The 115,703-nt window shown below is 41.3% G+C and overlaps 1 protein-coding gene across 1 annotated transcript; it reads right to left on the bottom strand.

Moving 5' to 3' along the window:
* Nucleotides 1-42,982: 42,982 nt before the first annotated feature.
* EXOC3L4 (exocyst complex component 3 like 4) lies at nucleotides 42,983-115,168 on the bottom strand. Its single transcript, XM_075191816.1, has 13 exons — nucleotides 115,022-115,168; nucleotides 110,438-110,986; nucleotides 107,409-107,939; nucleotides 98,803-99,454; nucleotides 90,462-90,579; nucleotides 88,213-88,341; nucleotides 85,935-86,035; nucleotides 85,177-85,272; nucleotides 63,578-63,692; nucleotides 62,469-62,591; nucleotides 49,720-49,872; nucleotides 46,891-47,012; nucleotides 42,983-43,699 (listed from the first exon to the last, which is right to left on the bottom strand). Exons 2-13 carry the CDS (start codon nucleotides 110,952-110,954, stop codon nucleotides 43,522-43,524), a joined length of 2,835 nt encoding a protein of 944 aa, XP_075047917.1. The 5' UTR covers nucleotides 110,955-110,986; nucleotides 115,022-115,168; the 3' UTR covers nucleotides 42,983-43,521.
* Between the last annotated feature and the right edge of the window lie 535 nt (nucleotides 115,169-115,703).

Below are 115,703 nucleotides of genomic sequence, written 5' to 3'. Positions count from 1 at the left end.
GACCAACTTTGCTGTGTGACTGCATCATATAGCCCACTAAGCACTTTTTACCTTTGTAATCTGGATGGACTGAAATATGCACACCTGGACTACTGTGAGCAGCCAATTGGACCACCGGTGACTGTGGGAGAAAAACCCACACAAACATGGGGAGAACACACAAGCTTCATACAGTGGGGGCATTGGTCAGTGTAGAACCCACAACCCCAGTACTGAGAGACGGCAATGCTAACCACTGGGCCACCATGATGCTCTATTATTGCATGTATAAAATAAAGTTTAATTATTATAGTCATTGGAAAATAATCTTAATGGTAAATACCCTTCGTAAAATTTTCAATGGGCACTGCAAAGCCTGGTGCCCATTGAAAATTGGTACTAGACGGAGAGACCGTTTTCTGATTGGCAGGAATTATAGCTTCCTCTCATTACTGATCCCCAACAATGAATCACCGTTCACTCTCTATCAATCACGGCCATGATCGTTCAGGATATTTCTCGAATGTGATACATTTCAAGATTTGTTTTAATTCACACATTAAAAATATTCTGATTATACTTCCTTTTAAATGTGTCGCATACAGCAATAGAAACACAATATCAAAGCTGCTGCACCTTTGGACTTGTTCAGGCACAGGGCCAATTAATATCCCTCTTGTGCTTAAGTGGATTATGCAAGATAAACAGAATTTTGCATCCCTGGCCATTGAGTAATTTTTAGTTTACTTCCTTATATTGAGGGATTCCTAGTGCAGGCTTTTCGGTGACTTTTAATATGTCCACACACATAACACAAGCAGAAAAAGAAGAAGGTTATTTCAACATATTTCCATAGTCTTAACACACTTGAGTAACTATAGTGGTAAAAATAGCCTCCAGTTTTATGTATTGATGAGCTCAAGACGTCTCCCACACAAAATACAAGTCATAGACACCTGCATGAATTACACGAGGAATCTCAACATTATATAGTATCAGGTTTATGTATTAATATGATAATTAAACGTTCAGGAAAAAAAATATCTGCCTTGCGGAAATTTTAATGGAAGTTTCCATTCATTAAAAATAGATCACAAATGCAACTATGAGCAACGCGTTCCTCCATCTCCAAGGTTTACATTTAGAGGCAAGGTTCCAACTTCCAATGTATATAGTTTAGGGCGTGCTAATTTAGTCATTGCACAAGGCACCATCAGACTAAAAGACATAATTAAGCCTTTATCTTTACAAGATTTATTGGTCAGAGAGTATAATTTTGTGCATTATTTGTCACTATGATTGCAGGGAAGGCAATGTGTCAAGATCAAGGTGCTTGAAAGGTAAGGTGGAGTCTATCATTTATTATTTACAAATATTCTCTGCTATTTCTATTTCTAATTGCTAGTGGCATGCATCCATTTCACATGTGCTGTAGTATGTCATTAGTTGCACTATTAACCTTTTATCCAATGGTCTCCACCCTTTAGGATGTACCCATACCCCAAACAGACATGTGTCTGGGGATCTGTCCTGCGCTGTCTCCCAAAAATCCGACTCCTGCAGCACTGGGGGATTCAATGTCTTGGTCAAGATGGATCAGGTATGACCACAGTGGATGGATCATGGCTTGGTGGCTTAGGGCCCTCATCAGGTCTGAGATAGAGACAGAAAGATCACGCTGCCATGAGACACAAATTGTAGATCAGAAATTTGGAAATTTATGGTAACCCACTAATCACTTTATTATTTTTCTACAACACAGGAAGAAATAAGTGTGACAATCAGGGCCGGATTAAGGGAATGGAGGCCCCTGGGCTAAGGGGGCCTCCATTCCCCTGTGAGACCCCCCCCACCCCCGGTGATCCGAGCCGCCCCTCCCCCGGCACTTACCTCCTTCTCCTCCTTCCCCGGCTAGCTGTACACTCTTTACTGAGGAGATCTTGTGAGAGTGAGACTCACGAGATCTCCTCAGTAAGGAGACTACAGCGCGCCGGGGAAGGACTGCAGTGAAAGTGCTCAGCAGCACTGATCGGGCCGGGGGCGCCCCCGCCCCCGACCCATCAATACTGCTGCTGAGCACTTTCAAGGGCCCCCTGGATACCATAGGCCCCTGGGCTGTAGCCCAGTTAGCCCTATGGTTAATCCGGCCCTGGTAACAATCCAGGAGATAAAGAATGTGTGATGTTCCACGTGAGAGAAGTACAAGAGTTCCACATTGGTGTGAGTGGGGTAGAGGTCTGACCCTGTTTTAAGTATGTCCTGTTTTTCCCTACTGTACGGCGCTGCGGAGCACAGTGGCGCCTTACAAATCTACGATAATAATCATAATAATAGGAACATTTTAAAGGAAAAAAAAAAAAGGTAGCCCAGTGACCCAGCCCAAGATAGCCCTCTATGTGACCAGCCTGTGGGGGGGATGCCCTCCTGCCCCCCAGCACAGGGAGCCCCTGCTAGATGCAAGTCTGTATTTATATTCTATCAAGGCAAATATTCAAGACTCACAATCGTTCAAACATTTGGAAATTCCAAGATGGGGGAAGGGGGCTGCCTCTCTTTAATGTTCCCTATAGATCTATGGACTTATCTAACCATTCAGGAATTTCCTACATTTCAGCTTGTCATTACTTTACTGCTTGCAGATAGCCTGGCTTTGTATTTACTTCTATGAGTCACAAAACACAGATTCTTCTCTTTTCCAATTTGCAATGACAGAATTTGGCAACAAGTATATTATTTCCACAGAATCCACTTAAGAACAGGAGAAAATAGCAGAAGAGAACCAAAGTCTTTTGTATTGTTAAGTCACTCAATAACAGATTAAAGGATATATATATATCGACAACATCTTATGTGACCTCATATATTTTTAAGCGAACGGTTTATTTGTGTGCGTCTCAACTGCGTGATACTTATTGCTTTAAGCCTTAAAAATTTGACTATGCTTAATGTTGAGATATTTGCAATGTTTATCTAGGGAAGGCATAGGATTTGTATGTGACATTACAGAGAATCTTGTGTCAGGAACCCCTGCAGGAATGTATCTTTCTGGGAGTGGTGTTTATATATGTTTATTACATCTAATCTCAGATAACCCCTTGGTGAATCCAGATAATCACCAGAGAGATCAATGGCAGAAAAAATAATATAATAGTTCTGTGGGAAAGCAATACCTCTCCCAGGACGCTTTTTCCCAGGATGCCTGTTTGCGTATGTGTGTGTTAGGAAATTTAGACTGTAAGCTCCAATGGGGCAGGGACTGATGTGAATGAGTTCTCTGTGCAGCGCTGCGGAATTAGTGGCGCTATATAAATAAATGATGATGATGATGCCACCGAAATTAATATCCATTCACTGATCATTTCTCGTCTCGCCTACTGCAACCTTGTCCTTACTGACCTCCCTCGCTCCTCTTCGATCTTTACTTAATGCCGCAGCTAGATTTAGCTTCCTCCCTCACTGCTCCACATCTACCTCCCCTCTCTGCCAAGCCTTACCCTGGCTCCCCTTCGCCTGCAGAATCCTCTTCAAACTCCTCACTCTGGCATAGAGAGCCCTCTTCAATTCCACTGCTCCCTACATCTCCAACCTCATCTCCGTATCAATGACCGTTGCCTTTCCTCCCTCCTGGTAACCACATCACACTTCTGTATCTAAGACTTCTCTCGTGCTGCCCCAACCACTGGAACAATCTCCCTTGTTCGCTCAGTCTATCCCCTAGCCGGTGGATCCCAAACTTTCTTAGTTCAAGGCACCCTTAGGGTCTCCATAATTTTTTCAAGGCACCCCTAATCCAAAATAATTACTAAGTAGTCCCTCGCCTTGCTTACCACCCTCCCTGGCCGTGGCACCCCTGTGAGATCACCGCTGCACCCCAAGGAGCCACGTCACACAGTTTGGGAACCACTGCCCTAGCCTGTAAAGCTTCAAACAGTCATTGAAAACCCACTGGCTTATAAAAGTCTCTCAGTCCTCCACTTAATCATTTCATAGAAACATAGAATTTGACGGCAGATAAGAACCGCTTGGCCCATCTAGTCTGTCCAATTTTTAAACCTATGGTAACCACAAACCTTATTTGATTCTTAGTTCTTTGTAAGGATATCCTTAGGTCTATCCCAAGCATGTTTAAATTGCTTTACTATATTATCCTCTACCACCTCTGATGGGAGGTTATTTCACGTATTCACTACCCTTTCTGTAAAGTAGTTTTTCCTCTGAACCTACTTTCCCCCAGTGTCAGTACATGTCCTCATGTTATAATACTTCTCTTCCCCCTAGTGTCAGTACATGTCCTCGTGTTCTAATACTTCTCTTCCCCCCAGTGTCAGTACATGTCCTCGTGTTCTAATACTTCTCTTCCCCCCAGTGTTAGTACATGTCCTCCTGTTCTAATACTTCTCTTCCCCCCAGTGTCAGTACATGTCCTCATGTTCTAATACTTCTCTTCCCCCCAGTGTCAGTACATGTCCCCGTGTTCTAATACTTCTCTTCCCTCCAGTGTCAGTGCATGTCCTCGTGTTCTAATACTTCTCTTCCCCCCCCCCAGTGTCAGTGCATGTCCTCGTGTTCTAATACTTCTCTTCCCCCCAGTGTCAGTACATGTCCTTGTGTTCTAATACTTCTCTTCCCCCCAGTGTCAGTGCATGTCCTCGTGTTCTAATACTTCTCTTCCCCCCAGTGTCAGTACATGTCCTCGTGTTCTAATACTTCTCTTCCCCCAGTGTCAGTACATGTCCTTGTGTTCTAATACTTCTCTTCCCCCAGTGTCAGTGCATGTCCTCGTGTTCTAATACTTCTATTCCCCCCAGTGTCAGTGCATGTCCTCGTGTTCTAATACTTCTCTTCCCTCCAGTGTCAGTACATGTCCTCGTGTTCTAATACTTCTCTTCCCCCCAGTGTCAGTACATGTCCTCGTGTTATAATACTTCTCTTCCCTCCAGTGTCAGTACATGTCCTCGTGTTCTAACACTTCTCTTCCCCCCAGTGTCAGCGCATGTCCTCGTGTTCTAATACTTCTCTTCCCCCAGTGTCAGTACATGTCCTCGTGTTCTAATACTTCTCTTCCCTCCAGTGTCAGTACATGTCCTCGTGTTCTAATACTTCTCTTCCCTCCAGTGTCAGTACATGTCCTCGTGTTCTAATACTTCTCTTCCCCCCAGTGTCAGTACATGTCCTCGTGTTCTAATACTTCTCTTCCCCCCAGTGTCAGTACATGTCCTCGTGTTCTAATACTTCTCTTCCCATCAGTGTCAGTACTTGTCCTCGTGTTCTAATACTTCTCTTCCCCCCAGTGTCAGTACATGTCCTCGTGTTCTAATACTTCTCTTCCCCCCAGTGTCAGTACATGTCCTCGTGTTCTAATACTTCTCTTCCCTCCAGTGTCAGTACATGTCCTCGTGTTCTAATACTTCTCTTCCCCCAGTGTCAGTACATGTCCTCCTGTTCTAATACTTCTCTTCCCCCCAGTGTCAGTACATGTCCTCGTGTTCTAATACTTCTCTTCCCCCCAGTGTCAGTACATGTCCTCGTGTTCTAATACTTCTCTTCCCCCCCCAGTGTCAGTACATGTCCTCGTGTTCTAATACTTCTCTTCCCCCCAGTGTCAGTACATGTCCTCGTGTTCTAATACTTCTCTTCCTTTGTAGAATGTTTCCCTCCTGCACCTTGTTATAACTCTTGATATATTTGAACGTTTCTATCATGTCCCCCGTTCCCTTCTCTGCTCCAAACTATACATATTAAGATCTTTTAGTCTTTCCGGGTAAGTTTTGTGCTGTAGGCCATGAACCATTTTAGTTGCCCTTCTTTGTACAGTAATAATAATAATAATAATAATAATATAATAATAATAATAATAATAATAATATAATAATAATATAATAATAATAATAATAATATAATAATAATAATAATAATATAATAATAATATAATAATAATAATAATTATAATAATAATAATAATAATAAGAGCCCAGACCTTAATGCAACCAAAAATTTGTGGAACACTTTGTAAGTTGCTAATCACCAACGGCCCCATCCAACCTATTGGCACTAAAGCAATATTGCAAATAATATATATCTACATATTTAAATTTATCTTACCTATTTCAGAAGGTCCTTCATTTCCAGACTGCTGTGATGCTCAGTATGTTACATTTAAACCTGACCGTTAACAAGCTCACCCAGAGCCCGGTCTGTTTCCTAATAGCACAACTAGGTGTTATATATAGTCTATAACATTAAGACGTTTTGTTGTCAGTTCACATGTCCTCACTGCCAGTGCTATTTAGGGTGACACACTGACGTGTCCCGGGGGCTCTAATTACACGTCTGGCCTAAGGTAAGGGTGAGTCCCCAGCCTGTTTACTGTATGACCTGAGTCCATTCACATGGAAAAGTTGTTTCTTTGAAAGAGAAACACAATAGTATTTAATTTTACACATTTTCTTAGTATTTTTCAATGCCATTGATGTGAGCACCTCAGGGTCATCAGCTCAGTTGTTTAAAGAACTTTATTTAAAAACTTTAGCTCAAGTATTGAGTAGAGTTCTCGGTGTTTAACGTAAATCCTTTGTTTTACTTTGATGTGATCCGCTGTTTAGTTGATCCGCAAGGTGCCCGCAAAGCAGCCAATACTCTTACGCTATTGTAGTCGCGCTCACCTGCCACGTAGCGCTGGGAGCTGAAAGTGTTAACCTGTGGATATAGCAATGTGCCGAAAACTGTTACTTTTCTTCAAGGCCTGATTAAGGGTTCAGGCCGCTCCAGGCTAATATGCTCATAGGGTGCCCTCATCATCTACACCTGGTTAATGGGTCTTCCTTCACCACCACCATTGTTTATGTTCCTATTAGAGATGCTCAGGCTCGGTTCCCCGAGAACCGAACATACCCGAACTTAGCATATCCGAGTAACGAACCGAGCCGGCTCGGTACTTTTGCGCACCCTTAGAATTGCAAACAAGGCAAAACGTCATCGTTATGGCGTCGGATCTCGGATCTCGCGAGTTTTGGATTCTATAAGTACCGCCCTCCATGGCAATCCAGCGCCATTTCACAGAGGGACACAGAAGGGGTATCACAGTTCTTGGCAGTCTCTAGTGCAGTTGGGCAGCATCATAGGTAGAATAGAAAGAGGAGGGGTAGCAGTGTTCTTCAAAGTCTACAGTGACACTCGGGAGAGCTCCATTGCTAATTGTCATTGCTGAAATAGAAATAATAGGTCTGGCAGGCTGGGTCTAAATCTGCAGTTACATTGTACTGTAACATTATATATAGGTAACACACAAAGAGGAGAGCTCCATTGCTAATTGTCATTGCTGAAATACAAATAATAGGTCTGGCAGGCTTGGTCTTCTAAATCTGCAGTCTTTGTTTGAAAGTGTATGAAAATAATATTGTGACTTGTGAGGTGGTGAAAATTGACTGCAAATGACTTGAAATTAGTGTTATTGATGTTAATAATAATGTAGAGGGGGGGAAAAAGCAAAAATATGTGATTTTAGAAAAAAAAATGGATCCAAAACCAAAACACACAATGGCGGTTTTGCGGAAACCAAAAACCGAAACACGAAGTTAATCCAGATCCAAATCCAAAGCCAGAACACGAGGTCAGTGGACATCTCTAGTTTCTATGTTTTAATTAAAATCAGAACAACGTAGAGAAACGGAGGCATAAACAAGCGATACTAAGGGTCAAGATATGGAGGTGGCGCCGGGCTGTCATTCCTGTTGCCATCCCTGCCTCACCTACTCACTGATCCTCAAGCGCCCGCCCAAGGATGACTCATTCTCTTCAGCCTTTACCATGGGAATACGCCAAGATTAAAACCTTACTACATTTTTCTTCCATATTTTCTTCTTACTTTGGAGAACAGCTATTCTCTTACAGTTTAACAATGAATTTTGGTTTAGGCTTTTATAACAATTTTGCATACCCAAAAATGATGTGTCCCTGGAAAAACCTTGCACCCTAGGCTGCAGCCTAGTGAGCCTAGTGGATAATCAGACCCTGCTTTTCTTTGCGAAAGAAAAACAGGGTCACTAAGAGTAGGCCAGCTGCATTAGAATTAGGTTGTATAGGGGAGGACTTGTTACTTATCTCTAAAAACTCTCCCGGAATGTCCGGGAGATTCCCGTATTCCGGGTAGGTCTCCCGCACTCCCAGGAGAGTATGGCAGCCTCCCGCATCTGCCCACTTCCTAGTGAATTAGATCCAAAATTCCGCAATTCTCAGAGAATCGCTGCATTTGCCCCCCCCCCCCTCGCTGTAAAAATGGCGCATTTGCATTATGTCACAGGGGTGGGGCCAAAATGATGTGATTTGCATAGTCCCGCCTTTGAAACGCCCACCTCCCTAGGCAGCTCCTGGATGCTGACTTAAGAAAGTCGGCAACCATGAAATAGATCCCATCCACGGTAGAGGCCGGGGTTGTGTAATGCGCCTTGTATTTAGTCTGTCTGGCAAAATCCCATAATGAGGACATGTTTTGATTTATATCACTGTTATTCCCTGGGAACAAATATTTTTTACTTTATTATTTATGAACCTTTTCCAGCACCTGACTCATCCACCAGAACAGCAGCCAAAAAAGTAAAGGAAATTTGCATGTGAGTTAAGGTGACTAAGAAGTGTGTAACTGTACAAATACAATTGGCCTGATTCATTCATAAGGAAAGTAAGGCAAAAAATGGACAATACTATGTTACAATGCAAGGGGTACAAATTAGTTTACAATTTTGCACATACGTTAAATAGTGCCTGTTTTTTCATGTAGCACACAAATACTTGATAGCTTTATTTTTACACTAAAATTTAAACTAGATCTAGGACATGCCCTACCCCAACGATAAATCTGTCTCCACATTTTAAATTTATCTTCCCCTACAATGCAACATGGTTTTGCCCAGGTGAAAGTATTTTTGCTTTACTTTCCTTAATGAATCATGCCCAGTGTGTAATTGTTTTTGGAAAGCAGAAGGGAAAGGAGGAGAACATTTTTTATAAACGTCATGTGTTACCAAACAAAAAGAGAAAATTAATGTGTATACTTTAATTGTTTAAATTAAAGCAATAATTCCATGAAAAACATGAGGTGTGTGTTGCTTTTTTTTTTTTTTAACATAAATCAGTGTGGCAAGCTATAAGAAAAAAATAGTATTTACCATTTCTCCTTGGTTTGTTCTTTTCAGGCTGTTATTAATGGTATACAGTTCTGCAGAGTTTCCACAGTGTCACGTGACTACCATGGAAACCACAGTCACACGGCACGTGATGTAGTGAGCAGAGAGACTTTGGATCGCCCCTCTGAGCTGCCATTGGAATTGTGCACTGCAAAATCCTCCCCATCCTTCTCCCCCCGTCTGCCATGACATGACTTGTTGAGAGCTGTGAGTCTGTGTGTGGGTGACTGGCAGCCATACTAGTCTCGGCTTCAGAGAAATTTTGAAAAATAGATTTGTTGGAGTACAGCAAGGAAAAATGAATGCTTTAAAGGTAATTAACTCACTTCACTATTTAAAAAACCTTCTATGTTGGATTGCTGCTTTAAGAAACATCTTAACAAAAGACCAGTTTATATCCAGTATAGAATCTACAGCAGGTTAACCAATTCCACATTGATATAGATGGTGACACATAAGAGCTCCATCACCACTACCTTATAATTGGTGGGGGGGGGGGAGGCTGTAGACCACCACTCATTGTCCAGGGGCCACTTTGATTGCCCTTATACATGGTCTGTGATACTGGATCCTGACAATAATGGGACTTATTCTTACTTAGTATAATACTGGGATACACCTGACATTTGCCAATTTCAAATGAACTCCCTTGTTACCATAAACCTAGACGCTGACCAAAAGTGGATAGCGACTAAGATACATACAGTACTCGGATGGTACATTGTAATGATACTGATGCAAAGTGAACATTTTTGCAATCCCAGATTATGTCTATACTGCTGTTATCCTAGATAGATGTCTTGCTGGCTGCATTACAGTCATGCCCAAAAGTTTTGAGAATGACACAAATATTATTTTTCACAAAGTCTGCTGGAAAAACGCTTGTCCGGAGAAGGAAAGGTGAGCGCTACCATCAGTCCTGTGTCATGCCAACAGTAAACATCCTGAGACCATTCATGTGTGGGGTTGCTTCTCAGCCAAGGGAGTTGGCTCACTCACAATTTTGCCTAAGAACACAGCCATGAATAAAGAATGGTACCAAAACATCCTCCAAGAGCAACTTCTCCCAACCATCCAAGAACAGTTTGGTGATGAACAATGCCTTCTCCAGCATGATAGAGCACCTTGCCATAAGGCAAAAGTGGTAACTAAATGGCTCAGGGATTAAAACATCCAAATTTTGGGTCCATGGTCAGGAAACTCCCCAGACCTTAATCCCATTGAGAACTTGTGGCCAATCCTCAAGAGGCGGTTGGACAAACAAAAACCCACAAATTCTGACAAACTCCAAGCATTGATTAGGCAAGAATGGGCGGCCATCAGTCTGTATGTGGCCCAGAAGTTGATTGACAGTATGCCAGGGCGAATTGCAGAGGTCTTCAAAAAGAAAGGTCAGCACTGCAAATATTGACTCTTTGCATAAACTTAATGTAGTTGTCAATAAAAGCCTTTGACACTTATGAAATGCTTGTAATTTTACTTCAGTATACCATAGCAACATCTGACAAAAAGGTCTAAAACCACTGAAGCAGCAAACGTTGTGGAAACCAATACTTGTGTCATTCTCAAAACTTTTGGCCATGACTGTACTCTGTAAGTCCTGGGAGTAAATTTATCAAGCTGCGAGTTTTCAAACGTGGAGATGTTGCCTGTAGCAACCAATCAGATTCTAGCTGTCATTTTGTAGAATGTCCAAAATAAATTATAACTAGAATCTGATTGGTTGCTATAGGCAACATTTCCACTTTTCCAAACCCACAGCTTGATAAATTTACCCCCTGGACTGAGCTTGTTCCGTTAGCTACGTCCACTGGCCATGTTATACGGGCAGAAAAGGACGAGCTCATCCCTGTGTCAGCTCTACAAGCCCCCACCCCAGCAGTCAGAACACTGGGAAATGTTTGACCACAACAGACATTTCTGTGTTAAGCTCAGGCACTGACTAATGTGTAACGGCAGAGATAAAAAAAACTTCTCTGCTAAAAAAGAATTAGGGGCTCTCCGGAGTGAACAAAATAACATCGCCCTGCTTCTTATAATGTCTCTTGCCTATAAAATAATGCGGAACCAGTGTGCACCCTCCAGATCAGGAGAAAAAACCACCAAAGATAGGAGAGGCGTTGCAGTTTATCAAAACTTTATTAACTACACCCAAAATAAATGTTATGGGTTGGGTCCTTCTTACCGCTAATAAAAAAGAGACTGAATTTAAAAAAATCTCCTGTTTTATCTGAAACTCAATTGAAATTGCCCCTAACAGTGAGAGTAACCACGGTGGTGTGTAGATTGGCCATCGGGTGCCCAGAGCCACACCCACCAGTTATGTGAATAAACGCCTCCTATAATTTCGTCTCTTTATTTTGCAAGCGTGGTTGCCATGGTAATCATTGTCAGGAACATGATAATTGGTAGAGATTGTAATAGAATCACGTGCGGTTAAAGTCTTCACTGCAGAGACAATGTAGGGTATCTTTATAAAGCCAGACTTGGGCAAAAAGTGCAGCCACAATCCCACATAAACCACGTTTAGAACTTTCATTTCCCCTCTATGACTATGTCACATTTCTGTCTGTGATTCCTCCCACATGTGCATGAAAAACGTGGATTTAGCATAAATCTGTGTTTTATTGATACACGTGAAGTATGTATGAATGGGTTGACTCATCTATAGCTATAGGCACATATTTTAAATGCGGAATGGTGAGTACAGAAATCCTACAGTTACAGGCATTCCTCTTATACAAAACAACTTTTACATTACATTGACGAACGTGGGAACGTTTACCCAACATGAGAAATGCACTTTTACAATATACACGTTTTTATGCAGATGTGAAAGGGCTAAGATGTCACTGGCTGTTAGTTGTAGCATATTTTGTTCTTTAACCATCTTAAAAATGTCAATTTGTACCCCTTTTAGAACTTGGAGGTAAAACGCGTTTGGAGGTATGTTTATAAACTGGAGCAACATATTAAAAAATATGGCATCGTGAAGACAGTTGTGAGGTTTGATAAATGTTGCTCTTTCTAATGAGGGAAGAGCAAATTAGACGTTCCTAGCTAAATATGGGCTACGCACGCTCATGCGCTTCATGATGCAAAACATGATATTTTGCGTTGTTGGTTGAGATATTTGATTGATATTTAGGGAGTGGAGAAGATGTATTTTGGAAGCCAATCCTGGTCTAGCGATGGCCGCAAAGCTTCTTACCCCTCACAAAATTACTTTCTTTTCAATGTTTTCGGAAGTGGCGGAGTTCAGATATCCCACTACACATTTAGTGGAAGCCCTTTTGAACCATGCAAGCACATTTTATGCAGAAAAACACATTTTTAGAGGCAAGACACTATGAATGTATCAAAAATAATCAAGAAATAAGTGCAACTATAACATTTAAAATGAAGATGGTCCCAATGTCCTCTTCTATTTAAGACATGAACAATGATGGATATTGATTGACGGTTAATGTGGCAGCATATTTAGAAATGGAATATGTCTTTATTTTAATATCAAATGTGCGTTTAAGGTGTAACACATGGCATTTTCAGATCTACTTTTTTTTAGCAATATACTGGGTGTAGCTACTTCAGCAGAGTAATCTTGACCAAGCTGATTGGGCAGAAATTCCAGTGAATGGCTGACCGCATTTGTAGGTAGGGCAGATGGTTTAATGAGATGTACATAAGTCTCCTTATCAGACCCTCTATAATAACTGTTGAAAACTTATGTGAATGAGAAAATGGTTCGTGTTGTTTTAGAAATATGCTGATTCTCTGTATATGATGAATTTATATTTTTTATTGAGGAGCAATATCTCATGTATTTTGCATATTACACATTGAAGGTGTCTGATTTGGGATATTATATAAGGTGCAATAAAACTGGAACTGCACACGTATAGGAGGAATTGTTATTTTCAGATAAGATAGAGAGATACAGGGGCAAATGCAGGATTTGTACAGGGGGGTTTCCACACCATGCCACCAGTGGGTGTGACAATTATGCATGGGGGGGCGTGGATATAATTTTAGACAGTGCTTGGCTGCTCTCCAACTCTTCCTATCCCCATAATATACATGGGCAATGCTGCGTGCACTACTGATAGGTGCACGCAGCACTCCCTTTTCAAGCAGAGCCGGGTGAAGCGGGAGCAGCGTCCAGTCACCTCAATTATGCAGTGTCCCAGGCCTGGCGGGAGGTTTCCAGGCACTAGGAACCCCCCCCCCCCCTCGGTTTGCCTATGAGATAAAAAAAGATGGAGAGAGCAGACCAGCTTTAGATTTCACTATAAGCCAGTGCTGCTCTCAAAGGGTCTCATGCAAAACGGTTGTAAATTAATCTTAAAAAGTACATGCAAAAAGTAGCGTATTTTTGCCCTTATGCAGAGTCGAACTGACCTTAAAATGTGTCTGGCTCCACACCGAAAGCATTTGCGCCAAGCTGTCATCATCTGCACGTATTTGCTCAATGTCTGCTACATAACTGCCATACATTCAGCCCCTTATCCCTGGCTGTCACCGTTTTGGGGTAAAGTCCACAAGGAAGGCATGCCTTTGTGTTGTATAGTCACAACTTTGGAGGGGATTTATGATGACCAGACTTCCAACATTTTTAGCGAGCTTCAGCCAGGAGGTGCAAAGATGAGGTTCAGGAACTACGAGGCTCTTTGTGGGAGCAGGAAAACTGCCCTAAAACCAAACTTCCGAAGTATGATCGCATGTTTAGCCGTTAGTAATTTATCTTTGCCGCACCTGTATTGTTTGGTTCTTTCACATGCCTGGTGAGGTATATAATTATGTTACAAGCATTCAGTTCATGTTGCAAATTAGCCAACTCCTAGTTAATCCTGGATCACACGTCTGACAGTGACAGCATAAAGACTATAGCATAATGGTAATGTGAAAAAGCACAACTAGTGGCTTCTGTTTACTAAGCTGAAAAAAATAGTAGATAATTTGAACAAAAGAAAGTTATACATTGTAAGTTTGCACCATAGGAGTAAACACAATATTAACATATTAAACACATGCATCCACTCACAGCAAAAACGGTTTAATTAGATATTACATATGGTAAAAAAAAAAACATTAAGGGCCTGATTCATTAAGGAAAGTAAGGCAACAAAAGGAGTAAGTTTTCTCCTGGACAAAACATGGGGTGCAAATTAGTTTATTATTTTGCACATAAGTTAAATACTGGCTGTTTTTTCATGTGGCACACAAATACTTGATAGCTTTATTTGTACACTGTAATTTAATGCTGATCTAGGACATACCCTACCCCAACTATATATCTGCCATCACATTTTAAATTTACCTCCCCCCTCCAATGCATCATGGTTTTGCCAAGGTGCAAAGTTACTCATTTTTTTGCTTTACTTTCGTTAATGAATCAGGCCCTAAATGTAGTGTAATTGACTCAAAGGAACACTTATAGGACTATACAGAGCTAAAGGGTCGGCTTGGAAAAACAAGAACATGCAAGATAGAGTTTATCCTTGATTAGCAGAGTGTATCTAAAGGTTTCCGTATTTTAAGACTTTAAAGGGCTTATACAATTCACACCAGTGATTTGAAGCTCAAAGACTTGGTGGTGGGGGCTGCATGTAAATTCCCTCTTCCAAAGAACAGCAGAGGTTTTGGCAGTTGTTACAGTAACCTTAGAGACAGTAAAAAAGAAAAAGGAATTTTAACTAAAAGAATAAAACATTTGGATCTAAGGCTATTTAACCCTTTCACACCTTTCTGACCAAGCTAAATTTCATATTGAAGTAGCACATACTTCCCAATATTTAGAATTCCGAAAGCGGGACAAAATAAGACCACCAGTTGGGTGGTATGGAAGTGCACTAGTTTCACCAGGAATAACTTTTTTAATTTCACAGTCTGTCCCTTTGGACTTTATATTGTTTTTTTGAGAACTAATAAGGCTTTGGCAGCATAGTAAATATATATTTTTACTTTTATGCGCGCTGTGTAGGGTTAAAGCAGACAAAATGGGAAAAAAAAACCTCCATGATTCATAGTGACTATCACACAGGGCAACTTCAGACATTTACTCCAAAATGTTATCGGTTTGTTTTCACGGGCATAAGGAGAATAAATGTGGCAAAGGTTTGGCAAAGATAGAGAGCCAGGAATAAAGGTACGTAGTTTCATATTGAACATAAAATATGTTGCGACTGCACATGGGTGAAAATGTTTTTATGGTTGGGTGGTTTAGGGAAGTTTGGTGGTGGACGACCAAAATTTGGGGAGGTGGTTCCTCTTTAATGGGCTTCAGAAATGTGGCGCCGGCTGTCAATGGTCTGGGTGCAGGGTGGGCCGCGGGCGGCCCCCTTGACTCACGGACCCATCCTGCTCCCATTAGAGATATTCCACTTCCCTGTACATCAGCATTGCCAGATAATGTAGATAACTTGCTAGCATTAGATCACTATTACAGGGGATCTTATTGCTGAGGTTCTGAAGTGACCTACATCTGGTCCCCCCTCTTATCGATCGTTTGCTGGGGAGCTGAACGAAACCACAAGTCTGGCAGGGGAGGCAGCAAGCACCCACCTTCGATCACAGGGAACACTATAGACTAGAGCAACATGACCTAGATCTACTATTGGTAGAGATGCTCAGGTTTGGTTTCTCGAGAACCGAACACACCCGAGTTCCGAGATCCGAGTACCGAGCCGGCTCTGTACTGTCGCTCGCCCTTGGAATCGAAAAAGAGGCAAAACCATGGTTTCGTGGTCGGATCTTGGGAGTTTTGGATTCCTTTTTAAGATCCAACATAACGGTGGGTGGGAGGGCCCAGGGGCCCAAGGACAATTTCATCTTGCACCATTTTTCTTTTCTGCCACTGCTGTGTGCCAATGTGCCCTAGATGTGCTAGGAACCGCCATGTGTTTGTGTCATTGCTCTGTCGCTTACCATCCAGCCAGGTCGCTGCAGTATTTGTCCGAAAGTGTATGAAAATAATATTGGGAGGTGGTCAAAATTGACTGCAAATGACTTGAAATTAGTGTTATTGAAGTTAATGATAATGTAGGAACAAAAAAAAAGCAAAAATATGTGATTTTAGGATTTTTCCTGCAAAATCCAAAACCAAAACACGCAGCTAATCCAGATCCAAAACCAAAACCAGTTGACGTGGGTCAGTGAGCATTTCTAACTATTGGGCACTTTGGAATGGGATTAAGGATTATTAAACTAAAAATACAAGTTGGATTATGTAACAGAGCTTGAAAATAAATTCACATGCAGATATCTAAAAGTGTCATTATTTACAAAACTAGGAAACTTTAAACCAAGGCCAAAGCTGTCATTACTGTGGTGAGCTCAGACATTGGCTAATGTGTGACAAGAATGATAAAAGTCTTGGCAGCTAAAAATAAGTCTAAAGAGGATAAAGTCTAATTTCCTGCTTCTTACAATGTGTGCCTGGCCTATAAAATAATAATTAAGGGTTAATTCTTGATGTGCTCAGCTTTCTGCTATCATTAAGTGAGTGCTTGAATTGTCCTAATTTTTCTGTAAAAGAAGTTGCACCTGCTGAGGCTCTTTAAAGTTTTATACATTAAAAATTAAGTTTTTATTCATTTCCCTGGCATTTCTTTGAAACCTTGTTAAAATGAACATTCTCCTCCATCGCAAACAACAAAAAAACACATTTCAAAGCTCTTATCGGGCAAGAGGATTCTGACCTCGGACAAAAAGCTCAAATATAAATCACAGCTTGCCAGTTGACCCTGGTATTCTCATTGCACCTAGTCTCCTGCATCACCTGTGATTGCAAACTTGGAGGAGGCAAGCTTTGCAATTCTCTTCAGTAGTACAAGACAGATGCACACAGGGTTTTGGCATCAGGATTTTGTTTCCCAGGACAATATTTTCTACACATTCTCAGCTCCAAGAGAGAGGTCTCTTCACATTATTTAGGATTCAACTTGAAATTTAAGCCATTCATTTTGGCAATATATTTTTCTCTGTGCTACTTAGTCCTCCCACTCTCCATGTATTCTCTCCAATCATACGAAGACATTTATGCTTGTGTTAATTATCAAGTACTCCTCGCTGTAATTATACCCAGAATAAAGCATGACAAGAGTGATACTGTCTTATGTAACTTTATAAAGACTATCGGGAAGAAAATTATACAGATGGTATGCTGGACTATATATATTTTACATACTTAATTTCAGGTATTCAATTAAGTAGTGGAACTGCCATGGGTACCCTCACATCACCCTCCTGAGGATCCTGCTCTACTCTGAAAACAGTCCACTTCTGAATGGTGCAAGCACAAATGACTGCTCTTTTCAGGGTCCGGGTGGTTAAAGGAACATTGCTGGCCCCTACCTAAACTTTGCTATGGGGCTCTGCAATGTATATTAGTAAATATACAGGCTTTTAGATGTACAGGTATGGAATTCATTATTCACATTTTTTTGGGGTACAGATTTTTTATGTCAGTTGGAGCACTATGCTTAAAATATACTAAATTAATTTTTAAAATAACCCGTGTCATTCCAGACACTGCCCCTGCCACCCCTCCTCCCCCATTAAATTGTTTAGCAGTGCTCCTTACAGTGAAACTAGGAGGAAACACTATTATACATTTTCTTTATTTCTTTCTGGGTTTTTGGAAGTTTCGGAATAACCTTCTGTAAATGAATATCTAGAGCTGAACGATTTCCAGGTGCCAGGTCGTCAAGAACATGTGCAAAATTATGTTCAATGGTGTCAATAATGTCAAGATCATAGAGTCATTCACAAATGACAATGGTGGCTGACAGGGGCAGATATAACTTGGGTAAAAGCAGCTGAAGAAGGACTTGGTCCTGTGTTACACGTTCAAATAGGTCATAGGCAAACCGAGGGGAGTTTCCTAGTGTCTGGAAACCCCCCTCCAAGCCTGGGGCACTGTATAATTGAGGTGGCTGGACCCCTTCCCTGCTTCACATGGCTCTGCTTGAAAAGGGAGAGCTGCGTGCACCTAACAGTAGTGCACGCAGCATTGCTCATGTATATTATGGGGATAGGAAGAGTTGGAGAGCAGCCAAGCACTGTCTAAAATTATAGCCAGGCCCCCATGCATGCTGGACATGTCCACTGGTGGCGCGGTGTGGAACCCTCCCTCTACAAATCCTGCGTTTGCCCCTGTAGGTGTCTTATGAATGACATATATACAGCTCAGACACAACATGACTGGTTTCTTTGTCATGTGTTTTCTGTGCCCAGGGCATAGCTATGATGTGGGCGAGACAGGAAAAGTAACACAATCGAGTCTGCCCAAATTTATTTTCACCAAGTAAACAGTCCGAACACCAGGGATTTCCTCTATTCTGTGAGTGTTTACATATACACTAAATAAGCGGATTTCAAAGAAAATTAATCTGCTTTTCACTTCTCTGTCAAGTACACTCTCATGATTTACAGGGTTTTCCACCTTTATACGATATAATGAAAGTGTCACTAAGTATACTGCTTTATCCTCCGGGTTTTCTACTGTGTTCTTCATCAAGTACATTACATCATCCAGAGTTGTTGTTTTATTGTGTGTGAAATCCCCTTTAAGGATTAACTATACACAGGTCTAGTAAATTAAGTAAATGGAAAAGTGTATACTCAAGTCCGCCCTCATTCTGCCTGATGTGAGGCTATAGGGTGATAGCCTGGTTATTTGCTGGCGTGAGAGAGGCTATATGGAGGTATATTGGCTAGTGTTTAGTCTGTATATAGTATTTCTATTGCCTTAAATATTCCGCTCCAAGAGAGAGGTCTCTTGGAATTTAAGGTAAGTTTGGCAGTTTTCTTCCTCTGTGTCCTCCCATCAACCACATTTTTCTTTTCATTATTTGTGGTTCCCAGGAGTCTGTGCTAGATGGTATATAATGTGTTAATTCTCAGGTACTCCTCACTGTAGTAAATATATCCAGAATAATACAAGACCTGAGAGATAACAGATTTATAAAAACACGCAGTAATAGCATGGGACGAAAACATGGACTGATTATATAAACATTTCAGTTATTTCATGTATGGCATTTATATTGGTTATATACTACGCTTTTAGATATACCGGTATGTGATCTATTGTCCAGAGAGCTTTGGGTTTTCTGGGAATTTTTTTTATATCATTTGGAGCCTCATGCCTAAAAATATACTAAACCATACTTGCCAACTTTTCCTCGTTGGCTTCAGGGAGGTCCCGGGTGAGGTGGGCGTGCGGGGGTGGAGCTTGGCGAATCGCATCATTTTGGCCCCACTCCCTAAATGATTGTCACAATTTTAGCCAATTACTACAGGGGGTGCTGCTAAGATGACGTGATATTTGCATCATTAAGCCCCCCCCCCTCTTCCCCCCGCCACTTATCTGTTGCAAGTGTGAGAACCGGGAGGTTGCCCTGTGCTCTACTGGGAGGTCTCCCAGAAATGCGGGAGTCTCCCGGACATTCCGGGAGAGAAGGCAACTATGCGTTAAAGGAAAGCAGCTAATGAATCTCTAGAGACTGAAGTGTCTTTTACATTTCTGTCTCCATTACTGAAGTCATGTTGTCTTACCTGTCGGTCTTTGATTAAATCTTGGTCTCCATGAAAATGGCCACCTCCATAGGCATCAATACATGGACATAGGACACAATTTCTGAACTGTGTCATCATGCCACAGATGGCGAAGCCAACCACATCTTGTACTGGCTCAGCATCAGGGAGAATGCCAGACTCTTCGGGGAGTGAGGGAGATCACCCCTATTTCAGGGAGTCTCCCTGACATTCAGGGAGAGTTGGCAAGTATGTACTAAACTACATTTTAAAATAACCCCTCTCTTTCCATACAGGGTACATGGCCCATCTCCCCTAATTGCATTGTTTAGCAGTGCTCCTTACAGTGAAAATAGGAGGAGACACTGATCAATAGTCTTTGGGTAAGACTTTAATAACTGGGTAGCAGTAAAAATGTCAATTTAATTATTTATTTAAGTATAGTACATACAATGTTATGCAACACTGTGAATCGAATTTTTGCAGACAGAATTTTACTGCCTAATCAAACTTACAACCAATTTTGGTCCCTTGGACATACGGGGAAAAATGTGTTTTCCAGGGTAACAACTGGTCCACAACACAATTTGAACCAAGGTTTCCAGGAACTATGTAGCTTCCTCACTGTATGAACTCTGTAATTTATTTATAGCGCCCGAAATGTCATTTGTTTGTTGTTTCTATAAAGAGCCATAAAGACCTTGGCAAAATTGTCATCTGTGTAGACATCAGTAACCTGGAGGAAATAACCTAACACAAGACGTTGGGTGTTTTCTAAAGCGCGAGTGTTTTGTTTTATCACGTGTTTGTCGTCCCCACGGGACTGACTGTTATGTGGGTGACACAGGGAAGTGACAGGAATGAGCCAGCTCAGCTTATTTCCAGCAAGTAACAGTCCTTACAGCAGGGAATGTCCTTAAACAGGGTTATAGTTCATTCTGTGAGTGTTATACAAATATAGTGCACTGAATACTCAGCACGTAAGGGAGAATAATCAGCTTTATAACTCCTCTATTTAGCATACTATAAATCGGTGATGGCAATAACCTGCCCACCGAGACTTCACCTGTGGCTCCCATCAATTTCCTGATTGTCAGGTTTGTTTGTTATACCCTGTAACACTTGTTTAAAATACCTGCTGATATGTTATTACAGCTAGGTGATAGGAGAGTTTGTTTTATCTTCCTGCTTTTCTTCTGTGTTTTTCACTAAGGACTTTATATCATCCAAATGTTGGTGTGCGGGGGGGGGAGGGGTTGTTTTGGATAAGACACATAACTGCTCTATCCAATAAACAGATTAGAGGTGACCTATATAAAAAGGGCAGTGCAAATAGGCAACTCTGCCTGAATGATATAAAGGCTTTGTTGAAAATAAAAACGAGAGCAAAGAGGTGAAGTAATACATTTACTGCATGTCGCAGGAGGGTACGTGCAAACCAACAAATCAAAGTTGCCTGTAGGTGAAGTCCCCTTTAAGAATGATTCCTATTTAAGAGTTTATATTCAGTATTTAGTTAGCTCCCTCCTTCTCTCTCCCGCAGCGTCTTTTCATCAGTGAGTCTGCTTTGGCTGCCTAGCACCTTGGTTACTATTCAGGAGCCCCTACAGGGTAACCAATCAGTAGTCTCACTCACCTGTGACACAATGCTGGGACAGATTAATCTGATTGACGTCAGGTTAGCATGTAAACGAGCCTGCATGATAGTCACGCTGCCATTCAGCCAAGAGAGGCTCACCCCTACAGAGAGGCGCCTAGATGCCGGGAGAGATTGGATGTTAACATACATACTTTTTATTTTTACAAACTGTAGCAGTCCCACTCACACAGTGAAAACAAACTAATCAAAATAATCCCACACAGGAAAAATATGTTTTATTATTCCTTGTTCTCTTGATAAATCTAAGAAATCCTTATTTTTTAGGTTTGCTTAAACTGTATGTATGAAAGGGCACTTGGATACAATAAAGATGGACGCCCTAATGCAAGAGGACAAGCAGAATATCAAGTGTTAGCAATAATATGTCAAATGTTGTGTGTTTTATATCCGAAAGAGCTGGGGGGGGGGGGGGCAGTTTTAAATACATTTCCAAAGCCAAAGTGTAAAATAAAATAAATGCCTTAAATGTTTAAGGGGTTCTCCACTTAAAATTAATTGTTGATCCCCTCCCTCACAATTATGGTCTCCCAAAATGATAGTTAAATTTCTATTTCTATTTATCTACTGTAGCTGGTAACTAGACTGCACTATGAACATTGTTAAAATGTACGGCCCTTGGTGTGCCTTATGTTACAATTACACTGTTCTTAAATGTTGCCCAGTGGGATAAATTTATTCCTTTCATGTGTGCTTGATGTATTTTCTTGTACACGCAAGGAGGGTATTGATTTCTAAGGTAGTATACAAACAGCAGTGTTGCGTAGAACTGAAATAGGAAACAAATGTTCAATTGCATCTGGTCTGTGATCCGGGAGGAAGTATCACATTGACAACTGCATTCCTTCTCTCCATTTGTGGTACCTGGGTTTCTGTATCCGGTTAGATATTTCCTGCATTAGAAATTTCCTGTAGAAGTTTCCCAATGTTAAGCTACTGGGATGAAGCAGTTGTTTGGAAAATCATAGATTATTCTACATTGTGTTTGAATCCTTATCTTAGCTAAGACACTGCTCCATGTGGCTATAACTATCCCTTGCTGCTGGACAATTTATATGTAATATCTCTGTATTGTAAGCTCTCCTGTTGGCATGAGCAGTGTTCTGCCTTCTTTGAAAGCCAATGAAAAAATGAGATGGGTGTATTCATGCTTTGTCCGTTGGCACAGCTAAATCTAGTCCTGATCGGTGGGCTCAGTGTAGTTTACCTGTCTACTAGATTGACCACCGTACTTAAACATCCACTAGGAGTGGTGCATTATTTCAAGGCTTATTTGAATTTATGGCAAGGATGGAGATGTTGCTGTATTGGGTGCACCATCATGCACCATGAGACAGTTCTGAAGAGAAGTTAAAGATCATGTTGAACTGGTCTGTGATCTTGCTGAAAACTGGGATCTTCGTCTCTGTGGACCTTGTTACTTTGTGCACGCACCAAAAGTAGGATCGGAAGTTCCTCTCCTGCAATACTCTTCCCAGTTGGTAGAACGGCTAATGTCATCTACAGATGGCGTTAGCCACCGAGGGCAAGCTCTGCAAAGCTAGCCTTTTTGGAGCTTGTCAAATTGGCTCAGACCGCAGTCCCCATTGGAAATTATAGGGACTGCGGTTTAATGCGAAACTTAGCCTAATGCAGGCCATAGGCAAACCGAGGGGGGGTTTCTTAGTGTCTGGAAACCCCCTTCCCAGCCTGGGGTACTGAATGCTTGAGGTGGCTGGACCCTGCCCCGGGACCAGCCACTTTGCAGCTTGTGTGCCGATCGTTTCTGCCTGTACTGTTCACACCCATCTCTCCCCAACAAGTATTGAAAGCAGCAAGAACAGGTAGAAGAGAGCAGGACAGTCTGTCAACTGTTCTGACACGCTCAGTCAGGACTTTGTCCTGATTGTAGGGACAGTAAGGAGGTATGTCCTGCTTCACACAGCTCTGCTCAAAAACGGAGAGCTGTGTGCCCCTAACAGTAGTGTACGTAGCATTGCCCGTGTATATGATGGGGATAGGAAGAGTTGGAGAGCAGCCAAGCACTGTCTAAAATTATAGCCACGCCCCAATGCATACTGCTCTATCTCCTGAGATAAGCTGGGTACACACTACGGAAAATTTCTCCCGATGCGATATCTTTAACGATTTTACCAACGACTGAAAGGCCCGTTCAGCAGCCGTCCGATATAACTGAACACACTTAGAGGGTTTTACAAGATTTACCTTCAGATCTGTGCTCTTCATCTGTCATAACCATCGGCCGAAAAGATGGTGACTCTGCACACTTTACGGAGATCTGCCTACGCTGCTGGACATTATCATCTGCTTTTATCCGAGCAATAAAAAAATCAGTCAGCGTCACAATTCAACAAAAAATATAGCAGGGACAGCTGAGGGCTTACATACTGCATCACCGTGCCTGTCCCTACATGTGTGCCTGAGCAATAATAAAAAGTTTAAAAATAGATTAAAACAGTAAAAAATGTCAAAATCTTTACACATTAGAAAACCGCTTTGTTAAATGATTAAAGCATTATTAAATGAGTTCAATTTGTCATCGCCATCCTTGCGTTTTCGCCCCCCATTTTCGCCATCAATAAGGGCCATATTATTTTGTTGAATTGTTACGACATGTTTCCAGCATCTCCGTGATTTTGTTGATATCTGTTGCTGACATTCCAACATTTTACATCCTATGTTATATGTAAACAGGGCCCTTTCTGGTACGTTACTGTCTTGTGGTTAATGTGCTCGTACATTGTTTATACAGCCGTGGGAAAACAAGAGAATTTAATTTAAAAAAAAACCATAAAAACAGTGCATAGCAGCCATGGTTTGCTATCAGTCTCATGTGATTCTAGTGTAGAATACACAAACAGGGGTAATGATGAGACTTCAGTGGGGGGAGGTAACTAAGTTACATTGTTATTTTGGCACAGTCCCAGACATACTTTATATAGAGACCTCCTCAGCTTAATAACTTTTTCCCCTGTTTTTCAAACTCTCTTTTATCTTGCTGTATGATAAGAATTTTAAATGTCGGTGAACTTGTGTGTTTTAATGATTTATCTGTTTCTAATTTTCAATTCCACTTTTCTAGGATCATTGCATATGTATTGTAAAAGACAATAAAATACAGTATATGGTTTGAAACCTAGTGAAAACATTGTAGAACAGGGCATTTTCAACCCTTTTCTTATCCAGGACCAGTTTTGCCGGTTCACATGCGCAGGTAAAAATATGAAGCGACGATATGTTGCTTGGCAACCACAGACTAGTAACTCTGGTTTCTAGGCTACTCTCAAAAGAGTATAACGTGGTGGCCGCATGCGCTAGTCCGAGTGTGCTCAGAAGAGGTCCCTGCTGTGCTCTGCTGAGAGCACCCGTGACAGACGTGGAGGCTACAGCAGCAAAGCCAGGTCCCTACCTAAATTTTACCATGAGCCTGGAAATTCACTGTTTTGCCCCAGCTAGTAACCTAGTACTCTCACATGTCTTGAAATGTTAACTAAATACATACTTACCTACTTTCTTCAGCTCCCTTCCGGGAGCCAGCCAGTGGAGGGGGGCGTGAGGGGGCGGGGCGGCCAAAATCGCGTCATTTTGGCCAAATGCCGCGATTCCCGCGTTTGGGATCTAATTCTGCCCACTTCACTAGGAAGTTCGGGAGATTGCCACACTCACCCGGGAGTCCGGGAGACTCTCACAAAATGCGGGAGTCTCCCGGACATTCCGGGAGAGTTGGCAAGTATGACTAAATGCCCCCAATGTCTGTACATTTATGTGTGCCAAGACCCCCCTATTGTCTATAGATGTCTACATAGTACCACCTGATGTCTATACATGTCGCCTCACTCATCCATATGCCTTATACCAGTGTTGGCTAACCTTTGACACTCCAGGTGTTCTGAAACTCCAAGTCCCAGCATGCTTTGCCAATACATAGCAGCTTGTTGCTGGAAGGGTATGCTGGGACTTGCAGTTTCACATTCACCTGAAATGTCACAGGTTAGCCAACACTGCCTTATACAGTTCATTGCATGGGTTTGTGGACCAATATGTGGGGGAGGGGTGGCTGCAAGTTTTGCTTCTTCTGGTAGGAGGAGCTGGAAGAATTGGGGTAGTTCCTGGCTTTAAGCAATCTTTATTGCACCCCCATGCAAAAATTAGTTTTTGTTTTTTAGGAGGGAATATTTAAATGAGATCTATTTATAGTAATTAGAGATGAGAGGTTCAGATTATGTGTAATCCGACAAAATCCGGATTTGGGGATTTGAGTAACTCCGAGATGTGGCTTGGTTTCTCCTGCCAAATAACGATCTCAAAACGAGGCAAAACATAATTTCCGGGAAAATGGTCATTCAGTGAAATCTATAGTTAAAAAATGGTGTTCACGTGTGAGGGAGAGGCATTTTCGACATTGAGCGACCGCATGTAGAACATTACAGCGGCTGCAAAATAAATGTCATCTGTCATGCCACCGACTGAAGCAAGCCCATTGGATAAATTAAACAACAACAAAAATTTAGTGTAAGGTGCAAGAGATAAAAATGTTGAAACGCTACGCACACACTAAATGTGAAACATTAGACAGCATGCATTATGGAGAGTGAAGAGACGGTAACAATCAGGTCATTAGATGGACAGAGGCATCAGTAGATATTTAGACAGGTAGATACCCAATTGTAAAGAGCTACCTAATTTGCTGTTGTTATATAAATAAATGAGGATGCTAAGAGACGAAGATGGCCTGCAGCCATACTAAAAGCCTTCAAAGACTATGCACATAATGCAATACATTGCCAGAGTATTCATTGGTTGCCAAGAGCATGGTTTCCCTTACCTTACCACTATATATATTTAAATTAGGATGCTGAGAGACGAAGGTGGCCTGCAGCCATACTAAAAGCTTTCATAAACTATGCACGCAGTACAATACTTTGCCAGATCATTCATCGGTATCCAAGAGTAGGGCTTTCCTTAGCTTGTTTTACTTATATGCTCTGAGCTGTAATGCTGCCCTTCTTAATCAAACCATGGGACTCATATATTATATCTATGGGGATGGAGGTCTGAAACATCATTCCCCCAGGGGAAACTTCATCCAAGCCGAGGATAAAGGGGACTTCCCAAGACTTGCAGAAGAGCTGGTCCCCAAAAAGGGTTGTACTCACTCTGACGCCAAAACAGCTGGGACGCCTCACACTGTCACTGCGTCCCGGCTAGTAATAGACTGCCGGGTCGCGCAGCTGTATTTAAAGGCAGAGGTCATTGGATGGACAGTGGTATGAATGAATAGAGTTAGACATTTTGGAAAGTAAATAGACAAACATTTTTGTGCAGAGCGATTGAACAACAACGGCAGGCAAATTTACTAAACTGCAATTTTACCAAACCAGGGGTTTTCATGCTGTTTATCTGCAGTTGGTAAACAGTATGAATTCCTAAAAGCAAAGCTGCTCATGAAACAAAACCGTAAGGTCTCAAATCGCGTTTGTATTCCAGCAAGGTCCCCAAACTGCAAAGCCCCTCATTTATCAATGGTAGGGCAAACCGCAGAAAAGTTTTTGCTTTTTAAAAAAGACATTTTGGCTATGTTACCTGTCAGAAAGAAAGAAAAATAAATAAATATGCAATTATGTAACCCGTGAACCCAACACTTGTAAGAAGCGGAAGGGCGGGTCACAATTGTTGATTGACGTGGTGGGCAGATCTTGGCTCAATGTAACTCAGCCTTGGGTGCTAAAAGCTAAAGCTCCCAGCATCTCCTAGATATTAGTGGCGAGGAAGTGACATCAGAGTCCGTTATGATGAACCACCACATTACCTACTACAGACGACAGGTGACAATGAACCGTCAACACTGACAATTCCAACATGTGAGGATCCACCGCAATACCAGATACGGACAACAGGTGGCAGTGCATCTTCAACACTACCAACTGCAACATGTGTGTTTAAACTTGCCTAAAGGTTCAGTGGACTATCCTACTATTGCTCTACTGGCAGCCATTGTAGATGCCCTGTTTCCAATCTCCTGCCAGGCTTCCTTTTACTACTGTGGGCATTGCACTAGACAGGATGACAGTGAGAATAGGTTCCTCACTTGCATGAAACTGAAGCTGGGTTAGTGGACAAGTCAACACAAGCTTTTCATGCTTACTTAAAGCACCAGTGGATGAATAGCCCAGTTCTCTACCTGAGACGAGGGGGATGACCTGGTTTAAATCTGCTGATAGACATGCTTTAGTACCTGGGATGTTGCACCTGGATACATGATGACATTTAGAACAGTCTCCCACTTACTTAAGGCATAAACTGGCTCAGTGGACTAACAGCCCGGTGCTCTGCTAGAGGTGGTGCAGGGCTCCCTGGTATTATTCCATGCAATGCTTGGAAGTTGCACCATGCTAAAGATGTTTCTTATGCCTCATGTATCTCAGGGGGCTAATGCCTGAGTTCATATCTACCTGTCAGGCTGTAAATTTTGGTTGTAATCCTCAGATAGGTAGCCTTGCAGTACCTTGGTTGTTAACAGCAAGAACAGTGTCAGCTCTTATCCAAAGCTTAAATTGGTTCAATAGACTAAAAGCTGGGTGTTCCATTCACAACCATGGCTGATTCCCTGCTTCAAATCCTGTGTTTAGTACTTTTGTTGTTTCACCTAGATGATTAAGGAAAACAGTTACCCCTCTTATCTACATTGGATTTGGCACAACGGGTTAGTACTTAGTATTTCTCCCAACAATGGTGGTGGAATCTGTGGTTTGAATCCTAAGGCATATGTTTTTCTAGTTAATTGGATATTGCTAAAAGTTGATTGAGGACATTGGGAAAAATCGTCACACTGACCTAAACCTAAGTTAGCTTGTCAGCTACTCTACTGGCTATGGTGGTTGAGTTTCTGGTTCAAATACTCATGGGAGCTTCTTTAAATATCTTAATGTTACACAAAATTCATTGTTGATAAGAAACATATTTACTTTGAAACATATACTTGCTCACCTATGCCTGATATAGCTCAGGGGGCTAATGCCTGAGTTCTTACCTGGCTGTGGTGCTGTAAGTTTTGGTTCTAATCCTCAGACAGGTGTCTTGATTGTTAACAGTAAAAAAAAAGTGTTTACTCTTAACTAAAGCTTGAGATGGTTTGGGAGACTAATAGCTGGTATTTCTGTTTACAGCTATGGTGGGTTTCCTGGTTCAAATCCCCAAATATGCTTGTTTTTAGTACTTTTGATGTTACACTTAGATGATTAATGAAAACAATCACCTGTCATGTTGAACTTGGAGTTGGCACAATGGACTAGTACTTAGTGTTACTATGATCAATGGTGGTAGGGTTTGTGGTTTGAATCCCAAGAGAAATTGTTTTTAGTAAATTGGATATTGCTCCAGCTTGATTGAGGACATTGGAAAAAATTGTCTCAATAATCTAAAGCCAGGATAGCTTATCACCTACTCTGCTGACTATGGTGCTGGGGTTCCTGGTTCAAGCACTTAGAGAGGTTTTTTTAAGTATCTTAATTATTAATGTTGCACAATGTTGTGTGGGATGTGGGCTGCCTTGGTGGGCCCCTGGTGGGTTTTCTTTTCCATGCCATGGATGATGTTGCTGCTGGGGTTGTCCTCTTGCCTCCTTGGGCCTGGCTGGGTGGGGTTGTCTTCTGGGGGCTGTGGGGGAGACTGCTGTTGTGTGTTCTGCTTGGCTGGGATGGAGGCCCTTGCTTGGTGTCTGTGGGTGCGGGATGCTAAAATGAGACATGTTTGGGGATTTGAACCAGGGATTGCTTGTGGTGGTTGCTGCTGTGGGGTCTGGCTGCTGGTGTGTTGGGCCAACTTGGGCTTTCAAGAAGCCTGAAAACTTTTCTCAATCTTATCAAACATAATGGTGTGAAATCCAAGGTATTAAAAGTAAGCCTACCTGGGGATTAGAAGCTGTACTGACACAGTCAGTAGATTAACTGGTTATGGAGAGTTTGATTAACATCATTACCCAGCCTTATGCAACATACTATGAAAAGAAGCTTAATTGGGGATTTGAACCCAATTTATCAAACCATTACTGGATAGTTGCAAAGCTGTGTATTAGTCCACTGAACCAGTACAAGGGTAGAACACTGATGCTGACTTTTCTCAAAGGTTGAGGCTCTGGTTCAGATCCCCAGGCATGCATGCTTTTAGGACTTTTGTTGCTGCACCTACATGATTAATGAAATCAAAAGTCACGCATCCTCTCTATCTTTGAGCTGGCATGATGGATTAGAACATAGTGTTTTTCCAAACAATGATGGTGGAATCTGTGGTTTGAATCCCAATGTAAGTCTTTTAGTAAATTGGTTATTGGTCCAGGTTGCTTGAGGACATTGGGGAAAATTAACTCACTGGCCTAAAGCTGAGATAGCTCCTTGGCTACTCTACTGGCTATGGTGGTTGAGTTTCTGGTTCAAATACTCATGGGAGCTTCTTTAATTATCTCAATGTTACACAAAATTCATTGTTGATAAGAAACATATTTACTTTGAAACATATGCTTGCTCACCTATGCCTGATATAGCTCAGGGGGCTAATGCATGAGTTCTTACCTGGCTGTGGTGCTGTAAGTTTTGGTTCTAATCCTCAGACAGGTAGCTTTCCAGTATCTTGATTGTTAACAGTAAAAAAAAGTGTTTATTCTTAACTAAAGCTTGAGATGGTTTGGGAGACTAATAGCTGGTATTTCTGTTTACAGCTATGGTGGGTTTCCTGGTTCAAATCCCCAAATATGCTTGTTTTTAGTACTTTTGATGTCACACTTAGATGATTAATGAAAACAATCACCTGTCATGTTGAACTTGGAGTTGGCACAATGGACTAGTACTTAGTGTTACTATGATCAATGGTGGTAGGGTTTGTGGTTTGAATCCCAAGAGAAATTGTTTTTAGTAAATTGGATATTGCTCCAGCTTGATTGAGGACATTGGAAAAAATTGTCTCAATAATCTAAAGCCAGGATAGCTTATCACCTACTCTGCTGACTATGGTGCTGGGGTTCCTGGTTCAAGCACTTAGAGAGGTTTTTTTAAGTATCTTAATTATTAATGTTGCACAAAATTGACTGTTGGTAAGATATAGTTACTTGTGATTGAGGCACTATGCTGGGTTAACTTGACTGATATCTAGGTTCTTGGTTTTGCTGGTCAGGCTCCTAGTTTCATTCCTCAGGTGGGCTTCCTTTTGGTATCTTGGATGTTGCTCTTGGCTGTTTGATGGCAGTGAGGAACATTTCTATGCTTGTGTGGGATGTGGGCTGCCTTGGTGAGCCCCTGGTGGGTTTTCTTTTCAATGCCATGGATGATGTTGCTGCTGGGGTTGTCCTCTTGCCTCCTTGGGCCTGGCTGGGTGGGGTTGTCTTCTGGGGGCTGTGGGGGAGACTGCTGTTGTGTGTTCTGCTTGGCTGGGATGGAGGCCCTTGCTTGGTGTCTGTGGGATGCTAAAATGAGACATGTTTGGGGATTTGAACCAGGGATTGCTTGTGGTGGTTGCTGCTGTGGGGTCTGGCTGCTGGTGTGTTGGGCCAACTTGGGCTTTCAAGAAGCCTGAAAACTTTTCTCAATCTTATCAAACATAATGGTGTGAAATCCAAGGTATTAAAAGTAAGCCTACCTGGGGATTAGAAGCTGTACTGACACAGTCAGTAGATTAACTGGTTATGGAGAGTTTGATTAACATCATTACCCAGCCTTATGCAACATACTATGAAAAGAAGCTTAATTGGGGATTTGAACCCAATTTATCAAACCATTACTGGATAGTTGCAAAGCTGTGTATTAGTCCACTGAACCAGTACAAGGGTAGAACACTGATGCTGACTTTTCTCAAAGGTTGAGGCTCTGGTTCAGATCCCCAGGCATGCATGCTTTTAGGACTTTTGTTGCTGCACCTACATGATTAATGAAATCAAAAGTCACGCATCCTCTCTATCTTTGAGCTGGCATGATGGATTAGAACATAGTGTTTTTCCAAACAATGATGGTGGAATCTGTGGTTTGAATCCCAATGTAAGTCTTTTAGTAAATTGGTTATTGGTCCAGGTTGCTTGAGGACATTGGGGAAAATTAACTCACTGGCCTAAAGCTGAGATAGCTCCTTGGCTACTCTACTGGCTATGGTGGTTGAGTTTCTGGTTCAAATACTCATGGGAGCTTCTTTAATTATCTCAATGTTAAACAAAATTCATTGTTGATAAGAAACATATTTACTTTGAAACATATGCTTGCTCACCTATGCCTGATATAGCTCAGGGGGCTAATGCATGAGTTCTTACCTGGCTGTGGTGCTGTAAGTTTTGGTTCTAATCCTCAGACAGGTAGCTTTCCAGTATCTTGATTGTTAACAGTAAAAAAAAGTGTTTATTCTTAACTAAAGCTTGAGATGGTTTGGGAGACTAATAGCTGGTATTTCTGTTTACAGCTATGGTGGGTTTCCTGGTTCAAATCCCCAAATATGCTTGTTTTTAGTACTTTTGATGTCACACTTAGATGATTAATGAAAACAATCACCTGTCATGTTGAACTTGGAGTTGGCACAATGGACTAGTACTTAGTGTTACTATGATCAATGGTGGTAGGGTTTGTGGTTTGAATCCCAAGAGAAATTGTTTTTAGTAAATTGGATATTGCTCCAGATTGATTGAGGACATTGGAAAAAATTGTCTCAATAATCTAAAGCCAGGATAGCTTATCACCTACTCTGCTGACTATGGTGTTGGGGTTCCTGGTTCAAACACTCAGAGAGGCTTTTTTTAAGTATCTTAATTATTAATGTTGCACAAAATTGACTGTTGGTAAGATATAGTTACTTGTGATTGAGGCACTATGCTGGGTTAACTTGACTGATATCTAGGTTCTTGGTTTTGCTGGTCAGGCTCCTAGTTTCATTCCTCAGGTGGGCTTCCTTTTGGTATCTTGGATGTTGCTCTTGGCTGTTTGATGGCAGTGAGGAACATTTCTATGCTTGTGTGGGATGTGGGCTGCCTTGGTGAGCCCCTGGTGGGTTTTCTTTTCAATGCCATGGATGATGTTGCTGCTGGGGTTGTCCTCTTGCCTCCTTGGGCCTGGCTGGGTGGGGTTGTCTTCTGGGGGCTGTGGGGGAGACTGCTGTTGTGTGTTCTGCTTGGCTGGGATGGAGGCCCTTGCTTGGTGTCTGTGGGATGCTAAAATGAGACATGTTTGGGGATTTGAACCAGGGATTGCTTGTGGTGGTTGCTGCTGTGGGGTCTGGCTGCTGGTGTGTTGGGCCAACTTGGGCTTTCAAGAAGCCTGAAAACTTTTCTCAATCTTATCAAACATAATGGTGTGAAATCCAAGGTATTAAAAGTAAGCCTACCTGGGGATTAGAAGCTGTACTGACACAGTCAGTAGATTAACTGGTTATGGAGAGTTTGATTAACATCATTACCCAGCCTTATGCAACATACTATGAAAAGAAGCTTAATTGGGGATTTGAACCCAATTTATCAAACCATTACTGGATAGTTGCAAAGCTGTGTATTAGTCCACTGAACCAGTACAAGGGTAGAACACTGATGCTGACTTTTCTCAAAGGTTGAGGCTCTGGTTCAGATCCCCAGGCATGCATGCTTTTAGGACTTTTGTTGCTGCACCTACATGATTAATGAAATCAAAAGTCACGCATCCTCTCTATCTTTGAGCTGGCATGATGGATTAGAACATAGTGTTTTTCCAAACAATGATGGTGGAATCTGTGGTTTGAATCCCAATGTAAGTCTTTTAGTAAATTGGTTATTGGTCCAGGTTGCTTGAGGACATTGGGGAAAATTAACTCACTGGCCTAAAGCTGAGATAGCTCCTTGGCTACTCTACTGGCTATGGTGGTTGAGTTTCTGGTTCAAATACTCATGGGAGCTTCTTTAATTATCTCAATGTTAAACAAAATTCATTGTTGATAAGAAACATATTTACTTTGAAACATATGCTTGCTCACCTATGCCTGATATAGCTCAGGGGGCTAATGCATGAGTTCTTACCTGGCTGTGGTGCTGTAAGTTTTGGTTCTAATCCTCAGACAGGTAGCTTTCCAGTATCTTGATTGTTAACAGTAAAAAAAAGTGTTTATTCTTAACTAAAGCTTGAGATGGTTTGGGAGACTAATAGCTGGTATTTCTGTTTACAGCTATGGTGGGTTTCCTGGTTCAAATCCCCAAATATGCTTGTTTTTAGTACTTTTGATGTCACACTTAGATGATTAATGAAAACAATCACCTGTCATGTTGAACTTGGAGTTGGCACAATGGACTAGTACTTAGTGTTACTATGATCAATGGTGGTAGGGTTTGTGGTTTGAATCCCAAGAGAAATTGTTTTTAGTAAATTGGATATTGCTCCAGATTGATTGAGGACATTGGAAAAAATTGTCTCAATAATCTAAAGCCAGGATAGCTTATCACCTACTCTGCTGACTATGGTGTTGGGGTTCCTGGTTCAAACACTCAGAGAGGCTTTTTTTAAGTATCTTAATTATTAATGTTGCACAAAATTGACTGTTGGTAAGATATAGTTACTTGTGATTGAGGCACTATGCTGGGTTAACTTGACTGATATCTAGGTTCTTGGTTTTGCTGGTCAGGCTCCTAGTTTCATTCCTCAGGTGGGCTTCCTTTTGGTATCTTGGATGTTGCTCTTGGCTGTTTGATGGCAGTGAGGAACATTTCTATGCTTGTGTGGGATGTGGGCTGCCTTGGTGAGCCCCTGGTGGGTTTTCTTTTCAATGCCATGGATGATGTTGCTGCTGGGGTTGTCCTCTTGCCTCCTTGGGCCTGGCTGGGTGGGGTTGTCTTCTGGGGGCTGTGGGGGAGACTGCTGTTGTGTGTTCTGCTTGGCTGGGATGGAGGCCCTTGCTTGGTGTCTGTGGGATGCTAAAATGAGACATGTTTGGGGATTTGAACCAGGGATTGCTTGTGGTGGTTGCTGCTGTGGGGTCTGGCTGCTGGTGTGTTGGGCCAACTTGGGCTTTCAAGAAGCCTGAAAACTTTTCTCAATCTTATCAAACATAATGGTGTGAAATCCAAGGTATTAAAAGTAAGCCTACCTGGGGATTAGAAGCTGTACTGACACAGTCAGTAGATTAACTGGTTATGGAGAGTTTGATTAACATCATTACCCAGCCTTATGCAACATACTATGAAAAGAAGCTTAATTGGGGATTTGAACCCAATTTCTCAAACCATTACTGGATAGTTGCAAAGCTGTGTATTAGTCCACTGAACCAGTACAAGGGTAGAACACTGATGCTGACTTTTCTCAAAGGTTGAGGCTCTGGTTCAGATCCCCAGGCATGCATGCTTTTAGGACTTTTGTTGCTGCACCTACATGATTAAGGAAATCAAAAGTCACGCATCCTCTCTATCTTTGAGCTGGCATGATGGATTAGAACATAGTGTTTTTCCAAACAATGATGGTGAAATCTGTAGTTTGAATCCCAATGTAAGTTTTTTAGTAAATTGGTTATTGGTCATCACTTAGATGATTAATGAAAACAATCACTCATTATATTGAACTTGGAGTTGGCACAATGGACTAGTACTTAGTGTTACTATGATCAATGGTGGTAGGGTCTGTGTTTTGAATCCCAAGAGAAATTGTTTTTAGTAAATTGGATATTGCTCCAGCTTGATTAGGACATTGGAAAAAATTGTCTCACTAATCTAAGGCCAAGATAGTTTATCATCTACTCTGCTGACTATGGTGGTGGGGTTCCTGGTTCAAACACTTTTTTAAGTATCTTAACTATTAATGGGGAGACTGCTGTTGTGTGTTGTTCTGCTTGTCTGGGATGGGGGTCCTTGGGTGCAAGGATGCTAAAATGAGACATGTTTGGGGATTTGAACCTGGGATTGCTGGTGGTGGTTGCTGTGGAGTCTGGCTGCTGGTGTGTTGGGCCAACTTGGGCTTTTGAGAAGCCTGAAAACTTTTCTCAGTCTTATCAAACATAATGGTGTGAAATCCAAGGTAGGTATTAAAAGTAAGCCTACCTGGGGATTAGAAGCTGTACTGACACAGTCATTAAAGTAACTGGTTATGGAGAGTTTTATTAACATCATTACCCAGCCTTATGCAACTTACTATGAAAAGAAGCTTAATTGGGGATTTGAGCCAAAGCTCTCAAACCATTACTTGATAGTTGCAAAGCTGTGTATTAGTCCACTGAACCAGTACAAGGGTAGAACACTGAAGCTGACATTTCTCAAAGGTTGAGGCTCTAGTTCAGATCCCCAGGCATGCATGCTTTTAGTACTTTTGTTGCTGCACCTACATGATTAATGAAATCAAAAGTCACACATCCTCTCTATCTTTGAGCTGGCATGATGGATTAGAACATAGTGTTTCTCTAAACAATGATGGTGGAATCTGTAGTTTGAATCCCAATGTAAGTGTTTTAGTAAATTGGTTATTGGCCCAGGTTGATTGAGGACAATGGGAAAAATCATCTCATGGGCTTAAAGCTGAAATAGCTTGTCAGCTACTCTACTGGCTATGGTGGGGGAGTTACTGGTTCAAATACCTCAATGGGCTTCTTTGGGTACCTTAATGTTGCACAAAGTTGTTTGCTGTCATTGAGAAACCATATTCTGGTCATTTGATGGGTGTCTGTCTTTACTGGTGAAGATCCTGGTTTGAATCTTCAGGCAGGTTTCTTTTTAGTACCTTGGATGTTGCTCCTGGATGGTTGGTGACAGTGAGGAAGGTCTCTACACTTGTGTAGGATATGCGCTGGCTCAGTCAACTGACAGTATATGGTGGAATCCCTTTATTGATCCCCCATTGAAGTTTTCTTTGCAATATCTTGGATGATGTACCCTGTTTGTTGTTTTTGGGGGGTTCTGCTTGCCTCATTGGGCCTGGGGTGGTGGAGTCATCTTGTAGCTGGTTGCTCTCCTGGAGATGGTGGTGGATGTCCTGGTTTTGCTCTCTGGTGGGGTGGTGGCTGCTGGGGGCATGCCTGCTTGGCTGGGCAGGAGGACTTGCTCAGTGTCCTCAAGCAGCTAAAATGAAGCATGTTTGAGGATTTGAACCAGAGATTCTGGTGTTGGTTGGTGGAGAGCTTGGCTGTCAATGCAGTAGGTCAACTTAGGCTTTCAGGAAGCCTGAAAACTTTTTTCATTGTTATCAAACATTATGGTGTGACATTCAAGGTACTAGAAAAAAAGTCTACCTGGGGATTAGAAGCTGTACCAACACTGCCAGTAGAGTAACTGGTTGTTAGCTGTGGAAGTTTAAACGATGAAGAAGTGGAGAGTTTTATTATCAACAACAAGCCTTATGCAATATCCATCTTACTATAAGGAGAAGCCTAACTGGGGATTTGCACCCAAACCCTGAAACCATTACTGGGTAGCAGAGAAGCTGTATATTAGTTCACTGAACTAGCTTAAGGCTATAACATTGATGGAAACTTTTCTTTGTGTCAACAAACAAAAAACTCCCCAAACCCTTGTTTTCCACTGTATTGAATAAAAAATAAAATCTTCTTAATTGCACGCAACTGAAAAAAGTTTAACCCTATCACAAAGCATGAAATGTATTAATCGCATCTGGTTTATCTCCAAACTAGAGTATATCACTAGTCATCAAAGCAATAAAGTTAAAAACTGCCATACGATCTGGGAAGCCCATTAAATAAATTAAACGACAGCAAAAAATTAGTGTAAGGTACAAAAGATAAAAATGGTGAAACGCTACGCACACACTAAATTTGGAACATTACACAGCCTTCATCACGGTAAGTGAAGAGGCAGTAACAATCACATGTCACTAGATGGACAGAGGCATCAGTAGATATTTAGACAAGCAAATACCCAATTGTTAAGGGCTACCTAATTTCCTTTCGCTATATAAATAAATGAAGATGCTCAGAGACGAAGGTGACCTGCACCCATACTAAAAAAAAATCAAAGACTATGCACACAATACATTTTTTGATGGACAGAGCATTCATCAGTAGCCAAGAGCAGGACTTTCCTAACTTTTTTTACTTATATGCTCTGTGCCATAATCAAACCAGGGGACTCATACATATTTATGGGGAGGGCTACAAAATCATTTCATCCAACTCCCGGTTAAATGGGACTGCCCAAGACTTGCAGCAGACTTGGCCCCCAAGACCAAAGTATATACGTATGGAAGGTATATAAATAATATTTATATGTTCTATTAGTGACATGCAAGAAATATGTAATACAGACTGTTCAGGTCAATAGTTGCCCGTCTTACACATGTAAGTATGTATAATACTCACATTGATGCAGATTTGGTTGCTTAAAAATGACTTGACAATGCAATTGAAAGTCCACATCCTGAGAAATTAAGAGGACAAATTTTGGCACTGGCAAAGAATACATGAATAGATGGAGATATGATGGCTAATGATTTACGCTATGTGATGGAGTTAGAGAGCCATAGAGAGACTCAGTCCCCTGGGGGAAGCTTCGTCCAACCCCAAGGTAAAGGAGACACCATGGTAACCGGGATGTCTCACCATGCCACTGCATCCTGGCTAGTAACAGGCAGTCGGAGCGCAGGGCTGTAATTAAACTAAGAGGCAGAGCTCATTGGATGGACAGTGGTAAAAATGAATGGAGTTTGAATTTTTGTAGTATGGGTGCAGACCACCTTCATCTATTTACTTTAAAAAATGTCTGAGCTTACGCACACAATACATTGCCAGAGTATTCATCAGTAGCCAAGAGCAGGGATTTCCTATCTTGTTTTACTTATATGCTCTGTGCTGTAATGCTGCCTTTCTGAATCAAACCAGGGGACTCGCAAATAATTATGGGGAGCGAGGGCTGAAATATCAGTCGCCCATGGTAAGCTTCATCCCCAGGGTAAAAGGGACTGCCCGAGACTTGCAGCAGAGGCAGTTCCCAAGAAGATTTGTACTCACTCTGACGCTAGCGCAACCCGGGACGCCTCACACTGCCGCTGCTGGTTAGTAAAAGGCAGCCAAGGTGTGCGGCTGTAATCAAATTATTGCTGCCTCCTGAGCGGACATGGAGGGCGTGCTCTTGGCCCCATTTCTCCTTATCTCCCTGCTAACAGTTCCTGCTTTTACTACATTGAGTTAAGTCCTGGATGCACCCGAGTACCTGCGAGTGCATTCAACCCTACGGGAAAGGCGCCTGCTAGTTCGAAAAGCCTATGACAGCTATTAGGAAACCGTAAGATAGTAAAGGTTCATATCATGGGACCAGTGGTGTAACAGCAGTCTGACCTTCCACTGTTTGGTTTTGCTATTAGTTATTAGCTGACTCGCATTGCTGTCTCTCCGCCACCATTTATGGTTCAATGAAAACTGTGACCTTTTGCCAAATTTACATTGGTATCCGTGTAGTTATTTATTTAAATCTGAACATGCGAAGAAGTTTTTGGTGCAATGAAAGGGAGATATCAACACTCTGCCGTCATTGCATTTGCTTTCTCCGATTCAATTGTAGAAATAATAAACTGCAAAGTTACAAAATCCTTCATTAAGACAGCTCGCTGCAGACTTTGGCCAAAATTGGTGAAAATTGGCACAGTTGTGAAGGGATCATTAGAAAATAGAATGGAAACGAATGGAAATTAATGTTAATACTATAAACAGTAATATAGGAGCAAAACAAGCACGTAGAAAAAGAAGAGATCAATTGTGTAGCAGGTCAATATCGAAAAATAGGATCAATTTCAAGGCCAATTTTTTTGAGAGCCAAATCTTTAAATTCTGGGGCTGTCCCTGGAAGTTAGTGCCGGGTGTCCATGATGTATTTACGGTTGCTTCCTCCGTTTCTCATACTGCAGCACATGATGTGGGGAAGGTTTCCTGACACGCTCTGGGCCTCCCTCTTTTCCTTCCCCCCGCAGGAGCTGCATGACCGGGTTACACAACAACAATCATGGGAGACATAACGTCAGATAAATATATCCAACACGCTACTGAGATTGTCACACATGCAAGTCAACGCGTCTAACTCACGTGGCTTTTTTATTTAGGACCATGCATTTTACATATAGGTCAATGGGCCCTGTGCTACCCGGATACACACTTGGATTCAGACTTAGGAGTAAATCCAAGTATTGGGTGCAAAATGTGCAACTGGAAAAACCATTTTGTGCTGCAGGGAGGGGGAAATGTAAGATGCACAAACTGATTTACATTATTGGGGTGGGAGCCTCTAACCCAACTGTTAAATCCAGTGTTATAATAGAACTAGTAAGCAGTGTGTGCTGCCTTCAAATGCATGTAGTATTTGTCCTGCATGCAAAAAAAAAAGGATTGTTCTTCCACCCCTTGAGGGTCCACAGGTGCAGAGTCCCAGATTACTAACTGGTCATGTGACCACCCTAACCCCAACAGTACAATTGTTCGCTGGAAAGTCCAGACACATACTTACCAACTGTGCTCATTTAGGCGTGTCAGTGGGACAGGTTTGTCGCATAGATCAGGACGTTGGAAAGTACCATAGCAGAGGAGCGATGAATGGCTGCTTGGAGGGAAGGGGTGAAAGGGGCAGCCTAATGCTTCAAAAGCGCTAACCATGTTCCCTGGGTGTGTGACCACACCCAAACCATGACATAACCATCCCCTCATTCTGACATGACCACGCCCACATCCTGATTCCCAGCTTGCCAAAGTTGGCAGGTATGTCCAAAGAAAGGCATAATCTTGTGGTTTGCGGGTCTGGCCGCATAATATAGTGCATAGTTGCCTACTCTCCCGGACATTCCGGGAGACTCCCGAATTTCTGGGAGTTTGGCTTAGTGACACATTGACAGATTGACACAGTGACACATGACAGATTGGCTTAGTGACACACGGGGTGGGGCCAGTGATGTCACAGCAACTTGGTCTCAGCTATTTTACCTCTATTAGACACCATCAGAACTGTGCTACAGACAGCGCCGGTGCTAGGGTTCACGGCGCCCTAGATTTTACTTACCTTTTCTCTAGCTGATCCGCGCCTTCTTCACACAGGAGGCGGAGTGATGCATTCTGGAAGGGGAGTGGGGCGCCGGGAAAGAACTTTATTCACACTGTCTCAGTGTGATACTTCACCGATGCGCCGCGGACACTGAAAAACAGCCGCTGCAACCCTCTCCTGAGCCGCTGACTAGATTAGAAAATCTAGTCAGCGGCGCCCTGCAGGTCCCGGCTCCCTAGGCAACTGCCTAAGGTTGCCTAATGGGAGCGCCGGGTAGGAGACTCAGCTGTCTGTAATGAAGTGGGGAGGAACTCTATTAGTTATCAGAGTTACAGGGGAAGTCAGATGAATACTGTCTTGCCCTGTTTATTATATCTTATGTTTCATATCTGAACATTTCAATTTGTTCCTTGTTTTCAGAAAATACCAGGTACAGGCATGAAAAAAAAATTGTCACATTATTTACACTATTGGGAAGAGAAAAAAAACACCTATTGTATTTTAAAAAAGAATACGTAAAAAAAAATCCATCTGGATGTATCCAGCAGTAGCGCAAAATAGTTGGTGGGGCTATGCTGAAAAGCAAGCCTGGGTTTATTAAGGATGAGGACAGTATAATAATGAATGTGGTCACTTTGTTGCAGGAGATAAGGATTCACAATTTGATTAAAATGTGCACCTCATTTATTTATTGTATACATTATATCATATAACAATATTACAGAGTCTAATACACAAATATTGCTTATTGTGATTAACATGTCTGTGGAATGACAACGAACCTATAAAGATATTTAACATTTAAACAACAATAGCGTTGTCAAATATCCCAGCATGCAGCACAAGAGAAGTGGCGCTGTGCATTTATCAATACAAAAAGAATAAGAACCGGGATTAGCTCATCGAAATATGGGTTTCTCTTTGTCTTACTTTAGAGATTCCCCTGGCACCCGAAAAATGACCAGGGCTTTACCCTAGTCAGCGGTGTAATCACATTGTTTGGGCTTTGAATGATTATTGATGGATCGCCACAGACATCATTACACAGGAGGAACATGGAGATTTAAAATTAGGTTAGTCAATATATTGAACATTACTGAGAAATCGCTCTAACAATCAACTGTATTCTGACAGTGACTCAATAATGAGGATATACTCACTCCTAGACTAGCTAACGTTGCAGCCACAAAGTTCTTAATTTTGTCATGGGAGAAAAAAAAATAAAATTAAACTTACCCTATTCTCACACTCAGTAAATTAACATCTTCAGACAATGAACATTTGTTCAACATTCATTAAAAAGTGAAAGGGTGTCATAATAAGACTTTTTGGGGCTAATGTAGAAAATCAGGCATTGTGTTGATATTTGTGGGGAAAGGTTAATGTTTGGATAAAGTAGGGATTTGAATAAAATCCTGTCTGTTGGAAAGTTTGACAGCTTCATCATTATTTATTTATATAGCGCCACTAATTCCGTAGCGCTGTACAGAGAACTCATTCACATCAGTCCCTGCCCCATTGGAAATTACAGTCTAAATTCCCTAACACACACACACACACACACACAGACAAAGAGAGACGTGGGTCAATTTTGATAGCAGCCAATTAATCTACCAGTATGTTTTTGGAGTGTGGGAGGAAACCGGAGCACCAGGAGGAAACCCACGCAAACACGGGGAGAACATACAAACTCCACACAGATAAGGCCATGGTTGGGAATTGACCTCCTGACCCCAGCGCTGTGAGGCAGAAGTGCTAACCACTGATCCACCGTGCTGCCCAACACGGGCAAGACACATTGTTCAAATCACATAACTGTACATGATATTGGGCCGATTGTTTCCATTATTGACTTGCACATTTTTTTCCTGTTTCAAAAAGCATTGTTGATAAATTACATTTTAAATGGCCAAAATTCACTATATCCTGAACTGTGTCAAATTGTGTTTCTCATTACAGACACAATGGTGTGACACATTACAACTGTTTCCATTGAATGACAAACTATCCTTGCACGGTTAACAGAGCCTAATTCTTTCATTGTAGGATATTTTTATACTCTCAAACGTTCTGCATGTTTACTGCTTATTGGCTAAACATATTGCATGTTTAGATTAATATTAGGTTAACAAGACAAACGTGCAGCTGAACTGACGTCACATTAATACATGGCTACAGTAACACAATATGCCGGAAATATAAATGCACACACACTTTCCTGTAGCATGAATGTTTATATAAACAATAGAGTTTTGCTTCTCACCTCAGCAGCTAAACAGAACTCTAGTGATATCCTGTGCTGTGATAACTGATAACCTGAACTCATCATTGACTTATGCACAGGAAAGAGGATTGTGGGATTCTAAAAACTCAGCTACATCTGGGCTTAAACGGTCATTTCCTAAAACAGATTCACTAGATAATACGCAGAAGAATCTCAAAAACAGACTCAGTTCTATAGAATTAGAGTTATAGAGCTACTGAGAGGTTTATCATCCAGTATAATGTCACAAGTAAAGATTTGTTCAATTGCTCTAATGAGAAACAATTACATAAAAACAAAACATATCTCCTGAGAGACGCAATAAAATCACTCAAATTTACAATAGCATTTTTGACAAAGGTTTCATTAATACACATGTTGCAAATGGCATAAATATGTAATAATGTATAGTAACAAATTATCCATTTGTTATACATTAGATTTATTAATAGTGTTCCATCAATAGAGGTCATTAAAAGTCGCTTTAGGAAGTCCAATTAATGGCAGTAGTATATCGTGAGACATAATAATTCTTTTAAATCACGTCTTTTAAACATTGAACATGCATATCGTTGTTATTTTGTCAGGTTTGCCCTACCAGACAATATCAGTGTCACAGTCTTATCACCTGCTCGTCTCATGGCAGTTATATATCTGTACCCGTGTTCCTATATACATTGCTATCTAACACTTGTCCGTCTCACGCCAGCCATATCTGTACACGTGTTCCTATATGCATTGCTATCTATACCTAACACTTGCTTGTCTCGCAGGGGCTATCTCTGGACATGTACCCTTAAGTCCATTGCATTCCTATACGTGCAGCCGTAATGCTGATTTTGTTGAAGTGTTTTCAATCACTTGACCGTCCCAAGTTGTTTGCAAAAATTTCCAGGTCAACATTCTAGAGGAAAATATCTGGAGCATGTTGGAGAAAACACAACTTGTGTAAATGCTAAAGTTCCTAGCGGAGGCACACAGCAAAACAAGCGACTTGTGTAGAGCACTTAATCTCGGCAAACAGCTTTTCCACCGGTCCATCCTGTGTCTGGGGATTGTCCTGCAATTTCTGGAAATGCTCTAGAAGATTATTGCTCCTCCTGATACCGTGAAGGTATAATATACACAAAATATGTTCCTCACTATAAGAGAGAGAGCAAAACATGAATCAATCACTGACTGTCTGAATTATGTTCACATGCATTTATAGTGTATCCTTCAACAGACCCTAGTTTAAACTAAACGCCCCATTCTCTGTCTACATTCAATGTCCCCTCCTTTAAGTGTAATTATATATGAATGTGTAGTCCTTCACTGTCTTTGAATATAATCTGGTCTAACTGTAATATAACAGTACTCTCGTGTGTATGATCATTCCTTGTAGTAATTGCATTTTAGATTATTATTATTATTATTATTATTACTGTTAAATGTAAGCTAATTATAGTCATATAAAACTGCAAATATGTGTTTGTAAATTAATTCATAGCATTAGCTTTGTGTGGCTCAGATAACTCTGTGTCCAGCCGTGGGTTTAAACCTGAAAGGGAAAAGACTAAATTAATTTTATCTCAGGACATCTCAAATGGGTGACTGAGCAGCTGGGATAAGTGTGAATGAAGGGAAATAAGAACCAATGAAAATGTTATGTTTTCTCAAATATCATACTTACTTGTTATGTGGAGGTAATATCATCTTTGCATGACATTCTGGCAAGAAGTTATGCCAGTGTAAATAAACCCTGACTTGAAAGGTGTTTGAAAAGAGGACATAAAAAAATAATTTGCATTTACACAGACTTTCTATGTCTGACATCACAGTGGAAGGGGAGCAGTGTTGTGGGTACCTGCAGCATATTTAAAATGTCCTGTAAGTCTAACAGATTTATTCACTTTTAGGAGTGAGTTTCATATTGAGAAGTTTCCCGTTATTCATATCCTCCCAGCAGACAGAAACCGATCAATCGCAAATTTACCATTTCTGTTGTTTATTCCTTTTTTACTTTACAAGACACTTTTGAATTATATCTTTGTATGCCATTTTGTAAATTGTTTTTCATCTTAATTTTCCATATTACATTAGATTTAATAAGTTCATGTCTTTGTGTTCTCACAAATTCACGTGCCAGACTTAGCTTGGTTTTAGAATGCTACATAGTTGAAAAAGAGGATTTCATTTGGGTTATGATAACTCTTGGTCAGGGGAGATCATTTGGTCTATGATAACTCTGTTGAAAGTAAATTGTGATAGATTAATTTATAGGGAAAATCAAAGGCTTCCTGAGTAAGAGTGTCAGCTCTTCATAAAAAAAACCCTGGTGGTGGCATAATTGGTAAGGCAAAATTACTGTGTTTGATAGACAGGGAGAGCTTCAATAATTTTTAAACAGACCAGGTGGCTGTTTTTGATTAACCCTTTGTCACACACACACATCATGCAGGCTCAGGTGAGAACTGGATAGTGACAACTACATATCAATAAAGTATGAAATCTGTATAAGTGATAAACTCGTTACCTTGTTTGCTATACCGTATTTTCCTGGTCCATGCTCACTTATCTAGGACTTTACCGGGATGGGAGCTGATTGCTATATCTTCCCCTTTATCCTGCTCACAATAACAGTCTGATCACAGATTTATAACATGTGAGTATATATTATATTGCTCTGCAGGAAGTCTAGCTTATAACAATACTTTGCTATTGGAAACATGTGAGAATGCGAATGGCATTTTATTTGCCTTCTGCAGATATTTGGAGCTTAAATGATTTTAAACCTGAGGGGAAGTAGATTAAAATACAAATAAAAACATTCTAGAAATAAACTTCCTCTTCCACCAACAGGTACGACTGTAGGTGTAATATCCCTGGGACCTCTATGACTCTGGAGCTACATACGCCAGCCTTAATATTGTTTGGTCCTAAAACCATAAATGTCTGGATAATGTTTGAAAGTACGAATGCTGCATTGAATATTGTTATGACACTATCGTAGGTTACTCGGATGGGTTGACATTAGTTCAGTGCAGCATGTAAACTTTCAATCTTCTCCAAACTTATGTCTTATGAAGCAACCACCACCAATGTAGGCCAGTATGAGTAGCTCCCAAACCACAGTGGTCCTGGGCATCTTACTTCTGCCGTTCTACTGTAATTTAATATTATTGTTTACCTATATATTGCCACCATAATAAGTAGTGCTTTGCAAAGAATATTTAATAATTCACATGAGTCCCTGAACCAATTACCACTTACAAAATAATTTGCCTTACACACACACACACACACACACAAAACCCAGTGTCCAAGTTCTCCCACTGCTTCAAACCATCTCTTGAGTAGAGTGGAGGATAATGGCTGTTGGTTGAACTTTTTATTTTTGCACTATGAAGTACGCTCTTTTTCTGCATGTGATTACCTGCTGAGGTCTGTGTATGCTGTATGTCACTGAAAGCAAGATAAAGAGTGTGGGTGTAAGGAATTACTTTGATATTTGCACCTCCGACCACTAGAGGTCTCTGTATTTGCAGACTTGCCCTTAGATTTGCCCTTATCCAAGATTGCCAGTTTGGCATCAAAGAGAAACCATCTTGGATCCTGTTTCCTGTTTTGGCCTATAAATGGCACTTCCTGGTTCAGGAAGTCTGACTACCCTCTTGTGTACCGACCCGGCAAATGTCTGACTACCCTCTTGTCTACCAACCCGGCAAATGTCTGACTACTCGCTGGATATCTACTCGGCTATTGGGCTTCAGATAATACCACCAGTATCGTTACAGTGGGTTTACACAAATCCTACATGTCCCCATATTTCACTACCCATGTCCAATTGTACGTTTTAACAGTTTCGGCAGGGAGACAAAGCAGTAGTTATTGCATGGAGAAGTCTTCACGTGAATGGATGGAATGTGATCACGTGACAATCCCATCCAATCATTTCCTCTCATACAGGGGGTGAATTTAGTAAGCAGTGGAGTTGCCCATAGCTATCATTTATCTACTATATTCTAGAATAGTAGGGAGGTCATGTTATGTGGAGGTGGACTCCTCCCATTCTGATCAGGGGAGCTGCCGTATGGGTAGGGGGGTGCAGGCCCACTGCTGTTCTAGAAATGATAGTAAGATTCTGATTGGTTTGATAAACCTACCCCAGATTGATTGGTTTGATAAACCTACCCCGGAAAGTGTTATTAAGGCCACAATGAGTTAAGTACTCACTGTAAAAATCCATCTTCACTCAAGAACACTAATAACACAGAAGTATTTTTAAGAAAATTAGGATTGTTTTCTGGAATATCAGCAACCACTTCTCCAATATATCCCAATATTATTTTACCTGACATCTGGATAAAGTTGAAACATCAGGTCCAGTTGGGGTTTAATTTCATCCTTTTTCTTAGAACCGATGATTTCAGCAATGCAGTGAATTGCATGATATAAGCTTTCTTTACCAGATCCCTTAAATAAAAGAAACGTTCTATTACAAGAATGGGACTGGATAACAATGGGGATGAATTATACGCTTATGGCATTACTACTAAACTTCCCAGGTATTGGCACACAACAAGCTTGGCGGTCTTGCAAGGATGTAGATTAACGAATGCAGTGCCAAAGTATTTCCTTGTTTGAACATGCCGGGATTTTCTCTCTGAGTAAGGAGAATGTACAGAGATACGCAATTTGTAATCAAAAACAAATCCCACCGTGGGAAATTTCAACAGCTGCCCTGCTGTAATATACCGCTAATAACACCGACAACTAAAACTATTTTTGACCCTATTTCTGAGCGTTTGTTGATGTTAAACAGTGAAAAGACACACTTCAGCTAAACGGTTTTCCGAAATAAGTCCAGTACCTGTACTAAGGGCTGTTTTTTATGTAGGATCAACAAAGTAAGTTTGTAATCTTGATTCTGTTCGCTATTTATTGACTTTGTGGCAATAATCTGGAGATAACAGCGATAATCGTTTTTTTTTTATTTTCTTTTGACACTCCAAAACTTTTTTAATTACGTGAGTAAGTGTAAAATACTTTTTGTTGTTGTGAAAAGTACATAGAAACACCACTTACATCGTTCATAAATAGGCCTATAAATCTGTACAGCATAACGTACCTGTCCCATTACTTAGCTGAAAGTTGACAGGCTTTAAAATGCCGTTTACTAGGGGGACAAGGCTTCTCTATATAGCATTGTTCTGAAAATGTAAAGAAGCCGTCTGCACCATGTGATTTCCCACCTCACTAATACAAGGTAAGGAATTTTAAGCAGGCCTTTTTGTGGTTATACTTACACAGATATACAAACGTTACCATGGACACAACAGGATGACGGATGTGAGCCTATCTGCAGAATTACATTGTGTCTGCTCCAGCCTTACACCTAACTGGTGGAAACTCTGGCGCTATATAAATAAATGTGAATAATCCTGGAGAAGTTTATGTGTATAGTGTAAGAAAACAGTGACAGCGAGACATTGCCTGACTAATATTCATGAGACCTGTCTTGTATTCATGAGTTATTGGTTCCTAATGAATTCACAGTTTATGTGCCTTGCAGCCCTCTAACCCTCTATATTTTAATCCAAGGAATAGATGTCTATCTGTAATAACATATTAGCAGGCATTTAGAACGTACTTGCGAACTTTTCCTTGTTGGCTTCAGGAAGATCCCGGGGGAGGTGGCCATGGGGGGCGGGGCTTTACAAATTGCATCATTTTGGCCCCACCCCCTAAATGGTTGTCACAATTTTGGCCAATTACAGCAGGGGGTGGAGCTAAGATGACGCACCACTTATCTATTGCGGGGGCGAGAACTGGGAGGTTGCCCTGCTCTCCCGGGAGCCTGGGAGGTCTCCCAGAAATGCGGGAGTCTCCTGGACATTCCAGGAGAGTAGGCAACTATGCAGTACAGAAAAGCAGCTAATGAATCTCTAGAGACTGAAGTGTCTTTTACGTTTCTGTCTCCATTACTGAAGTCATGTTGTCTTACCTGTCAGTCTTTGATTAAATCTTGGTCTCCATGAAAATGGCCACCTCCATAGGCATCAATACATGGACATAGGACACAATTTCTGAACAGTGTCATCATGCCACAGAGGGCGAAGCCAACCACGTCTTGTACTGGTTCAGCATCAGGGAGAATGCCAGACTCTTCAGGGAGTGATGGAGATCACCCCTATTTCAGGGAGTCTCCCTGACATTCAGGGAGAGTTGGCAAGTATGATTTATAACAAGTGTTACAGGGTATAACAAACACATCTGACAGTAAGGCAGGAAGGAGCTGGGGGCCGCAGGTGAAGGGTGAGAGGGCCGTATGTGGCCCTAGGGCCACCACTAGTGTACAGTGAGTGGCACAACCAGTCAGATACTTCCTGCTATGACACTGAATATACCACCATTGTTTACACTTCTACCAGCTGATCATTATTATAGGATGTGATTGTCCTTTACCACAAGGTTAGTGTACAATCCATGGGTGAATTTCTTACATTTAACCAAGTCTTGTCATAACAGTTACCTATTATAATACCTGACACTCCGTGGGCTTTTGGACATTATTGTGAACTGGTGTCCAGTTTCCAAGAGCCCTGAAAACTGCCCCTGTCACAGTCTCTTGCATGATAGAACTCAGTGATTCCTATGCAGTATGATTTTATATTTCTTACACAATAATGTTCAGATATTGTAATAACTTAAACCACAATTACAAATAAATTTACCTACGTCTGAAAAACCAAAAGGGAATTACAGCTAATTTGTATCACTTACAAATAAAGCAGTAGTTTATTTATGATCTCGTATCAACGTAGATGAAGAATTTGCTCCCTAGTGACCCTGAATTCTTGTAAAACATTCAGCCTGGAATTGTGACCTCTACATGTCTTCTGACACACTGGCTGGGAATAACTGGTATAATTAGAAAAAGCACTTATGGAAGTTGCAGGTAGAGATACGGTTCGCCAAACGTTTGTAGCATAAACAAAATCTCACTTGGGAATATTTTGCACTTCCCCTTTGGAGCAGATTCAATTGTCCGCGATGTTCCTAAGAAGATTGCGGACGTGAATTTTTACAGACATCACGGTAAAAAGTAACTTTGCTTGCACCTCTAGTATTGATTTCTTTCCAACACCCCCTCCACCCCAATTATTATAGTGATACACACCATCTCTTCTGCAGCCTTGTTCAGCAAATCGCCCTCTTCTCTCATTTTTTGGGCAGCTTTTTTTCGACTCAGATGTGTCAGGCTCATTTTCCTCTTCATGATCTGCCAGATGTATTCTTTCACTAAATACTTGTGAATATCACCCGCAAAGTCCTGTTGATTGAAACAAAGAAGAAAACATCTGAGTAGACGAAGAATTTTTTTTTTTTCTAAGATATTTCCCACAGCAAAATAATAAGTTTGACTTAGAACACAGCATACTTGTCTTTAAAATTCTGACTAGGCAGTTGCTGGAGCTGATACATAAAGTGACACCAGCAACTGCCCAGTCAAAATTATAAAGACAGGTGTGTTGTGTTTGCGGGTGAACGTACACTAGAGTATATTTTATATAGTGCTTACAATTGTATTCATGCACTGTTCAGCAAATTGTACAGCACTATACTCATTTTTCAGACACAACTTTCCTGTCCAGCTGAGCTTACAATTCATTTTTTTGTCCCTGGGACAATGTTGAGGAGCAGACACTGGGATTTGAACCAGGGTCTCAAGCGAAAATCGTTCTCGATGCCATTGCTATATGGTCAAAAAACTTAAGCAACAGTTTCCTTTGATGCAATCAATTCTCACAACAAAGAGGGCTAACATTTGTAAAAACAAAATCACTGCGTGTAAGCAAACAAGGGGTTCACTTTGAGGAAGGAATCAGTCAAACGTTAGGGGCCTGCTTTCTGTCACCTTGCCCTGATACTCAGAGATGCCCTGTTATCACAGAAAATGAATCAACTCTTCTTTATTGCTCAGTTAAGAGCTCCACCAATCCTAAAAGCCTGGGTAAAATGTATTTGGCCAAGAAAAACTATACGTCAATCACTCCAAGTTCAGTGTATATTATTTATGGGGAACATAATAAATCAGAGCAATACTTTTCATAATCCCTGTTTGAGAAGACCTCTGTTTATATTTGCAATCACAGAAATTAACAATATAATGTGTGAATGATATAAACATGCCCCCTGAGGAACCTATGAAATTGTTGTATAAACTTCTAGGAATCTACATAGCATAATCATATTTCATATGTATATGTGCGAAAATTATACCATGTTTAGTGAAGTTTTAGTCCAGAAGAGAGTTATAATATATTTCAGAATCCATTACTATAAATGTTCTTGGACAAAATGATAATAAATCGCAAAACAGAGAAACTTAGTAAAACATAGAATCGTAGTCTACACTTATGTACTTTCGCACAAAATTCACCGCTCAGGGAAAGGGACCAGGCTGATGATTCTCTGCACCAGAATGAACTCCAAAAATTGCCAGACTCTCTAAAATTGTAAAATTTTTTCTTAACCAAATCCCCCCCATTCCCCCTTCTCGGTGATATCACTGTAAGAGGTGCACTTTAGATAGGAAATCAGAATGCAAACTACTCAGAAACAGACACAAAAACATTTAGAAAACAGTCAAAACAGAGACCACAAACAATTTGCCATGAGAAATACTGTAGCGTAAAACCATGTAATAGCGAGTAGTCATATGCTAATTATATAACATTATATTTCTACTTTATTTCCCGACATATTTTGAATAAAATGTACTGAGAAAAATATTTTGGACATAGAACAGTATTTTAGTATAATGTCCAGTTAAAGTTCACCTAGTACTTAATACATACTGTAGTTGCCGACTTTTTGGACTTCCCTTCCGAGAGATGTGGGTGGTCAGATCATCCGAGGTCAACCTAGGCATTAGTATTCTCCCTTGTGGTTGGCCCCTCCCCCAGGACCAGCTACCTTACTGTATGTGGCCCGCTAATCAGCCTTCATGTGTGGACCTTCCCTCCAAGGTCGACGCATGAGTGCAAGCAGAAGGGGGGGCAGACAGAAATGTCTGCTTTCTGCAGCTCCGGGGTCCTGAGACGATAAGCCTGGTGGGGGCTCAATGTAATGCGAGTGGGGGGTGTGGGCTATTAATGTAATAGTGGGGTGAGTGTTGGGGCTAATAATGTAATGATGGTGGCTATTTAATAGTGGGTCATGTTAGTCCTATTAATCTAAGGTAGAATGATGTACAGAGGCGGAACTAGCGTGCTATGGCCCCCGGAGCAGGGAGTCTGTAATCGGGGCCCCCGACTCTCTGCATCTGCCATGTAGCGGGCCCCATTATCTCCATGGGCCCCGGTCCATGGCACCTGCAGTACTAATGGTAGTTCCGCCACTGGTGATGGGACCATTACTTTATTGCTGGGATGGTTTGTAGGCTCTTAACTGAATGTGGGGCTGACATAAGGGAGGAAGCCTATTTATTTAATATCAGTGCTATTAATTTAATGTAATGCCCTGCTGAGGGGAAAGTAGGTTCTCCTGGTAAATTTGAGAAGTAATTTATTACTGCATTTTACAGTAATAGACTGGGGAAGTGGAGTTAGGTGAGGAAGCAAATATTGGGATAATTTAATAATGGGGGCACAATTAGAGCATTCAGCAGTGCACAGTTACAGTAATTAACTACTCTCAGATCCTTTATTATGAACATAGCAAAGTGCAGGTGGTAAATAGGAATGAAACCAGACAAATACACATAGTGAAAGGTAAAATCAGCATGAGACATTTATTAAGGGTTATATTCATTGTGATACCTGCACTGAAACAACACAGGAAACACCTGTACGACAGGAAACTGAGAGGCATCCGGAACTTTAACATGCGAAAAAGCTGAAAACCTCGCTGGGTGGCCTGTAATCATCATCATCATCACCATTTATTTATATAGCACCAGTAATTCCACAGCGCTGTACAGAGAACTCACTCACATCAGTCCCTGCTCCATTGGAGCTCACAGTCTAAATTTCCTAACATACACACTGTAATGTATCTTCTGGTGTATTGTGTGACGTATTATACACCAATGGACAATAGACCACAGACCACAGTGATGCAAACCTCTGCTGTATGCAACATTGTGATCAATTAGTCATTCAGGGAATCGTGTAGAGTTGAACAAAAGCCTAATTTTTTACTTGATCAGCTATTTATATAGCGCCACCAATTCTGCAGCGCTGTACAGAGAACTCACATCAGTCCCTGCCCCATTAGAGCTTACAGTCTAAATTCCCCAACACACACACACCCAGACCAAGAGAGACTTGGGTCAATTTAATAGCAGCCAATTAACCTACTAGTATGTTTTTGGAGTGTGGGAGAAAACCCACGCAAATACGGGAAGAACATACAAACTCCACACAGATAAGGCCATGGTTGGGAATCAAAATCATGACCCCAGCGCTGTGAAGCAGAAGTGCTAACCACCGAGCCACCGTGTTGCCCAACAGTTTGCTTAAATTTTGTCCAACTCTACATCAGACCCCCAGTGTTTATACTTGTGTGAACATTCCTGTGCATTTTAGCATAGAAAGTAATGACTGTTATACTTGCAGGGAAAAATGTTATGTCCATCTGGAAATGCAGTGGACTTCCTATGGGCATATAACGCCTGGTCTTATCAGATATTAATAGGGAGGAACTTGTGCTCTGGTTCACTTTATGCCAAGCGCTACCTACTGGGAATGTTTGTTATTATTATTATATTTATCCTCTCCAAGCTTACTTTTGGCAAAGGTATTGTTTTTGCTCCATGTACACTATATATTATGCTGAGTGTTGTTATTGATTGGGATAGACAGGAATCAGTGACGTGTGATACTGTAGATAATAGGATGGAGTAATCAGCACAGGAAATGAGAAGTTAATGAGAGACAGATGAAGCTTATTCAGCATCGAGCACCAGCTGCATCTGAAAGAGACATGTAATGTCCGATACAATATGCTTCATATGATACAAGCAACATTCTCAGATAGCTCCCAATCGCTCCTCTACACTATGCATTCGTCATCATCATTTATTTATATAGCGCCACTAATTCCGCAGCGCTGTACAGAGAACTAACTCACATCAGTCCCTGCCCCATAGGGGCTTACAATCTAAATTCCTAAACACACACACACATACACACACACACAGAGACACAGACTAGGGTCAATTTGTTAGCAGCCAATTAACCTACTAGTATGTTTTTGGAGTGTGGGAGGAAACCGGAGCACCCAGAGGAAACCCACGCAAACACGGGGAGAACATACAAACTCCTCACAGATAAGGCCATAGACAGGAATTGAACTCATGACCCCAGTGCTGTAAGGCAGAAGTACTAGCCACTGAGCCACCATGTTTGTACGAAAATGTGTATTTTGCAAAAAAAAAAAAATGCTTTCATCGACCCTATATGAGACCTTATGTGTTTTATCAGATAGGGATATGGATAATGTTACTGGTCAAGTAGTGTTATAAACTGAACTTGCTTAGAAACAAATAATCCATTGTGCAGGGTTGCCCTGAACGTCAGATTCACAGCACAGAAATTAGACCCTTTAATAAATCAGTTTAGCAGCAAAGATACTGGCGTGAGTAATTATGGTGTCAGCATTGCTTTCACCTGGCTCATTGTGCTGCGTATGATTCACCAAGTTTGCCAAATTATGTGGCTGGTGGCCAAAGTCTGGATGGAGAATCAGAGATTATTATTTCCCAGGACTGCATGTTGCTTTAATTGCACAACATTAATTACCTTTAGTTAACCTTTAAATAAACAACAGTCATGAATAATGACCTTATAGGAATTCGGGAAAAGAAAATGCTATTAAACATTAATCAGAAACTGAAAGGAGCCGAAATGATAATAATAATTTATACCGATTAAGAAACAAGGAAGCTCTTACTGTATGAACACGCTTCAGTTACCCTTTCACAACAGCTGTATCCTCCCCACCCAAAACCTAAACCAAACTGTAACCCAACAAAGTGTCTTCACTGACAGCTTTATAAAGCTGCTAAATAACATTTACAGGAAATATATAAGAAGTAACGGTAGATGGGGATGAGGAAATAAATATCAGAATAAATATCAGTGTAGGGAATCACATTAGAGCTTTATCATGTTTCTACAGATTACTGAGTATTTATAATGACAGGTGAAGAATCGAACTTTCTTTTACTGACGGGAAACTTGAAGAACATTGATAAATGCTGCTTCAGTGCTTAAAGCCTCATGTGGACTGACCAATTTTTTAAATGCCCTTTAAATGGTACCTGGAGCTTGGTCTGACTTGGAGTAGGACAAGCCTTAGGTATTTTGTTATTTCCAAGCATACCTCACAACATGTACATGTCCCCAGAGCGGGACAAGAAGGGGGCATGGTAGTGCCACACAGGGGCATGGTAGTGCCACACAGGCGTGTGGCTTTGACCTATTGGGGCACGTCACATCAACACAGGCTCTGCACCCAGCCTCTTCCCATCCCATAGGCAAACCAAGGGGGGGGGGGGATTCTAGTGCCTGGAAACCCCCCTCCAAGCCTGGAGCACTGTATAATTGAGGTGACTGGACCCTGCCCCCGCTTCACACAGCTCTGCTTGAAAAGGGAGAGCTGCGTGCACCTAACACTAGTCCACGCAGCATTGTTCATGTATATTATGGTGATAGGAAGGGTTGGAGAGCAGCCAAGCGCTGTCTAAAATTATAGCCACGCCCCCATGCATGCTGGTCACGCCCACTGGCGGCATGGTGTGGAGACCCCCCTCTACAAATCCCCCTCCAAAACATTCTTTCGAGTCCGCATATACCCATCCCTCAGATCTGTCCTGATTTTGGCGGGACATCTCGATTTACGACCCGCAAAAGGGGCTGGGCTTAACGGAAAAGAGGATGGAGGTTTGCACGAATATGCCCATTTGCAGGAGGAGTTTGGGATGGTCAGTGGTGGGGCTTGTTTTGTCCCACTTTCAGGATTCTAAATGTTGCTGGTAAGCGCGGCCTTGAAGGGGCGAACAAGTATCCTGGAATCTGTCCTGAACACTGATAGTCCCCTTAAATCTGGGCCTGTCCCACCTGAACCTGGGCAGTTGGGAGGTATGATACTTCTCTTTGGCAGAGTTCTCCCTGCAGAGGCGTCGGTTCTGCCTACATTTCGGCAAAGCGCCCACTGCTGTGAAGCGTAGTGGGCAGGGCTTATGGGGATGACCACAAATTTACATTTCACACACACACCCTGCTTTATACTTGCAAATGATTTTACTCGAAAACGACCTCTATGAATGCCGCATAAGCACGATCACTGATTTGAGTTGAGGACAATCTGACGGACGTGGGGCAGCTTATGTAGAGGTGTATGGTTTACACATAGGTTTACCAATATTTACTCTTGGGGGGGTTTTTTAACGCACAATCCTAGATTGGTTCAAACTTCAAGTATATCAGAAACATTATTCAGAAAGTAAATATAATAGAGAGAAAAAAATGGGCTATACAAATGATGATAAATAGCCTATTTATAAAGAGAGTCTGATGCCATTAATTAATTAACTGGATCACAATATAATCCTAATGCAAAAAAACAAAAAAGTCCTCTCTCCCCCATGCACCAAAATGTCAGTTTTGTTTACCAGTGATCAGTGCTTTGCGCACTGGCGGGTAGGAAATGGGGGGGGGGGGGGGCGGGTGCAAGTGGAAAGACAGCAGAAAATTAATTTTTCCATTAGGCTCATATTATAAATATTAATAATTCCTCACATAATTAAATAACTGCTGCCCAATTTTGAGATGGTGCCAAATGACATATGAAAAAATATAAAAACTGACTTTAGCTACCTTTTAAGCGAGCACCAATCTGGAGTAATATGTTTGTACGAAAGCGGAGAAATGAAAATTCTATTTAAAGTGAATCAGAAACTCTACAGAACATCAAATATGCAAATGAAACAAACATAGGATATCCTGCTGTTACTGAAGTGTTGGCAACTTTTAGTTACTCCTTTATTGTTATGTTCGTATCTTTCGTTTGCAATAAAGATTCTCCGATACGATCGCTGTGCTTCCAAAGCACAAAGGTTTTATCCGCAGAGTATTACAGGGCGCAGTTTGGTATGCATACGCCTACGCGGTTGGCACAAACAACATGCTTCTACCAGAACGCTCTGGTTTCCAAAGCCAGAGGTGAACTATTAAGGGCTTCATTCATAGGGGTCTTGACCTCCAAAGAACTCAACCTGCCATCGGTTGATTCCTCTGGTCCTTGTTCCTTGAAGTGGCCAGGTGTCTTTCCCAAGGCTCCCACCTCTAGACCTGTACAAACTAGTTCTTTAATGACATCTCTGGACTTGGTATTTGGTGTATGAAAAGTGATATTATTTATAACTAGCATTCACAATGTGAGAACGCTACATAAATACTACCGGAAACGTTCTCATGCAATTGCAAACAGAATGATACAAAACTCGATGTAATTTAAATGTTGGAAACATTAATTAGACTCTTCACCACTTCATATTTTATATTAAAAGATAGAAAGTATGTTAAGCATATTTAAATGTTGCTAATATAATAATTATGTTGCGTATTAATCAAATGGCAACTGATTGTAGTGTACAGAAGTTATTGGCGACTTTGGGAAATGGTTATAACTCGATTTGTGCAAAATTTTGCCCTGATATCCTTCATACTTACGTTGCAGTGAAAGCTCTGCTATGCAGACTATGCTAATGTATTTTCTCTAAAGTTTCCAACAATAACATAAACTGGGGAGTTTGGTGTAGCTATCATTGTTCAATAATTAGTCAATTAATACCACAGGAAAACGAATACAAGTGTTAGTACAGTGCTGAATATAATGATATGGGCTATAGAAAGTATAAAAATTATAATAATAATGAAAATAATCATAGTGTAGGTTGTACTATAGATTGCCAGCAGTCACAGGATCATTGTTTGTTTGGCTGATTTAATCAAGATAGCGTGTTACTTTGAGGCTGTGTATTACTCTCCATTCTATTTCCAAAATCCAGCACTCTATTCCAATATTATTTTATTTCTAATATATTAACACCAGCCAGAGCAGCTGATTAGAAAATAAAAACAAAGACAAAAATATATATAAAACAGCGCCATTGTATGCAAACTATATACAATTAATCATAAATCGTTCTAGGGAAAATTGTGCAGGATACACTGAGGGTTATTTTCAAGAAAATTCTCCAGCTTTTTCGTATTAGAAAGAAACGTGGATTCCCCAGAAACCAGCAGGGTGTTTCTGTTGTAATATTACAATCTGTCTGACATGTAAATATCTTTTAAACAGATCTACGGAAGTAATTGTCCTCTTATATGTATGTGTGGATGTTTTTCTGTATTTTCTTAGCAGACAGCGCTTGTTAGAGTACAATTAGTCGTTTAGGGCAAAGGACTATCCTGAGGACTAATGTAATCTGGTTTCCCCTTGGCTGTGTCTGATCAGACCCTCATTAGGGAACAGGGCAGTGGATACCAAACTTTCTCAGTTCGAGGCACCCTTAGGGTCTCCAGAATTTTTTCAAGACACCCCTAAGCTAAAATGATTACCAAGTAGTCCCTCACCTTGCTTACCAATGGGCTTGGCTGCGGCATCCCTGTGAGATCGTCTTGGTACCTTAGGGAGCCGCGGCACACTGTTTGGGAACCATTGGACTAGGGAACAGAGGGATTAGGTACCAACACGTGGTAGGAATCTTAGCTCACACTATGGTTTTTAGCGATAGCCGACTTTATGCATTGCTGCAAATACCATTGAAATGTATCCTGCTGGGGCTGCTCTAAGAGACCCAGCAAAGCTACTACTCCACGAAGATATTTTACTATTCACCTGCAGCCTAACACTGCTGGTGAATTTAAGAAGTACAATGTTATGTCAATGCTATATCAATCATTTCCTTATTTTTTTTTTACATTTAAGAAACTTATGCAAATGAGTTCTGCACTCAAACACAACAGAGACCCTCAAAAGCTTTACTTAATTGCATTTTACTAGTAACGGTCAGGTCTCTAGATGTGTTTCAGAGGTTCTAACTTATGATATACTGTAGAGTTATTTAGTAACATTCATTAGATTTAGGTTCAAAGTGCAACTAAACCATAAGAACCAATCAGCAATGAGCTCTTGTCTGTCTAATGCACATTAGACAACGAAAGCACATTCCATTTTCTTATGATTTAATGCAAATTTGACCTAATAATAATAACTATATTGATAAATAATTCTATTTATCCTGACTAGCCAAAAGAAGACTGTGATCGCTATGAAATGTGGGTCTGAAATCAGCACAAAAGAGATTACAAGACTGAACAAAAGAGGAACAAAAAGTTGTTTCTGTTAACATAAATGGAACTAGAAAATGGAGCAAGAACTTCCCTCGATATAAGACAATGTTCCCTTTTAATGGTAATTATGCGTTACATATTTCTAGGAATGTACAAATAGAATGTGTTTGTGTAACACTGTGTAAAGGTGAAAATAACACTGGCTTGTAGCTGCAGACTGTACTCGTTTAGAAACACAGTGGTTTATTTATCATTGGTGCTAAAAGACGACAGTAAGTGTCATTTTATAATCGCAGCGATTCAAAATGGGATGCCGCTTGTATTCACCATGTCAGGGTTCATTGAGATATCTCTGATTTATCCTCCTATAACCATCATCATCATCATTTATTTATATAGCGCCACTAATTCCGCAGCGCTGTACAGAGAACTCATTCACATCAGTCCCTGCCCCATTGGAGCTTACACACTCACACACAGACAGTCAGAGAGACAGACAGACAGAGAGGGAGAGACTAGAGTCAATTTTGATAACAGCCAATTAACCTACCAGTATGTTTTTGGAGTGTGGGAGGAAACCGGAGCACCCGGAGGAAACCCACACAAACACAGGGAGAATATACAAACTCCACACAGATAAGGGCATGGTTGGGAATCGAACTCAAGACCCCAGTGCTGTGAGGCAGAAGTGCTAGCCACTAGGCCACTGAATAAATTGAAAGAATAGCCACGATGGCCATATTTGGTTCATCGCGGCTTAATTGAATCTGACAGTAGGCTATAGTCTACATCTAATCTGCCCTATTTGTGTTTTGTTTGCTTTTTAGGAGTGAGGGGTTGTTTTTTATTCTCTAAGGGCCCGATTCATTAAGGATCTTAACTTAAGAAACTTCTTATTTAAATCTCCTGGACAAATCCATGTTACAATGCAAGGGGTGCAAATTAGTATTCTGTTTTGCACATAAGTTAAATACTGACTGTTTTTTCATGTAGCACACACATATCAACTTTAAATGTCAGTGTACAAATAAGCTAGCAACTATTTGTGTGCTACATGAAAAAACAGTCAGTATTTAACTTACCGTATATACTCGAGTATAAGCCGAGTTTTTCAGCACATTTTTTGTGCCGAAAAAGCCGCCTCCTCGGCTTATACTCGAGTGATAGTTAAAGACCACAATGCACGGCCGTAAGGAGGGTGGTGCCTGCCTCCATAGCTTCAGCCCGCTTAAGGGCTGAAGAGAAAGAGAAGTAAAACATTAACGGAAGAGTTTGGTGGACAAAAAAAATCAACTCACAAGAGTTTGGTGCTTGCCGTTAGTTCCGCAGTGGAACGCATGTGCGTTCCACAGACAGGAAGCTCGGCACTTGCAATGCAAGTGCCGAACTTCCTGTCTGTGGAACGCACATGCGTTCCACTGCGGAGCTTTCGGCAAGCACCAAACTCTTGTGAGTTGGGAGGAGACATCAATATCTCTGAGGATAAGGCAATGGGACCTTGGGTATATATCTTTGCATGTGTATTTATATTATGGTGAGGTAGCTGAGCATAAAACATTACCTCTGTGTGTGCAATAATGTATTTTTCAGGAAGCGTGGTATTGGCTGGAGCCAGGCTGCCCCCCTCTCTCCCTGAATGTCTGTGTAGTTCCGCAGTGGAACGCATGTGCTTTCTGGCACTGAATGTCTTACAGACATTCAGGGAGAGAGGGGGCAGCCTGGCTCCAGCCAATACCACGCTTCCTGAAAAATACATTATTGCACACACAGAGGTAATGTTTTATGCTCAGCTACCTCACCATAATATAAATACACATGCAAAGATATATACCCACGGTCCCATTGCCTTATCCCCAGAGATATTAATGTCTATAGCAGTGCAGTCCTAGTCAAAAGTTTATATAAATCACTTATAAGAAGATGAACAGGGAGAGATAAATGTGTATTTCTGTGTCATATAGTCTTTCAAAAGATTTGTTGTATTCTTTTTGGGGGGGGGGGGGGGTATTTTTGTAAACTGACAGATATCATCATCATCATCACCATTTACGGTATTTATATAGCGCCATTTCCCACCCTAGGCTTATACTCGAGTCAATAAGTTTTCCCAGTTTTTTGTGGTAAAATCAGGTGCCTCGGCTTATATTCGGGTCGACTTATACTCGAGTATATACGGTATGTGCAAAACAGAATACTAATTTGCACCCCTTGCATTGTAACATGGTTTTGTCCAGGAGACTAAAATAAGAAACTTCTTAATTTAAGTTCCTTAATGAATCAGGCCCTAAGTCTTAACATCAGCCATGTTTGTCCCATCCATTCTCGAATTCCTTTTCCTGGTTTTACCTTTCAGTCTTCCTCCCTCTAATATAAAAGTGTGCCCCCTTCTTCTGGAAATCTTTTTAAAATACCGCCTCCCCAAACTTTGTAATATTCTTAATATATTTGAATATTCTTTCAGATCACTCCTGTTCCTTCTCTCCTCTGAGCTTTACATGATCTTGCATGATTTATTTTGTCATGCAGCCCATGTCCCATATTAGTAGTCTATGAACATTTCCTGTTTTATTGGTTATTTTGTCTTTATGCAGATAAGGCCTCCAGAACTGTACACAGTACTCAAGCTGATGTCTTACCAGTGACCTATAAACTGCCAATAAAATGTCCCGCTTCTTCATAGGCAAACCGAGGGGGGGGGGGTGTTCCTAGTGTCTGGAAACCCCCTGTAAGCGTGGGGCACTGTATAATTGAGGTGACTGGACCCTGCCCCCGCTTCACACGGCTCTGCTTGAAAAGGGAGAGCTGTGTGCACCTAACAGTAGTGCACGCAGCATTGCCCATATATATTATGGGGATAGGAAGAGTTGGAGAGCAGCCAAGCACTCTCTAATATTATAGCCACGCCCCCATGCATGCTGGCCACTCCCACTGGCGGCGTGGTGTGGAAACCCCCCCACCTTTCTACAAATCCTGCATTTGCCCCTGTTCTTGCTACTAATACATCTTTCTATACAGCCAGATATTCCACTGGCTCCTCCCACTGTCCAAACTGATACCTCTAAGATTCCTTTTCTCTGTTGCTGTTGTCATTAGAACACCATTATGTGTCCCCCGTGCATTATTTTACATGTTTCCAATTTAAGACGGTACCGTTTAGACCATTCCTCTATTTTTACACATTCCTTTTACCCTTTCTGGAGTATCAACCCCTTTACAAATCTTTGTATCACCCGCAAAAAGACATACCTACCCCTTGTATAGAGTTGTATCACTAATGGATACATTACACAAAACAGGACCAAGGATCCTGGTTACCAAACCCTCACATGAGCTTTCACCATTGACCACTAACTCTCCAAGGGTCTTCAGTTTCTGAATTAATTTAATGTGGCAAAAATCCACTAGATTTGTTTGATGTGATCTCCCAGCATCAAAATCCATCCTGCATTGGATCTTGTAATTTGTTTGACTCTAATGAGTCATCAAATCTTTTTTTTAAAATTGATTTGATTAATTTCCTTACTGTTGATGAGAGATGGACCCAAGGATAGAATAGACCTACCTTGTCATGTAGACTGCTTAAATATTTCAGGTGCTGACACAGCACTCCAGTCGATTTCATGATTGCATTGAAAGCAGTGTTTTTGCTCAGCCATTTTTTGGTTATTAGGTCCTGAAAATGTGGCTGTAAGAAATAGAGACTAACATTAAATAATAATACTACTACTACTACTACTACTACTACTACTACTACTACTACTACTACTAATAATAATAATAATAATAATAGGATAATCTTCTGAATGATGGATTGTCTTTTTTAACCCGACCAGGAAGAGATTTTAGGTTTTTTTCCTTCGTTATGTATCGTGCTCAATTAAAAAATGTGCCCCATGTACATATATGAGCTCCCTCTATATTATAATGTCACTTTTCCATACATCACCTGGAACACTGCAATGTTTTTTTTCAAAAATATTTTAGATACAACTATCCCTCGACGCAAATAGTTACGGAATGTCATAAACAACGGTTTATCCTCCTATATATGGAGAAGTAATCTCTATAGGTTCAAAATACAAGCCTGTGAGCAATTTAAATTCCAATGTAGGCTTTGTGCTTTCATTAGCTTTATTTTATTCTTTTTTTGATTTTGTAATATGTAGCAAATTCCATAGCTTGAAAGAACTTTGAAATGATATGTATAACTGGGAATATGACTGAGGATGCACAGTTCCAGTGAACGCCTTGTTTCATTAGTCATTTCTCTATTTAGGAAGTATGAAGAGCAAAGAAAATTACTTCCCAAGATGATAGAAGTTAGAGAGAAAACAAATCTAACTCAGGGCCTCATACAGGCCACCGTGTCCTGGCCAACAGAGAATATTTGTTATAAACCCTGTTAATTTTAAATTGTTTCACAGCTGCTGTCTGGCCAAAACATGGACTGAGCTAGTGAGCAGCTGGCCCTCCCATCTCAGCTACTCACTCCAGGGCACCCTTATCCAGCTTTGGGGGGAAAAAAAATAGTCAGAGAAAACTTACTCTCTATAGATTAGTTTTCTATTTTAATTACAACAACATCACCAAGTAAATTATATCAATTCAAACTTCAACCTATTGAGACATCAGCCTAGAATTCATGGATATTTTGTGAACTATCCTTCTCACCTTTGTGTTTATCATAAAAACATGACGCAAATGGTTTTTTAACTTTTCAATTGCATCGTTTAGACTGGTTTCCGCCTTTTTGCATTGTTCCGCGTCTGACTGCGTTGCGTTGTGCCTAGAAAAGAAAGATAATTAGTACAGTGCCATGACTTTCACCAAACTATTTTTTTGGAGAAGCAGTGGGACAGGCACGGTAAGACCCTCATAACAATTGAGACCAACAATTAAAATTATTGCAACTAAGTCCACTGATGAAATGAAAATCATTATTTCAATGCTCTGTGCACAGATGGAGCAGAGCTTATTTTAGTGAACACTTTATTGTTGCACAAAAAAACTTTACAAATAACTCAAACATCCTAAACGGTCACAGCCAAGCTAATCGAAGTTCTTTCACACAATGGCACTGATTCTCAATATAATTCTCCTTTAGCTATGGTACACTATTCACTACAATAATATTTTTTCTACCTATAACACCTGTGGAAGTAATATAAGCGTAATACACAATCAATATCCCACTTTACATCTTCATTATTTTCCATTTTCCAGGACTACACTTTTTTCACGGTCTCTTTATTCCTCAATGTCTTTCAGTAGACACATTTTAAGCCTTTAGATTATATATTGTTCCCCAATGCGGTATTTTGTACTCATCATCATCATCATCATTTATTTATATAGCGCCAACATATTCCGTAGCGCTTTATTGGGGACAAACATAGTAAACTAATAAACAAACTGGGTAAAACAGACAAAGAGGTTAGAGGGCCCTGCTCGCAAGCTTACAATCTATGGGACAATGGGAGTTTGACACATGAGGTTAAGTCTACATTTTGCATTTCGGTCCAGCCAGACTGCAAAGGTAAAAGTGACTCATAAGCTAAATGATCCTGTTACACAACAATGTTGGTCAGGGGGTAGTTGTCTTGTGTGAAATTGTGTAACGGGTGGTAATAGGGTAAGGTAGTGAGGTTAAGAGGGTGGTTGAGGAATATTATAAGCTTGTCTGGAGAGGTGGGTTTTCAGAGAACGGTTGAAAGTTTTGTAGACCATAGCATACTTGCCTACATTAGACTGCAGGTGCGTAAGGGGGTGGGGTGCCACAAATTGTGTCATTTCGGTCCCACCCCCTGTGGCCAAATGCCACCATTGCGTAATTTTGTCTGGCATTTCGGGAGAGTGGCCAAGTTATCTGTATAGCGGTGTTCTTTCGTGTATTGGTGCACATGTTTAGTATAGTGCAATAGTTCAATATAAAATAGTATTAAAAAGAACGAAGTTTACTAACAGCACGATTAAGGTTATAGCAAATCTATAAACACTTAGGGCTAGATTTACTAAGCTGCGGGTTTGAAAAAGTGGGGAAGTTGCCTATAGCAACCAATCAGATTCTAGCTGTCATTTTGTAGAAAGCACTAAATAAATGAAAGCTAGAATCTGATTGGTTGCTATAGGCAACATCCCCACTTTTTCAAACCCGCATCTTAGTAAATCTAGCCCTTAGAGCTTACCCTACTCCCGCCTATACTACACACACTAATGCACCCTCACAACTGTCCCAATCTCCACTCTGAGCCACACTCTAGTTTTCGCCGTGCCCTTTTCCAATTAGAATGTAAGGTAAAAAGTACTTATGGGTACCGTATATACTCGAGTATAAGTCGACCCGAATATAAGCAGAGGCACCTAATTTTACCACCAAAAACTGGGAAAACTTATTGACTCGAGTATAAGCCTAGGGTGGGAAAATCAGCAGCTACTGGTAATTTTTTTTTCTTCAAAAGCTCATTTCTGTTTAATTACTGTAATTTCAGTCAGAGTTTTAAACACTCAGGATAATCACAGTCTTAAAAAATGATGTCATAACTCAAACATTTCTATAGGGATTCTCACCAGATCTTTTGTAGGTCTATTAAAGTCCATATTAGAGGACTTTAAATGTTTATGTGCCATTCATTCTCGTTTTACTCACACTCCCAAAAACCAGGCATTCCAAGGATAATTGTGAATGGTCTTGTATGCATTAGTCTATTTATCTTAAATGAACATGCACTACATGTCTTCCATATATTTTAATGGAGATGTGATGGCTTGCAAATAGTCCACACTTTAACCTTTTACTTTACCAGCGCTGTATATTTGGCACAATATTTTCATGGACCTATTAGCTGCCCTATTTTACAATGTGCACCAACTTAATATAAAGCCACACTGATTCCTGACCAGCGCAACAAATATACTTTACAAGGAGACAGCGAGACAGCGAGACAGCGAGACAGCGAGAGAGACAGCGAGACAGCGAGACAGTGAGACAGCGAGACAGCGAGCGAGACAGCGAGAGAGACAGCAAAACAGCGAGACAGCGAGAGAGACAGCGAGAGAGACAGCGAGACAGCGAGACAGCCTTTCACTTACCCCGCAGTGCGTTCCACTGACAGGAAGTTCAGCATTTGCGTTCCAAATGCCGAACTTCCTGTCAGTGGAACGCACATGCGTTCCACTGCGGAAGATAGGAGCTCAGGGACCGGACACCAGGTTAGTTCACCCGTGTATAAGCCGAGAAGGCTTTTTCAGCATACAAAAATGTGCTGAAAAACTCGGCTTATACACGAGTATATACGGTAAGTTTAACTAGAACAGACCTGAAGTGATTAGGTTACCGCTAATAGGAAATAATATAAGATATTCAGGCAGCTATTTGATATTGTTGAAGTTGCGATCATCAATACATCCTAATAATGGCTACAGAAACAATAAACACAGGAAAGGGCATATAGTGCTGGAAAAAGCTATACGACGGGAAGAGGAAGTCTGATTAATCATGACTACGTAAAAGTCAAACACTTATTTTATTAACCTGAAATTCGGGAGAAATAGACGCCACTATATAATGCTGGAGTGGAATAGACACAGCAATTTTATTATTAGAACTGAATATAAATAAAACACAAACAGGAAAACATGATGTCAATGCGCAATACAATAACACCTATATAATAACAGAACCAAGAAAAGCAACCAGGTTTCCCCGAAACTGTAAAGGTCTCACACACAGACATAAACCAGGTTATATACCTGTAAGCAGAACGGACGACAAATCTACATTATTTTTTAGTATAGTTCCCCACATACTGGGCCTAATATTAATAAACACAACAACAATTTGTGTTAGTGCCATACATTCATACACATCAAACCCAACAACTATAATACATAATGCAGTGAAACCCCAACACTACTCCGATACAGTAACACAGAATGTTCACAATTGCCCAGCCCACACCATCAATCCACATTAACACCATCTATACACATTAACACCATTCCACCGTACCGTATAAACACAGTAACACCATACAATTGGACCCAATATTTCAGCAGTAACTTGATATCGCCTCAGTCAATATCACCATAAATACAGTTCTGCAGACACAACACCATATCTCTAACACCATGCTACCACATTACATAATCACAAGTATAACAATCTTACATCACCCAATGCACTGGCCAACACCATTAGACAAAGGCCAATAGAGTTACACATCACTGATATGTAGCGGAAAATTTCAGGACCAGTACGTACCACTAAGGTACACTACCCTCAACCCACTATAATACTCCTTTAAAAAAAGAAAAAGTTTTCTGGTATAAACAATTCACACCTAGTAATAAAAATGTTGTGTCCTTTTATGAGGCTATAGTAAGTCAACAGCCCACTAAGTCTGGATCTTTGAGAGGTCCCCATGAATATAAATCATTGTGAGTAACTTTTATCTTGTGAGCAAGCCCCTTGTTAGTTCTCCAAACCATGCTGGAGATAGTAGTCTCCTGGACACTGATCACTTAAGCTACTGCCAGCAGGCCACTGGGTCTCTTTTCAGAATTACCAGTGTCTCATGTAACCACATCGGCCGAGCCTGACAGAGCCTCTGCAAACTCAACGTTCAAGATAAGGCTTAAAAATACATTCCACCTGTGTTCTATCATTGAGTCCACTGGGATTTTTGCAAGTTCAGAAAGACGCGCTAAAAAAAAATTGGTGGCTTCCTTGGTGGTTGGAGGCCAGAAGGTGTAGCTACCATAGGGGCAGGGGCTGCAGCTGCTATGGGGTCCGCAGGTGAGGACCCCATTGCTCGCATCCCCTTTCATAGAACCAAGTATATATGTGAGAAGATTTTCACCATTGGGCGGTAATTGGTTCTAGAGGTGGGATCCCCACTTTTTTTTCAGAGGATATTTCAGAAAGTGGAAACGTTCTTTAAGATCATTTTATCATTTTAAGTGTTTAGCATCTCTTTTATAGCTATGTAGGATTACTATTATGATTCTGATGGTTTTCTTTAAGAGCCAAATACAGGTAATATTTAAGTTAAGTAGGTTATTATCTGTGTCAACACTGGAAACCACAGAGCCTGGAAACCAACAGATGGCAAATATTGCAATCGAGGCAAGTTATGTGTGCAATTCTTTTCACAATGTATTATTTCCTGGAAGGTTTATGCAAGCTTTTGTTTTATTTTATTTCAAATTTAGCATTCACAGGTCCGATAAAGACTCCCACAGACAGACAGCTAAACTGCATGGATCTATTCCAGCAAACTAGAAAGCTGATTTACAGAAAGATAATTCTGACTCAGCACGGGCACCTTCTATGTATTAGAAGTCATGCTTCAACATGATTAAGCTGGAATGTGTTAGAAAGAAGTGGTTTAATGTACAGTCCTTCCTCCCTAGTGGGCTCTGATGTTAGACGTAGGCCTTTGTGTCTATACGATTAATAGCTGCCCAACAAACACTACCAGTAAGTCAATGAATTCAAGGAAGGGGAAGAAGCTAAATGCATTTATCACTTGGGAAAAACAATTCTGAACTTTTTGCTGTTATATCTACATATGCTTTAATTGGTGGGGACATGAATACACCAGTTCTTGGGAAGGAAATTTATTTAATTAATTTCTAAAGAAGATAGAGTTCCTAGTATGGAATAAGCCTTAAATCTGACTGCCTCTCCGCCATATCCTCCTGGATGTCCGAGCGTTTTCTCAAAATCAATATCTCTAAGATGGAACTCATTGTCTTTCCTCCGTCCAGACCCCCATCCCACCATGACCTCTCTATTGTCATCAACAACACCACCATCTCCTCTGTCACCCAACTCCACTGCCTGGGTGTCACCCTTGACTCCTCTCTCTCTTTTGCCCCCCATATTCATGCCCTTGCCTAAGCCTGTCGCTTCCAACTACGCAACATCGCCCGCATCCGTCCCTTTCTCTCTCAGGGTGCCACTAAGACTATCATCCACGCACTCATCATCTCCCACCTGGATTACTGCAACCTCCTCCTCACCGGCCTCCCCCACCCCCATCTCTCCCCCCTCCGCTCTATACTCAATGCAACCGCGAGACTCATCTTCCTCTCACCCCGCTCCTCCTCTGCCTCCCCTCTCTGCCTTGCCATACACTGGCTCCCCTTCCCCTACAGAATCCTTTTCAAACTCCTCACCACCACTTACAAGGCTCTCTCCAACTCTTCTGCCCCTTATATCTCTAGCCTCCTCTCCATTCACACTCCTGCCCGCTCCCTGCGCTCAGCCAATGACCGACGCCTCTCCTCCACTCTTATCACCTCTTCCCACTCCAGAATCCAAGACTTTTCCCGCGCTGCCCCCCTTCACTGGAATGAACTCCCTCGTTACATCCGCCTCTCTCCTACTCTGTGCTCCTTCAAACGTGTGCTGAAAACCCACCTCTTCCTCAAAGCCTACCAACCATCCACATAACCCCGCCACTCGCTCTCAATTCGCCCTCCCCCTTGCCTCATCCGGCTCCCCCTGTGCCTGTTCTGTTTTCCCTCCCTTAGGATGTAAGCTCACTTGAGCAGGGCCCTCTTCCCTCATGTCTCCCTACCTGTTCTTCTGCTCCGTTTTTTGCATCAGCCAGCCCGGAGTTTCTGAAGTATTGGTATTCTTGTTAATTGTTTTGTACTGTTTCACCCTGTATAGTCGACTGTTTTGTACTGTGTACAGCGCCGCTGAAACCTTGTGGCGCCTAACAAATAAAGGATAATAATAATAATAAATATGGCATAGATGCTCCTTAATTCACATAGAATTAGGAAATTATAGACCTGTGATCCTGACTTCTCTGGAAGGAATTATAGCTGGTCCATTGTGCAATATGATGTAGCACGTGCCCTTGTGTTTCAAACTCCCATTGTCCTATAGATTGTAAGCTTGCGATCAGGGTTCTCTTACCTCTCTGTATGCATTACCCAGTATTGTCTTATTAATGTTTGTTCCCAATTGTAAAGCACTACGGAATTTGCTGGCGCTATATAAATAAATGTTGATGATGATGATGGGATATGTTGTAAAAAATAATTTGACAGCACAGTAGAGTTTATTTTTGAAGAGCACCTTGTGTATACTGCAAACACCTTTGTTTTGTAGCATTTCCCAGCGCACATTAAGGTGTACATCTCTCTGCACTTGGGAGTAGCCTCCAGAAACTGCGAGACAGAAGATTTTTTTTTAGGAGATGCTCTGCAAACGTCACATTAAATCCAACCTCCTACCCTTTTAATACCTGCCTTTTAAATTAATAAATTATTCAGTTTCTCCTTAAAATTCAGCTTAGTTTAGCCTTAATTGTGGCTTCAATTAATCCTGATAGTGATTGGGGGTATTCAATTGTTAGCAAGGTTTTTTTTTTCCCTTGTTACGCAAAAAATAAATAAATCTCTGGTTGTTGACAACAATAGCGACCGTTTTGAGTTAGCGCAGCGGGAAACCTCGTGCAATTCATTTGAAAAAGAGGAAACGCTGCCCCCGCGCGTTAAACATTGTGTTTACAAGATTTTAGGGGAGTTTTAACGCAGTCATGTATAACACAAAAAAAAGTTTTTGCATACATTTCCATACATTAGATTGTATTACACATTGATAATATCTACATTACAGTATTTTCTTTGGCATATTTTTTAATTGAACCATTTTTTTACCATACAATCATCTATACCATGTCAAAACACATTACTACATTTATATTTGTACCAAAAACATACATAAATATAATTAATTAGTGATTTTTTTCTATGTTTATTTTATTTCATTATTTTTTCACAAGAAAATCAACTTACACAAGTTAGGCATTAGTGATAAACATAAGTTTAACTTTTTTTTCCACATTATTACATGATTTCAAATACTTTTCAGAGTTTTTTTATTTTTAACACACCCCAAGGAGGTGCGAGATAAAACAGCATATTGGCCTGTTCAACGCGCTGCATTAAAAAATAATTGAATAGCTTTTACGCAGCTGCCTCTCGCACACCCGATACTTTCAATAGACCGTCTACTGGAGCGCGAGAGGACCGTATCATGAAAAAAAAAAACTAGCGTTGAAAATGGAATTGAATTGCGGGTACAGTTAACCCGCTCAAAAATGTGCATTAAAATGACTTAACGCGGTCAAAAATAAAAAAAACTCACTGACAATTGAATACCGCCCTTTGAAACAGGTTTTTTTTTCACATTTTGCCTGTGTGAAAGGTTTCATTGCATTTGGTGTGAGTGCGCTACCATTAGGGGACCCTAGGCAGTCACAGGGTGCAAGAGCCGCCTAAAACACTGAATGAGTGACGTAATGTCACTGTCTTTTTTGTCACTGTGACTCCCCCATATTGAGTGACACTGATCCCGTTGACATGAAAGGGCAACCGCTGCCAGTTTCTTACCGGTGACGTCGCCGACTGTGATCCGTCATGTTGGTAATTGGCTGGGAGTGTGGTGCTGGGCGATGATGTCACAGCCTAGCGCACCACTCCCAAGAATAGAAGATGCTACCTTGCTCTCACTCCACACTTGGGAGCAGGCCGCCAATTAGCAACACCTTCACTCCCACCCAACTCCTCCCTTTAAGTGGGGAGGTGGATTATACCCACCAGAATCGCATTTTTCTTTAAAATGCTTTGCAGAGTCATTAAATCACATTTGCGACACTTTTAAGAGAAAAAAACCTGCACCTCCACATTCGCACGGCAAACCCCTTTCTAGCTCTCGAGAGGAACCTGTGTACCTGAAAACTCCATATTGACGACAGTGAATAGAAGAGGGAAAATGAACATGGGATAAAAAAAACACTTCTGTGATTATTGACTTCGGAAAAACACGGGCCAAGAATAGAAAAAGCAAATTCAGGCGGCATCCACTAAACTTCTTCCATTGACAGATGACAGTACTGGTTTTAAGAAAGTATCCACAAAATACATCAAGATAGATTATGGCTACATTACAAAAGACCCTCTTCATCATCATCATCATTTATTTATATAGCGCCAGCAGATTCCGTAGCGCTTTACAATTGGGAACAAACATTAATAAGACAATACTGGGTAATACATACATACAGAGAGGTAAGAGAACCCTGCTCACAAGCTTACAATCTAAAGGACAATGGGAGTTAGAAACACAAGGGCATGTGCTACATCATATTGCACAATGGACCAGCTAGAATGCAAAGGTAAAAGTACTGAGTGGGCTGTGTGTGGTAATGTTGGTCAGAGGGTAGTTGTTTAAATTTGGAGATATGTTCTATATGAAACAAGGACAGGGTAGGACACCATATGACTACATGGCCCAGAAGTTGAGAGTAATGAATTATTTGTTTTTGCTGTCAATGAGTTAGACCACAGAACTGAGTATTTAAAAGATTCTATTCATCCAGACACATTTACTTTGATAGTTTAGGCTGCAAAAAAACTGTTGTTTTGATGCAAGTAATAAGAAATTCAGAACGTCATCTATGACTATACAAATTGGCATTTCCCTAAAGAAAGTTGCAGAATTCGTGGTTAGAGAAAGTCTCATGGAAGAGAACAGTGAAACAACAGATCAGGCTGAATATTTTCTCACACTCCTTAAAGCACGGTGGAACACCTAAGTGTCTAGCTGTGCCCTTAGTACATTACATCAAGAAAGGGGATGTGATCCCTTTGACAGAAGACATTGTGGCATTGACAAAGTTCCTCAAATTTCTGGGGAAAAAAGACAAAAGAAAAGCCCAAATCATACTGTTCCACAGACGACCAGAAGGAGAAACAGCAAAACTACCCTTGGAGACATTCACAGATAGATGTGTGTGAGAGCCCATCAAAGCTTGAGAAGGAGCCGTGACTAAGTTAGAAATCAAAGGTGAAATGGCTAGGAAGCTGCCTGCACTGTTTACTAAAGAGATGTGCGCTACTTTGGAGATGCTTATCGAAACGCATGAAAAAGTTGGGTGTACCAAAAGACAACCTCTATGTTGGGAGCAACAACTGCAATGAGATGGTATGACTGTGTCAAAAAGTTTGCAGTTGCATGTCAGGGGCAAACGCAGGATTTGTAGAGAGGCCGCACAGCAATAGAGGGTGTGGCCAGCATGCTTTGGGGCGTGGCTATAATATTAGACAGTGCTTGGCTGCTCTCCATCTCTTCCTAGCCCCTATACATGGGCAATGCTGCGTGCACTACTATTAGGGGCACACAGCTCTCACTTTTCGAGAAGAGCCATGTGAAGCGGGACATACCTCCCAACTGTCCCTACAATCAGGACAAAGTCCTGATGAGTGTGTCAGAACAGTTGACAGACAGTCCTGCTCTCTCCTACCTGTTTTTGCTGCTTTCAATACTTGTTGGGGAGAGATGGCTGTGAACAGTGCAGACAGAAACGATCTGCACACAAGCTGCAAAGTAGCTGGTCCCGGAGCAGGGCCCAGCCATCTCAAACATACAGTACCCTAGGCTGGGAGGGGGTTTCCAGGCACTAACCCCCCCCCCCCATCCCCCCCTCGGTTTGCCTATGCATGTGGAGGTAATCAACTTGACCACTTCACCTCAACTAAATTAATAAAACTATGTAGCCACACTGTGCCAAATAATAAACATAAAAACAACACATTAGATGAAGTTTCCAAGGTTATTAAACATAAAAGGAAAACTACATATAAAGGAAAATAAGCTGGATGTCCCTACAGCAGGTCAATGTTTTTGCTTGCCTTAGACTTGGTCTATATTAAGATCACGCCACACATGCGGCTGATGTTAAATGATCATATTTTTAGTAGAAACAACAATTTGTTTCCCGTGTAGTCTGTGACGATCTCTCGAGAAATCATACTTATTGTTCTATCTAAGATGTGCTCAAAGCATTGAAAAAGAGCCTTAAGGACGGAAGAACGAGCGGCTTTTAAAAGTTATTTAGAAGAGTTGGTGTCAGTGGTTCGGGTCCCCGGATAGGGAAACTCTGATGAAAGCAAACAGGCTGAACTCAACGCTTTATGTCAATGTATCAAGGTGCAGGTTTGAAAAAGTAGATGTTGTCTATAGCAACCAATCAGATTCTAGCTGTCATTTATTTAGTACATTCTACAAAATGACAGCTAGAATCTGATTGGTTGCTATAGGCAACATCTCCACTTTTTCAAACCCGAAGCTTGATAAAAATTTACCCCACAGAGTGACATGGAGAGAGCAGTGGGGGCAAGAGTAGAGGTTACAGCCATTAACTGTATCAAGAACTGTTTTATTATCCTATTAGCTTTGTTTTTTTTGCAGAGGACATTTCTTAAAGTAAAAATGTCTTCTAAGGTCGTTTTATAATCTTACATGTTTTGTATCCCATTCCTACCTGTGTAGGATTTTTATTGTTCAAAATTCTTTAATAGCCAAATCCAGGAAATAGCTAGGTTACAGAGGTTCAGTGTCAACACTGGAAACCACAGGGCCTGGAAACCAACAGGTGGTCTACAGAGCAGTCCAGCTCAATATGTGCAATTCTCCTCACAATGGATTATTTCCTGGACTAATTGTTTTTAGAGTTTTTTTTAAATAATTTTTCGTTTTCACGGGTCCGGTAAAGACTCCCACAGGCAGACTGCTTGAATCTGTTCCAGCAATTACAAGCTACGAAGCAGATTTACAGAAAAGGAATTCCGACTCAGCAAGGGCACCTTCAATGTATTAGAATTTATGCTTCAGCATAACCTGGAATGTGGCACAAACAAAAGTGTTTGAATGTTCCGTCCTTCCTCCAGGGTGAGTTATGATGTAAGACGTTGTGTCTGTCAGACTAAGCAATTAGTAGGTGCACAACAAACACTACCAGTAAGTCAATGAATTCTAGGAAGAGGAAGAAAGTAAAATGTATACATCACTTGGGAAACCCAATAATGAACTGTAAGAATATTACACATAGGTATCTTCTCTGTTTTATCTACACTAGTTAAATTGTTGAAGGTCTGATTCATTAAGAAGAGCAAGGCAAAAAAAGAAGTAAATTTGAGACTGGACAAACCATGTTACAATGCAAGGGGTGCAAAATAGTTTATTATTTTAGACATAAAGTCCAGATTATTTATTTTTACACTTAAATTAAAAAGTTGATCTAGGACATGCCCTACCCCAACTATAAATCTGTCCCCACATTTTAAATGTACCTCCCCCTCCAATGCAACATGGTTTTGCCCTGGGGCAAAGTTACTCCTTTTTATGCTTTGCTCAATGACTCAGGCCCTGAGACTTTAATGCACCAGTTCCTGGAGTTAGCCCGGTCACGCTGCACCATCTATTACGGAGGCTGAAAACACAATTAAAAGCTGTTGCCGTGGGCTCAGAAATTCTCTGGGTGACCCTGATAGCACACAAGACTTATCGAGTCCTACCTGGGACGAGGGGTCCTGAGGAGCTTGCCTGTGATTGTGATGGAAAGCTGCATTTTAAGCAGCCTTGACAAAAGTTTTTACAGGTTAAACCTGATGGGTGGTGTCCTCATCCATTGCTTGCTGGGATCCTAGAAAACTTGGTCCAGTGAAAGCTCCAAAAGGATTTGGCCAGTGAGACATCAATTAGTAATTTTACACTGAAATTATTTAAGTTCAGACCTGTCAGATCCTTCCAAATATGGTGATTGCCCTACATTTGGCATAGCTGCTCTATGTGAATAGAGACCAGGAAATTATAGACCTCTGTGTCAAAGTAATTCTGGGGGATACAATTCTGAAATATATTGTAAAAAATAATTAGATAACACAGTGGAAGCCATTTATGAAGTGCACCAGAAGAGTGGTCAGAATCTTTAGAAAGTGCCGGACATCGAGAGAGCAACGAACAATGGAACAAACACATTGTTCATTTCATCACCAAGGATTAGGCTCCGTTTGAGATCCAGGAACATTATTATTGATAATTACATCTGCAGTGACTATGCTCCTTTGTTTGAGATCCAGAACCAGGAGATAAGAACTTCCAAGTAAGCAGAAGAGAGAAGACGCGCCCTGAAGAATGGGGACTGAAGACTAAATAAAAAGCTGTGTCTCGAAACCAGAGAGGGAGAGTTGGTGATTGTGAAGCTGGAGGTCACTAGTGATGAGCTAGTCAATAAACTTATTCTTTATCCGGACACCTGGGTGTAAAAATATGTTCCCACATCCACGGTACTGGATTCGAGTGACAGGCTCAAGCTATCCTGGTATACAGTGATTAGGGGATATATTTACTAAACGGCGGGTTTGAAAAAGTGGAGATGTTGCCTGTAGCAACCAATCAGATTCTAGCTGTCATTTATTTAGTACATTCTACAGAATGACAGCTAGAATCTGATTGGTTGCCATGGGCAACATCTCCACTTTTTCCAACCCGCCGTTTAGTAAATATACCCCATGGTGTGGTAGTTATTGCCAGTTAACCCTGGGTGCACTTTCCACCAATTGGCCAGGGTTAATAGCCTGTGGGTTCACCAATATCGTGACACTGTTTAAAAATTGTTTTATAGCATTTTGAATGTAGTAAGCGGTAGAATTACTTAAAGGGGGGTCTATCCCCCTAACCAGCACAATGGTGGATGGTCTCTACCATAGGATTCATGCAATATCTAATTTACAGTCTACCACAGTTTCTATTCTCTCAACATGAGGGCGGGACGGTGTCAGCAGAGCGGCAGCACTTGATTGGACGTCTGCATCCTGGGAAATGCTGCCCCTATGTTCTAAGTTCTCTTGAGAATAGAAATTTAACAGGTTGTGACTCATGGGGGCCGATTAGATTCTTCACAATGGGCCTGATTCATTAAGGATCTGAACTTGAGAAACTTCTTATTTCAGTCTCCTGGACAAAACCATGTTACAATGCAAGGGGTGCAAATTAGTGTTCTGTTTTGCACATAAGTTAAATACTGACTGTTTTTTCATGTAGCACACAAATATCAACTTTAAATTTCAGTGTACAAATAAGCTATCAAGTATTTGTGTGTTACATGAAAAAACAGTCAGTATTTAACTTATGTACAAAACAGAATACTAATTTGCACCCCTTGCATTGTAACATAGTTTTGTTGTCCAGGAGACTGAAATAAGAAGTTTCTCAAGTTAAGATCCTTAATGAATCAGGCCCAATGTGCCGTCAGAGCCTTGCGGGATGTTCGGTACCGTATGTGCAGCCTCGCATCATGGGAGGCTCCTACGGGATCTTACGCCAAATTGAATCCCCCCAAGGAGTTATGGTTAGCCCACGGCCAAAGGTTTTTGTTAAACAACAACAAATAAAAAATAACAGAGGTAGACGTCCCTTTAAACGACTATATTGCATTGTTGCTTTCATCATCATTAAAATGTTATGAATTCAGGGCCTGTTCTCACCTGCACAACAAACATAAAATCTGCGTTTTATAAACTTTCATAAAGACTGTGTGAACGGGTTGGCGAGAGTTAAAGCTAGAGTGTTAAGTGCCCATACCCCATCTTTACAGGGGCACATCTTAAAACAGCTGCATTTACATTACCCTGCATTTATAGAGGCGCATAAAACATGTCAATGGCTGTCCCATGATATGATGCTGTAATGTTATGAAAATCCCTTCACAAGACTTTGTGGTAAAAAAACGGAACAAATTATTATTTTTAATTATGTTCAAATACTTGCTTAAGAGAAAGCCCCTTTATTCTATTTAAGGGAAGTCACCATCCACAGCAACAACAACCAGGTACAATCCAAGTGTTCATTTTTTTATTTTTATGGGTCTGAGTAACCCTTACGTGGTCTTTTATAAGAGATGCAAAGACAATATTATGAAAGTGTGGAAAGGAGGTAAAGGGGTCGATTTCTCACACGTTCTAAAAAAGAAAAGTGGAGGTGTTGCCCATAGCAACCAATCAGATTGTAGCTAGAATCTGGTTGGTTGCTATGGGCAACACCTCCACTTTTTCTTTTTTTATCATGTTACTCAAAGATTCTGTTCATTCTAGAGATCTGTTAACTAAAAAAATATATATTTTACCCGTACAATTCATTAAAATATTATAGCCTTCTGATATTTAGATCAAAGTTTGACACAAGACACAAGAGTATTTATTTGTACCATGCAGATACAGCCTATTCTTGGTTTAATGTCTAGTGATGTATTCATCCAAAATGGTTTAGAAATATGCCTTTCAGCCATTATTGTAAGGCCTTGAGGGGCTGGCTGGGCTGGGATGGGGGCAGTTGGGAGGTGTGTGATAGATTAAGGTGTTGCCCATAGCAACCAATCAGATTCTAGCTATCATTTATCTAGCACATTTTAGAAAATGAGAGCTAGAATCTGATTGGTTGCTAAGGACAATACCTCCACTTTTCCATTTTAGAAGGATTAATACATCTAGAAGGGTTTCAGAAGAGCATCTTTGGGGTTATCTAAGGCCCCCTCAGTCCCCCTGTTGCCCACCTCCGCCCTAACATTGCAGCTACATGAAACGTTCTACATTCTGATGAAAATCCTTTCCTAAGACTTTGTGGTCAAAAAACGGGAAACAAATATTGGCAATTTTTCTGTGTATTGTTTTTAAATACTTCCTTAAGAGAAAGTCCCTCAATATGCCACAATCAGGGGAGGCACTGGCATGACTTTTGTTTAAAGTGCACCCTTCATCTACACACAGCGGAGGCAGCCATTTTGTGAGGTGAAGCAATACCCATTAAAATGCAGCCTATGAATTCACCAGGAACCAGTGCTAGGTGCCTCAGTGATTATACTTGTTCCTGGTGAATTGAAAAATGTGCATGAAAGTTAATTGAGACCCCCCGTTTTGGGGTCTCAGGTCTCCCCCCTCTATGATATTATGGAGGAGAACTAGAGGAGGAAATTATTTACACTCTGTGCATTTTATACACTGTCTCCCACTTCCATTAACGCCACAGCAATAAAAGCCATTTTATTCACAGATTTCAGATGAGTATTATTTATACCACATCATGTATGTTAAATGGTGGATACTGGTCTTTTATATGTGCCTCTAAATATTTTTTCACCACCATATATTTTTAACATCTAAATTAGACAAAAATCTTGTCTGGAAGGAGACGCAGTCACATGTACCGCCTTTCTGCTAACATAGCCACGCCCACTTGTTAAGAATATAAAATGTTTATGTCTTTTGAAAGCATCTCATATTGTTAAGTTTCGATCATTAGAAATTAGTGAAAAAAAAAAATATGTTAACAGCGCCATATTTTTTTTTCTAATGTCACTTCTGTAAATGCGTGATTACACAACTGCAGGAAAGTAACGTGCATCTGAATTGTCTACTGCACTGTCTACTCTGCCGGATTTTGGGTGGTTCGCCTGGACCCCTGGGTGCGCAGGCCTTTCTCCCAGATCCCATCCACTTCCTAGTGAAGGGGGCCTCAATGACTCCATTTGCCGTGAAACACATTTTGGCTCCGGCCCACCTTGTGGCGCAATTAATAACTGAGGGCTGAAATAAGCATGAAGGAAATTAAAATCTAAGGCTGTGTCACTATACTAAAGTTATCTCTCTAAGGGGCATATTTAACAAATCACGGTAGTGCACTATTGTGCACTTATCGTGGAATTAAAGTCCCGATGTGCCCTCCGCAAATTTATTAAAGGTGCATCGCAGCAGATATCATGGATATCTGCTGCTTTGCACTCCTGATCGTTTTTGCGAGCAGTCACCATTCAACAGAATGGTGACTGCTCTGGCCGCAATCTAACAAGTCCCGAAAAAAAATTTTTTTCGGGAACTTGTCTTGATAATGTACGCCAGCTGCAGCTGAAGCTGAAGCTGGCGTACATTATCAGAATTGAAGAAATCCACTGCTGTCAGCTCTGCTCCGAAGAGCAGAGCTGGACAGCGCATGTTTGGAGGGATCACATGATCCCTCCCTGTCACTCAGCGCGCTCTCTCTGCAACGATAGTTCCAGAGACAGAGTGGGGACTTTGTGCGCATGTGCACTGCACATGCGCAATTGAAGGAAGAAGAGGAACGAAGAGGAGATCCCGAGACAGCGCATCCGAAGAGGGGGGTCAGTGTGATTTTTTCTATCACAGAAACAGCAGTTTTTCGGAACTGCTGTTTCTGTGTTACCTTTTTAATAAATGTGAGAAATAGTTCAATCCTTATCCTTGCGATAAGGATTGATAACTATTTCTCACTTTTGCCGATTAATGATAAATGTGCCCCAAAAGGTTAAAAGTTTAACTGGAGATGTGTACGCCCGTCTGAGGTCACTATGGGAGGGCTAAGGAATAGTCTATAAAAGTGATGGGCGGAGCGTAAATCAGTCGCTACAGATCCACGACGTTGCCCGCCTACCCTAACTGGTTTGGATGGACTTCTGCACCTGCTACGGTTTGTCGAGCTGTTTTATTTTGGTGCTGGTCATCTATTTCTGTCCGTTCCTGGCAGTCATATTGTGGAAGTCCTGGATGGTGTGTTGCCGGAAAATGCAGTGTAGTTGTCGACCAATGATAATGATAATGGGGGCGCACATTATGGTAGTGTGCAGGCTGAACCAGACTCCCTTTGAAGAGTTGTCTACAGTTTCGGTGCAAGTACCGTCCCCTGTGTTTCGGCTTGCGGCTGTGCTTCTTCCAGCCCAGCGGGGTTGCGGGTTCTGTAGTGCATGGGATAATTGATCCCTGGTAAGGTAGACATGTGTGCCTGGGCAATGTTTGTTACCTCCCTCCAAAGCGGAAGATGACCTGAGTTGGGCTATCCGGTTTGGGCCTTTGCCGTACTGTCTGCTGTTTTTCTCCATCACCATATTGGATTGCCAAATAAATTCCATTATTTGCCACATTTAAAGTCTTGTATCAATTATTTAGATACGTTAAATAAGGTAATGAGAGGTTTAAATTGAGGTGGAAGATATCAGCCGTTAAGCAGTTTAATCCTCTGCATTGTTTGTAAGGACAGATACCCTGCTCTACCACGTCCTCAATATCTCCCAAAATGTGTTTCCGAAAATCACCAACATATTCTTATATCCTCTAGAGTCCTTTCCTGACCTAGATACACTTACAGGAGGAAATATAGAACGGAATATATTTCATTATTAACCCCTAAGAGTTCAATGCTCCATGATCCTGCAGCATGATGTAATGGCAATGCTTAGAGCCTGTGGGTAACAATTTAGTATGCTAAGTGCCCTACACTAAAGGTTGTAAGGTCAGCCTTCTAAAGCTGTGTACATGGGGGATACCACTGCTACATGTCTGTATGGTAATGAATTTAGATGTGTACTTGCATTGTAACAATTGCAGCCTTGCAACACTTGTTCTGAATTAATTCACATGTACTGTATGTGTACTTAGCTTTAGGTGGTTTCCCACCTTCAGAAAATTAAATTACATTAATGGCTAATAAAGCACCCTCCTGCGACTTTCACAGCCCAGACTGACTATTTTTCTATTTCCTGTCAGTGCATTCCTTTATTTAGCTAACGAGGCAGAGTTTTGCTGCCCTCGAATATAATCTAATTCTTCGGTGCTCTCTTCAATTGGATCCAGACACGAGGTTTGTGTTGTAACTATGGCCAATGAAAACAAAGAAATCTCTCGGATGATATAAACACACAGCTATAAAAAGCACAGAAGGATGAAAGAGAAAGTACTGCACTTAGTAAGAACGAAAGTCAGTACAGCAAGTAAACGTGTCACTGTTCTGGACCCGAGTCTTGTCCCTTTCCTCTTCCAAATAATATAAATATATATTATTATATAATAAAATTATATACGTGTATATATATATATATATATAAAGTGTGTGCGTGTGTGTGTACTGCATTGCCCGGGTGCCCATATGGTAGTTAAGGTGGCCCTGGGTAGAGATGAGGGTGGAGATGTGGGGGGGATTGGTTGAGGGCTCAGTGATGGTGTGGAGTTCAAATGTAATTCTGCAGTCAATGTAGTGACTGGCCGAGAGGGACAGCAGAGATAGCATGGCGGGAGAGACAAATAAGTAGAGCAGGGGCGTTGCCTATAGATTGAAGAGGTGCAAGGTGGGAATTGGCAAGACCAGAAAGGAGTAGAGATGCTCACTGACCCCCGTGAACTGGTTTTGGTTTTAGATCTGGATTAGCTTCGTGTTTTGGTTTTGGCAAAATCGCACTCGTGCGTTTTGGTTTTGGTTTGTATTTTTTAGCAAAAATCCTAAAATATGCTAAAATCACATAATTTTGCTCTTTTTTTGTTCCTACATTATTATTAACCTCAATAACACTAATTTCAAGCCATTTGCAGTCAATTTTGACCACCGCACAGGTCACAATATTATGTTCATACACTTTCAGACAAATACTGCAGAGACCTGGCTGAATGGTAAGCGACAGAGCAATGACACAAACACACGGCAGTTCCCACCACATCTAGTACACATTGGCACACAGCAGTGGCAGAAAAGAAAAATGGTGCAAGATGGAATTGCCCTTGGGCCCTCCCACCCACTCACCGTTATGTTGGATCTTAAAAAGGATTCCAAAACTCGCGAGATCTGAGATCCGATGACGTAACAATGACGTTTTGCCTCGTTTTCAAATCCAAGGGTGCGCGAAAGTACCGAGCCGGCTCGGCTCGCTACTCAGATCTGCTATGTTCGGGTATGTTCGGTTCTCGGGGAACCGAGCCTGAGCATCTCTAGAAAGGAGGAGGTTACAAAAAGCATTTGCGGAGATAACAAGGGAGTGAGCTGTCCTCCACCTCCTGGATAACAGGTAACAGCGGGACTCCACCAAAGCACTAGTTGGGGGGGGGCACTGATGAAAATTAATAGGTTGTACAAAAATAGACAACAACTAACAAGTCTGTGAAATGTACAACAGGTAGACAACAGGAGTATATCTACCAATCACAGCCCACTTCAAAAACTCACTAATGCATACAATAATCAAATACACAGATGGTTACAGCAGATCACAGCTGCACAACATCAGAATCAATGAACATTATCAGGCCATTTATTTAAATTTGACTTTACTTAATTAATTTTTTAAAAATGATGGAAATAGTGGCCTGCACTGCAATCTGCAATCAAGAGTTAGACCAGTGTTGGCTAACCTGTGACACTCCAGGTGTTGTGAAACTACAAGTCCCAGCATGCTTTGCCAATATATAGCAGCTTATTGCTGGAAGGGTATGCTGGGACTTGTAGTTTCACAACACCTGGAGTGTCACAGGTTAGCCAACACGGAGTTAGACAAATGAAAATGGTTTTATATTTGGAAAAAATTAGATTACCAAATAGCAATTGAGTATAAATAAAATCTGTGATTCTTTTGATAGACTTACCGCTTTGAAGTGAACCCTGTTATTAATATTATTTCCAATTACTGTTTGATGGTGCCACCTAGTGGAAGCTTTTATATCTCCCAAGGAAATATACAGTTTTTTCCAATTTAACACTTCTGTGAGTAGAGCTTTAACCAGACAGCTTAATGAAGAGCTCCAGGTGTGGAAACAATAGACACGAAATTCCTCAACAATAGGGGATAGGGACATGCTGTTCTGAAACAGCATAAAGTAATTCCATAACAGAGGCAACATCTAATTTAATTCTCCTACCTACTTATTTCTTCTAATATTTTTCTTATTTGTATGTTGAACTATGTTCACAGAAAATACTGTTTTCGTCCAATGTGTTGATGTGAGAATTTAGTTCCAGTTAAATGAGTTTCCTTAATACCTGCATCCAATAGCAGTTCTAAGCATTTTTGACAAGTGAGGCCCCATTAGCCGAACGCACTTAAACGCAATGGACCTAATTCATCAAGGCATGTATTCTGAGCGCAACCCACGTTCAGTATTATACACACGTATTTGGGCTTTGTGTCATACTTGCCAACTCTCCCTGAATGTCGGGAAGACCCCCTGAAATAGGGGTGATCTCCCTCACTCCCTGAAGAGTCTGGCATTCTCCCTGATGCTGAGCCAGTACAAGACGTGGTTGGCTTCACCATCTGTGGCATGATGACACAGTTCAGAAATTGTGTCCTATGTCAGTGTTGGCTAACCTGTGACACTCCAGGTGTTATGAAACTACAAGTCCCAGCATGCTTTGCCAATATATAGCAGCTTATTCCTGGAAGGGTATGCTGGGACTTGTAGTTTCACAACACCTGGAGTGTCATAGGTTAGCCAACACTGTCCTATGTCCATGTATTGATGCCTATGGAGGTGGCCATTTTCATGGAGACCAAGATTTAATCAAAGACTGACAGGTAAGACAACATGACTTCAGTAATGGAGACAGAAATGTAAAAGACACTTCAGTCTCTAGAGATTCATTAGCTGCTTTTCTTTAACGCAGAGTTGTGTACTCTCCCAGAATGTCCGGGAGACTTCCGCATTTCTGGGAGACCTCCCGGGAGAGCAGGGCAACCACCCGGGAGCCCCCACCATAGATAAGTGGCAGAATGACGCAATTACTGATGCAAATATCATGTCATCTTTGCCCGCCTCCTACTGTAATTGGCCAAAATTGTGACAATCATTTAGGGGCGGGGCCCAAATGATGCGATTCGTCAAGCCCTGCCCTTGCCTGTCCACCTCCCATGGGATCTCCCTGAAGCCAACGAGCAAAAGATGGAAAGTATGCTTTATGTGCTTCCGAATTCATCAAGACACGGATCTCTAGATATGTATGCTTTTGAAATCAGGGGCAGGTCTGTTGTGCACTACTACACCGGATGCTTCAGGATACGTCCAATACCTATATGGACCAATGAATTTGCAAACGTACACACAGGAAAAAAATAAATATAGAAGTAATGTTGCCTGGTAATACTATAGGCATTAATGATAAAGCAGCTAAAAAAAGTGTTGTTTTTTTTAAAAATAAAAAAATTAATTAATACACTTATTAGGATGATCTTAATGTCTACTGAACATAAGATGCACTTTTACAGTTGCACGTGATTGCAAACACATGTTATAGCATGCATACGAGAACGTCATCACTAGTGATGAGGACTTAGACTAGCCCTGTAGCTGGAGCAAGAGATGCAGCAGCAAAAGAAGCAATTTCTAGTGTCAGATTCAGGCATGGCTGCGTGCGCTTGAGTTTGGCACGCCCTTGCTGTAAATTCACTACGGCAATACGCCCCATTCCCTCAGTTCACTCCCTGAAATCGTAGGCTCCAGTAAGTGTCCTTTGCGTTCCAGCTTGTTTTATTCCTTCCTCTTTTGCTGCACAAAATCCCTCCCCCCTCCTGCCGGCCCCTTGCAGTTTTAATGTGTGTTTGTATTATATTTCATAATATGATTTCTATTTTACAGCCACTCACCTGAGCTTCATGAAACCGATGATGTAGACTACTGAATACTGAACGAACAAATCTGTAAAATTAGTACCGGCCCAATCTTGAAAAGCAGCTTGGAGTCTAAGGAAAAGATAAATGAATGTTATTACCAACCACCAAGAACATACATTCATAGGCAAACCGAGGGGGGAAGTCCTAGTGTCTGGAAACCCCCCCACCAAGCCTGGAGCACTGTATAATTGAGGTGGATGGACCCTGCCCCCGCTTCACACGGCTCTGCTTAATAAGGGAGAGCTGCGTGCACCTAACAGTAGTGCACGCAGCATTGCCCATGTATGTTATGGGGATAGGAAGAGTTGGAGAGCAGCCAAGCACTGTCTAAAATGATAGCCACGCCCCCATGCATGCTGGTCACGCCCACTGTCGGCATTGTGTGTAAACCCTACTCTGCAAATCCTGCATTTGCCCCTGACATAGATGGTATGATGAGTAGGATCGAAGATCTGGAACTAACAGATGCTAAAGTGACATTGAGGCCACATGCGAGGGGCTCCTGAAGCAGCCAAAAGCAGAACTACTGTAGTAGGGGGTGCGGGCTGAACCCCATCTCCAGTGTCAACGTTCCATGTGTATATGGGGTTTTTTTTAATGGTTTTTTTAGGTCCACTTTACTACAAGAGCGGTTTGTGTGTGATGGATGCAGAGTGAGAGCAGCTTCCAATGACACCGCCCAATTTGTAGGAGGAAGAGATAGAGAGGAGGTAGAATTAATAGAGACAAACCTTGTAGCAAATGTACCCAATTCCTCTACACAAGCTTGAAATGATGAGGTCTCCAGTTCGTTGGAAAGCAGAGCTGATTGTCTGACGTGTTTTCCTATCATCTACAACAGAAAAAGGGATCGTTAATACCAAACAAGCTGGAAACAGGTTTAGTGTATTCACACAAATGGGTATAACAGAGATGCCCATCCATTATTGGCGTATCTCAAACTGTTCAGCCAAAAATTGTGCAAAGGCTGAACGCAGGAACTGGTCAGTGATTCATTCCCACGTGGGCTATATTTATTGATACAAAGCACAAAGAAGAACACAACGTTTCAGGGGGTGATCTCCCTGCTTTAGGAGAAGAACCTGTTCTTGATGAATGCTGACTGTTGCTGTTTATCATATTCAGGTACCTGTTACATACACACTACTAGAGAGTGTATCTAACCAACAATTCATGAAAAAAGAGAATTGAACAAAATATTCTCCAAAGCCAGCTTTGATCCTTTTGCTCTGGCAGTTCATAGTGTGCAGGTGGACCATTTTTTATGGGGATTTTCCAAGTTCCTTTTAGGACTGGGAATCACAAGCTGAAAAAAAGCAATAGGGGGACTGCGAACAATACACTCAAGGCCAAAAATTCTGCTTCCAATTGCTGAACAGGGATAACATTCTGCTGAACAGTTTTAAAAAGTTGGCTCACCTCTATTTTAAAATGTTACGTCTGCTGCATTGATGACAAGTTTGCACACATACTGTAAATTGTTAGCAGTATCCCTTTCATATACAAGCAACTTGCGTTTCAGGCTTAGCTGTGCTGAAAGAGTTAAGTGCATCTACAATCATATATTTAAATTCCTAGACTTAGTTGTTTTTTTTTAGCCTCCAACAATTAAGAGCACTTTGTGCACTCTCATATCTGCTGCGGTGATTCCAATTTACCATCCATTGAAATGCAAATTGATCTGAAATTGCAGTTTGAGAATCCCACATCTATCTCGCTCTGCCAGGGGGAGGCTGCAAAATGCACCTTATGTACGAGTCACAATGCTGTAATACAACAATCGCTGTAGATTGCTCCATTCTATTAGGGAGTTTAAATATTTGTGCTGTACCAAACCTATGGATACATATAATTAGCGCCAATGACCCAGAATCCAAAGCTTCTGTGCAAACAGCCAATGTCTTATTTTTTTGTTTTTTTTACAATATCTACAGCATATGCAATTTGCACAGTTTAGATAGACGCAAGATATTACACTGCCAACATAAAATATTGTTTTTTTGATGGTAAGATAAACATACAAAACTTTCCAAGGGAAAGTCATGGAAATGTGTGTATGTTTTTTTTTATATTTATTTATTTACTTACTATATAGATGACTTCAAAATATTATTTTATTATTATTGTTTATTTATACAACGCCAGCTGTATTACGCAATGCTCTATGCAGGATAAATAATGATCCAAATCAGTCCCATTGGAGCTTACATTCTATATTCCCTACTTCTCAGACATGTAAGTGTCCATTTAGTCAGAAGCCAATTAATCTACAAGTATGGATGGAAACCAGAGCACCCACGGGAAGCCCACGCAAACACAAGAAGAACATACAAACTCCACACAGATAAGGACTTGGGGCCTGATTCATTAAGGATCTTAACTTAAGAAACTTCTTATTTCAGTCTCCTGGACAAAACCATGTTACAATGCAAGGGGTGCAAATTAGTATTCTGTTTTGCACATAAGTTAAATACTGATTGTTTTTCATGTAGCACAAAAATACTTGATAGCTTATTTGTACACTGAAATTTAAAGTTGGTATTTGTGTGCTACATGAAAAAACAAGCAGTACTTAACTTATGTGCAAAACAGAATACTAATTTGCACCCCTTGCATTGTAACATGGTTTTGTCCAGGAGACTGAAATAAGAAGTTTCTCAAGTTAAGATCCTTAATGAATCAGGCCCTTGGTCCGGAATCAGACTCTTGAACCCAGTGCTGTTTTTTATACATCCTCAGAGGTGGGAGGGACAATATCTTATACCTAATCATTGGTGTGATCTAGCTTTTTACCCTTTTCAGCAAAGTCTTCGTCTTCAGTGGCCTGGGCATATGTAAATATGTGGTGAAATCGGAAAGAATCAGCCATTTGGTGCTTGTGTTGAACCAGATGTCGATTGAGATTGGCAGTCATTTGTAACCCCACGCGTTTTTCAATTTGCAGTCAGTTAGGTCTTAAATGCGTTAACCTTCAGTACTGAGACAGCTAATTAGTTGCAGCTCACTTACCTCTTCAACGTCTAAGTAAATTGGCAATAAACTGCTGTCTTTTAATGTCTCCTCCTCTGGTTCCTCTCCTTCATCCCATCTTCTCTTCTCTATTTCAATTATGTTAGTGAAATATGTTTTTATGGTCTCCTTAATAAACCGTTTAAAGAAAACAAAGAGTTAGGAATTGTCTGAAAATTCTATCAAACAATGTAAAACTTGGGCTAATCTAATATAATGTAGAACAGGTCGTAGAGAATATTCTGTAGCTATTTGTTTTTGGGTTTTACACCAAATCATTCTCCTGATGTGTTCTCAGCTGGGATCTCTTGTTCCGGATGAATTTGACAGTGAATAAAGTTAGTGGTTTGAATGATTCTCATTGTTATATTTGCAGAACACATTCTGATAGGGACATAGTAGTGATAAACACCAATTATACTACTGAATTCCCCAAGTCATAAGTTCCCTTATGTGATGTGATCATCCTAACATAGAGCTCTTTATCTATTTCCCTTTCAATTTTAACCATTCTATGAGTCTACATTATGTGTACTTGATGTTACAAGAACACTAAAGACAGAAATAATATTATATAAGCTTAGTAGTCTTTATATACAACAGTGAATTGCTCCTGCTTTTCCTCCCTCACCTCCTCTCAACAGCGGCACAATGCCACTGTCCTACCCATTGACAAGAGATGGTCTGGTCATGTTTAGGAGCAAATTGTTACATTTGCTGGAAGGAACTGCAGCTGCTGTAGATTGTTTGTATAGCACTTGCATGATACTCAATGGTTTGGAATCGTTCTGTATATTCAATAGCTCACAAGGCACTCTACACACAAGGCCGCTGTACCTTCATGAATTATGGGAGGACACAAAGCAATGTTAGATTCTGGCTTTTAGAGAATCTAAGGATAGTTTAAACGGTGTCTTCACTTTAAAGAGAAGTACACAAAAATAATTGTTAAGAATTATCAAATCTCCCAATGGATGATGAGATCATTTGCAACACGGAGGCTCATTTTCAGTTGGACGCAAGCGCACATTTTTTGTAGAAAATACACATTTTCGTACAGTGCAACTGTGTACGTCTGTTTGAGCATCTGTGCGTATCCCAGGAGAGGCGGAAGGGGGCAGAAACGAGGCATGCAGGTGTAGGAAGGGTACAGTAAGGGTGTGTTGACTTAATTGCTATATATCTAGAGCATACTTGCCAACTCTCCCTGAATGTCAGGGAGACTCCCTGAAATAGGGGTGATCTCCCTCACTCCCTGAAGAGTCTGGCATTCTCCCTGATGCTGAGCCAGTACAAGACGTGGTTGGCTTCGCCATCTGTGGCATGATGACACAGTTCAGAAATTGTGTCCTATGTCCATGTTTTGATGCCTATGGAGGTGGTCATTTTCATGGAGACCAAGATTTAATCAAAGACTGACAGGTAAGATAACATGACTTCAGTAATGGAGACAGAAATGTAAAAGACACTTCAGTCTCTAGAGATTCATTAGCTGCTTTTCTTTAACGCATAGTTGCCTACTCTCCCGGAATGTCCAGGAGACTCCTGCATTTCTGGGAGACCTCAGCACAGATCCTTGCATTGTAAAATAAACAAATACATTTTTTTTAAATGACATGAGGCAACAAGCCCAGACTAAAACTGCTGCTGCTTTGTTCACTTGGGAATGGGGGACGGCGGCATTTAAAAAAAAAAAAATATTATTAATTTCCTTTTTAAACACATTAATCCGCCACTAATACACCGCTTAGCACCATCATGTGGAGCTTAAAGTTTGTCTTGATGCCCTTTAAACATGTTTTAAGTCTGATGCATTTGTGTTTATCTTGAATTCCATGTATCGGAAGATATGTGTCATGAAAAATAAACACGTAAATGCCACATTTGTTGTGACAGGCGTTTTACGTTTGCACTTTTGGACGCACAATGCGCCAACTCGTACATATATCCAGCCTTGTCGAGTGCTATCAGTGTAGGGATACACATGTCACAATAATCTGCTAATTTGCCTCTCACACCCATACAAGGTTACATGTTGTACTAGAATTAAAAACAATAGTAAAGGGGGTGTATTTAGATGCCGGTAGGTAAGGGCCACACCCTCCGAGTCCAGTATACAGAAGTGCGAGTACAAAGGAGAAGTGTTGTATAAAAAGTATCATTGTTATACATAGAGGAAATGACATTTGCAGACACTACGCTGATTTCCTAGTCTAGATAACTGCTACAAAGGGCACATTAAGTTTTACCTGCAGAGCAGCGTTATAATTTCTTTTTACATTTTGCAGACATTCTCCTACTAAGAGCGGAGCGAGACTGGAAGGATTCATCTCTGGCTGAAGTTCAGGACTGTCCATAAATTCATCACTGTAAAAGAAAACTTGTGAAGTAGGTAACAATGGCATTGGGGTAACATGGTTTCATTGATTTGGAATGGCTATGCATGCATTTTATGGTGGTCCATGGGCCGCATGTTACCTGCTAAGTCTCCACCAACGGGGCCAAATACTTCCTGCTTCATTCCACGTCAGCTCCAGCTCTAATTCTGTGCTTTATCCCCCATAGAACTTCATCCACAGACCCTGCTCTTATTTAAGAAGAGTTGAGGCGGCGGGAGAAGCTCGTCAGGCAATAAAGCAGAGAGTGAGACTGAACGGGATCATAATTCCTGGCTATTTCCTTAAACCAAGCTAAGAAACGTTTAGGCAGGCCAAGAAGCTGTGTCTCTCTACAGGTGTGGAACTACAAGTCCCAGCATACCTTGCCAGTTATCGGCTGGCTATCTGCTGGCAAAGCATGCTGGGGCTTGTAGTTTCACAACACTTGGAGGTGTTGTAGGTTGGCCAGGCCTGGTCTGGACTATAGACAACACTGCCAGTTAGTGAAATTAGTGTTAATATTTAGTAGCAACTAGTTATAGAGACTGAGGTAGAGAAACAACAGTAAATAAAAAAAGATAACAAAGTTTCAACAATAAAATAATGAAAACTAAGGTTCTTTATGCAAGATTTTATCCATACAAAATAGCTATCAAGTACAAGCTTCTGTGCTTCTAAATTTTATTTTTTTTAACATCAATTTAAATGATACAGTTTTGAGTATAGGGTCCCTTTAAATGTGTTTCCTTGTGGGTTACTTAAAATAAAAAGAATCTTAACCTACGACTGATCAATTAATTCGCTGATTACATTAAATGTACAGTGGGCATAATAGCACAACACAAAGCTGATGATGAATAAACAGTTACAGAGACTCTCAAACTCCCAAATTTCAAAGGACAAATCATATATTCAGGACCAAGGACAGATAGATGCCCAGTGTAAAATGTGTAATACAATAGATTAAATGGGCGGGGTACACGGAGGATTTTTGAGGTCAGACATCCACCCTGACTTTTTGACAAATGCCACATTAAATTTTTGACACATACATAGCATCAGGGGTTTAATTAGACATGTATCCCGGATTTGATTTCCCAAATACTGTAAATTAGAGACAGTTGGCAACTACGATATAACAAACAAAATTTTTGAACTACAAGGGGCCTGATTCAAGGAACGTAAATTCCAATACATGACGCGTTTTGCGTCATGTTGCTCTGCGCCTGCCCAGAACCAGACTATACGACAGCGAGGGCAGCAACATCCAATTCATCTTTGAGCGCAATGTACCCTTACGTCAGCCTACGATTTCATGGGCGGAAAGGGAAGAGGCCTGGGTATAGACACGTAGTCAATGTACAGTAAGGGCGTGCCAAGCTCGAAGGCGCACAGCAGCGTCCGATTTAAGTTTTGGGCATCTCAAAAGTAGGTGTTTTTTGGTCGTATCCCTTGCACCAGCTACAGGTCGGGTGTAAGTGCCGATTACTAGTGATGACGGTTGTGTATGTATGCTAGAACATGGGTTTGCTATCAGGAGCGACTGTAAAAATGCATTTTATGTACAATAAACATTAATAACAACCTAATATGACGGTTCCCAAAGTGTGCGCCGCGGCGCTGTCACAGCGGTGCCGTGGCGCTGTCACAGAGGTGCCGCGGCGCTGTCACAGGGGTGCCGTGGTCAGGAGGAGATAAAAAAAAAATGTACCAAGCCGGCGGTGCCCGGGACCCAGCATCCTCCTCCCTCTTCACTGAATGTCGGGCGTGACATCATCACGTCCGACATTCAGTGACAAGCGGCAGGATAGAGGATGCTGGGTCCCGGGCACCGCCGGATTGGTAAGACAGAAGAAAAGACAGAAGAAATAGAAGAAAGAAGATCAAGTATGGTAAGTAAAGAAGCGGAGGGGAATGATGATAGGAAACAACAATGGAGGGGCAAAAGAATGAAGGAGGGGCAGAGTGTGTGGATGCAGAGGGGGCAGAGTGAGTGGATGCAGAGGGGGCATAGTGAGTGGACGCAGAGGGGGCAGAGTGAGTGGATGCAAAGGGGGCAGAGTGAGTGGATGCAAAGGGGGCAGAGTGTGTGGAGATGAAGGCGGGCGCAGAGTGTGTGAATGAACAGGGCACAGTGTGTGGATGCAGGAAGCACAGAGTGTGTGGAGATGAAGGAGGGCACAGAGTGTGTGGAGATGAAGAAGGGCACAGAGTGTGGATATGAAGGAGGGCACAGAGTGTGTGGATATGAAGGAGGGCACAGTGTGTGTGGATATGAAGGAGGGCACACAGTGTGTGGCTATGAAGGAGGGCACCGAGTGTGTGGATATGAAGGAGGGCACAGAGTGTGTGGAGATGAAGGGGACACAGTGTGTGGAGATGAAGGAGGGCACAGTGTGTGTTAGCCGTAAATTATTCTTTGACAGAAATATAATTGAAAAAATTATATAAAAATATTCTTTGCCCTTGGATTTACGTGTATTATTTTTGCAAACAACTTACTAAGTATTTCTCTCCTGACCTAAATACTTATTACGTTTTTTTGACCCAACTACTTATAAAACAGGACTGCTCAGTAATTATTTTGGAGGGGTGCCTTGAAAAAATTATGGAGACTCTAAAGGTGCCGCGACCTGTAAAAGTTTGGGAACCACTGGCTTAATAAATGTAATGTCATTATTGACTATATTATTAACAAGTGTCATTAACTGAATACTTTATTTTTTTTCTGTGCGTTTATATTCCACATATGCATTAGACGTATCCTGCAGAGTCGTGTCTGTCAGAGCAGAGCGCACCTAGACCCGTATTCATCACCACACGTATCTTTGCACCCGCTCCTTGTTGAATACGGACGTGCGTATCCCCGGTGTACGTGCGTTAAAAAAAAAACGCAATTTACTTTCGTTTTGCGTGCCAAAGCGACACAGCAATAACAGCGTATAAATCCTGCCTTGTATAGATTACCTAGTACCGTGGTCATCATATTACCCATACCGGGTTGGACTCTCCTTTTGGACACATTTCCGCAGCCACATAAGGATGTAGATTCCTGAGAAACGTATCTGTCAGTTCTACACGGAATGTCTGCGGCGTTAAACAAATTGATTTTCACTTCTGCTGTGTTATTCTCTTGAGTTATCAGACTGTCAAAGAGATGTGTTGCCATGGAGACAGCTGAGGGTTACACTTTGACACGCGTGTTCTCACAGGAGGACACTTAACCAATAAGGGAACTTTGCTTTCAAGGTTATTTCATATACCTTAGATACAGTATCACGTTGCTAAATGTACTTTTCTCCCTGTGGTGGGCAATAAGTGTTGAATGGCCTAGTGCTTGGAATAAAGAGAGGGTAAAGGCACTTAATGCAGGCTTCTGTGCCATTGTATGCTACAGAACGAGTATGACACATTCACATTTATTAAGCACCCACAGAGGTGACAACTAAGTCACGCAGCTATTGCTATTAACATTAGGGCCTCATTCAACGTTGAAAGATTTGTCCTGGGACAAATCATATTATACTAGGGGGGGGGGGCAAATGCACCTTTTTTCTGACATTCAGGGAGAATATCAGTGACCGACTGAGGGTTCAGACCTCCCTAGGGTAATACGCTTGTTGTGCCCCCCAAGGGTTCCACGCCAAACTAATACGCAGCGAGCAAAACTGAAATAGTCCTCAATTTAATAATCAACTTCCTACACCCCCCCCCCCCCCCCGCTCCCAAAGTTTATGCTCCCATGTTTTCAAAACTCCACTTGGCTTATTAAGAGAGTCCCTCCAATCTTAGTCACTAATTTCACTTTCGAGCGCTACTGAGGATGAAGGGGGAGGGGGCTGTTGCGCCTGCGCTGGTCGCCATCTTTGTCTCATTTTCATCAACCTTTACCATGGGAATACGTCAAGATTAAACTCTTACTACATTTTTCTTTCATGTTTCGGGCAGCACGGTGGCTCAGTGGTTAGCACTTCTGCCTCACAGCACTGAGGTCCTGAGTTCTTTTCCTGACCATGGCCTTAGCTGTGAGGAGTTTGTATGTTCTCCCCGTGTTTGTGTGTGTTTCCTCCAGGTGCTCCAGTTTCCTCCCACACTCCAAGAACATACTTGCAGGTTAATTGACTGCTATCAAATTGACCTTAGTCTCTCGCAGTGTGTGCGTGTTAGGGAATTTAGACTGTAAGCTCCAATGGGGCAGGGACTGATGTGAGTGCGTTCTCTGTACAGCGCTGCAGAATTAGTGGTGCTATATAAATGATGATGATGATGATGTTGTCTTTTGAGTTCGGAGAACAAGTATTCCTTTATGTTTTAAAATTTATTTTATTTCATACCTCTCCCGGTCATAATTTTGCTCTAAGAAAAAGCCTTGTCTGCCTATTGGATAATCAGGCCCTGGAAAATACTGTCTACTGTTCAATGCCACACAGAAATCCCGAGAAGCCTTATTTTCACAATGCAGTTTAGAGTTCAGCTAGGGCATGCCCCTCCAGCTCTAAACCTGTTCCCAAATTTAAATTTGCCCCCCCTTGCATGCAACATGGTTTTGCCAAGATACAAAATTGCACTAGCCTGATTTGCTACTAACTGTAAACTGGTCTCTTAATTGTGTATAATAAGTGAATATAGTTATTGCATAGTCCATGTACAGACCTGGAGGGGCCAATAACATGCCTGATATTATTGATCTCTCTAAATAATCATAATGGGGAAAAACAAAATTAGCAATCCACAAATGTATCTGTCAGACAGAGCAGACTTTGTTTTGGGGCTCCAGGAATCCATATTCTTTCTTGTTATTATGCTGTTTAATAATTTCAAATGTTTACAGTGGGTAATGGGATCTGTCTTTTCCTGGGATTTAAGCCCCCACATTTGTAGGCTTAACCCCACTGAGACAGCTAGCTAGGTTAATAGGCAGACAGAATAATTACCCTGAAGCATGCTGGGTGCTTCTCCCCTCACTCACAGCTGTTGCTGATCTGCCTGAGAGTAAGGCTTGGTGCACACTGCATGGTTTTCAGCCAATTATCGGGCTAATCGCATTAGTGTGTTCCCTGCAACGATGAACGACCATCATTCCAAAGCTCATTGTATCATTTCTTGTGATTTTGAAACCGAACTAAAAATCTCGTTCAACGATGGAACGATGTCGTTCCAATCCTGCAGTGTGTAAGCACTCAGGACCGGCAGTGTCCATAGATCTCTATGGAGTGTGCAGAATCAGGATCTTTTAAGCCGATGGTTATGACAGATGAAGAGCACAGATCTGACGGTAAAATCTTGTAAAACCTCTTTAATGTGTACACATTAATCGGCTGTTGATCGGGACTTTTTTTTTTTTAAAAGGTTGGTAAAATCGTTAAGGATATTGCATCGGGAGAAATTTTCTGTAGTGTGTACCCAGCCTAAGACCTTAACATATGTATTGATTTTGTGTCTGTGTTTACCGCCACTAGGCAGATGTTTCTGGTCTTCTGAGTTCCCCGGGTATTGATCAGGCTGTTTTCTCTGCTCCCTGACCTTAACTTTTGTTTCTGATCTTGATGTTTGCTGTCTGTCCCTAGACTTTGATAAACCTGACTCTCTGTCGGTATTGGGTGAACGCTCAACCTGAATCCCGATCCAGTGTTCATCAGCTGCGTTGTTCAGTGATGGAAATGTGTCATTTGTGTAACAAGTATATTAAACTTTGGGTGAAGGAAGAAATCACTTTGCATTGTCTTAATCTGCTTTGTTTAGTTTGAGAATTCGGAGACTAAGGGGGCAGGCGCCTCAGTAAACGGGCTGCCTCCTTCTGGGCTTACCGTGTTCCAGGCTCCTCAGGGGAGTATCTGACTGTTTATTGCAATAAACCTGGGGAGAGGATATGTATTGTAAAGAACCGTGTGCAAATTCTACTTGCTAGGTAAGTGGCATTTATAATATATAGCGGCCTGTTGACCAAGTGGTGAAGAACCAAAATGCTGGCGTAAACGCTAGCCAGAGGCTCTTTCACCAATTTTTGTTATCTAGCACCACCATTTATATAGCGCAACAGATTCCGCAGCGCTGTACAGAGAACTCACTCACATCAGTCCCTGCCCCATTGGAGCTTACAGTCTAAATTCCCTAACATACACACACACACACACACACACACACACACACACACAGACTAGGGTCAATTTTTGATACCAGTATGTTCTTGGAGTGTGGGAGGAAACCAGAGCACCCGGAGGAAACCCACGCAAACACAAGGAGAACATACAAACCCCTCACAGATAAGGCCATGGTCGGGAATTGAACTCATGACCCCAGTGCTGTGAGGCAGAAGCGCTAACCACTTAGCCACCGTGCTGCCCCAGGGTTAGTGCCAGAGAAATCTAATAACCGGAATTTACCGCTGTCCCCATACACCTCTGGACTAGTCAATTTAAAAGGTTTGCTTTTCTCGGCAAAGTAACGCAAACTCAGGATGCCATTACTTGTCTTTTACAATGGGATCCAGCTCTTCTGGTTTTGTCTGCCGGTAAAGTGCAGAAAGGCTTCGTGAAGGATGTAGGGGGGGTCTTCACCGGGGCGATATGCAGCCATACATAATGATAGTTACCGCACAGTGTTAATAAATGGCCCCCAAAGGTTCAAACTGGTCAGCGGCTTACATTGGGAGCTACGGAGATGCTGGGGGCTTGTTCTAAATTCTGCCTAGTGCCACAAATAAGAGTTAAGACTGTAGATTCATAATAAACATTGCAATTAAAAAAATAGCAACAGGACATTGTTTCCTTTCATAATTAATTGCAGTATGTTTCAAAGTTCACTCGCATGTAATTATATACGGAATACAAAAATAGATCCCATATTTTAAAATATTGCAGTGGCCTTGGAAGGAATATTACAAATTACTGTGTTGTAGATAATGTTATATTTCAATGCATGTTCCTGACTCATGATTTTGCTATTTATGGACTCTGTATTAAATAGAACAAGTGCATTGTTCTATTGTCTTACTCGCTGTGCCTAGAGGAATATAATTAGTGTACAGTAAAATTATATATATATATTATATACACATGTACATATACACGACACACGATCCTCACTAACACGAAGTCCCGTATTGGAAGCTGCATGGATAACAAGTTAGGTGCTGAGGAGAATTGCTTTCTTTGTAGAACACAAGGTACATCAGATGACTAATTAGTCACAGTGCGTAGGATCAGTAAGATTACCCAACCTTTGTGTTGTTGCTGAGAACCAGTCAGAAAACAACAAATTATAGCAGCCAGTAAGAACAAAAAAAAATGTCAGAAACAAAACAAAATTAAAGTGGAATAATTATAGAAAATAAAGGAACCATAAAGTGTGAAACCGCAGGGCAAATGTTCTTTTGTGATGCCACGTGTCTGTTTTTGTGCAAGCTGGTGTACCAGGGGTGCAGGGGCGGATCCAGAAGTTAATTGTACCAGGGGCGATTTAGGGGGGGGGCGATTTAGCCCCGCCCCCTTTTTGACACCTAAGGCTGCTGACGGCTGCACACTATGTGCAGATCCGTTCAGCAGAGAGAGTTAGGGAGAGAGTCCTGCCCGGCTGCTCTGATTGTTTCAATCAGAGCAGTTGGGCAGGACTCTCTCCCTAACTCTCTCTGCTGAACGGATCTGCACATAGTGTGCAGCCGCCGGCAGCAAGCCCCGATCGCCCCCCCCCCCTGGATCCGCCATTGCAGGGGTGTACCTTGATAGGGGAGATTAGGCATATTAGATTTCATTTTGCGCGATGGGATTATATTGATTATTATAGGGCGAAAAGGCTGATTTTCTGTCGCCACTTATTGTTCCGAAGAAAATCCCCAATTGCCATTATTTATTATTATAATCTCCCCGGAGCAGCTGATCGATACTTAACTGGCTCCGCGAAGCTGACCCAGAGCGTTAATAGTTAACTTACGGCTTCGCCGGGCCGATCACAGTGGATATGCGCATTCCTGACACGGCTAGAAGAACTGGAAGCCATTCACAGTTAGTGCCGAAATTAATGTTCTGACCAGATCACAAATATATAAGTTGCTCTGTACTCTAGTTCTGAATAATTTAAAAGCTGTTTTTCTGAACAACTTTTAGCAGCCAATCAGATTCTAGCTATCCCACATAGACATTTAACACATCTGTAAGTAATGCAGGTTCTGTAATATTTCTACCAGCTGTTATTTCGTGCAGTGATATTGTCCTACCTTCTGTAGGTATTCATAACCCAGTTAAGCAGACAGTACAGTTGACTGAATTCGATGGAAAGGTGGACCACATTATTTTGCAGGTGAGATGACAGGGCATCGTGAAAGCTCCTGAGATAGGTGTCGCACACATTGTAGTCTCCGGGGTAGAGAGACTTCAAGGAATTCTTCACTTTCATCAAGTCCTGCACAGTGTTGGTCTTCAGACATTCCAAGTGGTCAATCAGCCACGTCTTAGTGGTCGTACTCAAGGGAACGGAGTTTATTCTGTTGGTAACACTACTCTTCACCGCTTCTTTCCATAACTCTTTCCATCTCCTGGGTTGGCCAAGATGAGGGATCTCCGAGACTGGAAGGGTCATCGTGGTCTTTTTCTGGGTTGATGCTTCTTTATCAATGACGTAGAAGGCAGCGGCCACCGATGGGCCATCTACTTGGTCTTTATCGAGCGACTCTTTCACAATGGACCTTATTATGTTAAACAGAGATTTGTACAACAAGTCCACGTCTTTTCCTCGTATGGTGAATTCTGTTACGTTCTCGTGAAAGTTAGAACTGATGCATTCCTCTATGAGTTTGTCTTCCATTAATTTTACATTTTCGTAGGCCTTTTGAAGTTGCTTGCTATGGATAAGTTCATTTATTTGCATTACTAGAAGAGAGGACATGGTTGGTTAATTAACATATTCTAATAAAACAATACATATACTATGGAAAACATACTTTGAGTTGTTGGCATGCATTCTGCTGCCAGATGTACTTCAACGTACATTCATTTTAAAATGAGCAGATTTAATAAGCTCTATACTAGAACCTTTTAAATATTGAAATATATATTAATTTTCTACAGCATGGCTTAGGGTTTGGGAACACCTTTAATTATAAAACATGTAGTTATAAACTAACATTAAAAAGCTATCGCTATAAACTAATGATTGCGTTTCGAGATCTTGATGTTCCAATCATAATATTCAATGCTATAAGAAAAAAAATAATAATTGTGTTTGCCTATTTTCGCCCCATTTATATATTATTTTTTTTAACGGGTTTTAGACAAAAGAAAGTTACATATTAGGTACGGTATTTAAAATAGTATATTGTGTAACTATATTCAACATGTACAAATCCTGTTATTGCAATATATATGTAGTACTAGTACCCTGACTGAATGAAATGTAGACTTCGCCCCTGTATGAAAGGTTTAGATGCCAAACAATGCTTTATTACGTAATGTCCTTGACCTGCAGTCAATTGTTTACTAAAGGGTAACTAGTTGCGGTGCTTTGTCAGGATGTGATCAAACTGCAGTGAGTATGTTAAAGTCCAGTTAACAGTTAATTATTATTATGGCAGTGGGGGATCCTTATTTGGGTACAACCTCAGTGAACAACTAGTGTGCTAATGGAACGTATCCTCAGTTAGCAGGTGTTGCCCGCCAAAAAGGATGAGTCCATTCGGCTGTTTATTCCTTAGGATGTACCACACTGCTCACTCTAGCTTGGCACTGTGAAGTCTGTTGAGTTTCACTCTGCCGACTAACCCAGCTGTTGGGACGGGCGTTAGTAAGACCTTCCCTGGTTAATTTATGAGATTCATGTAGAAGATGAGGCAACTGCTCTATTTGTATATCTATAGAGGATCTATGTGCCATAATAGTGAGGGTGTTTATCAAGAGGTTCTGATGGACAGTTAGAAAGGAAGTCCATTTCAAGGTTCTGAAAATAAGTAGACATTACGCTGCAAGATGGAAACTCTTGGTGGGGAGTCTAAAATGTACATTTTTTGCCAACCTGTTCAATTTTTGCAGAACGCCTGTCCCTCCAACACCACTTATCTTCCCTTATCTTCCCTCCTGCCAGAGTCACCACCTGCCCTCAAATCTCCCTCACTGTCAATAACACCACAACTTCCTCAGTCTCCCAAGCCCGCTGCCTTGGTGTCACACTTGACTCTGCCCTCTGCTTTATGCGTCACATCCAGACTCTCTCCCAATTCTGTTGAATCCACCTTAGAAACATTGCCAGAATTCGCCTTTTTCTTACCCAACATGCAACTAAATGTCACTCGCCGAGGTAACGGGCAGCTCACCCGACCTCTACTTGTCTACAGAGCTGACGGTCCAACCTAGTACCTGCAGATCTATTCACTTGTCTACAGAGCTGACGCTCCAACCAAGTACCTGCAGATCTATTCACTTGTCTACAGAGCTGACGCTCCAACCTAGTACCTGCATATCTATTCACTTGTCTACAGAGCTGATGCTCCAACCTAGTACCTGCAGATCTATTCACTTGTCTACAGAGCTGACGCTCTAACCAAGTACCTGCAGATCTATTCACTTGTCTACAGAGCTGACGCTCTAACCAAGCACCTGCAGATCCATTCACTTGTCTACAGAGCTGACCCTCCATCCAAGCACCTGCAGTTCTATCTACTCTGTCTACTGGGCTGACGCCCCATCAGCTGTTCCGGTATTTCATCTACCCTTCATCGCTGTTGATTGTTCCTTGTCTCCTGACTCCAAAAGGGTCTCGTTCAGTACTCTGGCAGGGGCCGCAACCTGCGAGCAGACGCAGCTAAGACCATACTGCTCTCCTGGTGAACACCGTCTACTCGTTAGACCCCGCGCCCTGCTGGAGTAGCGTTAAACTGTACGAACCCTAGGATTCGCATCATAAAGACCTGCCTATCGTGTGAAACCGTGACACTAAAGCTCTTATCCATTCTCTCACCATCTTGACTACTTCGACCTTTGACACCCAAGCATCCCCACTTCAATCCATCCTAAATGCTTCTGCAAGACTGATCTCTCTCACCGCTCCACATCTGCTGCACCACTTTGCAAATCCCTACACTGGCTCCCTGTGTCCTCCAGAATCCAATTCATATTACTCACCCTTACCTACAAAGCCCTCACCAACACTACCCCTGCATACATCTCAAATCTCATATCAAAATACTCTCCCTCCCGCCCTCTTAGATCTACCTCTGACCTGTGCCTTGTCTCATCTCTGATAACCACCTCTCACTCCCTATAAGACTTCTCCCGTGCTGCTCCCCACTTATGGAATTCCCTACCACACTCAATCAGACTTTCCCAAAGCCTTCAGATCTTTAGACGCTCTCTAAAAACCCATCGCATTTTTAGAGCTTGCCTTATCCCCAATGATACTACTGACACTAATGTGCCTTACAACTGTCTCGACCTCTACTCTGAGCCGCACTTGCTTCTCTTGTTTCAGCTGTACCCACTTCCACTTAAAATGCATAATGATCAGGACCCTGCATTTATTTTGTCTACCGTGTATGTCCCTGTTTTATGTATGTCCTGTTTTCCCTACTGTACGGCACTGCAGAGCCTTACAAATCTACAATAATAATAATAATAATAATAATAATAAAAATAATAAGCTCCATGGCCCCATCCACCACCACACCTCACCTATATATAATAAATTATTGTGTCCTCCTAACAATTAAAACTCACCATGAATCTTTTATGCTGGTAGACATGTTTATCCTAATACTTACATTCTCACACTACCTATATGAGAACAGATACATATATCTGTAGATAACCTACTACCTGTCTCATTGACCACATTCCTTACAATGACTTTATTCCCTACCTCCAGCGCTCTACTCTTCAAACTGTCTCTGTCCACTGCTCTACTGACACTTTCCCTTTCCCTAACATCTTCATACATGCACTCATATCTCCTATCCTCAAGAAACCATTTTTCAAACCTACCTCGACAATGGCCCATTACTTTCCTCCCCATTGGTTCCAAACTAAATGAGTAGCTTGTGTACACACTTTTTCTCAACTCACTCTTTTCTCAACCCTCTGAAATCGGGCTACCATCCACTAAACTCCCCCGACACAGCACTGTTCTATTCTGGTCCAACTCCTAACTTCAGTGTCTCTACTAGTGGCACATCCTCCCCTCCAGTTCTTATATCTGATGCTCTCTTCTTGGCCCTCTGGTTCTCTCTTTAAACCCCTTTTCTTTGTGAATTAATATGTCCCTTCGGCCCCATACCCACCTTTATGTAGATGACACACAAATCACAACTTAAAGCTCAACATGTCCAAAATGGAGCTCCTCATCTTCCTACAGGCTATATCATTACTCCTCCTCTAGCCCCCCCCCCCCCCCCCATTTGTTAGAACTCCTTATTCTGAATTTGGGCTCTGTGCTACCACGGGTGCTGCTGTTATACTTGGACAATTTTTCCTTGCCTGCAAGGGGTTAAGCCCTCATCTGAGCTGAATCATAATCACCTGTGACTGGCCTTTTTAAGACTGCCTTTTTCCACAGACTAGTGCCAACTCATTTGCCTTTGTCTCTGCTGCTGGTTTCTGTGATAGTCCTGTTTGGATCCTGACTGCTCCCTGACATTTGACTCCTGCTTTGTTTCATCGTCCTGCACCTCCTCTTGTGACCCAGACCCTTTGGCCTTGCACCTGCTTATTCCCTGGTATATTGTGGGTGTTCCGGCTTCTGACCCCTGGCTTGTCTGACCCTCCTTTTTCCTGATTCTCCCATGGATCATCCAATGCTTTGTGCCTCCTGGCTAACCTGTGCCTTGTGCCTCCTGATTAACCTGGTAACCTGAATCTGCACTTCGTCATTTGTACCTGATATCCAGTATCGTCTTCTTCATCTGTTAAACCTGGTAATCCTGGTCATCCTGCTACCCTGTGCTACAATTCATATTTTGTGTTTAGGTCTCTGCATTTATCCATTATACCTGTTATTCCTGCTATCTCGAACTTGCTGCTACTATGAACTATGCTTGGCATTAATCATTGACTGCACTTATGTGCTTCCTAAACACACTTTTGGTTCAAGTATAATCTGTCTCTTTGGTATTCATACTGGGAACCCTAACAGCAAGGTTGACATCATCATATTCTCAGTTGTTCCATAAGCCCTCTGTCTTGATGCTATCCCTGACTCCACCATCATCTTCACTCCACACAACCAGTCCCATGTGCTGTCTTGTTGCCTTCTCCATAAAATAATCGCCAGAATATGCCCCTTTCACACTCAGGACATTAGCAAATTTCCTTATGCACGTCTCATTATCTCCTGCCTTGACTACTGCAATCTCCTGTTATCGGACCTTCCCTTCACCCATCTAGCCCTGTAAATATCCATCCTAAATGTTGCAGCGAGACTGAACTTCCTCCACACCCTCTGCTAATGAAACCTACACTGACTCCCATCATCTAAGCAATTCAATTCAGGTTATCCCCCCCAAGTTAATCTCTCAATTCAAGTTATCCCCCTCAAGTTAAGCCTTCTCCAACTCCTCCACATTCAAACTTCCCTGGTCTTGTTAGGAGATACACTTTCTCTCCCTCTTTAAGCTGCCTTTGACCCCCGCCTGTTTTCCTCCATGAAAAGACTTCTCAGTTCTACCTCCAAGATTTCTCATGTGCTGTTCTCCATTTACGCAACTCCCTTCCATGCCTGACCAGACTCTCCAACCTTCAATCTTTCAAGTGCTCATTCAAAACCCACTTCTTCAATATAGCCTACCCTACCCACTATCTCCTATTGTCTCAGTACTTCCTCCCTCTAGACCATATTTGCCAACTCTCCCTGAATGTCAGGGAGACTCCCTGAAATAGGGGTGATCTTCCTCACTCCCTGAAGAGTCTGGCATTCTCCCTGATGCTGAGCCAGTACAAGACGTGGTGTGCTTCGCCATCTGTGGCATGATGACACAGTTCAGAAATTGTGTCCTATGTCCATGTATTGATGCCTATGGAGGTGGCCATTTTCATGGAGACCAAGATTTAGACTTCAGTAATGGAGACAGAAATGTAAAAGAGACTTCCTGGTTCTCACCCCCGCAATAGATAAGTGGGGAGGGGTTAAGGCGTAACGACACAAATATTGCGTCATCTTAGCCCCGCCCCCTGCTGTAATTGGCCAAAATTGTGACAATCGTTTAGAGGACAGGGCCAAAAAAATGTGACCCACCCCCGCACGCCCAACTCCCCCCTGGATCTCCCTGAAGCCAAAGTTGCCAAGTATGCTCTAGACTGTAATTTCTCATGAGCAGGACCATCTCTGCATCTGCACTATATTGTCAAGATTGTATGTAGTTGTTCTGTGCAATTTGTATTTTGTATAATTAGTAACTCTGATGATGATAAAGATGATGGTGAAAGAAACTTTGAAAAATATGGTAATTGTGAAATCATTGGCAAAAACTTAAACAGCCTTCCTCCTCTGAATTTTTGCTGCCCCCTGAATTACTGCCACTCTAGAAACGGCCTATGCGGCAGGCAAAGCCTGTTAGGGCCCCACCATGTCTGCTCCTTGTAAAGGCGTAAGTGAGCAGCTACTGATGTAGACTTGTTTGAATATTCTGTTTGGATTGTAAAATGGAGTCTAGCAGCTATGATTGTATTTATAAGCTACAGATTTTAATGAAACTAAGTCTTGCAAGAAATATTTATGACTTTCATGCTTCATGGAATGTACGTTTTTCAAGGCCGCACTGTTTTGTCTTTGTGTTTAATTAGAAAAACAGTTATAAGAGAATTAGTGTCTCCAAACCTCTGAGGCAAGGCCTCATATTATAACACATTGTGGTTAAAGAGGCACATTTTTTGAGTAGAGGTGCACGTAATTAATAGTTATCCAATCAGTAAAAATGCCAATCTAAACTCCCCACTGTGTAAGGGTGCCAAGATTATTGCTTAAAGCCATATTTGCTAACTTCCTGAACATGGTGTCTGGTAGCTGCCGGGGAGAGGTGGGAGTGCGGGGGGCGGGGCTCACGGCATTTTGGCACCACCCCCACGACGTAATGGCACAAACGCGTAATTTGACAGAGGGGGGGGGGCGGGAGCCAAATGCCGGTATTCAATGAGAATCGTGCTAATTTGGATCTAATTCTGTCCACTTCATTAGGAAGTAGGCAGATGCAAGAGATTGCCCTACTCTCCCGGGAATCCAGGAGACCTACCCGGAATTTGGGAGTCTCCCGGAATGTCCGGGAGAGTTGGCAAGTATGCTTAAAACATATAGCTAAATATATTATTGTTGCCCTTCTGATCTGCTTAGTCAGATGGTCCGCGATCACACAACTTAATAAACTTAACTCTATTAAAAAAAAATAACAGATCCTTTGACTACTTCATTATAACAGCTACACACACTACGACCTTTTGCCTACTCTACAGCTGTGGGAGGTTCCTGATAAGAACAGATTCTGCAGTATTGAGTTGTATAAAGGGACCTAACTTGCTTTTTAGAGAATATACACCTACATTAAATATATTTCTACATGAAATATATTTTCTATGTTTTATATTTGCTTTTGATTTTTTGTTAAAGCAAAGTTATTTGACATAGGTAAGGCAGCGTTCTGGCTGATAATGGGTGTAAAGAAAAATTAGATCCACTGCTGTAAATGTTAAACAAATGTTAGGTCAAAGGTACATCTTATAGATTTATTTTCCTGTAAAGGGGGTGAAATGGAGGAGAGTTAAACAGAACAGGGCAACATTTGTCATTGATTGCAAAGCAGGAAGATATTCATGGAATGTGCAATGTGAGGAAATACAGGGATTTAACTGCTTAAATGCAAAGCACCACTATTCTGTAGTAGCTCACAGTAGAGTGAGAATTACTGAATTCTGAGGTGACCACATACCATATTGTGGTCACCTCAGAAGGCCCACATTATTAATCAGCAATCCCACATACAAGAAAGCGAGTGAAGTACCTTTTAAACATGCACACAAATTGTGACCTCCTTTTCAAAATCTCTCTGGAGGTTGCAAAATACATCTTCCAGTTCCTCATGGGCTCAAAGCTCTCTGCATGTCATGTGAAGGCAGAGAAAGAAGGAGAAGGGGGGAGGATTTTAAATTACACAGAGCTTAGAGTAGTGTTCCAAGGCTGTGCTCGCTACATCAAGTGTCATGTGACTGTGGTTACCGTGACAACCCATAGCATTGTACAGAATTATAACTCATTAAGAGCAGCATGAAGAAACAAAATCAAGGAAAATGGTAAATACCAAGATTTTTTGCTGTCCAGTGGAAATATCTGGCACCACCCATCCTTTCCATGTCCCAAGAACATCTTCATAATTATTCATCATCACCAATGTGTTCTTAAATCACATAGCGTTCCTGTCCTCAGACAGCTTAGTGTAGGTGCTGGCCCTCAACTGAAAAAAAACGCCTGACATCGCTCAACAGGACCTCCCCTTACTCAAACATCTAATTCCCAATACATAGTCAGTTCCAACACAAGCCAAACACAACGTCCATCATGGTAATCTCAAACGATGCCACAGTCCAGCCCATACCATGACCAAGATCATCACCTCAGGCCACATAGGTTTTCCAACCCAGGCTGTCTTTTTTATTTTTTGCTACAACAAGCCAAATAATCAACACCTCGTGCAATCAAAGCCATTTTTACACTGCCGCCTTGTGATTTGTGGATTTCTACCACTGATTTCCTGCTATAAAGAAGTACGGAGTGTCAGAATGGTTTTGCCAATGTACAAAATTGAACAATTAGAGATAGATGCCCTACATAGATCAGCCATACATTGATCAGTCTTACCTGACAATAGCTCAGCTTCTGCCTTTTCCTCATGCTTTGGTTCTTCTGATTGAGAGTTGTTCTCAGATTCATTAAAATCTATTTTCTTTCTCGGTTTAAAACTACTTTTCATTTTGTTAACCAGAAAACCAGGTGCTCCAGATAATTCCTTCTTTTCCGGAGAGCTCAGCTCTTCTCCTTGGTCATGTTTGTTTGCACTTTTTTTACCTAGACGTGATAATCCAAAAGACTCATTTTTTCCTGACTCATCTGTTTGATTCTGTCGTTTAGAGGATCTTTTACTGGATCTAAAATTCAGGCCTGAACCCAAGATTGACTCCTTTTTTTCCGGGGAATTTCGTTCTTCTGTTTCATCAAGTTTCTTAGAATTTCTTTTACTTATTCTAAAATTTCCGAATATCTTCTGAGAAGTTTGATTTTTCTGTGATGCTTTGAATTCTTGATCTCCTGGCAGATATCTCCTATCATCATCATGTTGTGTGTTGTCCTCACTAAACGGAGATAGAGATGGTTGGGTATTCATGTCTATACCTGAAATACAAAACCATGCATTAATTTGATGTGCTCCCTGATAATTTCCATTAGTCTTTTTGCCTCTAGGTACCAAACAATGTAATTAAAGACTTTTTGAGCCCGGTATCAACATTTGAATGGGCCCCTAAAGTTTCTAGAGAGGGAACCTTGGGCACCGCAGATGATGTCTAGTTCTAGTGCTGTCCAAAGGATGTGTCTAGTGCTACCCATCATTTTTATATTCCATTAACATCCTCACATTTCTCATTCATCATCAGCTTCATGTACCCTAGTTATACTGTCATCATGTTCTTCCATTAAACAGCTCCCAAAATCTAAGACAGTTGATGGTCAGTGTTGGTCTTCAGCCAAACACCCTGCATCACACAAATGGGCCACTCCACACACACTCAATCATTTATTTCCAAGCATCTGGTCAACCTAAACCAACCTCAAATCCACACAATCCACAGCCCACCAAGCACCAGATTGTCACCTGAGGCACAAGAGGTTTCTCCTCCAGGCCAGTCCAGGAGCCCTCATTTTCCACAATGAAACAAGAAATCAACTGTACTCAGTACCAACTTGTGCAGTCAAATACAATTGTATGTTACTGTCTGCTCCATGTGATGACTTCCATCACTGATTCCCCAGGTGTGGCTATTAGCAGTATATCACCCCTCTTAAGATGTTGTGCCCTACTCCCACTCCATGCTACCAAGGTAGTTCCACCCCTTGTACCAATTCACAACTGATTTTGTTTTCCAACAGCCCTAGACCTTCTGGAGCTTTCTCCATGGGTGGGCTGTGGAAGGGTCAAGTGAGTCATTTCCCATTTCAGCTCCTTTCTCCAGCCCAATAGGATCCCAGACTCCTATGGACAAATTGGGAGGAATTACCCAGGGGAGTGATAATTAGAGAGGGTTAAAATTTTGCCCCAGAAGAGGTGGAGCTGGTGGTGCAGTATCTTACTTCCTAGTCACTGATAGGTGGTTAAGCTAAAGATGTCTTCCCAATAAACCAGAGGAGGTTACCAGCAGAAACTAGGTCACTTGGATAGTCCTCTCTCCTGGTTATCTTGGCATACACACAGCTATAGTTTTATTGTCTGTGTTCTATTGAGTAACGATGCATTCCAAGAGAAACACAGCATTATGCTACAAGCCTACTGACAGAAGGGCTAGAATGAGAGAAGGGTCAGACGATCAAACACTGTATGGTGAGAGCATCAGATCTGGCATCACCGGTGATACTCTGTGAACACAACCAGAACTGAGAGTCTCCCTGTTGGTGACACCAGTGGGCTAGTGGTGAGGAGCCAATTCCGTAATCAGTGAGTACAGACCAATCTATTGAAGCATACATTGTGGAGCATCAATATATACTATAACAAAGACTGTACAACCACCTTACAAGTGGTAATTCAGAACCCTACACTACTTGTACACAGCAGCGTAGAAGTATGCCAAGAACCATATAGTAAGTTACTTGATACATGTTACTGGTAGGCAGGATCAGCAATAACCTAACTACCAGTCAGTACATGATACTTTATGTTATTACTCTACAATCTATCGACATTGAACACCTTCCTTCTGCTTCCAACACAGTAGACTTATTCTATTTCAACCTCTTTGTTCCACCCTACCCTCACCAATTATATCCCTCACACATAACTTCTACTTCCTTAAACCTAAATAATTGTATTAACCCATATTTGCATTATTGATTATTGCGGATAAGACAGCTGGTGATTCTCTCGGGTCAACCCCTGACAGGTAACAATACCATCCATTCCCAATAGAGAGCACTTCCAGGCTGATTCAGATTGAGGTCAATGGTGACTTGAACTACAGTCAACACATCCCCCCCTTGGGATCTACCTTCCCAGGGAGTACATACAGATCTATGAATTAGTATAGTGATCAATGACTAGACAGCAAAAAAAAAATAAGGGATCTATTTTTGGAATGTTAGGGGCTGGGGGGTTTTCACTAAGGGGTAATCGTAACGAGGCACCATGCCTAAAATATACTAAATTACATTTATGAATTACTCCAGTCTTTCCCCACACTGTTCCTCTCATTAACCTTCTCATGAAATTGTTTACCACTGCTCCTCATAGTGACTATAGCAGGAGGCACTGAGATCATTTCTGCATACATGATATTGTCGACGAATAGCAGAAGTTATTTCCTATTTTTCCATTTAGGTTCTCTAACTACTGGCTGCTCTTACGGGTGGCACACAGTTACTGGGCAGCTTTATTTGTACACTGTGATTGAAAGTTGAGCGAGGACGCATCCCCAACTCTAAATATGTCTGCCCATCTTAAGTTTGCCCCCCGCTACTGCACAAAATTGTTTGGCCAATGTGCAAAATTGTCCATTTTAACGGAATGTCTCCGAACTCTTAAGCCCTTAATGAGGACAACAGTACCCTTGACACGACCAAAATAGATCCATGTAAATATGTCCTACAGCTGGAGGTAGATGCAATACATAGATCGATCTTACCTGGCAATTTCTCATGTTCTGTCTTGTCTTCATGCATTGTTTTTTCTGACTCATCAAAATCTATTTTCTTCTTCACATTGATACTATTTCTCAGTTTAGAAACCAGAAATCCAGGTGACTCCTTCTTTTCCGGAGAGCTCAACTCTTCTCCTTGTTTGTTTACAGTTTTATTACCTAGTTTAAAACTTAGGCGCGAGAGTCCGAAAGAATCATTTTTTTCCGGACTGCCCGACCCATCGATTTGGTTCTCTTGTTTAAAGAATCTTTTGCTGGATCTAAAGGAGCTCAGACCTGATCCCAAAAGTGACTCCTTTTTCTCTGGAGAACTTGGTTCTCCTGTATCATCAGACTTCTTAGAATTCCTTTTACTCAATCTGAAATTTCCAAATAGGCTTTGAGAGTTTTCGTTTTTCTGCACTGCTTTGTATTGTTGATCTTCTGGAAGATGTTTCCCATCAGCCTCCTGTGTGTTGTCCTCTTTAGATAGTGGATGGGATTCAAACGATGGGGGCTCCATGTCTTATCAACGCAGCTTTCGTTGTCCTACACCTAAAATACAAGAACTCATGTTCATTTGATGCAATCATTTTATTTGATTCCCATGTGCTTTCTGGGAATTTCCAAAAGTCTTGGCTTTAATGCAATTTTTGATGACTGGTATCATAAACACTACCCTTGGTGAATTATACTGGTGGGGCTATTGTACAGGTAGGGTTAAAATCACATTAACTGGTAAGTTTTGAATGTACAGGACATCAACAGTCATTGACTTACTGTAAATGTTATCATAGAAATGTGGATCAGACTGGTAAGTAAAATTAACCTGAACCTCTTCTAACTAGCCAGGACTGCAACTAGGTTTCGTTTTAAACACAGATACTGACTACATCGACGTTAAACTTCATGTTATTCAAAACATCACAGTTTCTGCTCTGCAAAACTGCACCTTTTTATTTTCCATTATACTAATAGTTTGCAGAGTAAAGTTCACTAATCTCTTTAGAGATCTATAGAATATTGAACCTGTTCCAGACACACTAAAAGATATACAGTATGTTGAGATATTTTGCAGCTTAACCGTTAATATCTGATATAAATCAAATGCAAAATGTGTTACAGGAATTTTTAATCACACATTGAGGTTTATCTAAAATAGGATGTTTGTCTGTTCTTACGTATAATACAAGCATTTTGAATTGCACATACGCATGCAAGAAAAAAGTATGACTACATCCATGCCGGTGGAATGGATGCGTTACATTTTTTTTTTATATATAGATGATAAACAGAAAATAACACTTTTTTAATAAGACATTATTCTCTCCTGTGGATCTGGCCACTTATTCTATTTATACACAACAGGATAATGTTTGAAAACATGTTTTTAAGACATTATTATGCTGTCTACAAATAGGGTACAGCCACGTGTGTATTAAGTACTAACACATATGCCTTGCGTCTATCCTTCCGTCAGGTGTTCATCCCATACTTGGCAATGTCCGGGACACTCCCGAATTCCAGGTAGGTCGACTCCCGGGAGGATAGGACATCCTCCCGCATCTGCAGGATTTGGAGCCTGCATGACACGATTCTCTGTGAATCGCATCATTTTTGCCCCCCCCCCCCCCCCCCCCGGGATGCGCTTGCGTCACTGCGTCGCGGGGTTAGGACAAAAAATACAATCTTTTCTTAGGTTCAACAGGCTGCAGAGAAAGCTAATGGAACATGGGATAGAACGATTGTTTCCAATTGAATTTCCCCTGGGTATTTATATCCCAGAAAGGGTCTCCCCTAGTTATTTTTAAGAAATTAAATTTTACTTCCCTAAACATTTGTATTTAAAAGCTCAGATGATCATAAAGCATAATTTATTCATTGTTACAAGCCCCACAAATAATCAGGTAATAGTAAACAGTGTGGATACAATTCTAAGAGTAAGGGGTATATTTACTAAACTGCGGGTTTGAAAAAGTGGAGATGTTGCCTATAGCAACCAATCAGATTCTAGTTATCATTTTGTAGAATGTACTAAATAAATGACAGCTAGAATCTAATTAGTTGCTATAGGCAACATCTCCACTCCATTTCAAACCCGCAGTTTAGTAAATATACCCCTAAGAGTCATGCAGACATTTTCAGGAGCCAATAGGGAATTTAATCCATATAAAGTTGAATGTCAGATATAAAAGTGGGACTCTATGAAAGGATGTAGGGACAGAGAATTTTGTTTCAAAAGAGAATCGGTTCCTCAAAAAGCAGGACACGTGATAGACATCACTACTGTAAATATCCGCCACAAATATAGTGCAATTTCCACTACTTATGTTGTTCCCTACTAGTTCGATTTTTATTTAGTTTTTTTCACTGATTTGTCTATAAATTGCATTAAGCGCAGGCAGGTTTACTATGAAGCAGAACAAATAATTTAATTCGCAAAAGACCCTGCTTCAATTAAGAAAAATGATACAACACCTTCAAACTGAATGATAACAATTACATCCGACATACAATTACTAATAGTAGATACAATGTAGCAGGCGGCCTATACTGCATGGGATAGTTTGAGGGTTAAACATAATTTGCTTTTGTTAATGATTTCTAGGGGGAAGTCCCAGCATGACCCTGGAATTTGTTTTGTCCTTGACAATGACTATGTATTTTTAAGAAGTAACAGCACAGTATTCTATTTCTTGTCTTTTACACATTTCTCAGCATTTTTTTTGTCCTGTGTAACAATATATTGTAGGGAAGTATTTAAAGGGAAAATAACCTATCATGTTGTTTTGTTTACCCATAAGCACCTACTTCTTGATCTGGTTTATCCTGGGCTAGCTCAGTCCTCTCTTCCCCTTCCTTGAGGATTGTCCCTCTGAATTTTGATCTCTACCCTGTCTCATACTTTGCCCGGTCCCCTCTCAGTTGAGGTGCACAACTCAGTTTGCAGATACCTGGGCTCTCCACCTCTCTTCTCCAGTATCTTTCTCTGGCACCCACATCATCATCATCATCATCATCATTTATTTATATAGCGCCACTAATTCCGCAGCGCTGTACAGAGAACTCATTCACATCAGTTCCCTGCCCCATTGGAGCTTACAGTCTAAATTCCCTAATATAGACACACACTCACACACAGACAGACAGAAAGAGAGAGAGAGACTAGGGTCAATTTTTTTTTTTGATTGCACGCAATTAACCTACCAGTATGTTTTTGGAGTGTAGGAGGAAACCGGAGCACCCGGAGGAAACCTACGCAAACACAGGGAGAACATACAAACTCCACACAGATAAGGCCATGGTTGGGAATCGAACTCATGACCCCAGTGCTGTGAGGCAGACGTGCTAACCACTACGCCACTGTGCCGCCCCACATGGCAAATCAACCAAACTGTGACACACTATGAGTTCCACCATGCCCGCTAGTACTCTTCATCGTCACTCAATTATCCATGGCACTCACCAAAACCAGGAGCCTCCTTATCGGCCCTCGCTGACTCTTCCCAGTTGCGGTGTAGATCAGCACTTATTCTCCACTCAACTACTGTCAAGTTCAAGGCTATCTCAGAAGGATTGCGCTTGACCAGATCAATTAACTCAGGTCCCAGACATCAGCACTCGAGAATAAGGTAACAGTCAACTCCAGAGAACTCAAAACCACAGTCATGATAACATCCGAAGACCAGAAGACAAACAACCAGCAGAGTAGATTGGTGAATCCTCCGATCTGCCATCAATCATCTGAACGGCCCCTGATATTCAGCTATCCCTTCCCCTACCTGTGTTTTGCTCCCACTCAAGAAAACAGTTGAATGCAGGTAATGATGGATTACATTGGGTGAGCCTGACTAATTTACAGGGGTTTTCCAAAAATGGGCAAGTCCTCACCATTTTAAATTCCCTCTTTCAAACAGTAGAACTGCGAAAGTCCCATGCCCAAGGTTTAGCAGAAAGTCCCTCTACCAACAACTGTTACCATTCTAAGCATGACAGCTTGGAGAATTCTGAATACAAACGGCGGTCTGCTGACCTGTCAAAACAGAAGTTGATTGGAGAGAGGAGCAACAAGGGTTCCCACTGTAGAAACCCACATAAATGTAAAAGAGTGGCAAGGTCATGACCTCTGCACTAACAATGCTAGGAGCTGGGGCTAAGAAAGAGTTGCTCTCATATACCTGGGGCTTTGATCTAATTGTATCAACTGAGCTAAATCTCTCACTGTGATCTCTGCAGATTTTGTTAAATGAAATTGCAGCAAAACAGATACATAATAATCTATGGAAAGTGTCATAATGGAAACAATTTATGTTGCCTTCTTTTTGTAACTATAATAGGAAACACAATCTAATTATTACCAGAACGATAGAGTGCAGTTTATCAGTGAAATACTCATTATGCAGATACAATAGTCAGCAGCTCAGCACACACCTGTATGTGACATCTAAGCTAACACCTTTCCAACACAAACAAACACTGAGGTAGCAAGTCACACAGCCAAAAGATTTACACCAAGGTGTCACAACTCCATAGAATAGAGCAGCAAGAGAGAGTCAATATATTCTGTACATCCGGTGGTTTTTTGCTTACCATGAAATGAGAGACGGTGGCTGACAACCTGGTGAATTCAGGGAAAAAGGAAAGAAAGTCTGTGAGGATATCAGCAAAAGCAGCTTCTCTGCATTCTGTAGACCTGGACACAGGAGAGAGGAGGTGGTATCTGACGTCTCTTCCCACCTGTTGTCCTTTACTTGCACTTTCACTTTTAGCTGAAATACCTAGGACAAGATTTTCAATAATTAACAGAATTAACAGAATATTTTGAAAAGTTTAGTGTCAATAGAAGTACAAATCATGAAATAATGGCCGTCCTGCCAGTGTCTACATGTCAGATTTACAGTACTGTGAAATAAGTTGGTGATTTATTACAATTATTAAACAATTTATAAAGCAGTACTTGCTGTATCCTTTATATTTTCACCTTGTAATTTTCAATTGAGATTATGAGGACGTAAATGGTTTATAAAATAATCATTGCAGGATTTTATTTTTTGTGGCTTTTTATATATTGTTACTATGTCTGCTTGCATAGTTTGTTATTTAGTAGACTGTTGTTGTTTATGTCTCTGGCTCATAATCCTTTTAACTCCTCCCCGAAGCGTACTGTCAGTCAGAGCCGGCGAGGGCAACCAACATTGGCAAGGAATCCTCCAGGAGATCAGAGGGAGGTGGGCGTGTTGGGGGTGGGGCCCAACGGGTTACGTCATATAGG

Source organism: Mixophyes fleayi, chromosome 12 (genome assembly GCF_038048845.1).
Source record: "Mixophyes fleayi isolate aMixFle1 chromosome 12, aMixFle1.hap1, whole genome shotgun sequence".
Lineage (NCBI taxonomy): Eukaryota > Metazoa > Chordata > Amphibia > Anura > Limnodynastidae > Mixophyes > Mixophyes fleayi.
Note: the sequence above shows the minus strand (reverse complement) of the source record. Positions and strands in the feature narration are given on the sequence as shown.

Bases quoted from the DNA above. Each gene is read 5' to 3' on its own strand.
- EXOC3L4 (XM_075191816.1), bottom strand. From the start codon at position 110,954: ATGGAGCCCCCATCGTTTGAATCCCATCCACTATCTAAAGAGGACAAC. The intron at 90,580-98,802 runs GTAGGACAATAT...TTTCTTTTACAG, and splicing joins GTTATGAATACCTACAGAAG to TGATGAATTTATGGACAGTC. The intron at 49,873-62,468 runs GTAGGTCTATTC...TTCAATCAACAG, and splicing joins TAAGCAGTCTACATGACAAG to GACTTTGCGGGTGATATTCA.